This window comes from Adiantum capillus-veneris, chromosome 7, assembly GCF_014529385.1.
Source record: "Adiantum capillus-veneris isolate H3 chromosome 7, ASM1452938v2, whole genome shotgun sequence".
NCBI lineage: Eukaryota > Viridiplantae > Streptophyta > Polypodiopsida > Polypodiales > Pteridaceae > Adiantum > Adiantum capillus-veneris.
The window spans coordinates 167,191,688-167,335,866 of NC_140937.1; the positions used below are offsets into that span (position 1 = coordinate 167,191,688).

Below are 144,179 nucleotides of genomic sequence, written 5' to 3' on the forward strand. Positions count from 1 at the left end.
TGCCCGAGACGATTGTCTCTAATAGGGACCCCAAATTCACGAGTTTGTTTTGGAAGTCTATTTGGGAGAACATTGGCACGCGGTTGCAGTTCTTGTCATCTTTCCATCTGCAGACTGACGGGCAATCTGAGATTGCCAATTCAATGGTGCTAGATTTATTGAAGTCTTACATCTTGGATCAAAAAGACTCAATGGGAAAAGTATTTATCTTTGGTGAATTTGCCTACAACAACACGATACACTCTTCGACGGGGAAGGTGCCATTTGAGATTATTGAAGGTGATGCGAAGGTTCCCCCCTTCCTAAGCATGAAAGATAAGATTTTTGAAGCCGATGAGTACACGCGTGACTTGGACAAGGATTTTGTCAAGGTCCACGAGGCTTTGCAGAAATCTCAAGAAAGAGAAAAAAGGCAGTAGATCGCCATCTTCGTGATTTGAAATTGAAGGAGGACGATTGGGTGCTCTTACATTTTGAGAAGGCAGGCCTGAGAAAGAAAAAGGGAAAGGGGAGGTTTTTTCCAAAGTTTAGTATGCGATACTATGGAATTTTCCAGATCTCCGAAAAGATAAATGATGTCTCCTTTAGACTGAAGCTGCTCAACACTTGGACGATTCACAATGCTTTTCATGCGAGTCTCTTGAAGCCTTCTAAAGGTAATGTGCCCAAAGATGGGGATCTTGATGAGCAACCCGAAGTGGAAGAAAACAAGGAGATCCTTGTTCCCAAATAGATATTAGCACATAAAGACAGAAAGATTAAGGGTAAAGTGATAAGGTGGTTCTTGGCTAAATTAAAGAACTATCCTGCATTGGATGCAAAGTGGATGGAGGAGGAGTACCTAGCAGATACTCCTAAGATTTTGAATCTTTACCTTGAAGCATCTGGATTAGCATAGTCATTTATAAATGGAACCCCAAACTCAGCTTGGGCGGAATCTGGTGCAACGGGTATGCACAAGAGGGAAGTTGCTCCGCTCCTTTGTCAACAGATTGCCTCAATTTTTGATATTAATGTCACTGATGTCTCTTTGAGTTTCAGGGATACTGTGAGCTGATAGTATTCTGATGTATGACTTTATGAACTAGAATTCCCGATAATATGATACTGATTTTTTTAAGTGCAGGAACTGGTAGACAAAGTGACTGCAGCATTTTGGTCTGAAAGATCTTGATAGACATGGTTGCAATAAGGATTAGTCAATCGGGCATCTTTGAGGTCCTGAGTGGATCTTGATGCGATTGCTAATTACATTGCTGATAAATCATGGTCTGAGATCCGAATGAATTTTGAATGTGATTTGTCATGTGATGTCAAGTGATGTCGTGTGATGTGACTATGGATTGGTACATGTGCTAGATGTGTGTTCCTAGCGCGTCGGTACTAACAGTCAGTGTTTGCTAAGACAATTTATGGCCTCTATCTATTTTGCAGGCGTAATCGAGGACGATTACAATGCTTTCAAGAGTTGGGCATGTCACAAACTGGTGATGTGGATACCTAGTATGCACACACACACCATCCCTTGGCAGGGAGTCCCAAAAATGAGGGCTAAATGCTGACATGGCACTGCTATACGGTCCTCCAAAATCTACGGTGGAAAATGCGGTGCGTTTTGCGGACAGCCAGGCACGTGGCAGTAGTGTACGGACATCAACTTTTGGGCCTTCTTTTTGGCTATGCAAGGCATAAGAGAAAGAGAGAGAGAGACTTTTGCTTTATTTTGAAAGGCTTTTGAGTTTTCAGCTTTTAGGGGCTCTGCTTTTGGCATCCCTTGTAATGAATAAATAAGTGGGTAGGCCTTCCACTTCTCAGAGCATCTAGATGCAGAGTCTGAGAGTGAGAGCCTCCCACTCCCTTGTACTTTGAGTTGCAGATTAATACAAAAAGAAATACCGAAAGGGGCACCAGTCTTTGGGGTCAATATCTCTAGGCATGGAACTCCGTCGGGCCGTGTCAAATCAATTGTGAATTGTGAACTGTTTTGAAGTGAATTCCTGTCTTGTCGCGGTAGAATCTTGACTTGGAGTGTCCAAGTCTGTTACAAGAGCATTCAGAGCTCAACATATGCGAATGACCAGTTGCATTGTCCGTCTTTGCAGGTGATTTATTAAAATCCCCGCACCAAAAAACATGTGAACGCCAAGGGTATTTGACCAAATCTTGCCAAAGATGACTTCTTTGTGCCAAGGTAGTATATGCATAAATACCAGCAAAAAACCGGCTGCAATTCATGACGCACCATCATTAAAACACCTGAGGAAGAACCAGTACCAGCATAAGAAATCCAGAATCCTGCATAATATGAAGATCGACCTACAAAATCATGTTGATTATGATCATGTATCACCACTATATCTGCTTTATTTGTATGTACATAATGCCAAATTAACTTCCACTTGTCGTGGTTGCACAGTCTGTGCACATTATACGTAAAGCATTTAAGAGGAGAATGCATTTGTACAGTATTTACAAGAGAAGCATGAGGGACCATCGTCAAGTGGTATTGCCAATGGGCACATCCGCTTCCATACTAATAGTCAATGAAGAGGACTCCATATACACTCCTTGGTGAGGATTCTGATGCAGCAGCAACGACACAGATGTTGATCCAAGTAGAGCATCTTATATGAGTGCACCACTCTGTCCCACGCTTCAACAAGCGACTTGTGATTATAAAATATAGATGTAGAAGGGTCCACCACTTCTCGCATCCAAAGCAGGCACATAATTTCTTGAAACAGGCAAAACATGAGGCTTAATTGGCTTCTTTGGAGTTTGCCAACCATCAATAGAATTTGTCATTTTGGCTTTACCTTTGCTATCTGCCTTTGCAGCAGGATGCACATTAGGCATGCTTTTATTTTGATCTTTTCCTTGTTTGGCTTGCATGCTTCCATTAGCATCCCCCATCTGTGGTCTCACAAATGAAGAGGATGGAGAGGCAACATGGGTTCCAGATGCAGGAACAGTAGAGGGTGGTAGTTTCAACAAAGATTCTTGGCATTTAGACTACATATGGCCAAATTTGCCACAACTAAAACATGCACCTGCAAATTTATCCCATTTGAGTTTAAACGGCCTTTTGCCTACCATTGGATCACCAAAGTCAACCGTTATTCTTGACGGCGTGGGCTTATCCGTATCCCACAATGCACAAAATCTATTGGAATTAGTATCCAAGTTTGGGAGGCATATCACTTTTCCCAACTAAGTAGCTAGGAGAGGCAATAAATGCTTCCAAGTTCGAGGAAATCTAACTATTTCCACCCAAACTAGGCACCTATGTTGTATCAAGCTCTGATAGTCTTTAGGCCCATGGAAATACTATCATTTGCATATTGAAAAACAAGGGAAACATTTCCAATAATTGCGAGCGAGCTTCCATGTCTGCCAGTAACACCTCATAAAAACCAGGGGCACCAAAATACACTCCTCGGACAGCTTGTCTTTTTAACAGGAAATCAACCCATTGACCTACATCTTGTGCCAAGGGCATCTTGCTAGGGAAGAACAAAATGACCACATTCAACGCATAATGTGCAACCGGATCCATAAGTTGCTGAACCGGAATAACTACTTGAGTAGCTGGCTGTTGACCTTCCCAAGCATTCCAAGACATCAACAAAATCCTCCGACAAACATTCTTTGATGATGTTTGCAACGTCCATCGAGGAAAGATCCACCTGTTTCCTACGCTTATATACAGCTTCTTCTGCCATAACCAATCAAAACTGCACTTTCTAGAGCAACACTGGACTAGCACCCACTTTATATATATATATTTTAAGCTTTCTAGGAAGGACTATGTTGAACACACCAACAAAAATAACCTCCTGTTGAAAGTAAGTACACACACCCAGGGTCACTCACACCAGCATCAGACAGAAAGGCTGCATGTAGGTGAAAACTATATTCAACCACCGCCACGCTAAGAAGGGCCTACGCAGTGTAGGAGTTGTGCAGGGCAAAGTTGCACGACAAACAAGTGGCAGAAGGACTCACTACACCCAAAACCAACCATCCACACACGCACACGCGCGTGCACACACACACACACACACACACACCAAGTGAGAACTAAAAACTGGATGAGCTATAAAGAACCTATCACGGACAGAGGGGCACCCACGAGCCTAGAGCGCACAACAGTGCAGACTCGTGAGTAGGAGCAAGTCCGTGCAAAGGAACAGTGCCGCACAGTGGGCAGACCTGCCACATAATAGGAGAGGCGTGCAGGAGTAGCTACTCGCAAAGAGCAGACTGGCAAGATGTGACTGGGGCAACAGTTTCTATCGCAAGCAAGCTGGCTGTCATAATAATCAATATCTAATTCTCCTAAATGATTTTCTCATGTTAAACTGATCATTTAATATGGGGAAGTGCCAGTGGAGAAAAAGCTAGAATATTGGTTAAGCTAGCAGACCGACCACAGTAGGGATCCAAAGGAGGGAAAATAGGGATCCAAAGGGGGGGCCATCTGCAAAAGATCCATGTGCAACAATGGGCTAAAAAGACCCTAAGGTTCAGCCCATTAAGACTTCCAAAATGCTAAGGTTCCAAAATTCAAAGGTTGTGTCCAAAGGTCAACCATAGGTGGATTTGGATGCTTTGTGTGTGTCCCAAAAGTCTTTACACATCCCTACATAGGAGGGGGCGAACCTAGCTTGTAGGGGATGAGAGAGAAAGCTACACACACACACACACACACACACACACACACACACACACACACACACACACACACACACAAGCTCCCTTTACACAAAGGGAATGAGGGACACATGTCAGCTCCCTAGGCCAGATGCCCACAAGGTGTACCCAATTCCTATTGGATGGCCTTGAAGGTGGACCAATGAGAATTAGACTAGAGTAAGTCTAGTTTAGTTAATTTAAAAGCACTTAATAAAAAGAACCAATGAAAATTAAGTCTCCTGGATGACTATTGGACAATCTCCCAAGGGGTCCAATGAGCATTCAGCAGCCCATTGGCTTGCCTGATTCCTATTGGCCAAGAGGCAAAGGGGTCCAATGAGAGTTTAGTTGAATTATTAAATTACCTAAAGATCTCACAAAAGGGGAAAGGGGGACACATGTCAGAAGGCTATCACTTATGCTGCTTAATAGTCATTGGCTTGACTTGGGGAGATCCAATGAGGGTAGAGGAAGAGAAAATAGCAAGAGGGCTCACACACACACTCTCACATAGTCTAGGTGAGAAGTAAAGAAGGCTATCTTTTCCCAAGCTTTAATGGAGAGCTCATCACCTACTCCAAGCTTGTGAGATAGAAGCCTACATCGACATACTCTTGGCATGTGGATGCAAATCCAACCAAGAGCCAAGCTTCAATGCATGCTCATATCCTCTACCAAGCTAATTACTAAGCTAAGCTATGCTAATATGAGTGATTATGTGAGGAGATGTACATCTTTCTCGTAAGATACTCCTTCTTCCTCTCAATCTACTCTCATACCCTGCTAGCTCTCACCATCTTCGAAGGTGTGTGAGGTCTTGGGTCTGAGACCGGGGATAATTGATGTTGTGTTTGCTAAGTGTTTTTCTTAGTGCATGAAGCTTTCATCTTCATTGCACTAGCTAGTCTTGAAGGAACACAAAGAATTGTATTGTACAATGTCTCTCTTGATGGGAGAAACCATAATACAAAGCCTTTTGGAGGGGGGACCGGCTCCATGCAAATCCGGTCCTCAACTGTTGTCAATAGCTTAATTTCTCTCTCTTTTGAAAGTATTGGTCATGCTATCTAACTAGGTGTTATGCTTTTTGTTGCTCTCTCCACACAAGCACTCTTGTAATTCTCATTAGGAATCTATTTTAATGAAATGCCCACTATGTTCATGCTAATTTCCGCTACACACAAGTTTTTAGGCCATTAAATGTTACATTGGTATCAGAGCACAAGGTTTCTCTTTTCTTGCTCAAGAAGGGAGGTCCTCAAGTTAGCTATAAATGGTTGGTATTATTAATTGCCTGTGAGTAAGTAGAATAGGGATTTTTCAGCCTTGCAGTTCGCCTGCCTTCGTGCAGTTAACGGGGCATCACCATCGAGAGCTATGGTCGTAATAGTGGAGTCCTACGGGGCTTGCCTACGGCTTAACCACTATTGATCTATTAGAAGCTTGACAGGAGCCGGTGCTCTTTTGGTGTTGAAAGACCCTCTCTTCTATTCCTTACAGTTAATGGTATTCGAGCCACGGATACAGTAGCTTGAGTGCTTTTTCTAAAGGGGTAAAGAGGAGTAGCAACTAGGGCTTGAAGTGCCAAAGTACACCTAAAAAGTTTACACCTAAAAGTTGTTAGAATGGCTGACAATAGTAAAGAGAGTGAAATTAATGTTGATAACTTTGATTTTGCTAATGAGCAAGCTACTAATGATGCTCCGATGCTTGTTAACTATCTTATTTCTAGGCTTCAACAAGCCATGGGCAATCCATCTCTCCAAAGTGAAGTGCAACGACAGCTCCGTGTTCATGGGATTCTCCAAGCTCATCACCATGACGAGAGAACACCTAGGAAGCCTCCTTGCGAGACTCCCAAAATAGGTCTCTCTCTGATTCGGGAAGAAGAAGAGAATGCATACGAAGGGCTCAAGAATTTACTTCTTGATGATGCATCTCCTTCCCAAAGGAGAACTCAAGAGCCTCCACCAAAGGAACGAGAAAGAAGTGAGTCTCCTGCCACCTTGGTGGAGACGGCTCCACGAAGACGGCGGGCTAAACGCTCTCCATCACCACCAAAGCGGAGAAGACCATCACACTCTTCTCCATGCCATAATTCAAAGAGGGATGATAAAAATCAAGAGAAGAAAAAGGCGAGAAAGAGGACACCCTCTTCTCCATCTTCTTCATCTTATGAAAGTGATGGTGAAGACGATGAAGATCAAGACAAGAAAAAGGCGAGAAAGAAGAGGCCATAGGAAATCCTATGCCACATGGAAGAGGTCGTCCAAGCTGAAGAAATTCAAAGAGGGAGGGAAGAGCATATCTTTCCTTACCTATGATGGCACCTTTGGTGCTACGGACAAAGTCTTGGCCTTTATCCAACAGTTCGCTGCGGCGTTTGGAGATGAGGGCTTCACGGAGTCCTCTAAGCTACGCCATGTAGCTATGCACTTTCAAAAGTCCGCCAGGCAATGGTGGTCTAACCTACGAGCCAATGGTGAAGCTCCACGAACATGGAAAGCTTTAAGAGCTTCCATTATGAAGCATTTTTTGGCCACCGATGCCAAAGACAAAGTACTCACCGAATGGCGAAGCTTAAAGCTCTCTCCCTATGAATCCATCCACAAATATGTAGACAAGTTTTGGGACCTACAACTCAAAGCCACTGTCTTCAAAAAGTTGGATTTTGGAGAGCAAAAGCAACAATTTTGTGCGGGCTTATTAACCGAAGAAATGGCAAAGTATGTCAACTCCCAAAGGCCACGTACCATATCGGCGGTAATACACCATACTATGGTGGCCTCTCGAATCAATCTCCAAACGGGGGCTAAAAGAAATAATAAGCCCACGGAAAACAAGGGTTCTAACGAGCCTAAGGGGAAGGACAATGTCCAAAAGTCTCCTAAGGGAAACTCCAACAAAGCTAAAGAGAAGGGAGTTTACAAAGGTAAAAACAAACTCTCTCCTGAAGAGCTTGAGCGTTATCGCAAGGATAACCGGTGTTTCAAGTGCGGCGAACAAGGGCATGCGTACCGTGCTTATCCCCAAAAGAACAACCGCCAAGATCCTCCTAGAGCTTCCTTGGTTGAAATCCAAGAGGAGGAGACTCACCAAACTCATCACAAAGGATCTCCTCTATGCCATGCTTGGGGAAAGGTAAGAGAACATGATGCTTTTATTCTCTTTGACCCTGGTTCTACTCACAATTTTATATCTACAGAGTTGGCCACCAAGCTAGGCATACAAGCTTAGGAGATGGGAGATGTCCTACCCGCAGACACTGCTTTCAAGGAGCAAGAAGCTTCAGTCACTCCCTTAATTGGGAAATTGAGGCTTCATGTTCAAAGCTATGTGGACAAAGAGGACTTCTTTATCTCTCCTCTCAAGCATGAGGATGTAATCCTAGGGGCACCATGGTTTGATCGCCTGGCTGCCAATCCCCATGGTGGTGGGAATAGGGGTTACATTAGCGGGAGATGGTGGGGGGGGGGGCGGGGGGGGAGGTCTTCATCCGGCTGAAAGAATAGGGGCTCCGGGTGGGAACCTTGGAAAGCCGAGATTACTGTTCGGTGTGGGGTGAACGAGTAACTGCCGTGTGACTAGTGTTCTTGTCGAGCAAGTATCCGGGTCGTGTGACTGGAGCCCTTGTCGAGCAGGTATCCGGGTCAAAGGAGAGCCGTGCGAGTAGACAGCACAGTTGGTGGGAAGCCGTACGAGACAGAGTCCACGGGAAGCTGTGTGAGGTGAAAGAGTTGACAGAGTCGGCAGGGAGCCGTGCGAACTGACATCAAGGATGGCAGAGTCGATAAAGTCGGCGGGGAGATGTGCGAGCTGACAGCAGGGTTGGCAGCGGCAGCTATTGCACTGGTTGGCAGTTCGCGAGAGGTGTCGTCGACAGCAACTGTAGCAGTTGGTAGCCCGTAACAGTGCTGTCTGAGGGCCCGCTGGTCTCTATGGAGCTGTTTGGCAACCGGCTGTATGAACCGAGCCGATGCAGAGCCGCTGAGCCGCTTCTGTAGCCTGTGATCGCCACCTATGCAGTGAGGCCGAGGCGGTGCCGAAGAGGCTGTAGCCGAAAATGTTGCATCCATCTATGTTGTGATGCCGAGGAGTTGACGAGGATGATGCACACCCTGTGTTGTGAAGGCGAGGCAGTGCTGAAGAGGATGCAGTCGCAGTAGATGCAGCCGCTTATGCTGTGAAGCCGAGGCGACGCCGAGAAATGCTATGATGCTGAGGAGGATGCAATCTCAGCGCTGTGATGTCGAGGCCGTGTCAAGGAGGATGAAATCCCTATGTAGTGATGCCGAGGTGGTGCCGAGGAGGATGCAACCCCCATTTTAAAGGCATGGTACCACTGCACGCTGTGTGTTACGCTGTAGAGGCAAGAGGCGCCTTCCTTCGCTATGCAGGAGATAGGTAAATGCCGGGGCTGAATCCGAAGACGACACACAATGGTGCAGTAAGGGAGGTGAGTGCTATGTGAGCAGTAGATAAAACCGAACGGAGGCCGATGTGAGTGGTGCGGGTGGTGTGGAGTACCAGTGAGCAAAGGCTATGGAGAAAGAGGGGGGCTTATAGTTGTGAGAGGAGTCGGGCTGAAAAAACAGAGGTGACGATGGTGCACCGCAAGCAATGGCGTGCCATTAGCTATAGCAGGTCAGGTGAGTATAGGGCTGTAGCGAGCAAACCATGCGTGCCAAGTTAGGAGTTTGCGTAGCGGGTAAGCAGGTTAGGAACTCGTGTAGCAAGTAAGTAGGCGGTGGAGGGGGTTATGGCGAGCTGGGCGAGCAGGTTAAACGAGCGCAGGAGGGAAAGAATCGAGGCAAGTTTTTTTTAGAACGCTGGCAAGATGGGGGAATAATCAGCAGTCAGAGCCGTCCAAAACTAAAGAAGCCTACGCAAAGGCCTATTTGGAAAGCTTGAGTAATGATGTTAGACTGCGTTCCCGCAGGAAAAAGGCGCGGGGAAAGGTTTTTATGGAGAATGACCTTCTCGGGGGGGGGGGGGGGGGGGGGGGGGGAAGGGAAAGGGAAATTATGTAGGACTGGGTTTTTCTGAAAGGAGAGAGCCCAGATTTGGTGCATTGAGCCAACAAACAATTGGTTTTGGGAGGTGTGTCAGCTTGGGATTAGCTTTAAGAAGATTAGAGAGAGGTTTGTTAATGGAGAGGGAGGGGTTAAGAGTGCAGGTGAAAGGTGAGAAAGGAATTTTTACAATGGTGGGTGGTGGTTTTGTTTTGTGGTTTTTTTGTAGGAGGGAGGGTCTGGAGTGGTAAGAGACAAAACGAAAGAAAGATTCCAAGAGAGAGGGAGGGTAGCCTTTAGCCTTAAGCCTGGAAAAGAAGAGGTTTTTGATGTTGATAAAACCGTCCAAGGAGCTCTCTCGAATGATGTACCTTTTGATTTCTTGGAGAATGAAGGAAATCTTTTGGTGGGTTGGATGCCAGGACTACCAAGGGATATAATTGTAGGAGTTCAGGCTCTTTTGATGACACTTAGAATCCAGAATCCGATGGGTGGCAAAGGAGGTTCCCTTGAAGAAGTGGATATCTAAAATAACAGCCTCCTATAAGGAGATGAGGGAAGAGATTTTTATATGCTATTGGAGAGGGTGTCCATAGGTTTGCAACATTTCACCCAAGCTCGAAGTAGGGCCATCCCAAATACCAAAAGCATCATCCACGAATCTTTTAAAGTAGAGAAGGGAGGGAGAGGCGAGGAGGTTCATACCCTCTTCCAGGGAGCATAAAAAGAGGCATACATAGACAACGGCAAAGTTGGAGCCCATTGCCGTTCCTTTAATTTGGTGCCAACACTTACCTTTAAAGGAAAGATAGTGATGGTTGAGGATAAGGAAGTCTAGGGATAAGATAAAGTGGGTTTTGAGAAGGGGGAATATGTTTTGGATGGTGTTTTTGAGAGCAAGAAGACCCTCTGGTATGGGAATGCTTGGATACAGGGATTCCACATCAATGGGGAGGAAAAGACATGGTGGCTAGGTTTAGGATAAGGGAGTGGGAGTCTTGGAGGTGTTGGGTTTTAGAGAAGAGGCTGGGGTAAAGTTGCGCATGGAGCCATTTAGAAGCATTTTCCAAGATATAACCTTTGTAGGAACAGATAGGGTGACCAACAAGGGTGGGTTTGTGGATTTTGGGTAGGAGAAAGAAAGGGCATGGTTTAGGTGACGGTTTGCCAAGAGAGGAGGAGAGGATAAAAATTTGTTCATTGTATGGGAGAAGGGGGTAGCTTGATACAACGGAGGCGAGGAGGGAGGAGACAAATGGTAAGGGGGGAGAAGAAATAATGGAGTAGGTGAGTGGATCCGAAAGTTGGCGAAGTGCCTCATTATCATACCAAGCTCTAGAGAGGATTACCGGCCCAAGATTCTTATTAGCCGGTTTGATTGTGATGCTGACGTCATTTTTTAAGGAGGATATGGCCTCAAACAAAAAGGGTTTGAAGTGGAAGGTAGGGGTAAGAGAGAGAAGCGGTTTAAGAAAAGAAAAAATGTGCTTGAAGGCAAGGTTAAGAGCTAGAGAAGGAGATGGGGGATTCCAAGAGGTATTGGGGATAGTTAAAGAGAGAGGAGAAGAGGGAGAATAATTTTTAAAGAAGAGTTTTAGTTGAAGTGATCTATTAAGGTTAGAGTATGCTTCTAGGATTAGGCTAGGAGGAGGTGGGAGAGAGGGAGGATTGTAATTTAGGCCAAGCCCAAGAAGCTTTTTTTTTTGGTAGAGGAAAGGGAGCGATTGTAGAGATTGTGTCAGGAGAGGTTGGTGACTTTGTGTTCAAGAGAAAAGGCAGAGAGATCTTTTAAGACTAAAATTTTGAAGAGGTAGGGGTTTGTGAGAGGAAGCCAATACTTGGAATGTTTTTTACCAAAAGGGGAGGGGAGGGTGAGGAGAGGGAAAGTACAAGGAGGAGGGGTCCAAAGATAGGAATAGAGAGGAGGTTTAGAGAAGAGCAAGTGGACCCAAGTTGTAGGGTGCTCCTTCCCTAATTCAACCTCCTCCACTGCAAGTTTTTTGAGCTCTTGGGTAGGCTATATTTGGGGTGAATAGGTTTATTTTGAGGAGCTAGAGGAAGGGGATACAAGATGATAGTTAGGTGTTTGGAGAAGAGAGGGTAACGGGAAGGGTTAATAGAGGAAGAAGAGGGGGAGGGAGAACCGTGTCCAAGATTGATGGCAAGGAACCAATAGCGTTGAAATTCCTGTTATTTCAATTGTTTGACCTGCAAGGTTTTGCATCAATTTCAGCTTACCAAGTTAGTCTGCATATGAACTTGTCGCAAGATGCACTACACCATAAACTTATGGCTCCACAGTAAGCTTGCATGGTCCAATGCACCTCTACTGTCATCACACCAGGTATCCAGTGAAATTTTCCGAACTCCAAGTAACATGTTTTCATGAACACCCAACTTAAGGATGTACCCGTTCAACATGGACCTACTTTGGCTTGACCCTCATATGCTATCTGTGCCTGTGTATGTGCTACGACTCTCTCTGACTTTGTTGAGCTGCTGATATGCCCATTCCAATGTTCAAAATGAATAAGAAAATGATCAATTAAAAACACGGAACTTTTAATTACCAATGTCCTATTTCACCGGCTAGTTCCCCGTCCACAATGCAAGGTACTCATTTATCGCAAGTACTGGCGACAATCACCATGCCCTTCACCACTTTGAGATTGCAAGGCTTTGACGTCTCTAAAACGTTTCCTCTCACCGGTAATTCTTTCTTTTCCTTCACAAGCTGACTCCTGAACTAGTGTGTGTGTGTGTGTGTGTGTGTGTGTGTGTGTGTGTGTGTGTGTGTGTGTGTGTGTGTGTGTGTGTGTGTGTGTGTGTGTGTGTGTGTGTGTGTGTGTGTGTGTGTGTGTGTGTGTGTGTGTGTGTGTGTGTGTGTGTGTGTGTGTGCACGCGCGCATACTCAGCAGCCCCTTTGCGATCTGCTACCCTGCGGCGGGTGGAAACCTTGCCCCTGTGAACTGTGCGGCCAGTGTAACATTTAATGGCCTAAAAACTTGTGTGTAGCGGAAATTAGCATGAACATAGTGGGCATTTCATTAGAATAGATTCCTAATGAGAATTACAAGAGTTCTTGGGTGGAGAGAGCAACAAAAAGCATAACACCTAGTTAGATAGCATGAACAATACTTTCAAAAGAGAGAGAAATTAATCTATTGACAACAGTTGAGGACCGGATTTGCATGGAGCCGGTCCCCCCTCCAAAAGGCTTTGTATTATGGTTTCTCCCATCAAGAGAGACATTGTACAATACAATTCTTTGTGTTCCTTCAAGACTAGCTAGTGCAATGAAGATGAAAGCTTCATGCACTAAGCAAAACACTTAGCAAACACAACATCAATTATCCCCGGTCTCAGACCCAAGACCTCACACACCTTCGAAGATGGTGAGAGCTAGCAGGGTATGAGAGTAGATTGAGAGGAAGAAGGAGTATCTTACGAGAAAGATGTACATCTCCTCACATAATCACTCATATTAGCATAGCTTAGCTTAGTAATTAGCTTGGTAGAGGAGATGAGCATGCATTGAAGCTTGGCTCTTGGTTGGATTTGCATCCACATGCCAAGAGTATGTCGATGTAGGCTTCTATCTCACAAGCTTGGAGTAGGTGATGAGCTCTCCATTAAAGCTTGGGAAGAGATAGTCTTCTTTACTTCTCACCTAGACTCTGTGAGAGTGTGTGTGTGATAATGCCTTGCAAAAATCAGCCCCCTCTCTCTCTTGGGCGAGCCCTCTTGCTATTTGCTCTTCCTCTACCCTCATTGGACCTCCCCAAGTCAAGCCAATGACTATTAAGCAGCATAAGTGATAGCCTTCTGACATGTGTCCCCCTTTCCCCTTTTGTGAGAGATTTAGGTAATTTAATAATTCAACTAAACTCTCATTGGACCCCTTTGCCTCCTGGCCAATAGGAATCAGGCAAGCAAATGGGCTGTTGAATGCTCATTGGACCCCTTGGGAGACTGTCCAATAGTCATCCAGGAGACTTAATTTTCATTGGTTCTTTTTATTAAGTGATTTTAAATTAACTAAACTAGATTTACTCTAGTCTAATTCTCATTGGTCCACCTTCAAGGCCATCCAATAGGAATTGGGTACACCTTGTGGGCATCTGGCCTAGGGAGCTGACATGTGTCCCTCATTCCCTTTGTGTAAAGGGAGCTTGTGTGTGTGTGTGTGTGTGTGGATTTCTCTCTCATCCCCTACAAGCTAGGCTCGCCCCCTCCTATGTAGGGATGTGTAAAGACTTTTGGGACACACACAAAGCATCCAAATCCCCCTATGGTTGACCTTTGGACACAACCTTTGAATTTTGGAACCTTAGCATTTTGGAAGTCTTAATGGGCTGAACCTTAGGGTCTTTTTAGCCCATTGTTGCACATGGCTCTTTTGCAGATGGCCCCCCCTTTGGATCCCTATTTTCCCTCCTTTGGATCCCTATTGTGGCCGGTCTGCTAGCTTAACCAATATTCTAGCTTTTTCTCCCCTGGAACTTCCCCATATTAAATGATCAGTTTAACATGAGAAAATCATTTAGGAGAATTAGATATTGATTATTATGACATTACCTCTCTCTTGAAATCATAGTCGTCCTCGACTATGGTGTAGAGAAGATAAAGCATATTCATGAGTCCTTTTCTTCGCGGGTAGAGGATCCCTATGTTACCCTACGACATCATTACACAATGGATGACTAGTCCATTTGGCGCTTGAGAGCTTGAGGCTGTCGCAAGCATGTCTGCACATTAGTCCTATCAGTCTTCCATAGTAGAGTGACAAGCTCTACTTGGTGTTTGGGAGATTTCGTCTCCACAAACTTGATCTAAGCATGCATACTACTTCATTTTTGTGCACAATAAAGAAAAAGAGAGTCTTATAAGACAAAAAAAACTTTGTTCATTTTTAACATTTTGTACATTTGCTTACTCTTGGGAAGCATTGTAAGCATTGACAAGGTTTAGGTTATCCTTTAATTGTATGTCTTGCATCCATCTAGTATCTTCAAAAGGATAATTCTTAAACTTAATAAGATATCGTCAGATAGTCTTACCACCTCTTAATACCTTCTCTTCATGTCGGAGAATGGACTCGGGCTGCAGCACCTCCTCTTGGTCCTCAATCTCCGGTGGGTCTTCAATAGTTGGTTCTTGAGGTGGCTCTCCTTTGTAAGGCTTTAATAGGCTCACATGGAAAGCATTGTGTATGAGCCAATGATTGGGCAACTTGAGTTGATAGGCCATCTCATTGATTGGCCTAAGAATCTGGAAGGGACCATAGTACCTTTTTGCTAGTTTAGCATAGTACTTTTGGTGGCCCGTAGGATTCTTGCCCGTCGTGTGCCTTAATCGAGCCTTGGGAAACTTCAATAAGACCCAATCATTTTCTTTAAAGGCTTGGGATCTTCTGTGCTTGTCAGCAGCAGCCTTTGCTGTGAGATAGAGATAGCATCCTTAATCTTTTGAAAAGATTCTTGTAGGTCTCGGCTATACTCATCTGCAGCGAAGATCTTCCCATGTACCTTAAGTAGCAAGGGACTTTTTGATCTTCCCTCAATTACCTCAAAAGGTGCTTTTCCCGTGGAAGTATGTACAGTGTTATTGTAAGCATACTCCACTAAGGGTAAGTACTTCTCCCATTGGGATCTTTGATCTACTTCCGTTACATAGGCTTTTAGTAGATCGAGAATTGTTAGGTTAGCTATTTCACTTTGGCCATCCGTTTGTGGATGATAGGCCGAAGAGAAGTTTAGCCTTGTCCCTAAATTCTCAAAGAGACCCTTCTAGAAATTACTGGTCATTCTAGGATCTCTATCTGACACTATGGACATTGGCAAGCCATGGTACTTGAAAATTTTTGAAATTGAAAGGGTTGCATTTGATGGGCTTTGATAGTCTTTTTGACAGGTATAAAAATGAGCTTGTTTACTGAACCTGTCTACTATCGTCCATATTCCCGTATTCCTATGGATAGACTTAGGCAATCCAATGATAAAATCCATGGATATGCTCTCCCATGGTGAATTAGGGATTGGCAAGGGTTGAAGCAATCCAAGCTGCTTCCATCTATCAAATTTTGTCTTTTGGCATACCACACATTTAGAAACATACTCTTGTATGTTCACTTTCATGGTAGGCCAATAGAAATATGTTTCAATTCCCTTTAAGGTAGATTGAATCCCTCTATGCCCCGCATAAGGTGGAGCATGAGATTCATACATTACTTTCTCACCTAGTGAGTTAGTAACACATAGTCTATTGCCATAGAGAAGATAACCATCTTGTAAAGTAAATGGTTCTTCTTTCTTCCCTAATGCAAGGGCTGAAATCACATCTCTAAAATCGGGATCAATAGCATACTCATCTATCATTGAAGATAGATCATTGTGAGTTGCTATGGAAAACGCATTCACTCTCGGCCGTCTTGAGAGTGCATCAGCTACTTGATTATGCTTGCTAGCAATGTGAGCAATATGAAAATGAAATTGCGAAAGGAAATTTGCCCACCTCATTTGTTTGTCGAAGAGCTTGGTCTGCGTCATGAAGTACTTAAGACTTTGGTGATCCGTTCGCAGAATGAAAGGAGTCCCCAATAAATAGCGCTTCCATGAGTCTAAGGCATGTAGAGCTGCAAGGAGTTCCTTTTCATATATGCCTAAAGCTTGCTCAACAGGGTCGAGCCTTCGACTCTCATAGCCTATGGCGTGCCCTTCTTGGAGCAAAACAGCTCCAAGGCAATCACCACAAGCATCACATTGGACCTCAAATGGTTTTGAGAGATCCGGTAGTGTAAGCACAGGTTGAGAGATAAGCTTTTCTTTAAGCTTTTCGAAAGCATTGTTCTCCTTAGCAGACCATGTATACCTAATGATTTTCTTTGTTAGGTCATGTAATGGTCCCGCAATTTGTGAGAACTTTCCTATGAAGCGTCTATAGTATGTACACATACCTATAAATCTTCTTAGTTCATGAAGATTCCTTGGTTTAGGCCATCCTTTTATTACCTCTAACTTGGATGGATCCATTTGGATGCCATCTTGAGAGATAATGTGACCTAAATACTGAATCTCTTGCAAGAAAAATTCACTTTTCTTTCGATTAACATAAAGTTTATTCTCTCTTAAAACTTGAAATATTACCCAGAGGTGTTGCTTGTGTTCATCTAATGAATTAGAGTAGATGATAATATCATCAAAGAACACTCCAGTGAAGGTTCGATGAGGCCTGAATAGCTTCTCCATCAAGCGGTTGAATGTGGCTGGTGCATTGGTCAAGCCAAAAGGCATGACAATATATTCGTAAAGACCAAATGTGGTGCGAAATGCGGTCTTTACAATGTCTTGATCAACTATCCTTATTTGATGATAGCCACTTTTTAGGTCAATCCTTGTAGCTTATCAAATAGGTCTTCTACCCGTGGAACGGGAAACCTATTTTTGATAGTGATCCTATTTAGTGCTCTATAGTCGACACACATACGATATGTGTCGTCTTTCTTTTGCACTAATAGCACAGGTGAGAAAAATGGAGATGAGCTAGGCCTAACCATGCCCTTCTCAACTAGCTCATGCACTTGCCGCATAATCTCCTCTTGTTGAGCTTGAGAAACTCTATAAGGAGGTTTGTTAGGCGGTGAACTTTCTGGAAGAAGTCCAATTGCATGGTCATCATTACCTCGTTTAGGAGGTAGCTCACAAGGGATGTCGTCAATAAAAACATCTTGAAACCCCTTGAGAAAATTGGATAACTCTAATTCCTTTTGGTTGCTTTTATTTTCTTTTGCTAAAGCATTAGGTTCATTTTGAGAATCTTTAACAAAAATCATGTACACGGAAATAGAGCTCTTTATTGACTTGTTGAAAGCTTGTGTATGTACAATGGGGATAGTGTTTCCCATTTCCTTAGCATCTATATACATGTCTTTTTCCCTTAACTTAAAGGAGATTCTCCTTTCACGAAATTTAACATATAGTGGGAGCTCCCGTTACCTCACCCACAAATTTCCCCACCAACCCTCCTAACATCCAATCCTCTTCTTCCTTCCCTACCCCTATGGACACCCAAGCCCTTAATACCCTTCCCGACGGCGTTTGTTCCTTTCCCGGATTTGTATCGGCGGCTAGCCTCATCAACCCCACTTTAGACACGCTAATGCAAGCCTCTACCCTTGCCTCTACACCCTCGAAGAAAACTTTCTTTAGCCCGGAAGAAATTTTGGGTCTTACTGCAAACCTACCTATGGAAGATTTAGACCAACTCTCCATCCCCTCTACCCTCAAGAGTTTCCCCACCACTTCACCTCAATATGGTATAGCGAACTCCACATGCTCTAAATTTGGCGGCATCCTCGCCAATCACTCCCTTACTTTCCCCTCTTCGGCTCCCTTTTCGCAAGCGCCTCTAATTTGACCCCTTCATCTTCGTCTATGTCTCTTCCCATTCTTCCCGCCATTAACAAACCTTTGGAATTCCATAAAATTGTATCCCTCTCTCTAGAGGAGTTTAAGGCTCTAAACCTTAAGCTCAATAAAGAAATTTCTCACCTCTCCCACCTACAAAACCTTCTTGCCAACCAAAAAGCTCAACATAGCCTTTGCATGAAATCCGTACGTCTTACCTTGGAAGACTCACATGCACAAGCGCTCTTAAGCGCTAAGCTAGAAACCCTCAATATCCAATACCAACTCGATTGCACCAAAGTGTATATTCAAGCGCAAGCCCTACTTGTAAAGAACCTCCAAAAAAGCTTTGATGACTACCATGACATTGTGGAAGAGAGGCTTTTAGAACTCACTAAAAAGCTTACACTCATCTCCTTCCCTAGAATACAACCTTCGACTTGTGCAAGCCAATTGCTCTTATGGAAGCAAGCCTCCCTTAATGAGTTTGATGCTCTCTTACAAAAAGAGATCCTTCAAACCCATTTAGCCTCTTCCTTGAACTTAGCGACTCATAATGCTAGAAAGAGGTCCCAAGTCTCTCTCCTAGAGGAGATAGAATCCCTACCTAGAGAAGAAACCGTGGGAGAATTGGTACACCATGCGGTCACTACCCAAATTAATAATCTTCTCTCACCATCAAAAACCCCCCACCAAAGAGTCGTGTTAACAAAACTCCTCATCCCTTTTCCCACAAAAAACTCCCTCCTCCTATGAAATACTCTAACCATGGCTTCCATAATTCCCCTCCCTTGTCCAAATTTCCCCATGAAGGATTTTCTCATCAACCCTTTAAAAAGCTTAAAAACTCTCCCTCCTTATCCTACCCTCACTCCAACTCCCCCTCTTGTATCTCTCCCTCTTTTTCCTCTCATCCCTCCCCCTCTCCCAAACACCCTTCTTTCACCACTCCACTCTCCCCCTCTTTAAAAAAACCTTTTTCCCTTCCCCTCTCCTTCCTCTATTAACCCTTCCCGTTTACCCTCTCTTCTCCAAACACCTAACTATCCTCTTGTATCTCCTTCGCCTAGCTCCTCCTGCACACCTCAAAATAAACCTATTCACCCCAAATATAGCCTACCCAAGAGCTCAAAAAACTTGCAATGGAAGAGGTTGAATTAGGGAAGGAGCACCCTACAACTTGGATCCACTTGCTCTTCTCTAAACCTCCTCTCTATTCCCATCTTTGGACCCCTCCTCCTTGTACTTTCCCTCTCCTCACACTCCCCTCCCCTTTTGGGAAAAAACGTTCCAAGTATTGGCTTCCTCTCACAAACCCCTACCTCTTCAAAATTTTAGTCTTAAAAAAATTCTCTACCTTTTCTCTTGAGCACAAAGTCACCAACCTCTCCTCACACAATCTCTCCAATCGCTCCCTCTCCTCTACGGAAAAACAAGCTTCTTGGGCTTGGTCTAAATTACATTCCTCCCTCTCCCCCACCTCCTCCTAGCCTAGTCCTAGAAGCATACTCGAACCTTAATAGATCTTTTTAACTAAAACTCTTCTTTAAAAATTCTTCTCCCCCCTCTCCCTCTCTAGCTCTTAACCTTGCCTTCAAGCACATTTTTTCTTTTCTTAAACCGCTTCTCTCTCTTACCCCTACCTTCCACTTCAAACCCTTTTTGTTTGAGGCCATATTCTCCTTAAAAAATGACATCAGCATCGCAATCAAATCGGCTGATAAGAATCTTGGGCCGGTAATCCTCTCTAGAGCTTCGTATGATAATGAGGCACTTCGCCAACTTTCGGATCCACTCACCTAATCCATTATTTCTTCTCCCCCCTTACCATTTGTCTCCTCCCTCTTCTCTCTCTCTCTCTCTCTCTCTCTCTCTCTCTCTCTCTCTTTGACACGTTTTATTATAAAAGTGCGACCACACACTCTTAATCTTAGTTTACACCTCAGGCTCTGCCTCAAATTTACAAAACACTTTGGCCCCACAAAAGAAACTTTAAATCTTTGCCAAAACACAGCCTAAAAGTTTCTGGTTTCTTAAACCGAACCCCAAAGTGCTGAAATTTGATGGCGCCTAAAAGCTACCCCACGTTAAAAAACCATCACGTTACCATCAGTCCATACAATCCCCGTTTTTGTAGCACGATTTGTGGCACAAATCATGGGGGTCTCAGCTGAGATTTTGGTCCACTTGTACCTGGCTCTTGGTGGCTGCCCTGTGTGATACATCTCTTGCCAGCTCCATGTGCACCAGGTGTTGCTGTTGCACCTCCTAGAAACATCAGCAAGCTTGTCACAGGGTAGCTCCGTCGGTAATAACCGGGCCAGGGGCGGCAAGAGAACACCAGCATGGCGGGAGCGGAGGAACCCATGGTGTTGGGGTTCGTGGAAGAGGTTACAGGTCATGAGTGGCCCTTGGTTGTAGGGCTGGTCATGCACGGTATGGACACACCCTCTCTTGTTTTGTTTTGTTTGTTCTTTTTTAAATCGCGGGGGGGGGGGGGGGGGGGGGGGGAGAGGGGGGGTGTACCTTAGCTTTACCTAGGTAGCCCCTTCGGTAGGGCAACCCCATTATATCTTTTGGGGGGGGGGGGGGGGGGGGGGGGGGGGGGGGGGGAAGATAAAAATCCATGGCTGTGCTTTCCTGTGGTCTATCAAGAATTGGCAATGGACACAATGCTTTTGCCTATCAAATTTGACTTTCTAGCATACTAGGCATGATCTTACAAATGTGTCAACGTCTTGGCATAAATCTGGCCAATAAAAGAATGTCTCAACCGCTTTCACTCTCGCATCAATTCAACGTATGGTGGAGCATGACTTTCCATCAAAACCTTTGGCCGTAACTGTTTAGTAATGCATAACTTCCCATGCATCATAAGAAAGTCACTCTTAAGTGTATAGTGCTCATGATGTTACCCATCTATAAGTTGATCATAAATTCTTGCAATATCTAAATCTTTGGCATATTGTGTCTTTGTTTCTTCTAGTTTGCAATGGTACTAAATTGGCACTCGTGAAATCTGGGACTTTCACAACAATGCATCAGTCACCATGTTCGTTTTGCAGTACGAAATCTCGCGTTTTGCGTTGACATGCCAAGTGGAGAGCAGTATGGATTTCCAAGGATTACGTTGGCTGCTTTTTTTGAGTTCAAGCGTTGGCTTTTGAAAGAAGATGTTTTTTGGGATAAATTGCTTTTGAAATGAATGCTTTTGGGGCATCCCTTGTAAGAATCAATAAGACCCTTGGGGCCGCACTCTGCAGAGCATCTGGATGCATAGTCTGAAAGGAGAGGTCCCTTGGGAGTTGTACTTTGCTCAAGAATTAATATAAAAAGAAATATCGAAAGGGGCGCCAGATTTAGGGGCCAATACCTTTGGGCACGAAATTGCGTCGGGCCGTGTCGACTCTAATTTCAAAGCGTGATAAAGTTGTGAAATATTTTAAGTGATTGTCTCGTGTATCGTGCCAAATTTCTGACTTGGGGTGCCCAAGTCTGTAATAGTGGTAGATTGGCTATGCCATTTACCTCTTGAATAAGAGGTTTTGAGTTCAACTCTCCTTCTCGGATAGATCTTTAAGGTCTCTTGAGATAGTCTTGATGTGTACCCAGGAGCTGAGAGGGGGTGTTAAGATTTAGACTTTTGGAGGTCATCTCTTAGGTGTCCTGTATGGATTTGTACGGGCTTCTCTCTCTCTCTCTCTCTCTCTCTCTCTCTCTCTCTCTCTCTCTCTCTCTCTCGGACAGCCAGAGGAGCATCCATCACTACAGAGCTCGGCCCACACTCATTCGACCACTACCGGCACTATCATCGATCGAGCAATGGAGCTACGGAGATCCAGATGGCCACAATTGAGGAGAGGGGCTACACAGCATCGACGAGGACTACAGTAGAGGATTCAAGACATACTCTCTCGACATCCAGAGTGCAGATGAGGTGGATTCTAGTAGTAGTAGTAGTATTTTTGTTCTAGTATTTTTGTACCCAGACATGGTATCAGATTCAAAATTTTGTAACAATTTGGTCTCATAGGTTATTTTGGCCTTTTGACGATGTTAATATAACATTTCATTTCATTTCTCTCTCTCTCTCTCTCTCTCTCTCTCTCTCTCTCTCTCTCTCTCTCTCTCTCTCTCTCTGTGTGTGTGTGTGTGTGTGTGTGTGTGTGTGTGTGTGTGTGTGTGTGTGTGCGCGCGCGCGCGTGCCACTTTGACACGTTTTATTATAAAAGTTCGACCACACACTCTTAATCTTAGTTTACACCTCAGGCTCTGCCTCAAATTTATAAGACACTTTGGCCCCACAAAAGAAACTTTAAATCTTTGCCAAAACACAACCTAAAAGTAAACTGAACCCCAAAGTCGACTGCTGAAATTTGTAGGCGCCTAAAAGCTGTCCCACGTTAAAAAGCTATCACGTTACCATCAGTCCATACAATCCCCGTTTTTGCAGCAGGATTTGTGGCACAAATCATGGGGTCTCAGCTGAGATTTTGGTCCATTGTACCTGGCTCCTGGTGGCTGCCCTGTCTGATACATCTCTTGCCAGCTCCATGTGCACCAACTACTGTTGCACCTCCTGGACACATCAGCAAGCTTGTCACAGGGGCAGCTCCGCCGGTACAACCGGGGCAAGGGCGGCAAGAGAACAGCAGCATGGCGGGAGCGGAGAAACCCGTGGTGTTGGAGTTCGTGAAAGAGGTTGCGGGTCATGAGTGGCCCTTGGTTGTAGTATATAGGGGCTGGTCATGCACGGTATGGACACACCCTCTCTCGTTTTGTTTTGTTTTGTTTTGTTTGTTTTTTTTTAAATCGCGAGAAGGGCGGGGGGGGGGGGGGGGGGGGGGGTGTACCTTAGATTTACCTAGGTAGCCCCTTCGGTAGGGCAGCCCCATTATATTTCGGACAAAATAGGTTGTACCGATTTCAAAAAAAGAAAGAGAGGGCGAATCAAAAACGATACCACATTATGACTGAAAGGAATAAAACTAAAGAGAGGGAGAAGGGGCGAGCAAACAGGAGGCGGAGACGAAGGCAGAGGTGGGTTGAGGTGGGATGAAGTAGCAGGAGGCTGAGGTGCAGAACTGAAAGGAATAAAATTAAAGAAAGGAAGAAGGGGCGAGCAAACAGGAGGCGGAGACGGAGGCAAAGGTGGGTACAAAGCAGCAAGGTGAGGTGGGATGAAGTAGCAGGAGGCTGAGGCGCAGACTTTGTTGTTGTTTTTTTTTTCACATTGCCTGAGAATGCAACCGGAAATGTTGCTAGGCTGGAGACGTGCAATCTCTGTACGCTCAGGTTCAATCTTTTTCGTCCCTTAATCTTAGAGGGAAACTGCCATCACTGAGTTTGGGCTTCGGAGTGGTCTACGGCGATGTATGTCGCTACGATTTATTATATTATGATGAACCATACATCCCACAAAAAAGGCAATTGTACCAGCAATGGCACCAGAGTTTGGGGAGTGGATGACTGTGGTTTATGAAATTTTCAGGTTTTGGGCAGTGTTCTTATGAATTTTAAAGACAACAGGTATGTAATTACTGCGACATGGTTGTCCGTTCCTACCAGCTAGAAGAATTTATTCAAGCCTACAATTTACATCATTGCTGCAGATGTTATCAGCCACTTTAGAGTTTGGAAACATTGATCAAGCTTGTTGGGCTCTTGGGGGGAACTAACATGCCCTCTCTTACTTCCTATCGGCCATAATGAAAACTGGTGAAGGAAATAAGATATTAGAATGGATTGCAGAATGTAATTTCTATTTTGATGGTGCAGGGTGATCCCGTATGGGAAATAAAGCTTGATACCATTACAATGATACTTGATCTCTCCTTAGATTTTTTATTCATCTTGCCACTGACAAACTTGTGTAAGTTTTTAGCTCGATGGATCCTTTTAAACAAGACCGCGTCTATATTGGAATAATTTTTAATTCTGTTGCACCTGTCAGATCAGTGGGAATCCATGTTCTAGAATCTCCAGCAGTCCATCCAGTGAGTTTCAGAATTTTATGATGCGAATCTAAATTGGGTTGCTTGCTGAATCCTTGATTAGGAACATCTGGCATGTTTCAGACTGCAGAGGCTCTTTTTAACCTCGTCATGGGATGGTCAATAATGTTTGCACCAATGCTGTTCACGGATGAAAGGCGGAAAAGATATAGTGGATCCTTGGTGGCTTTATGGGGCATTCAAATGTTTTTGACTAACAGTAAGACCATCTGTCTCAGTTCTTGTGACACGGAAACCTTCGGATCTTTGCTTCTGCGTTGCACTCAATTAATTGATGCCCTGCAGCTGTCTTCATTCCATATATGGCAATCCGACTCAACCATGAAGACTGGATCAATGAAGGCGTGCCATCTAAAACTGGCTCCGTGAAGCTTGATTTAAGTGGAGTTCAAAAAGTTATGGTTTCCGGTGCCAGAATAGTGAGTGTCGTATGCGGAGCAGTGGGTCTCATCTCAGTACTATGGTTTTTCCTGGGAAGGGCTGATGAGGGTTTTGGAAACTTCTCTGATCGGTGGACATATTTTCCCCTGAGTACCTTGCTAGCGATCGTCCAGGATATGCATTCGTATGGGACATCTGCTTGTATAGCTTGTTTCAGCCATAATTAATTGGAGATAACCTTGTCAAAGTTCAAAAAAGCAAATCTGAGATTTTAGGATATCTTAGATTCATACCGTATGTTGGCTTGGTTGCCTACTTGTGGAGCCTCTCCGATTTTGAGGCGTTAGAAGCATGACGCTATGGCATCTTATCAGCTTTCAGGTCCGCTGGTATATGTCTTCTTTGTAAAGGTTATCTGTACAATATGTGGATGGAATGTAATCAAACAAGCTCCATTCTATGAGCAACCTTTTCCCCTTTTCTTTCCAGTGAAATCAGTCCTCGTTGAACTGACCAACAGGGATGGCCTGTGAAATTCTCATCACTCACTGAAAGCATGAACGATTGTTGTTTACTGAACAGTGTGTGTTCTTGGATAATTAGACACTCGTTTGAAGAAGTCTCTGACAGAAAAATGGCCGTTGAGGGTAAAGTTTCAGCAAGATTGGTTTCATTTTGATCTATATATATAACCGCATGAAAGAGGTAGCTAATGCCATAGCATAGTAAAATAATATATTTTTCTAGCTTCACTTGAGATAAGATGTTACTCTTTGACTTACTTTTCATAGCTTTACTCCTCATCCTCCAAAATAACAGGTTATACATAAAAACTGTGAGAAACCATCATCAAAGACTAGCACCTAACCGTCCCTTTAACAAAGATATGAAAGAAGCTTAGATTAAAAAATCATACTACCATTGCCTACATGGTTGCTTACTTCTACAATTGCCTACATGTTTGCTATTATTAAAATCAACAAAGTAAGGGAAACTTAGGATGAATCATAATTACTACCTTCTATTGAAGTCACGGTGGCATTGTAGAGGAGATGAATACTCACAGCCAATCTTAGTCAATCTCACAAAGATGATGAAAGACCACATGAGATTTTAGGCAACAACCATGTAAAAGATTACAAAACGATCATAGTAAGGCTATAAAGCTTACAAATAGATGAACTAAGATTCTCGTTATACATGTTCTCTTTGGATACCAAAACCTAGTTGATCCTTTTTGGCTTTCTGTGGATATGTTGTCTTAATGTAAATTTTGGTTTTTGATAAACTTTTTGCTTGTGTTTCACTGCATTGTCGATGGTTTGCTTCTTGATGTGAAGGCTTTGTATGAGGTTTGATGGAGACTTTTTGAAGTCAAAGGTGATTTGTAAGATTAATCTTATTCAATGTTTGTTTTAGCTTTACCTTTTTAGTCATGGATGGTTGTGTCTTTATCGCATCGACTTGAATTGCTTTTGAGACTACCGGACTCTTTTTGTTTTTGTTATCCAAAGAATATGTTTACTCAGTTTTTTGTTAGGATTAACTTCTCTTTGATGCGACGGGAGTCTACTATATAGAAAGTGTCCATAAGCATACCAAAACTCAACATGAGTATGGCTTCTAGAGACTAGCATGCCAAAGCTAAGAATCAGTGGTTTAGCATTTGAGTACACTGTTCCTTTCAACTCTTTGATTGGTGGCATTCCCGTCATTATTCAAGTGCTATAAAACATTAAATTCTTTGTTGCACAAGGACATACTATAGCTGAACATGTGTTTTTGAGTTTTGTTTTCTTGCATAAGCTAAATTTGATCAATGCATGAGATAATTGATCTATTGTATTTTCTTTGTTCTTCTTTTGATCTTACTTGGTTGAACATTTCATGTAGAATGTGACAAAGTTGCTTTTTTATGTGCGTTTAGTTGTACATTATTTAGAGTTAGTTACTTTGGAAAAATTAGGTGCGTTTAGCTGTACATTATTTGGAGACGGTTTCTTGCATAAGCTAAATTTGATCAATGCATGAGATACTTGATTTATTTTCTATTTTCTTTGTTCTTCTTTTGATCTTACTTGGTTGAACATTTCGTGTAGAATGTGATAAAGTCACTTTTTATGTGCGTTTAGTTGTACATTATTTGGAATCAATTACTTTCAAAAAATTGTTCTTACTGATTCTTCAAGTATGTCAATGATGAAATCTTCATGTTGTTGTTTTGCTCTCATGGTTTGTGCATTTGCAGCACGATTTATGATATAGTTGTTTGTCCCAATTTCCCCGCTGCTCTCAAACTCAAAGCTCTCATTAGCTTCTTTCAAAACGCTTAGTATAAAGCAGGTAACTATGTCGTAGTCTTCTTTGTCCCAAAACTTTGTTCAAAGAGATCTCTTTCATCTCTCACTCACCTACATGATATTTTATTCTCTACACTCTCTCCTTTGTTTTAGTTAGACTCTCTCAAATTATTTCAATCATCAAAAAGAAAATAATATTGTATTCATCCTCGTCTCGTAGATCCTAGGAGTTACCTCATTTACACATATGTCCAATGTGTCTAATATATGATTCCATCGAAAATGTTCAAAAAGATGTTCGAGGAAGGGGTTTGTTGTATAGGCTTTGTCCTTTACCGTCCTCTTTGAATTACTATCCTCCTCAAGTAGGTCCCCATATTTGTTGGAAATAGGGTTGCAAAGAAACACACACCACTTGGAGAAGATGATGAAGCTCAAGGCACACACCAGAGAGTATATTGCTTAGTGCACAAATGAAAGATAAGTTAGCCCTAGAGTGATGGGCGTATATACAATGCATGGGGAAAAAACCTCCTAGTGAGGGAAAAAATTCCCCGATGATCCTAATTGTGCCCACACATATCACTACCACACATATATGGTAACAAATCCCCCCTGAGAGTAATCATTGTATCACAAAGGGAAGTAAGCCCAAAGATTTGAGGAAAGCTTAAAACTTCTCACAAGGCAATGCCTTTGTGAATAGAACTGCAAGGTTATCCTATGTCAGTACATAAACCAAGCTGATCTCTCCTGTTGAGAGTCTCTCTCTAACACACCTCAATGTGCTTTGTGCGAGAATGAAAAATTGGGTTCCTCACAACTGCCAATGCGCTCTTTGACTGTCAGTATAGATGATGTTGGTAGTGTCTTGTCCAACATCCAAATCAATCATAAGGCATTGATCCATACACACTCAACCGTAGCTGTGAAGAATACCCTGTGCTTAGCCTCACAATTGGAAGTGGCAACGGTAGGTTTCTTCTTTCTCAACCATGATATGCATGAATTGTCAAGCATGAAACAAAAACCACTCGTGGATACTCACGTGCCACAACAACTATCCCAATTTGAGTTCAAAAAAGCATGTAAATTTGGCGGCAATGATCCCCCCTTGGGATAAAACAACCCAGAATGTGAAGTTCCATTTAAGTAGCAAAAAATCCTCTTGACATCTGACCAATTCTTAGACCCCGGGCTATGCATAATTTTGCTGATTCTGAGACTAAAAACTGAATATCAGGTCTTGTGTTGCATACATAAATAAGGCATCCAACAACAGTTTGGTAAAGAGTGACATTTGCAGGATCATTAGCATCATAAAGAATTAATTTCAAACCTATTTCTATGGGAGTAGCAAACAGGTTTGGAGTCCTCAAGTCCAAACTTACATAGTAATGTTTCTATGTAGCATGTTTGACACAAGACAATACCACCATCACACTGCTTAAATTGTATGCCCAAGTAATGATGCAAACACCTCAAGTCTTCTATATTCAAATCGGCCTTAAATTCAACAATATGTGTCTCATATGGGCCATTGATCAACAAATCATCAACATAAAGAACAACGAAAATACATCATCCTCATGCTTTACATACAAAGTGCTTTCTGTTGGACTGTAAGCCTCATTTAACCAAATGAATGTCATTTTTCTCATACCAAGCACAAGAAGATTGCTTTAACCCATACAAAGATTTCTTACATTTTCACACTTGATCTTCTTGTCCTTTCTTGGCAAAATTGCAAGGTTGTGTTACATAAATTTCCTCAAATATGTCACCATTCAAGAAAGTAGCAACAATGTCTGATTAATGTAAGCTACCAATGCACATAGAAAACATACAGTAGTCACACAACAAGTGGGAGAAAAAGTCTTTTCATAATCTATGCCTTTTTGCTACTATGCATAGCCTTTTGCAACAAGTCAAGCCTTGTAGCAATCAATCTCACTATCTGGCTTACGTTTCAACTTGTAAACCCACTTCATACCAATGGCAGTTTTGCCAAGAGGCAAATCACATAAAGTCTATGTGTCATTTTCTATAAGTGCATCATATTATGATTGCATGGCATCCATCCGATTTTTTGAATTTTGTGCTCTATTATCACATAAAATAGAAATAGACAAAGCATAACAGTCTGATGCATAAGATGCATGGCAAGAACCTGAACGAGTATGATAGACATTGGTGCATCCAATTTATTGTCACATAAAGTATGCACCAAATATTTTGGCATACCGCTAGCTTGCTCATTCTCAACCCTTTCCACATCAAGTACATCATGTACATCTACATCAGTAATAGACTAATTCGTAGCATTTTTAGAAACCCCCATAGGCTATACATTTGCCTCATTGGAATTTACATTTAAGTTTCTATAATAAAAAAAGAGGCAATAAACTGTCATAAATGTCCTATGAGCTTACATTACTGTCTTTAGTACATGACAACAAAAGGTTGAATATAATCTTCCCCAAATAAAATATCTTGTGACACCAAGGTATGTTTTTTTTGCAGATGATATAACATGTAACCTTTTCTTTTAGTCCTGTAACCAACAAAAATGAATTTAATATCCTTATCATCCATTTTTTTGTGTTGTGTGTGTGGAACCAAAGCATAAGCTAAACAACCAAAAATGAGAATGTGATCAATAGGTGGCTTCTTATCATGCCATGCTTCATAAGGAGTCGTAGATTGCAAAGCTTTTGTAGGACACATGTTAATAGCACACATGATAGCCTCAAGCCAAAATGAATGCGGCAAAGCTTAACTCTTGACCATACATACATCATGCCATATCCATAAACGACTTGTTTTCCTTTCAGCAACACCATTTTACTGAGGTGTATACAACACTATACATTGGTGTTTTATCCCACGACCAGCCAAAAATGCATTGAACTCATGAAACATATACTCTCTCCCTCAATATAAACTTTAGACTTAGCTTTAAGTGAATAGACCCATGCATGTCTGCAGTACTCATCAATGAAAGTCAAGAAGTATAAGTAATTGCCTAAGGATGGAGTTTGCATAGGCTCACAAACACCACAATACATAGTTGCAACCTGCATGTAGCCCTTATTGAACCATCCTTTGAAAACTTTGAACGTTGCATCTTACCCAAAAGGAAGCCTTCACAAACATTCTTTGAAGGTGCTTCAAGGGGCAGTAAAGAAGCTACCATATCAAATTTATGCAAACCCAGTAAAGTAGAAAAATTTAGATGCCCAAAACATGCATGCCAAACTTTTTCATTTGAAACAGCCTTTGAATCCACAATTGCATTTGCAACATTTTTCCCACACTTGCTATACAAAGTGACCTTCCACAACACACGACCCAAACTTCCAGATGCAACAATTTTATCACCAAATCATGAAATTGTACATCTGTCATCCACAAATTGCACAACAAGACCAAGTCTACCAAGTGTAGATATAGACAAAAGGTTCTTTTTTATCCCACATAAATTCCATCAACAAGTGTGAAAATTTTTCCATTTGCAATAGCAACACAATTTTTCCCTAGACCAGATAAGAGGCGTTGTTGGAATTAGTGACTGTATTCCCTTGAGGGCTAGAATTGAGAGAGGTAAACAAGTCACGATGTGAGGTGATGTGCTTTCTAGCACCACTATCAAAGTACCACACACATGTGAATTTGTAGCAATTGATATACATGCATCATGAACAGAAGGATCATAAGTGCGCTTTGCACTAAATTCCCACGCTGCATCTACATCAGCATCACAATCTCCTTTCATAGAAGATTCTACAATAGCTGCACTTGTAGTGGAACCAGTCTCTTTCTTCTTGGCCTCTTTTTCCTTCAATTTAGGACACTGCTTAATCAAGCGATCCTTAGCCTGGCAATAATGGCAACACATCTTCTTTTTGCTTCTTTCACCAGAATTACCAATGAGGTACTTCCACTAGAGGCATTAGGAACAAGTGATTTGCTACTCGCTGAAGAACCATGAGAATTGCCTACATTGCTCTTACTACCTTTTCTTTGAGCAACAATAGAAGCATGTTCAACTGCATGCTGTTTAGACATGTTCTTTCTTGAAAGTGACTCTTGCGATAGAAATGTGCATAATGCATCAAACTTGACAACATCAGGATTTCCTTGGGTCATAAGTCTCCAAGTGATAGCAAAAGTCTGGTAAGAATCTAACAATGCATCAACAAGAACATTTTGCACAAGTGAACTGTCAGAAATGACTTTGTCTACAGAAGTGAGTTGCTCATTAGTATCCTTGATAACAGCAAGAAAAGTATGCATGTCATCTTCCTCATGCATAATCTTCGACTCCACTGCTTTATGCAGCAATGCAATTTTAGCCTCATTGTGACTTGCATAAAGACTAGTCACAATATCCCAAGCCCTCTTTACATATTTAGCTAAACAAATGTGAGGAGTAATAGTGCTCTTCATAGATAACACAAGAAATGCATGACCTTGTGCATATCTAACATCCCAACGAGATTGCTGAGTCGTAAGAAAAACAGCTCTAGCAGTAGCAATCCTACCACCAAAACTTGCAACACAATAGAGCCTGTATCCATAGAATTTGTACGTATATCAATGCCCTGGACAATATTCCAAACACCCTTTGACCCAAGAACATGTTGCATCATGTCAGCCCACATTGGGTAGTTGTCCCTGTCCACTTTATCCTCAACAACAAACATCTTGAAAATGGATGTGTTGTTGTCAGCCATGGCGAGTGACTGCACCTGATGTGAAAATTGTCGAGAAAGAGGAAAAACAAAGTAGGACCTATACATGCTATATAGAACAACCCAAAGAAGATTGTAAGGACCTATTTTGCAAGAAATTGCATTGATAGGAGTTTTGCACAAAAGGACAAAACTACATGTGCATACTGGTTGTAGTGAAAATGGAGAGCAAAATTAGCCTGACTAAAAATTTTGAGTAGACCAAGCTCTATGAGCTTATCTAAAGTATATTCTGACCTGCAAATGCTCATCAAAGCTCACCCAAGTCACAGAGTGAGTAGGTTAAGTGCTAGCAATGCTGACGACTATGCCCGAGAGGATGAAACCTTCTTCGATACCAATTGTTGGAAAGAGGTTTTGACAAAAAACCTTTTCGTGAGGGAAAAAATGCCCCGACGGTCCTAAGTGTGTTCACACACATCACTACCACATATGTATGGCAACAATCTTCATATGCACCAGACATTCAAATAATATTTTTTTTTGGGTGGGATTTGATTTGCCCTATTTCTTCCCAATGCTACTTCACAATTTTAGATTTGATGGTCTTTTTTATCCAAATATGGTTTCCAACCAACTTTTCTTTGAATTTGAAGCTCAAAGTGACGATCTTTTAGCTATTTAACCTACTGATGAACTTAAAATGACAAAATGCAACTAATAAACAAGATTTGAAAAAAAAGGTAATGGTGGTAGAATGCACAATACTATGAAAGCAATGAGAACATTGGTGACTGCAATGCTTTGTTTTTCCTTTGATCACAAACACTCTTTGCTACCAAATGAAAGATCTAGCTAGTCCTCATGACCATCATAACATAGAACCCCTGATAGTGGTGGCACCAATGTTAGCGGATGGTCTCGATGGACGTCTATAGCATAGCTATCTATCACTAACATACACAATATATCAATAATCAGAAAAGCGCCATAGATGGGGCACACAGATGTGTTGGAGTGCCAATCACAACAAAGTGAATCTACATAAGAAGATACACAAGAGCGACCAAGAGTCAACAATCGGTCTCATCAAGCATATGGTCAATCCTCATGCCAGCTAATGAATCAATGGGTTTTCAGCTAAGCGAGCTCCAAATCCAGCGAAACCCTAGGAGACTATAGAAAAGGAATATTAGAACAAATCTGGACCCTGAAAACCTTACTCTGGGAGGTATGAAAATCATGATCTATCATTTCATAGGTCACCAAAACAAGCACAAAATAGATCAACAACACCTCTTAATGTTTAGGAATAGCCTTCTAAAAAATAATAGCATTTAAGTTTGAAAACATCACTAAAACAACAAATTTAGGTCTCACACAATGTAGACACAAACTGACATAATGAATACACTCAAAATATAGAGCAAGAGGAGAGAAACACAATACCAAGAACAAAAGTTGATTTGAATTACTAGATTGCAAGATATGTAGATTGCAAAGTACAAGAAGATCAAAGAGAGCTCTTTGTACGTGGAAGCAACAAATTGACTTTTATAAATAGGGATTCTAAAAAATGATCTCTAAGCTCAACTCCCATGGGCAATATGCATTTACATCAGAAGTAAGTGGGAAAAATCTACTTATATCAAATCTGTGAGCTTCATGTGTATTTACAATCCCTAGAATCAGAATAGGATTATAAACGAGGACATTAGTAGAAATTGGCTAGACATAATATCCATCGTTGGAATCTCCAAACACATGCCAAGTTTCATATAAAATGATAGTTAGAAAGGGCTTAGTGGGACACATGTTAAGTATATGTACAACACACATTACAACCTCAAGAAAAAACGCATGTGGTGAAGTTTTTCTTTTTACCATGCATCATGCCATCTCCATATGTGACCCCTTTTTCCTCGTAGCAATACCATTTTTCTTGGTGTTTGACCCAATTACGAGCTTGAAATGCATAAGTAGATTCTCGTCCTTGATCAAAACAAAGGGGAGCCATTGAAAAACGTGATAAATTTTCATCCATAAAATAAATATTTCTTGAAGTATGCTATCACTTTGGACTTGAGAGAATACACCCATGCATGCCTTCAATAGACATTGAATGTCACAAGGTACAAACTATTTCCCTATGATGGAGGATGCATCAGACCTTAAATTCATTATGCATAAGCTGTGAGTTGCAATTAGAATAACAACCATCCTTTGAAAACATAAAAAATTGCACATTGCTCAAAACACATATTTTCACCCATGGGGACCCACTTGTATTATGGACTATGGTTAAGGCTTGGTGTAAAATCCCTACCCTTTTAAGGCTATGCATAATGAAGACAAATGGGAATACACTTGCAAAGAATTGGCGTGGATATTTTTGCGAGGTCCTCAAAGTACTTTTGACATCTCTTGCATGTCAGATGTGGCCCCATGTCACCTCCTTCACTATGATTCACCAGTTTGCCTTGTATATCTTCAAGCAGTAGGTAGGCATCTTGCCACTACTCTACAACCACCCAAGTAGTGCATACTCCCTTGGTTGGTCACTATGTAACCATATACAATCTATTACATAAAGTTTTTAACCCTATAAGAGAGCCTTGCCCAAGGGAAGAAGAGGACCTCCTTAGACCCTTCATCTTCATCAACCAAGAGCAAGGGCAAAGCATGAACAACTAGATGGCAGGTTTTGGGTTTTTATTGACATCAATAACAAGTGTTGTGCTCTTTTGACACGTGCATTCCAAAAATGTACTAAGCTAAGATTTTGTGCTTTGTGATGGTTGCAAGTAACATGAGAAAAGCTTACAAAAGCACTCTCCCTCTCACCTATTGTAAATTGCTCATAATGTTAATAAGTGGTGTCTTTAATATGAATGGTTCTCCCTCTTTCGAAATTGTTAGTCTTTTTCTAGATTCCTTGAATATTAGCTCTTTATATTAAGAACCATGTCTTAACCTACACACACACACTTTGTCACTATACTTGGCTTGACCTAATTGCCTACCTAGATCAGAATTTCTATATTGGTGGGATGGAGGGCTTGTTTCTCTTCTATATACCATGAAAGGCTGGATTTTATATATTTTGTTAATGATAGTTCTAATTGTGGATGACCCTCCCCCTTGGGGTGTGAATGGTCTTTTTTGTATTCTATGGATACTCTTGGGCTAATACTCGGGTGCCTGATAAACTTGTGACCTCGGTGGAACCTGACCCTAATCAATTTCTCTCCCCTTTAGGTGTGACCCTCCCCTTAAGGTGTTTAAGTGGGCTGCCTGGATGGTTGTGCTATGCATATTGGGGTTGATGGTTACATTGTCTGGTGGATTTTTTGGATCGCCTATCATATACACACATAGCCTTGCTGATCTCTTCATGTACTATCTTGGCATAAATTGATTGGTAAGGTAAATAGGTTTTAGTTACTATTCAAAAATCCTTCAGCTACAGGTTGTCTTTGGTGGGACCCCACCCCTAAACTCATTTTTAATGGCCATTACTTACTATCTGAACTGGGTACGCTGCTTTTATGAGATCTCTTCTCCCAAGTGTGAAGATATTTTTGCTTGGCGAACCGCTCTGCAAATATGTCATACCTCACTCTCTCTTCCCCTAGCCCTTGTGCGGGCTGTGCTTACTTGTTCTAGATCTCTGATGCTCCCTTGTAACTTCAAACCGGCAGGACTGCTGCACTACAGTTCATCTTATATATCTAGCATCTGAAGCCTCAAATCTCCTTTGGATTTTGGTTGATTTTTTTGATGGTGCTGGATGACGATGGGTGCTACTTGCATCTATTTAAACATGTGAGGGTGATCCCCCCTCTTTTAGCCTTGCTTTACTTTTTGTCTATTTTTCTATGAGTGAGGGCCAATGTTCACACTGTTGCTCTATATACTTTGAAATGGATTTGATTGAAAAGAATGAAGCCTCACATGTCAGTACTGAACTATCTTCAATAATCTCCTACTGATTTAGTATTTTTAATTAGTGTGCTAAATGATATAAATTGTTGGGATTATCTACTTTCTAATGCATAAAACTGTCTGATTTGTGCTATGTTAAAGTTTTCTAGTAATAGTTTATATGGTCTTTTACTATGACAATTGTTTGTGAAAAAAGTATGCTTGCTGAACGAAGTGATTCTGACCAAGGGGTATCAATGTAGGAGATAAATGGATACAAAACTTTGATGCTTTGCCACTGCCTTATTGTGGATAGTTGTACTAGATTTAACTATTGTTGGATTTATACTTCTAGTTGATGTCTTGTCTTCTTGACAGTATTTAGGATATAACCTATATAACTTGGTAATTGGGCAATAACATCTGATGATGGTTTAAATGATTGGATATTCTGTAGTGTAAACTACATCTTGTAGTGCTATGCAATAATTACTTTGGGAAACTTTTGATTGCACTACGAATCTTGGAGTATCTAGCTTTACTCCCTCAGCTAGCCTTGATACAGTTACCCCATTAGCAATTTCAGATTTCAGCTGGCATTTGGCTTAATACATTTTGGTGTAGTGCCGAGATTGTTTTGGGCTCCCCAATTTAATGTATGGATGGGTTGTGTTAATTAACTTTTGTGAGACGGAGCACATCTGTGGTTGGATATGGTTTAAAAATTGGGAAATGTTGTTGGTTTCTATTACTACTAGCTATTGAGAGTTTTTGTATTGTGATATTGAGAGATTTTTTACTGCTACTAGGAGTCTTTTGTACTAGTTTCTCTAGATAAAATACATATTGGGGAGTGTTGCTAGCTTCTATTACTAATGGCTACTGAGTGGCTTTGTACTGTTATGTTTCAAGCTTGGGAACTCCTGTACTTAGAAAATCTGTTGATTGTTCTAGAAGAAAAATTGACACTAAAAGAATTCAGTATGGCTACAATGTAGAATAGCTGGGATTGTGACATGGCTTGTACTCTTACTATGGCGTGAAATTTGGTTACTAAACCGAGTGTAGTTTCTTTTCTGGTTGCACCAAGAACTCACCAGTAATTGTTGATTGAATTGTTTATTATTGTAGAGCTGAAGCTCACTATTGATTATGAACTAATGCAGTTCATTACTCTCTAGTTTTACAATGGCTAACAATTGATAACCAGTTTATTTTTTGCCGAACTTCTGGCTCTTTGTTGTCTTTTATACTATTTAGTTAGCATCACACTTGAGACTTTTGAGTAGTAAACTAATGACTCTTGTCAAGACTTTACTTGAAAAAACTAACACACGGGCATTCTAACATATGGCTTTCAGTTGATAAACTAGATAATCCAAGACCATAAGGAATGATCACTCAAAACAAAGTTTAATAGACTTAATTTAATTGATAATGGTTATACCACTTGAATCAAAAGGGTGATGGCATAACTTACCTGATTACATCATGTTTTGAATACAAAAAAAGGGGGGATCTTTTTGACACTTGGATCGAAAGGGGTGGTGGCCTTCTGATCACTATCAAAACATACGACTTCTTTTTAATTTAGAAAAGGGATCTTTTTGACACTTGGGTAAAAAAGGGTGGTGGCCTTTTGATCATAATGAATAACTCTCTAAAATTAAGGGAAACTTTTGACACTTGGATCAGAAGTAGTTGTGGCCTTCTGATCACTATCAAAACATATGGTCATACTTTTGTTTTGGATTATATACTTACTCTTTGATGGACTGTTAGTCTCCTTAAATACTTTGCACTATTTGATACTCTAAAAAGGATAGTAGTTTTAAGCTAGAAAGTTTTTAGGAAGAACATGGATAACAATTGATAGGTTCATTGACACTTGTAATACATATTCAATGCTAACAAATATGTTGTTTTGTTTATATGGATGCATGTGAGAATTCTATCTTTACTTAGGAGCTTTTTTGCTTAGCTGTCGTCCGTCATTGAAGAACCTAGCTTCCTCTACTTTAGAACCTTTTTTTTTTACTATATCATGTATAAATGCACTAGGATGATACTTCATTCTCACTTTGATGTACAAAAATGAATCTAAGACTGAGTCATTTTTGTGCTAATCTTTGTCCTTTGTCTAAAGCCAACTGTCTTTTAAAATTTTATGTTCTTTTGTGTATAATATAAATTTAACACACAACACACACCTACACACACACTCATGGATCTAGTAGTTCTCTATCCAATTTAGTTTATTTTCTTATCATCATATATCTTGAATCACCACCCAACAGGAATATGTATCCCTTTGGCATGCATGGTTGTAGAGATTGGGCTATCATACAAAACTTATGTTGTCCCTTAATTTGTGCAAGGATTACTATTGTGAATTAGAGATACAGCACTTCACAAGGCTAGCATACTACATGATACTACCAAACTGGAAGCTAACTCTAGCACACAACTAATTCTTCTCTCACAATTGGATGCCCATGCTTGGTCAAGGATTTATACCCTTGCTAGGAAAAATGTAACCTCGACTGTCAATAGGCTACAAGAGATCAATCAACTTCTATCCCAAACCATTGAAGATGATGAGAAGGATTAGAAGGAGTGGAATAACATTCCCACTCCATCATGTATAAGTCTATGGACATGCATGGAAAAAAACTGTGTAATGACCCTATGGCTAGACATAGTCATAGAGACATGCTACAAGGGCAATCTTCCATTTATTTTAGCCCTTCATGAAAGAACAATCGTGGGATCATCCTATGGATCTAAATGAAGAGGATGAATCTATTGTGGAACATGACCAACTCTCTCATCCCAGTAAAGCAAAAGGAGTCCAATCCCTATGAGATATACACCAACCCTTTCATCCCTACGAGACTGCTCGAGATGCATCTACTAGGTGCCAACCAAAAGACTTGGGCCTTTGGAAACTATGTTCTGCTTGGCCCACTCAATGAAGGTTTGCTACTCACTTTACATAGTGACCAGGATAAGGTAGCTGCTAGTCTTGGCTTGATGCATATCCTAAGTATCAATGGATCTAATGTTTTGAAATCATAATTAATGGCATGCCCTTTCACCATAAGTAATTTTGAGACTCAAAGATGCTCTTCCAATTATGGCGGTATTCTTGAAGGGGTAATTTCATATGCTATGAGGGACTCACCATACGCCACCCAAATCTGGAATGTACGCGAACCTTTTATAAAGTGTGGTGGTGACTTTATTGGAGAAGGGGAATTTTGTAAGGATGGCAATGTTGTTACAAATTTTTGCTTCAATTTACACTATATTCAACTACCTAGACACCACTAGTGGATGGGTATACCTCTTCTCCACACTTATTGAGATGAGCTTAATCTACCCAAGAACTTCATCATTACAAGACTTTTGCACAATTGTAAACACCATTTTCTCATTGCATTTAGACCAATATGAAGGGCACCACCAAGATATTCCACATATAAATTTTATGCTAGAATGAACAAGGGTAAGTCACACAACCGACCACCAACATGTGGTCTTGTGAGGTTCCAAGCTTTGGGTATCTAAAGGAGAGGTCGTCGAGATAGTGAGTAGAACTTATCAAGGCTTAAAGATCAGTGTCAATTGGTTATGCATGCTACAAGAAGGTCACAATAAGGAGCATTGTACAAAATTTTCCCCAAAATCAAAAGCAAAAGGATTTTGGGTCTTTTAATGTCCCTTTGCATTTTGGACATTGTAAGTATCCTAGTACACAGATGTTGGACTTTAAACATTGCACTACCTTCAAATATAAAATAGAGAGAGAGAGAGAGAGAGATTGATGAACAAAACCTTATTTTTATTGCAAACAAAGGCTACATGCTACTCATTGTAGTCATTGAGGACTCGTTTGAAGAGACTATATCTCATATGTAGGGACATGGGGAGTTCACTACCCACCTTGGGGTTCAAAATTCTACATTTTGACTAACAATTTATCAATGGAATTTGTGGCACTACAATTTAAAAGGATCTTGTACAGCTCATGCTTCAAGGTGGATAAGGAACCAAAAATCTTGGTCTTCAGTCTCCATGCTATTTATATCATTATGGACCGCCATGGCCAACCAATGCAAAATATTTTTATAGTTGTAATGAAGCATGGTCTACAAAAAAAGAGACAATATTGATGATTTACTTAAATTATATCTCAAACTAAATGTCAAGAACTTAGAAGTTGAAAAATGAAACTACGTACAGCATCAAGGAGTGAAAATCCACCATAGTTGTTTGCACACTAGTGATGAAAACATAGTACTATAAGTAGAAAAAAAATTACTTTTTGCAATAACTTGGTTCAACAAATGTTGGAGAAAACCCATCACTCCAACATTTGCTGGTTATTTCAAAGGGTTAGAATAGGTAAAGTTTGAAAGGTTGTTTCAAACCACTTTTTTGTGAGTCGGCTAGCTTTCCCTTGATTGGGGGCAAACTTCTAGTTTGTAATAAAGCCTATTTAAAGGCTCACTTGCTTTCAATAAAATTGTAGTCGTGAGTGCTTCTTGATGTGAGTATTGAGTGTTGCAACTTCCATGGCAATCATGGTGTGTGTGTGTGTGTGTGTGTGTGTGTGTGTGTGTGTGTGTGTGTGTGTGTGTGTGTGTGTGTGTGTAGCTTACTCTAATCAAACAACTATCTATCCATCTCTATCTCTCTCCCTAATTTTCTAAGTAGGTAACCTCTCTCTCTCTCTCTCTCTCTCTCTCTCTCTCTCTCTCTCTATTTCTCTTTCCTCCCTCTCATTTCTCTTTTTCTCCCTTCTCGTCCCCTTTTTCTATCCCCCCTCCCAGACACATACTCTCTCTCTCTCTCTCTCTCTCTCTCTCTCTCTCTCTCTCTCTCTCTCTCTGTGTGTGTGTGTGTGTGTGTGTGTGTGTGTGTGTGTGTGTGTGTGTATTGAGCACTGTCTCCATTTATCAATCTCCATCTCTGTTCAAACTTTCTAATGTAACCTCTCTCTCTCTCTCTCTCTCTCATCTCTTTCTCTCTCCCTCTCTTTCACCCTATCTCTCTCATTATTGTGCATTGAAGGGGGTGGATATGGAATGAGAATGAGCATTTGACACATTGCATCCCTTTTCATAGACTTTCATATTCTATCATGTAATGCAGAATCTAACGATCTAGTAGTGTGTGGCACTTCTATCCTCAAACTTGTAGTGTGCATAATGTCCATAGTTCATGTGACTCATTTCCATTTCCCCAATGTCTCATCTCACATTGAGGGGAGTGGGAGCCAAGCCAAATGATTAAGATAGTGTGTATCATGGAGACAAGGGGATAGTTTCAAGAATATTAGTGGGAATACAATTTCTTTAGAACCTGGTTTTGTTGTTGGGGACGATATGGGTGATGTAATGTATGCACATTGGATTTCGTTGAATCCAAAATACATTGGGGTTGGGATGTGTGTGTGTGTGTGTGTGTGTGTGTGTGTGTGTGTGTGTGTGTGTGTGTGTGTGTGTGTGAGAGAGAGAGAGAGAGAGAGGGGGGGGGGGGGGGGGGGGGGGGGGGGGGGGGGGGGGGGCGGGGCGGGGCGGAGAGAGTTCTATTATCATCCTCGGAGGTCAAATATGACATATGGGACCAAATGAACATGTCATGTGGTGTGAGTGGAGGTCATAAGTGACTCTCGATGCTCAAAAATGGTTGAAATGAGCATCGCAGTAGAGAGTTCAGATCGTGGTTGGGAGAGAAAGGTATGTAGGGAGAGCTCATGGATGAACATATGGGGAAAAGAGGACCTAATGTGATCAAAATCCTAGCACTCAAGTAGTGTGTGGTACGTGTCACGTGTGTGTGTGTGTGTAGCAGTTTTAAATCTATATAAATATACACAAACGAACACTAGCTGTTCACAGACTAAAAATTCTAGAAAAGTACAGTGGCTTTGCACACTAATTTATTTGCAGTTGAAAATAAATTTTGTACAAGGTAATGAAGATAACAAGATATAGTTCAAGAATCCATAAACCCAAAGTCTGGGATAATTTGCGTCACACTAATAGATCCTCCATTTGTTAAGAACTGGACAATTTAATCAAGGAAGGTAGCCCTCACCTGCACCCATAGCCACAAGAAAACAATTCGTTAGCACGTGACTGTACGCAGGTGATGCATGGCATCCCAGTTGTTATCCATGTCACCTTAAAAAAAACGTATAGTTCTTAACAAGTATATTGTTCAGTTTTGAAAAAACCTGTCTTTGGCATTTTTGCCAATCTGATAAAGGAAATTGAACACCCATAAAGCAGCTATGTATCTTATTATTCCTCAATTTAATATATATATATATCTCTCTTTTTTTAGAAACATCTTTTGCTACACTTAAGTTTTTTGGAGAAACGAAAAACTTCTTTTTTGATCTGATTGGAGAGAATTTCACTCAATGTCGGTAGGTAAAGTTAATCTCAAGCCAAAACCCAGCTCAATTAAGGACAATCTCATCCTTGTGGTTTGAAGTATAGACAAAAAACAAACTTTTAGAAAAGATCCTACTTTAAGAACCGATTTTACAATCACCCTGAGATATCTTCAAAAAGGATCATTTAAGAATTTACAAATTTATAAACCTGAGTACACTCCCCCTTTTTTTTAAGATTTATATATATTATATATATATATATATATATATAACTATATTTCTCAAGAAATATCAATGCTTATCATGTCATGTCTGTTATACTGTATCCCAAGCCAAAAATAAACTGTTGTTTTTATTAAAAAACATAAAGCCCTAGGTGAGTCAGTCCTTCGATCAGCCTCAGACCTGGTCCGAGACAGATACGACATAAGAAAAACCAAAAAAGATCAGTTTAAAGGGATATTATATGACTTTCCTTATAATACCAAGGCCTTTATAACCAACTTCTAGAAGCACTATTTTATATACTGCAAGATGCTAGGTTAGAGTCAGCTCCTAGATACTTTGAGTGAAATTAGGAAGCCAGCAAACGAAGACCAACAAATTTTATAGAATAGCCGAGGTTCAAACCCAGCCAAGCCCTATAGAACTCAATCACCCTGTTGAAGTAATGGTAAGTCACCGAACACTATCATAAAACATCGTCGTATGTGAAAAAAACAGAAGTATCTTGGAACCAGCTTAATCAATCCGGTATGTGCTGCCACACTTTAGCTCCATATACAATCCAGTATGTGTTGCCACTCTTATTCAATACCATATGTGTAGCAACTCTTAGCATTATCACGAATAAGAAAAAGAGCAACATAACAGAAGCTAGTACAAAGTAAATATAAAATAGCTTTTTAGCCGATTCAGTGAGATAAGTATCAGCTCAAAAAAAAAATTCTATCTTACAAGTAGGAGATGTAGTATGGTAAAAAATGGTTAAGTCAATTTGCAAAACCAAAACTTTACTCCTACACGTGGTTACGAGATACTACACACTACCAACTCAATAACAGAAGTCAGGACACCTTTTCTGAAACCAGTAATAAGTGCCCTCAAACAAGTGTACCGCTGATCTAAAGGAATAGGTACCCAAACTAGAGAGTAAATCATTCAAGGGACTGTCATCTTACACAATGGACATGAGTAAATTAGTGATTCCATAAACCAAAATATCTTTTAAACATTATATGATCATTACAGCTCATTTTTTACTTTACAAGAGTGCATTTCATCTATTGAGCAGTTTTTAACCGAATCATAACATCATCACCCCAATATACAATTCCTTTCTAAAAAGTACCATACAGTACTCTTTCCTCAGTAGCAAAACAGCCTCCTACCTGGCAGTCTCCCCATTTTTTTTTAAAAAACACAGATTTTTCATCAGAGAACCAGTTTTTCAGCACTGTATACGGCAACCAGGCATACTACTACCATCATTCAAAAGAATCCAGGCAGTTCTTAGTTTAACTGAGCCATTCACTCAGTTTCCAGAACCAGGTTACAACTCAATTTTTTGTTTATTTTACGACAACGACCATCATTAGTCACAGAAGTATACAAATTCCAAATTGTCCCAGAGCAGAAATGTACTTGCACTAAAATAACTCCCATAGACCTGTAAGTAAAGTATCCGGAACAAATTTCTATTTTACCTAACTCTATATTATTGGTTTTTTTTAAAAACCCATTCAAATCTTTTTTTCAGCAAAGCTTCAGACTAATACTTGACATAATAGCTTTAGGTTTAGTATCCGGAAACAAAATACCTGGTTTTTTTATTTAAAAAAATCAAAAACTAGTCTCAGCGAAGCTACACAGAGATTCCCTAAAGCAAGACAGAGATTTTGTAAAACCTGTAGATTGGGAGACGACGAGGCGTCCACAGTCTCCTTCCCGTTCTTTTTCGGCATGATTGAGCACACAAGAGAAAATATCTACTAACCCACACAGTATAGAATGCACACAAGTGACAACAGCACGATTCCAAGTGAGTAAGAGTACTCACATTTTTAAGGGGCATTTATACTTTGCTGAAGCAAATCGGGAGCAGATCCGCCGCTGACACGGACCAGCTACAGCATTAGACGACACCCATACGGGCCAGATACTCAGGGATTATCCCAGCTGAAGATCCGGTTTGAACTTGATTAACGCACCTTAGTATTTGCAAATACACTCACCTGCCACCTCAACCCTAGCACAGGCAAAAGCGTGTTGCAGGCAGCCCGACACAACAGAGATGCAGTAAAAAATACGCTACAGAGTGTATATAGAGAGAGAGATGCTATTTACCTTAAAGCAAGGTCAAGTCAAAAAATATCTAGTCTCATAATGTATACCAACTAGAAACACCAATGCCATCGATACCCGGTTCGAATCGACTATCGAGCTTTTTGAACCTGGCTCAGGTTTATCCCACACATCCCAATACAAAATCCACAAACCCTAATACTCGGCATAAGTCATGCACCCAACAACTGGGGTACAATATATAGAGATGCTATTTACCTTAAAGCAAGGTCAAGTCAAAAAATATATCTAGTCTCATAATGTATACCAACTAGAAACACCAATGCTGTCAGTACCCGGTTCGAATCGACAATCGAGCTTTTTGAACCTGGCTCAGGTTTATCCCACACATCCCAATACAAAATCCACAAACCCTTATACTCGGCTTAAGTCATGCATCCAACAACTGGGGTACAGTATACCAGCAAGGATCTTAACAGTGTACGATATACTACATATTTACAACACTTTTTTGTGATTAATTAATACTTCCAATTCCGATTCAAAGTCAAAAAGTGAGTCTATAAAAGCCAGATGACACTAATATATAAACCAATCCAAGGTAACAGTAAGGAGTAACTGTACACAAGTAATATACATATCCGCATGTTTGCTTATCAGGTGTGTTACAAAATGGCCTACAATCGAGAACTGGTTTTTTCCATAGCAAAAGCACAACTTTATCAATCAGGTGACTCTACACGGAGAGCAACTTTACTCCGTTATGAATATATCTATTCCCGCAATTAGGAACCTCTGTTTCCCAGACTAAATGGTGGTCATACAAAAATCGAGTGACTCGTGTAACCCTTTGGGGTCGTGAGCATTTTAGGAACAATATCAGATTGGCGATGGTTACACAGGCTCTGGGCCTAGGGCCACAGTATTATTACATAGAACATTCAATGAAGCCAGGTTTTTCAGAGCGGTTATACCTACTAGCCCAATTCCTTCCATCTTAAAAGATATTTTTGTATCGAAGTTATGGTCATCAATTAAGAGGTTATTTTAATTGTACTCCACGCACCCGGGAGTATGGGTCAGTCTTGGCGACTCGTATCTTGCCCTTAACAGAGCGCCCAAACACCTGCTATTACTGCGATAGCTGTTTGTGTGATCACGTAATGGGCGGTTTAATAGAGATGTAGATGAGGTGCTCCAAAAATACTTATCATCCCTGCTTCTTTTTGTCCCTTGTGATAGAAGAGTCAGAAGAAAGACCTCATGCTATTTTGTGTGTGTGTGTGTGTGTGTGTGTGTGTGTGTGTGTGTGTGTGTGAGAGAGAGAGAGAGAGAGACATTTTCAACAAATAAAAATACTTCAAGACTTTTTTTCACAAACTGTGTGTAAATGTGTGTGTGTGTGTGTGTGTGTGTGTGTGTGTGTGTGTGTGTGTGTGTGTGTGTGTGTGTGTGTGTGTGTGTGTGTGTGTGTGTGTGTGTGTGTGTGTGTGTGTGTGAGAGAGAGAGAGAGAGAGAGAGAGAGAGAGATTTCAAATAGTGTGTAGAGGTTGTGTGTGTGTGTGTGTGTGTGTGTGTGTGTGTGTGTGTTTGTTTGTTTTGAAAGACCTAACAATAGTTTGCCATGCAAACTATTGAGACCATACAATGAACTAGATCAAACATTGACAATACGCAAGTACATGACATTGAAATTTCGAAACCTACAAACAAAGTTTTGTTACACTTGAGGCTTTACAAAGCATTCATTATGTTTCCAGACAAAACTTAGAGTTGTTGATAAAGATCTATTGCTATAGCTGCAGTCTAAGGCGTAATTCCAAGGAGAAGACCTGTTATACCTATCACCATCCAAAAAACGCAAGTCCATCAGTACTGGCATTGATTGGGAAAACAGGTGTCAACGACCTTCTCCCCTTGTTATCAGTGTCAAAAATTACAACAAAAAACAACCTAGCATAGATCAAGTCTTATATTAACAACAAAGTCATGATTTTCTACTATGTCTTCATCATTGTATTTTCAAAAATATTTGGACAGCATCTCCTTTGTAATTTGGATCGATTTTCAAAATATCCAATCCGCTACCATCTCATCTGAGACCCTGACATGAGGATTAAGGCTCATATATCACTAATGGAAAATGATTTCAAATAGTAAATTATTCAGACTTAGTTCCCACCATTGTATACTTACCTTCATGTTGAGTGAATTCCTGCACAAGATCAAGAATAGTCTAATCATGCATCATTCAATGGTTTTATAGTTCTAGTCTCATCTGTATATACTTACCTTCATAGTAAAAGAGTATTTGCAAAAACACTTATTAGGTCATTGAGTAAGTATTCATGACATCCTTGTAAACCAAGATCCCATGTTTAAGATTCTGCATTTGTGTACGTTTCAAGTTTGAATCCCATCAATGTATACTGACCTTGATAAATGAGTAAGGTTTTGCATAAGTCTAGCAGATCATCAAAAATAAAAACCTTTCCATACACTCTATGTAGATTTATGTTCGATTATATCAGTAAACAGGTGGTCAACATCCTAGGAAAGGAAAGGAGTATTCAATTAAATGTTTAAGGAGCATGCCATTAGCCGTGGAAGACGACAGTCCACATCAATATAAGTCACCCTACCTGATACAATCTTTAAGCAAAAAACTAGGTCTCATAGAGAGGCATCCAAGAGGAGAATATGGGTATCACAGAGAAGAACCCAATTACTAAGGCAGTAAAAAATGTGTACCCTAAAAACTTAATAGGCGCAAGGACCCCATCCTATCAAAGGGATGCATAGAGCATATTGTGACAAGCTAGGTAAATAGGAGTATAACTAGATTACCCAAGCTTAGGCATAATCATAGGGCTGTCTACAATCATGAAAGAAGAATTTAATAAGCCAACAAGCCCTTAGAGAACCACTTGCATACAAAGGCCAGTATGGTAGGCAGTCTACAATCAAGAAATACCAAACAGATAGCCAATAGAAATTAGATGTTTAAAAGCTATTAATAGATAATAAACAACGACAAGTAGGGCACATAATACCTCTGTCCAAGTAAGTATCCAAATATAAATTAGAAGATAGTAATTAGAAATCATCCAGATAAAACCACAAGGGTCAGCACTCATTTTTCAAGCAAATAGAGTAATAGTACCAGAGATTATTTTGCACAGCATAGAGAAGTCATAAGGAAAGTGACAAACAACAATAACCAGCCTCCTTACTCTTTACATAAGTGGGGTTGCAATGGTATGGTAGCAAAACAGCCAACAATATGAAAAGTATACAGACAATACAAGAGTAACAACGATCAAGACCTTTAATCAAATACAGCAGTAACTGACCCGGAACTCATAGCCTATACACAATAATCTATTACCGATCATCATGCAAAAAGTAACAATACCCATCAAAAACCAATAGCTCCCCAGGTTGTAGAATTGAGTATGTTAGAGAAGCAGTATAACAAAGCGCAATGAGCATGTTGTTTTACCAGTTTAGTCATGTATGACAAAGTATAGTGATGAGATAATCTTGTACCAGCAAGGAGGTATCACAAGAACCAATAATAACCTGTTAGTATCATCGTTTAATCAATAGCATTAGACTTATAGTCCTGGAGGGCCAATTTTTGGACCAGAAGCAGCAATCTATTTGCAAATAGCATGATCATTTCCCACATGAGCAAGGATCCACGTATGCAAAACATTAATTAGACAGCTAGAGGACCATTCCAAAACCAGAGAACAAAATGAAGTATGGAACCCTGAAGTACCATTCATTGCTATTAGCTAAGTTGCATTTACACGCCCCTATAACAAAATTTGTACGTATATTTTGATATTATACACGATATACCCGTATTATACGTGTATCTCCTAATAAACAGTATTTTGATCAAAATATTGGTTGCTTTATAAAAAAGATGCCACGACAGTTTGAACGAACTATCATGATAGTGATTCTTTTATAGTGATAGAGAGAGAGCAGTGTGTGTGTGTGTGTGTGTGTGTGTGTGTGTGTGTGTGAGAGAGAGAGAGAGAGAGAGAAACAGAGAGCTTATTTCAATAGTGTCAGAGCCCTCACGAGTCAAATAATTTCTTCTTCTATTTTTTTATGTTTGTCTTTTGTGAAATTTATTCACTAGCGCTGTTGTTGTGGAGCTTTGCTCGCACCTCAGTGTTAGTTTGCAGGTTGTTTTTGCTAGCACTATCTTTGTGGAGCTTTGCTCACACCTCAATGTTAGTTTGCAGGTTTAGACACTCGTCCTTCGCTGTGTTGATCCTCATGACACACTGTAAGGGGGGTTAGACTTTAGACGCTTCGTACTTGACTGTTATTGACCTCCGTGTCGCATTGCAGGGAGTAGCTTAAATTGTACAACTAGATTTTCCATCTCTGGTTGTTGTTGACCACCAAGTCGCTTTGTAGAGAGGGATTAGCTATCTTACAGCTTTTCTTCCTAGTTGTTGACCCTTGCGTGGCATTACTGGAAGATCAGAATTAATAAAATAGATTCTTTATCTCTATCTGTTGCTGACCACCGTGTCGTACTGCAAGGAGGAGTTTAGGATTTTCAAATCCTTCGTTCTTGACTGATGTTGACCATCACGTCGTACTGCAAGAAGATTGGATTTAATAGATTCCTTGTCTCTGTCTGTTGCTGACCACCATGTCACACTTCAGGGAGGGGTTTAGGGTTGCCAAATACTTTGTTCTTGATTGTTGTCGACCATCACGTCGCACCGCAAGAAGATTCAATTTAATAGATTCTTCATCTCTGATTGTTGTTGACCACCGTGTCGCACTGCAGGGAGGGGTTTATGGTTTTTAAATCCATCGTTCTTGGTTGATGCTGACCATCGTGTCGCACTGCTGCTGCTGCAGGAAGATTGGATTTAATAGATTCTTCATCTCTGGTTGTTGTTGACCACTGTGTCACACTGCAGAGAGGGGATATATATTTTACATCCTTCGATCCTGAGTGCTACTGACCATCGCGTCGCACTACAGGTTGATTGGACTTAATAAATTTCTTGTCTCTAGTTGTTGTTGACCACCGTGTCGCACTGTAGAGAGGGGCTAGGTATTATTAATCCTTCGTCTCTGATAAATGTTGACTTCCACATCGCACTGCAGGGAGATTGGTATTATACATTTTTTCGTCCCTGGCTGTTGCTGACCACCGCATCACACTGCAAGGAGGAATTATACATGTTTAGGTCCTTTGTTACTGGTTGTTATTATTGTCCATGAAATGTTTAGATCTTTTGTTAGTGGTTGTTATTATTGTCCATGAAATGTTTTTGTTTAGAGCTATGTCCAATCATATATGTCTTATTTATATTTGTTCTAGATTTGCCTTACCTATATTTGCTTCATGTATTTTCAGGCTTCAGTCATGGTAGAGACAAAATTAACGCTTCAACATCGCAAAATCATTTGTGATGCTCTAGTTTTGTCTCTCTATGGAGCTTCAGATGATCATTTACGTCGGTCATTTGATCCACTGCAGGCAAAGTTTGATGATTTCATAATTAAACTTGTGGAACAGTGTTGGCTTAAACTGTGTAGTGCATTCCCTGTGTCATTTGACCCAGCTCTGCGCACTAATGGAGTAATGCACAAAACAGTAAAGCAATTATTAGGCCAAGTCACTAGAAGCTTTGAGAGTATGGTTCATCCAAAAATTAAAGCCAAACCACGAATCAAAGAGCGAATGCAGCTTGTGGCACATACAGAATTGAAGAGCAAGGATAAGGTCAAAGGCTCTTCAAAATGTCCTAGGATAGAAGAGGATGTGCCTCCTCCTTCAGGTGCTGAGCCCTTAGTTGTAGACCTGGATGATACTACATGTCCTCCTATCCTACACTTACTTGGAAAAAATTCTATCTTTCACTTGCAAGCACCCCAATTAGGTGAAGGACGTTTTGCAAATGTGAAACAAGTTTCAATGGCCCATCCTCTCTTCAAAGATCCTATCTATGCGGCAAAGATCTATAAGGACCAGATAGGAAGCAAGCTGACATTACAAATTGTGCTACAGGAAGCAATTGCTACTACTATTCAGCATCGTGACATGATATTTCCACGTGCTCTTGTTTGTTATAGCAAAAGGCCTATGTTCATCTTCAAGCTTTGGAATGAAGGTCAGTTCATAGACAAAATTTTGCCAATCTCCAACGCTCTTCTGCAATGATGAAATTCGTGCATAGTCAGGACTTCATTCACAATGATCTACACACTAGAAATATTCTACTACATTTTGGCGAGCGAGGAGTGTATGCTAGAATCACGCACTGGGGACAAAGTACACCATTAAACACTTTGGCAACATTTCCCAAGCTACCATATCTCACCCCTCAAACTTATTTGCCTGAAGAAACCAATACCAATATTTTTTGTCATTAATGGTGTGCAATGTGTCGTAATATTTCAAACTAGATCTTTAATCCTACTTTTAGTTACGTCTTTAAAGTTCTTCAAGTTAAGGTTTTAACGTATTTCAAGTTGGATTGCTTAAATCCTCTAAACCATCTCTCTTTTCTAATTGCTAAGACTTGTCTCAATAAAGTTTATTGTTTTGCATTTCAAATATGGAAGATATTGCTCCCAACCAGAATGCATAGTAGCCTAATAATCCTTTGCTTAATCATGCATTGGCATAATAAATTTACAAAGAGGAAGAGATTTGTGTGGCTCAAGGAGATCTTAATGATTTGGTTGTGTCCCATGAAGACAAATCAGAACTTCAAGGGGAGTCACTGAATTAGAGGAAATGCAGACAGATATGCCAAATCACTTTGTACGCAATACATTATTTCGAGTTAGTGGAAATGCCAAGGCTTCCGCTCCCTTGAAAGTTTCAGATTTGCAACACACTGTCCTCGCAAGAAATATCCTTTCAAGATTTATCCAAGTGTATAGATCGCCACCAAATAATCAAGTGGCAATTTACGTTGTGCAACAAAGCTATTGTTATTATGTATTGCGGCTCAAAGTAGATTGGAACAATCGTCCCACTACAGGAGGCATCGACAAAGGATGCACAGTCGAGAAGATTCATGCATGGGAAGCCAATCAAGAAGATCCTCCTTGCAAGAGAGGTTACACATATTTATCCGAAGAAACCGCAGTCATTGAGCAGCTCGCAACCCAAGGCATAGATTTGGCAAGTCAAGGAGAGACCCCAGTCATGTTGCACGCTCGTATAGCAGAGCTAGAAAGAAAGTTGGCACGGTACGAGGCAAGATATGGGCCTGTTATCATCGAATAAGAGATAAGGAATGCGAGTCCAAGTGATTCCTTCAGCAATTCAAAATTTTGTGTATCTGATCTTTTAGGGGATCCATCCCATGATTTAAATTAAATCTCCCAAACAATATCAAGCTCTTTTTGTATCTTAAATCTCAAGATTTTGAACAAAAACCTCCTTCTAATATGTAGATCTCTATTTTTTGGAACAAATGAACAAGTCGGATGTTGTTGCAAATTTCAATTGTGTAAGTTTTTTTCTCTCTCCCTACCTCTTTCTAACAATGATAGAAAGAAGATGGAGAGAAAGAGAGACAATGAGAGAGGAAGAGAGAGAGAGAGAGAGAGAGAGAGAGAGAGAGAGAGAGAGAGAGAGCAGGTGATTGTGAAGCTAAACTCCACACAACTTTTGCATTGAAAAATTAATTGATAATATAGTACAAACTTTATAGCTCATCCGTCCCCTCAATCATAGGCACCATGTCATCAATTTCTTTGACATCTGAACATTCCAGATCATTATCTTTCGGATTCCATTCCATTTTATGCATAAGTCGCATGTTACAAAATACATACATCAAGTCCGTATCTCATTTAGGACTTAATCGATTTCATTTTTTAGTATGCTCAAAAGCAAACGAAGACCAATTTCTTTCACAGCTACCACTTGAGGTGGCAACACACAATACTCTCACTGCCACATGTTGAAGTTTCACTTTTTCTCACCGTACTCTTTCCACCAAACTAGTGCACTCATCGCCTTGATAGAATCTATATGCCAAGGATCACCAAACATTCCTTCTCTGCTAGTATATGTCGTCTTCTGTGTGTATGCCACATATCCATCCACATTGCCTAATAGTTGGGCACACACTTTCTTGAAATCACCGATCACTTCATTGTTTGAAGATTGCTCGTGCATATAGAACTTGGAATCTAAGACAAACCCTGCTCCATGTAAAGGAGTATGCAGTTGCTCCCATTGTCTTTTGACAAACGACATCATCATGGCTTTCCCTTTTCCTACATAAGATGTACAGTCTTTTAACTTGCGAGAGGATTCATGCATGTACCAATAAACCCATCCAAAGATAGAGGCTTCTTTGTCTACTAATCATATCAGATGAGTGAAGGTTTCTGTGACAGCAAAAACTTTGCCTACATTTCTCCAAAAAACAAGAGATTTTACAAACTGATAGCATTTGGAAGCAGTAGGCTCATACTAGGGATATTTATCAAGCCAAATGTCCCATCTTCTATCTGCCATTGTTTCAACAAGGGCTACTTTAACCTGTTGCAATGTAGAAATAACATAATACGCTGTCGCAAAACGGGTCACACAAAAACAAAGCGTAAGAAAATGAATACTCTCTTATAAACTTCACCAAGTGGTTTGCATCTAGAAGAGTTTGCTTAATAGAAGTAACTTTTTCAAAGTCTTTTAAGAGAAGATTCAAAGTGTGAGTAGCACATGGAACCTATGTAATCTTTGGATACTTTGCTTCAATTGCTTTTTCTACTGCTTTGTAGTTAGATGCATTATCTATGACAATGGAAGTCACATTTTTAGGTCCTCCTTATCTTTTGATCGAACGCTCATATACACCAACAAGATATCCACTAGTTTTCTCTTTCAGGGATGCACTGATCGCTTCAAGAAAGATGGAACCTCTTGGACAAATCAACATCTCATTAATCAATGGTTTCTTCTGACAATTTTTCCAACCATCCAAAGCGATTGTGCATCCATAGTGTGGCACATAATCAAAAGTTGTGCGTTTTAAAATATTCTTTGATGTAGTTTTCACTTTATCTAAATATTTAGTATGCATCTTATTCTAATGAGGTACCACAAAACCCTTCTTCGCTGTGCTCATTAAAGCATGTTTGAAAGATAGGATTTCAAATGACATTAAAAGAAATTCCACATGCAACAAATGCTTGCGTCCACTTAAGATGGAGTTCAAGCAGCCATTGTTTATCGAATTCCTGATGCAAAGTAGGACCGCTGTGTAGATTCTCCTTTAGTCCATGCTTCACTTCTGCTTATGTTAGCAGAGCTTGCGGTAGGATTAGTGATACAAGCCCCAACAAAGGATGAATGACACCCTCCTTGACCTTGAGCAGGGGTCGAAGGAGGGTTTTGATCATTCTCGAGTGTCATCTCCATGTCCCTAGCCATAGATGGAGCCATCATTTTGGGACCTAATATATTGCTAAGCAAGGAATCCGGAAAAACTCTTTAGTTTGCTTGGTTGCCCAAAACAACATTTTGGCCAACAAATGAATGGCTTAAAGTCGTCAGACCTCTGCTAGCCAAGTTGTTACACCTATATCATTGAATTGATCAAATGTAGATGAGCTCTTGGGAAATAGTGTTAGCAGTATCCCTTTGACGGATGTCTCCAAAATCTGATGACCACCGTTTTTCCATGTCGCACAAAAGGCTCTACATTTTATATGTTCCCCATTGGTGCTAGAATTTTTTTCCAAACCATATGCAAACAACATTATTTATATCAACAAAACCTACCACCACAAGTTGAGTTATCAAGGAAAGAACTTTGTTTTTAGAAAAGAGAAAATATAAATATCTACATAGGCAAAAAGTTACAAGGCATGAAAAAATATCTAGGAGGAAAAAATATCCACAAACTTTACATATATTTTTGTGTTATCACTTGCATACATATCTTGCAAGAGAATTACGAAGCGTTCTTGCGTTTCAAAAGTATCATCGATTGAAATAGACAATGAAGAATCATCAACAATGTGATTTGGTTCAAGTACATATATTTTAAGTAAGTTGACATGAGAAACATCATGCACCTTGATTTGTGGTGGTAAGAATAGACGATAAGCTTGGTCATTGATTCTTCCTAGATGACAAAAGGTCCACAATATCTTTCTCTAAGCTTCTTGCACTTACTCATTGACAAAGAACTACCATATCCCCTTCTTCAAGGAGTGGAATGGACAAGATCCTTGTACTCCATACATCAGGAAGCCTTACAATTGCACGTAACACTTGTGTCTCATATACCACAAAGGACATGCAAAGACAAGCTACAACCCCAAAAACATTAGTAGCCAATGTAGAGACATCATCTGGGATCAAGCATAAAAATTTGAGAGCTTCAAACCCAATATTTTCCTACAACTTTTAAGTGAACATAGAAGGGACCAATAAAAATATTCTACAAGGAGACTTAGAACCTAAATACTTGCAAACTTATATTACCAAAACATTTTACAAAAAGTTGGTTCTACTTTAAGGTTACATAAATGATTCCCTCATGTAAAATAGATTCTTTGCTGGAAAAAAAATTTGGGCAAAATACGTAAGTACTAACAGCTTTCCAAAAGGTATGTCTTCCAAGGGTCAAGTTAAAGGAGGTTCTTCATCTCCCTTACCCTTGGATTGAGCTTTACTTTCTTTCTTATCATCAACTAAACAAGAACAAGTGTCAGCTTTAAAAATTGAAAGAAGAGAACACCCACTTGTGAAAGTAACGATGCTCCTTTGACTTACCTATGATATGATCAAAAGTGTCGACAAAGATATCATGAGGTTCTATTGAACGCTTAGCTCCACAACGAACCTCCATGATAGAGAAAACTTGTTCAAACATCCTGTTGGAAGCTTTTTCCTCTTGCGTTCAAAAGACTCCATGGCCCAATATGATCTACATCCTAAAGGCATGTTACCATCACAGTCATAGATTGTCTTGAAGTCTTTCAAGACATGATTCCACCTATCAATACATTGTTTCCATGTGCAAAAGAATCCATTTTCAGCACATTTTGAAGAAATTATATTCCAAGACTCTATCTTTTGCAAGAACTTAGGAACCTCGCCTGCCTCTTTGGCATCTTCCCAAAAAAAATTTGCATCGATAAGAATCGCAGTTTCTTTCCAATGATAATAAGCTGGTGTATCTCCTGTGGCACTTCTTTCTTGGAGATTGGGCTTTTACTTGTCAATCTTTGGAGTCTTTTTGGATGCATTCTTAGGTGAAGGATGCATCTAATTTGGAATCTCATGATCAATAGTAGAAGTTACTTGAGACATGTTGAACTTTCTTGACTTCAGTGCCCCTCCATCACATGCACCATAGAAGCCACAAAGTGAAGACAAACTATGTCCAACAACCTAGCTTTAAACTATTAAATCAAATAAGAAACGTGTGACAAACGAGCACTATACAACATGTTTTTTGGTGATGACAACTATACCTTCTAACTGGACCTGAGTCTTTGCAAGTCCTAACATATTGCTAGAATTCTTGATGGTGCAGGGATTGAAATGGGTGAAGCCAAACACTGTTGATCTTGAGAATAAGGTGTCAGCAAAGAAACCTCAGGTATACTCATTTGAAGTATTTTTTAATGTGTAAATAGCTAAATGTGTTTTATTTGTGAAAAAAATTTGTTCTTCTTGCTGGACTTATGGTTCTCATAAGTTTTGGTGTGTTGAAGCTCTTCATGGTACAAGGATTGAAACCGATGAATTCAAACAATGTTGATCGTGAGAACCAAGTGCCATCAAAGCAACATGAGGTAATTGCTTCTCTATCATTGAGAAAACCAGTAAAACATATTCAATTATGCACATATAAACAAAACTATTACCTAGACTCTCTTAGATGCAACGTCCTTTAGCTTCATTCCACTAAAATCCATAGATGGCGAACACCTAGACTTGGAAACATTTGATAAAGGTGTAAAGGGAGGTCGCCTTTGGTTAAAGCAAAAGCTATCTATTTCCCTGTCTTTGAAATCTTGGGCATCATTGGGTACTATAGACTTTACGGGTTGCTTGGTACAAGCTTGCTTTTTCCCAGAATCCTTCCATTGCAATCTTCCAATCTTGACAAGGAAGAGAAAAAAGGTTCAAGTTGTCGTCCAGGCTAATCGTGGCAATAAATTCTTGCTGGGTGGAAGGAAGCACTTCGTCGTCCATATCTTGACTCCACACCTCATTCAAGTCCAACTAAAAATCCATGGGGAGTGCAAGAATTAATTTGTAAGATGAAAAATAGGAGATAGATCTGTGTGTGTGTGTGTGTGTGTGTGTGTGTGTGTGTGTGTGTGTGTGTGTGTGTGTGTGTGTGTGTGTGTGTGTGTGTGTGTGTGTGTGTGTGTGTGTGTGTGTGTGTGTGTGTGTGTGTGTGTGCGCGCGCGCGTGCGCGTGCGTTGTGTGTGCGTGTGAGAGTGGGGGGGGGGGAGCTCAAGCCATTGTTCATAGTTTAGTATTTGAATGCAAACATATCTGGCCACTTGTGGTCATGAGTGTCCATAATATGTTTTACGTGGGGCCAGAAGATGTGACCATTGGTGGCCTAAAATGTGTAGATTTGGCCTCTCGTGTGAACAGACCCTATGCGGTCTTGATTGCAAGATGCAACCATCGAGGCCCTGCGTACAACTTGATCACTATTTGTGATCCATGAAGTCCCAATTTTACAATGTAGGGTGTGGTTCTTCACCCATTACAGGCCAAAACTTTGAATTGAAGAAATATTACAAAGTAAACTGAAGAGATCAATACAAATTGTGATTGGATATTGACCCGAGATATTATACAAGTTAGCTGCATGTACCTTAGAGCAGCATTTGTCTCTAATATGTGATTGGGAGGAAACACATGGTAACTCTTCAAGTCACTAGTGTTTTTCACAGCATCTTGACTTACCTCATTTTGGATGGGAATTACACCATTGTTGCAGCATTTAGCTTTGCCTTGGTTGTTGACAACACATCATGAGCCATGTGGATCCCTACACTGCAAGTCACTCGCACTTCCCCTTTCATCCAGATATAATATGGTTGCTCCACTCTCTCCTTAGCTAGAATTTTCACAACATGCCTCTTTGATCTTGGCATGAAGCACATTGACTGAGTTGTCAATACCATTCTCTGGCAATCTTGATCAGGTAGTTGTAATTCTTCAGCCTGTGACTTTCCACCTTCAAAGTCACTCTTGCTACATGAGGTTCTTCCTCCGTTACAACAGCGAGAGGTCTGTCTTTTGTCATTCTCACATGAGCCTTTGCCTGCTACATCAATTTTTTAGTGTGGCGTCTTGGCTAATTTGTGGGCATGCTCGTGGTGATTGATACCTCTTTCACATCCTATGCTTAATGTCAAATGTATTTGTTCTTGGTGGAAGTTATCTTGGTGATGAATACTATGTCCAAAGAATTTGGAGAGGTTCAAAAATTTATGTTCATGATGGTGGTAAGGATTTGTGCTGCTCAAGTTTTTGCTATTATAACAATCCTTCATGCTCTGTTCTTGGGTGGGTAGTATGTTGAACTAGCCATATATCCACTCAGGTCTTTGCAATATACATGCACAACCACTAAGGCTTGTTCCTCAGGTTCTTCTACAATGGGTGCATATCTAATGCCTACTGGTTTTGCTCCTGGGAGAGGTGGTTGTTGCCCCAAAGCTGGTTGTGGCCGTTCAAGCCCTACTAGTCCTAGAAAATTCCCTCATGTATACCTAAGCGTTGGTGGTACTTGAGGAGGTGCTACTTGGGCTGGCGGGGTATATTGTCACTCTCTCACATATCCCTTGTTGTAGTAACACTCTTCTGTCACATGATTAGTCCATTTTTTCTCAATGGAACACCACTTTGGTTGCTTAGAGCTTGTGGCTTCTTTGCAAATGGGCTTATCCTTTTGAGCACTTCTTTAATAAGTTGATCCTAAATTACAATTGTCTCACTCTTTTGTGCTAATTTTGTGGACTTTGATCCAATATGATGTAATGAAGAATCATCATCCAAGTCTTTATAATCACCTTCCTTCTAGACCACATCAAACATCAAGATACACTAGGACTCCATAGGCATTTGTTCCCTTTAGGAAGATTGCTATGTATTTTGGTATGTTTAAGGGTTTTTGGGAGGTGTTACCCCCCATAGTCCCTTGCTGTTGGAAGTTGCTAATTTGTTAGTTAGCCATCCAATGATATGATGTTTTAGGGAAAACTACTCCCCTGTTCATGCTCACAAGCACAACACAGACAACATACTTATCATCCGATGACATGACTAACCCGTAGGTGCACAGAGGCAATCTCGTTAGCTTGTCAGACTGAGACCAATCTACACATACGCACTTCTATGATGCATCAATCATTAACCCTTGTTGAATGCAACCCACTCTATTCCTAAACGCTCACAACACCGTTTACACATCAAATGAACTCGGAATCGCATCAAACTTGCTAGGCACCATCCTCTCAATAGGATATACTTACCTATAAGTCTAATCTCACCAGATTTTAACCCTAGTTATCTCGATTACAATCGCGATAGACTCACAGGTCATAATCTAAAAGTGTGTGAAACCTAAGTCTATGAGTATCTATGTGTAGCTAATCTCTCACTCATTCCATAAAGTACTTGATTGTTGAAAACAGACACTGTTTGTGCTACTTACAAGCAAAACAAGCTCGAGAAAGAATCGCTCGCGAACAGCTCGAAAAGGTGAATGTGTGGCGTGGGCGCGTAGCTCTTAGAGAGGCTACCGCGATGGTGTGGTCACGTCGTGAATCCGATGAGGGAGATGAGCGTAGCGAAGAGGATAAGACACTCTCTCTCTCTCTCTCTCTCTCTCTCTCTCTCTCTCTCTCTCTCTCTCTCTCTCTCAGACTCGTACGACACAGGATTAATTATTCAAATGTTATCTCCAAAATGGTTCTAAGGTGACTTTTATACTTTAGTCACCTTAGCTCAAAAATGTACATGGGGTTCTATTCATTATAATTACAAAGTGGAAACACATCTGGGTTCCGACTGACTGATTAATCTTTACATAACCCAGACAAGTGGATCAAAATCATAAGACGTCTTTGACATAAAAATGGGAATTTGATAGGCTTTACAAGGTGGGCTCATTACAACAGTTGGACAAGTTGGGCTCCAGCATATGACTAGTCAGAAGAGGTGTCAATATCACTGTCCTCATTTATGATTGGTGCTAAAGGATCTATCCTTGCTTGGTTTACACTCTCTTCTATCAACACTAAGCTAGCCTGATCTCCTCTCACTCTTTGGTCTCTTTGAAGACACCTACCAGATCTCAAATCTTTCACACAACAATTATCAAAACAAACCTCTTACCTTAGAAGTCTGCTTGCAGCTTCTCTTTGCTCTAGCTTGGTTTCAAACCGCTTTCTCAACTTATAAAGTATTTTGCACTCCAAAATGATCACCGACTTATAGGATCCTTGGTTCTGGCTATCTGTACAAAACTTTCAACTCTGCAATTCTTTGTCAAAATAGTTATTCTCACTTAAGTACTTTATGATGTTGATCGGTAAAACTAGAGGGTTAATTCCAACCAAACAAGTGTATATAAGGACTCGATTCCCTATGAGAGCTCTATACAGTGATCTAAGGAGACAAATGGGATCCTAGGATCACAAGGAAAGCTCTTGGACATTTAAAATAATTATCCGAGCCCTAAAATGAGCTTCTAGACTTCATACGCGTATGATGTCCAAGTGCTCAGATGTTAACGGGTTGACTAAACAGTTGCCCATGACCGAACACATAGCCAGACACCACATTTGTACTCTATTAATTTTTTGAGCTAGTGTAGTGATACTCTGTGTAAATCTTGATTCCAGAGTAGCAGGTCGATTCCCTCAGTTGTAATTCTATCATGATATTTGTAAAGGTCCATGTGAGCCATCCACTAGCCATTTAGAAAGCCCTAGGTATAAAGGTCAATAACTTAATGTGAAAGGAGGCTTATCTTTTAAGAAGAAAGGAGCTCTACTATACGTACACTCAAGCAACTACAAAGCTCGAACTTGTAATCATTTTTTCTAATGATTGGGTAATCCGTTTTCAATTTTAAAACTTGCATTGGATTCCTCTCTCTTTGCTCTTTCATTCAAGTGTAAGCATTGTCAGTTTTGTTGAGGCTCGCGATTAGGCGTTAGTGAGCCTAATCTTCAGATTTGAGTGCTTAAATCATTATTTTTTTACGTTTTGACCATAGGAGAGCGTTTTTAGACTATAGGACGATCTTTCTAGACTGATCTGTTGCAATTTTTACGACCTTTTCCATGATGGATCGTAATTTTGGTACTTTTTCGGATTGCCACCGGACTTGGTAGGATAGAACCTTTAGGTGTCCTAGACCTCCTCCTAAAGTTTCATTGCCTTTTGAGTCCGTTCGAGTGTCGAAATGGCGTGATGACCTAGCGATGACAAAGAACATAGGCAAATTTCCCTGATCAATGAGTGTTGTTTTTCTTGTTGAGTTGATGTGTTTGCTTGTTAAGGTTCACTTCTTGAGATTGACAACCTCAAAGAGTCTGCGTGCCCCATCCAAGTCAATTGCCTAAGTATTGACATTATGTTAGTGCCAGATAGTTATGCTACAGACATCCGCCGCGCAACGATCCTCCATCAAAATTAGCCCAAACTTGAAATCTAGACTCTCCTTGATGTGCTATGTTCACTCCAAGTTTTGCTTTATGATTTTGACACCCTTTGACAGGTCTATCGCCCCTAATTTTTTCTTATTTGCTTTCAGTACCTTTAGGACATCTTCTAAGTCAAAGATGATCCAAATTGGATGAAACTTTGTCTTTAAATTTTTTTGTGGTGCTAAACACCCTCTAAAAATGCTCTTCAAGCATCATACGCATATGATATCCAGCTGGTCAAAATTAGGTGAAACTCACTCCAGAGGTCTTCCACCACACAAGCAACTCATGGAAGATTTTAAAACTTAATTTCAACACTCTTTGTGCTAGATATGATCAATTCAAGCATTCACTTTGCTTAGATCCGTCTCTTGGTCTTTACAAGCCCAAAAATGCTTCAAATTCAATGAAATTTTGCCTAGTTGCTTCTTAACTGCTATAGATCACAAGGGTGCACACAGATGTGTCCTTTGGCTCCAAATCTAGCCTCTAAGACATCATACACGTATGATTTCTATCTAGTCAGAATGAAACTCTGTTTCTACCCCATGTGCCCCTAGATGTGTACAACATACATATGTGCTCACAACACATTTTGAAAGTCAAAATTGCACAAAATCGCCACTTTTTACCAAGGAACTTCCCAAGAAGAGTAAAATCCTCTCAATACTCAATATATATGTCCAAATGAAATGAAACTTGGTGTATGTGCTCAACACAACATGCAAAATTTGGGTATAACGTCAAAACGTCAATTTGGTTGCCAGATTTTGCTGATGAAATTTTGTCCAGATATTATCCACAAGCATCCAAAAGTTTCCAACACTAGTTTTCAAGCACTTTTATCAATTTTCATGCAAAGGTATGCTTAGAATCACAAGTTTCTATGTTTTCTATTTTCGACACTCCACCTTTTGTCTTTTGGGTACTAATTGTTGGTCAAAACTTTAGTCTCAAGGTGTACTTAGGCTAAAAGACCCCTTTTGAACACTCTTTTGCAATCTATTTTGTCAAATTTGGCCTTTTGCTAGCCCTTAAGACATCATACGTTTATGATGTCTAGAGTTGCAGAATTGCAAGTTTTCTTAACAAATCTCTTGCATATGCTTTCTTATATGCTCAACATCATTCAGTCATGCACAAATATCCCCAAAAGCTTGTTTGTTGCATTTTTACCCTAAAGATCCAACTTTTCTAGGATTTTAAATGCAAACGAGCACACAAGCAAATAAATCTATGATAAATAGCTCTATATCATAATCAACATGTCCTATCAACAATTACTCCTACACATCATATGGGGTGTTGCATTTATGATTAGAAAGACACTTCACTGTTTCACACGGCCTATCTATCACTTTTATCACCTCACCAATCAATCACATACCATCAACACTAAAACACGACTAATACTATCTATGGCGAAAAATCCATGTGAGTCACACGCTCCCTAGCACCTCTCCTAGATCTCAAGAGTCCAACTCCCAGATCCTACCTAAAATAAAATATCAAGACTTTAGAAAACCAGAGGGACCTCAAAGGACTAGTCTAAGGTTACCTACCAGGGCTCTCATCCCCCGCAACGATGCCAATGTTGGCAGATATGCCGCGAGCAAACGCTAGCATAGCAAGAACTAAACAAACATACCTAAATGTCAGCCAAGGACGTAGCTCGACATGCAAGCACATGGAAGCAAATAGATGGTTGTCAATCACCTACTCAACCTTCTAAGACACTCATTACTTGAGGGAATCATATCCAGAGATCCTATGTGCTTGTGACTGCAATACAACCTACACGCTCATGCTACCAAAATCAAGACCAAAAGTCCTCGAAACTCACAAGGGTTACTCTACTTACCAAGAGGTCACTACCCTATGGACTCTGACCCTATATCCTGCCCTCAACCACTTGGTGCACCAAATGGTATGAAGGCACGCAGTCTATTACAAGTCATTGATTCTCAACTTGTATGATCCTAATGTGTAGCTTTACTCGCTGTGAATCTACTAGTATGAAGAATTCACAAAACAGACACACGGTTTGCAAGATAACTCACTTAGAAGCTCCCGGGATCTCGCCTCGTGAAGGAACTAAAACTTCACAAGCTTGGCGTTGGTGCGTAGCCCTCGCCATTGCTAGCTTGTAGGTGGTGTCGCGTTGCAATGGCTGCTCCGTAGCGTGCATAGCGAAGAGATAATACCTCTCTCTCTCTCTCTCTCTCTCTCTCTCTCTCTCTCTCAGTCAATCACACAGACACACGACACACGGCACACAGTAAACACAAAAGATGATTTAATAGAAAGTCTCCTTAGGGTTACAGAACTTTGGCTTATATACATTCCTCTTGAGGGCACATTCCCATCAATAATAATCTCTCAGGTCTATCAAAATCAAATATTACAATAAAATGGGTGATCCTACTCAGTGTTCCATTAATCAACAATCTCTGCCTTTTGTTTTCTCTTCTGGGTATCAAGGACACTAAGGCTCAAGGAGGTAGCACATGATATGAGAATTAAATATTACAAAAAAATGGGTGATCCTACTCAGTGTTCCCTCAGTCAACAATATCTCCCTTTTGTTTTCTCTTTTAGGTACCAAGGACACTAAGGCTAAAGGACGTATCACATGATTTTGCTCACACTACAAGCAAAGGGCAACATCTAAATCAATTAATTGAGAGCTACATGGAATGGAGAACAATCTTTTGCCATCTCTGTATAATTTGCAAAGTTATAAGTATTTCATATGTATGATTTGCAAAGTTATACGTATCTCATATGCCTGTTGCTTTAAAATATTTTGACACGCAATGCTTTGTTATAGTAATTTATAATCAACATTAACATTTTATTTGGTTTTCAAGCCATCACCTGGTCAATATGGTCTACCCATGTAGGCACTTGCAAAACAGAGATCAAAACTATATCACCATTCTTTTGTCAAACACTTGGTTTTTTAAAGAAGCCCTAGCAGCACATTGAATTATACATACTCGCAATATGATACCTATTTTGGAACTCCATAAACTCGATTTGAGAACATGAAACAAAGATGATTTATTAGACACATTGGTTCCAAACATGAACCAATGTGTTGCTTTATCATCTCATCAATCTCTGATCTGATTGTACACCGAGGATAGTTTTTGTGAGAAACAAAACTTAAACTCGCTATGAATTTTCCTAGTAAAACTAGATTAGATTGATGTGCCCTTTTCATTGGCAGGCCTCGTGATTTCATTATGTGTTTAGACCAAGGAAAGTAAGAGAAAAGTCCTCTTACTTTCTTTTTGAATAATCTCTCTCTCTCTCTCTCTCTCTCTCTCTCTCACACACACACACACACACACACACATACACACACACACAAACCCTCTTGAATAACAGATTTGAGCCGCAACTCTCATTGCATAGATCTTTGAGGTCTCTTGGGATAGTTTCCTACAATGCTAAAATCTTCTTCTTCTTCTTCTTCTTCTCTCTCTCTCTCTCTCTCTCTCTACATCGAAAAATGCGTGCGCACACATTGAAAAGAGAGAGAGAGACACACACACACATGGCCTCTATTATATTCTCTCTTCTCCTCCTCTCTTGTGGGGGGGGGGAGACATAATGGGGGTGGAATCTTTCTAAAGAAAGGGATTGAGAGGAAAACAATGAGGAAGGTTGTAATGAGTGACCAACCATTCTAATTTCATTTTTGTTCAAAAGATGAAAAGCCAACAAGGCTAAGTGAAAAATAATAAGCATCATGAACTGTTATACCAGCAGACCTGCCCAAGATCAAAGTGACCTCAAAACACACTTTCGACCGAGCCTCCCAACACATTTTCAAGCATGAGAAACCACACTCGTTTTAGGAGCAAGAGACACACATGGACAAGCGTTATCCTCTCATCTCTCTAATCTATGGCTAAAGCTAGTTCGTTTTCCTCATAAGCAACATTTCTGTACCGTTTCTAATCCGCTCTATTTTTTCTTCTCTCCTTTCTTTCCTGTTTTGGCTTTTTGTCTCTCTTTGAACTCGTTAATTCTTTGTCCTTCTGTCCTTGCCCGAGACCTGAGCCCATCAAAAGCTTCCCTTTGTTTAAGATCTTTTGGACAAAGTTTTTCGGAGATCTGGAAATTCTCCTCAGCCTTATCTAACTCTCCTAGCACACTGTATATGATTCCCTGCAGTTCAAAATGCTCCATTAGATGAGGAAACAAAGCCGAGAGAGAGAGAGAGAGAGAGAGAGAGAGAGAGAGAGAGGGGGGGGGGGGGGGGGCGGGGGCAGGGTCCCGAAGGAGAGGGGCAAGGGGGACTTGTTAGATGCATACTTGACAAAGAAATGGTCTATAATCATTGGCATCCTCCTCTATCATCTTCTTGTAATGTTGCAATGCCTCTTGCATCCGTCCCTGCAAAAGAACAATATAGAGGCGCTACAATGTCAAGATTCCATCTTTCCTAGTCAAACATAGATAGAGAATGTTACAAAAGAATTTAAATTACACTAGCGCAAATTCATGAAAGAAAATTTAGTATGTTTAAAATGACGTCAAATATCCAAAGATGTTTCCCTAGACAAGCCAAAGCATAAACATGTATGGTCTTTTAAGCCCACAATTGATATTTAGATAGGGCATTGGGATTTGTCCAAAATGTACACCAAAGGCTCCTATGCTTAAACATCATGACAAATTTGATCTCAAAACGACATGCCTTGAAGGGCAAGCATGTGAACAATTGCAACAGCAAGCTCTGTGCCAGCAGCCACAGTAAGACAGGGGATGCATGCGTTATCCGGATTGCTTGGGCCTAAAGGACTCTAGGTGGCTCCTTTAGTCTGCTGTCAAATACCAGGCCTCATTGTCATATATAAATTTGCGTTATCACTAGTCATCATTGGGATGATACACACAAAAATTCAAACCAAAGCTGAAATAAACCAAGACACACAAGAAAGTGACAATCAGTCCTTCCCTCAAAGCCACTCCTTATTTGTACACCAACCGTGCATAACTTCACAAACAATGCAATACCAAATTTGCAAAGCACTGTTAGTGAAAGTAGCATTGCAAACAAGTGATTGCCGATGTGATAAAACAGTTTTTATCATGTCGGTCACTTTTGGTCTTTTTTATGAGAGCCTTAGTTTTATGCTTATTGACCCTTCATATTCCCATTTACTTTACATGGGTTATATGTAGGTGGGTTGGGCATATTTTGCAGCATCTTATATAGGGAAAGGGGGGCACCCCCACTCTGACGTAATGAAGTGTAGCCTTGTACTCTCGTGGTTAGCAAAGTTGTCCCCCACGGCTTGTAGCACTGTCTCTCCATCTTCTCTCTCTAGCATTTTTCTCTCTCCCCTGTTTGTTCCTTTGTCACCCACCTTCCACTGCACTTTTGATATGGTATCAAAGCCTAGACTAGACCATGCCTAGTGGATCCAAAGCATGGGAGCGCGCTTAGGGCAACCGAGGTTGTTTCAAATGTACGTATGGATCTGTTCCGTACCGTAGGCCTTTCTGTATGGATTTGTATGGTACGAATCGATCTGTACAAGGTAGTTTCTTTTTTAACATTTTGGGAGATGAGCATGGCTGAAGGTTTTCGATGCAATTCGCACAAACATGGGCAAGCAAACTTTAGGCGAAAAGCATTGAACAAAGAAACAACAATCCGCACGTAAATTGTTGTTCGCCTCTCTCTCTCTCTCTCTCTCTCTCTCTCTCTCTCTAAGCCATGCAACCCATACTGGAAGGACACACCAATGTCATCCACATTATCAACACTCCAAGCAAAGCGGGTTCCAGCACTTGACAATGGCAATGCAAGTACTGCAATTTTCAGCTCACGAGTACAATTTCTCGTGTCGTCAAGCACTTGACACGCATTGGCACAACCAAAAATTGTGGAAGGTGCAAAAAGGTGCAAAAGGATATTAGGGACAAGCTGATTGCAGAGAATTATGCGAAAGTACCAGCACAAAAAAAAAAACATGTGGACAACACACACAGGATGCTCTTATTAGAAAATTTGATGGTTCATCTACCAAGGAGCAGCCCTTTGCTGGTTCTAGTAGAAAGAGGACTCGAGTCCTGTAGGAGGAGGAGGATGAAGGTAATATGCATGCACCTAGGCAAAGCACCTTGCCTTTGCGTGTGAACTCTCTTTCTTGGGTGAAGGAGTGTCAAAAGGTGATTGAGATGGAGATAGCTCGCATTCTTATCGAGTGCAACATCTCCTTTAATGTTTTGGTTCAGGGCTATAGTTGATGTTGGCCACACAGATTCATGGTCAGGGATGGAGTACGGCAAGATGCGCACTACAGCGCTTGACGAGCAGAAGGCTTTGATAAATAAGGCCAGTCAAGGCAGGTTGGGAGCAGTTTGGATGCACTATCATACAGATGGCTAGAGTGATGTGCACATCATTAATATTCTTGTGTCGTCTTGTCTTGGCACATGCTTCTTACGCACTGTGGATGCAAGGAAGGCCAGAGATCGCATCATAGGTTAGTTTATCTTTGGGCACATCAAAAAAGCTATCGAGGAGATTGGGCCAGAGAATGTGATACAAGTCGTGACTGACAATGCCTCAAAATGTAAGCTTATGGGTGAAATGGTCGAGGCAGCTTACGGTCGGATTCCTTGGACTCCATATATTACGCATTGTCTTGATTTACTCATGGAGGATATAGGCAAGTTGCCTTGGGTATTGCCCATTGTTACAAATGCCACTAAGATGACCACCTTTTTTCGCAAAAAACATCCGTCTTTAGCTATCTTTAGGAGCCACAATACACTCGACATGGTGCAGCCCTCGAAGACCAGGTTTGCTTATATGTATTTCGTGTTACAAAGACTCTTCAAATTGAGGGATACTCTTCTTCAAACAGTTGTGGATCCGAAGTGCAAATTGATGCACCACTCACAGTCATAGCCAACTAAATGAATATAGCGACGGATACTCGATGAGTCCTTTTGGACACAGGTTCAGAGTTTAACAATGGCTTTGCAGCCAGTGTATGTGCTTCTACGAGTCACACACATGGAGAACTCTACATTGGGCTTAGTCTATCATCTCTTCATGGAGATGAAGAGACACATTACAGAGTGCAAGTCTTTGACACAGGACTAGTAAGTACTTGTCTTTTGAAATTGATTATTGATTTCATTCAAGTCTTTTTGTTGTCATTTCAATTTGCAGCTTGACCCAATTCAACTTTGTTTCATTGCTGAAATTTTCAGCCGAGATGACATCTTGGTCATTGTAGAAAGGCAATGGACCTTTATGAGTCGTCTTATTCATGGGATTGCTACATTACTTCATCCTTTCTACAAGACACCAAAGCTTTTCCATGAGAGGAGTCTGTTGAAGTAGAAGGATGATTACATCAATATGATGTACGACATTGATGAGCAGTTGGAGATTGATGCAGAGATGGTCAGCTTCATGAACAAATTACGACTATCCTTCGCTAGAGTTGTGGTGTTCAGGCTTGCAAGAGGCTACCAAGTTTCCTCCTACATGGTGGCAGAATTATGGAAGACAAGGACGCATCTGGCTTTACGAGTACTTTCACAAGCAATTGAAAATCTTCAGACTTGTAGTATTTGTACTTACTATTGCCATATGTTAAACCAAGTATAAAATCTCATTGCTATAGGATTGCTCCGCTGGTGCATGCGAGTGCAACTGGAGCGCTTATTCCTTGATACATACAAAGATCCGCAATCTTCTCAACACTTCTCAACTAGAGAAGTTAGTCTATTGCCGCACAAATATGAGACTTGTGCGACTCTACCACGCTTTGGGAACAACCAAACACGTCCACTTTATCTTTTCTACCAACCAACTTACTATCTTACCATGTTTTGAATTCTTCCATTTCTTGAATTTTCAACAAGCAGACCCACACGTGAAGATGGTGGCAGATCCGAGTGCTATGGACGAGGTGGAGCTGCAGATCAGAAATGAGCAAGAGGAGATTATTCGACTACTACACAAGACGTTGGAGAGTGTTTTAATCGGTATGTGACGAGATCACACGCATGGGCTTTAGCTATTTCTCTGCGTGAGCATGCTCCATATCCAGGAAGACTCGAAGGGAGAGCATTCGTAAAGGGAAGCTTCCTATTTGTTCTTCTCGAAAACAGGCAGACGAGGTTGTTCATCTCATTCAGGCTTACGGATGCAGTAGAGAATGATTCTGATTAGATAGGATGACCTAGATCAGGCACACGTGCCCGTGATGGTAGAGGCAAAGTACGACGAAGAGGGCAATGTCGTGAGTAATGGGGATTTGCTCTCTTCAGCGGAGTCTTCATCTACATCTGATGATGATTTTGAAGGTTCGGGCCATCACCCATGTCACATGGGCTAGTTAGCTACTGAGTACTCTCTACTACTATATAGACTCACTTTTCGAGTAGGATAATTTCATTTATGACATTTGTACGCTCTATGAAGAGCCTTTTGTTATAGCTTGTAGGCTATCACCTATGGTACTTTGATGCTTTTAGTATTGGTGTGTTATTTCAAATCTCATTTTAGCTTTGATATGCCTGTTCAATCATCGATGTCGTCTAAACTTGAAAGTCTCTTGCAGCAATTACACAGTATGTGGTTGTCTTATAAAACATGTCTTTCTAGTTCCTACTAACTTATAAAGTTATAAGTGACTTTCCGAGTGGTCCATATTTCATTTGGTGCACACAAGCTCCCGTACTCATCATAATTCAGTGCTAACTGGCCCGACTAGTCCCAAACTAACCGACCTAGACTCTCGATGTGAGAAACCTGTTTACCCGCAGCCGTTCAACATTGGACATGCAATGTCCATTTGCACCTTTTCAAGGGTTTCGGGGAAAACAACTCAAAATAAAATAAATAAAAATATACACCTCCTTGTGACAGTTGTCATTTCAACTTGCGGCTTGACCCAACTCAACTTTGTTTCATTGCTGAAATTTTCAGCCGCGATGACATCTTGGCCATTGTAGAAAGGCGATGGACCTTTATGAGTCATCTTATTCGATGGTTGCATTGCTTCAGCCTTTCTACAAGACGCCAGAGCTTTTCTGGGAGAGGAGTGTGTTGAAGCTGAAGGATGATTACATCAATATGATGTACGACATTGATGAGCAGTTGGAGATTGATGCAGAGATGATCACTTAAAAGGGGCAAATTGGACACATAGCGGCTCCAAGCAGATTTGCAACATCCAGCATGAAGAGGGGGCGCCCATTTTAAGAGGAGGCTGAATTTTTCTCATTAAGTGACCTACAGTGTGTGTGTGAGTAGTGGGTGCAGGTCTAAAACTTTAATGGAAAGCTTGCCTTCTCCTCTGTCTCATGTAGCGCGATGATTTGCTCTCGTGTATCTCTCTCCCCCCTTTGGCACATATGGTAATGCCCCACTAGTTGGGCTACTCAGATGAATATGTACAGTTCTGGGGGTTTATGCGCGTCTGCCAAGGCAAGAGCCTTCTGAACAGGAACCGGATTAGCTAACTGCTAATCCCCCACAGGTATGCAAAGTTCCATCACAAAAGATTGCGAGTTTGGAGAGTTTTCTCGCGTGAAAACTCGTCCAATTCACAGTGGAACTGTAACAAACTTGGACACCCCAAGTCAAGATTTTACCGCGACACAACAGAGATTCACTTCAAAACAGTTCAGAAATTTGACACAGCCCAACGTAGTTCTGTGCGTAGAGGTATTGGCCCCAAAGACTAGCATCCCTTTCGGTATTTCTTTTTATATTAATCTGTGTTCAAAGTACAAGAGAGCGGGTAGGTGCTCACTCTCAAACTCTGCGTCTAGATGCTCTGAGAAGTGAGGCCTTGCCCACTTATTTGAAGGTAGAAGAGATGCCCAAAAGCAGAGCCCCAAAATCTCAAACTTGAAAGCTCTTTAACTCAAAAGCTGCCAGCAAAATCAGTCTGCGTAATTTTCAGAAATCCGTACATTGCCACGTTAGCATGTCAACGAAAATTGCGGCGATCCGTACAGCTGCCACGTCAACCATTTCGGCACATCTCAATGGTTGTGTGTGTGTGTGTCGAGGTTAGCCACGTCACTATTTTGTGACATACCCCCCTCTTGAAAGAACTGTAATCGCCCTCAATTACGCCTGCAATACAGACAAAGGCCATAAACTGTCTTAGTAGACACTGACTGTTAGTACCAACGCACTAGGCACAACACATCTAGCACATGTACCAACCGACAGTCACATCACTTGACATCACAGGACCTCACTTGACATCACAAGACATCACAAGACAAATCACATTCAAATTCATTCCAAATCTCAAGCCATGATTAATCGATAACTTTATTTAGTAATCGCATCTAGATCCAGTCGGGACCTTACAGATGCCCGATTAACTTATCCGTATTGCAATCATGCCTATAGAGATTTATGAGACCGAAATGCTACAGTCATTTTGTCTTTCAGTTCCTGCACTCAAACAAGTAAAATACAAATCAATCAGTATCATTTTCATATTCGAGAATTCCAGTTCATAAAGTCATTCAGCAGAATACTGTCAACCCAGCAGTATCCCTGAAACACAAAGGGACATCAGTGACTCTATATCAAATCAAAGTATCGGGGCAATATGTCGACAAAGGAGCGGAGTGACTCCCCTCTTGTGCATACCCACTGCACTAGATTCGCCCATATTGAAATCGGGGTTCTATCGGAGTAGACTATGCTAAACCGAATGCTTCAAGGTAAAGTTTCACAATCTGACGAGTATCTGCTAGGTCCTCCTCCACTTTGCATCCAATGCGGGATAGTTCTTGAATTTAACCAAGAACCACCTTATCACTTTACCTTTAATCTTTCTATCTTTATGTGCCAGTATCTGTTCTGGAACGAGTATCTCCTCGCTTTCCTCCACTTCGGGTTGCTCGTCTGGCTCCCCATCATCGGGCACATCGCCTTTAAAAGGCTTCAAGAGTGAATTCTCCAAGTATCGGGCAGCTTCAGTCTAAAGGAGACATCATTTACCTTTTCTTTTATCTGGAAAGGTCCATAGTATCTCATGCTAAGCTTTGGAAAAAGCCGCTCCTTTTCCTTTTACTTTCTCAAGCGTGCCTTCTCAAAACGTAAGAGCACCCAATCGTCTTCCTTTAATTTCAAACTGGGACGGTGTCGATCTGCTGCATTCTTGTGTCTTTCTTCAAATTTCTCTAGAGCCTCCCGGACCTTGGCAATAGCAGTGTCCAAGTCCCTCATGTATTGGTCGGCTTCAAAAATCTTATCTTTCGTGCTTAGGAAGGGTGGAACCTTCGTACCTTCAATAATCTCAAATGGCGCCTTCCCCGTCGAAGAGTGGATCGTGTTATTGTAGGCATCACCAAGGGAAAAAACTTTTCTCATTGAGTCTTCGGATCCGAAATGTAAGACTTCGATAAATCCAGTACGACTAACTTTGCAATCTTAGATTGCCCATCTGTCTGCGGGTGGAAAGATGACGAGAACTACGACCGTGTGCCAATGTTCTCCCAAATAGCCTTCCAAAACAAACTCGTGAATCGGGGATCTCTATCAGAGACTATTGTCTCAAGCATGCCATGCAATCTGAATATCTGGGCAATGAACAATCTCGCTAAATGATCCGGCTTGATTGTTTTCTTCACTGGAATGAAATGAGCTTGCTTGCTAAATCTGTCAATAACAGTCCAAATACCATCGTGCCCACTCTGTGTCTTCGAGAGATTGTCACCGGGACGTGGCAGCAGATAACTATGTCACGAGGACGTGGCAACTCCTAACTTTAGTTGTTGGTTTTTTTCCAATGGGTTTTGTTTTATTTTTGAGACTCTCTTTTTGAAGTAGCAAACTGTCGGACATTGTATGGCCAATGTGAACAGTAGTTTCACCCGCAAATGAGAGTGGTCGACACTGGAATTCGTATAGTAAGAGGATGTATAGGCTCAAAGCAAGATCATATAGGTCCCCCCGTCGCACTTAGCAAGTTGGTGGATACTAGGAAGTGAACTCAATAAAGGCATAAAGTCAAGGTGGGATTACCAGCAGAAAATATCCGACCGTTGGGCCACATTGCATTTCTGGATGCGGTCCCAATGAGGATAGATGGTCAGATGACCACAGGGAGTCCAACGGAATCATTTCCTAAAATATAGGGAATTGCTATTTTGGGCCACAAAATGTGTTCGCGTCATTACCTCCGATATGACTAGGGGAACATTTTACAACTCTGCCGTGAAGTCAACTGAGCAACCATTCGGGAGATTTTTAAGCGACAAACCCGAAACGGGAAAATGCTTGTAAATGCGCCAAGTGGCACATTTCTGTGCACTTGCCTCATGCATCAAGAAGTGGCGCTGAATTTATAGCTAGGAGGCTCATTTGCAAGTTCTCTGCCCCACAGGTTAAGAGCTATGGAGTGCTTCCTTTCCCTCTATGTACAGTGTGGTGCTAGGAGTGATGCCCTGCACGCTACACACTGCTCTGTCTCTCCCTTACGTGCAGTTATGTGATGCCCCACAAGAGGGCTCTTCATTTGACTGATGTACAGTTGTGTGGGTTCATGCGCGATTACCGAGGCAAGAGCCTCTTGCACAGGTACTGGGTTAGCTAGTGGCTAATCCCCCGCAGGTACAAGTGGATTCGGAGAGGTTTCACGTGAGAAATCTCGTCCGATTCAAAGGGCAAGTAGCCCTATAGGTGCGGGAGCTCGAGGTCTTGCTACAGATGCGACCGGCACGCGAAACGGAATCCAAAACACGGAATTACAGCCTGCTGTGTATTTTTGCAGGTTCAGTGTTTCAGCCCTAAACGGACCAGCTTGCTGCAGATTCTCGCCAGGTTTTGCAAAGTGTCCGTATGCATCGGGAAAGTCATTTATTGCGTGGGGATACTGACTGTGAAGCGTTCTAGTACAGTTATATTGCCGAAATCGGGCCAAAACAGGTGTTTCTCAGCCTGGATTGTGCGGGGCAGCTCGTAGGATATCACAGGTTTTATTCCCTCTGTTAAAGAATAAAGAAATACCGAAAGGGGCGCCAATTTTGGGGCCTACAGGTTGTCGGCGTCTGCTCGGGGCATTCTAGCCTCCGAGCCGTGTGCGTACTTAGGTGTTAATCCCCGTTACACGTTACCTTTGCAAAGTGCTTTGTGTGTGTCTAAAGTCAAGAATTTCGGATGAAAGCCAACCCCTACCGCCCTACGGGCCGGTTTCATGGTTCTGTTGCCGGGACATCAATCACTTTTTCCTCAAGAGTGAGCCTCGATTGTTTTGGGTAAAGACACAGAGTACAGGAACGCGGGTTACACTATGGCCGACAAAGGGAAGGGAATTATGGAAGAGGGTTCCTCTTCAAAGGACGGGCAGGAGATCCCTATGGTTTTCGAGATTGGCGAGAGCTCACGGCCACGTCAGTCTGTACCTCCTGTCAATGTGAATGTCCCTCCAGTAGTACAGGGCTTGATGACTAGGCAACTTGAGGATGATGCGTTCAGGACTCAATTAGTTGCCGCCATTGATGTCTTTTCGCAGCTGGTGCAGAACCCAAGGTTTATGGAGTTCTTGCAAGCACCACAGTGCAACAGCAAAATAGGTAACCTACACCGCGTACGGAGCTTGTTGAGGCTCGAGCTCAAGTACTTCATGCGGCTCAGGAGGACGGGGAACACTCGCATGTTGCGGAGTCAGGGGCTCCAAAACAGATTCCTCCCATGCTTGAACGGGTGGCTAGAACGCCTATTCCACATGTTATGCCAATTCAGCCCACCACCTTTCAGAGCCCACATGTTGTCTTGAATGGACAGGGAACTGGATACCAGGCTATGCACCCAGTTTTTCCACCACCCTCGGTACATCCTAGGTATTTTGAGGGTGGATCAGTGTTCCAAAGCATGGCTGGTTATGCGCCTAGAAGTTAGCCGTACATGCCAAGAATAGTGTTTGGGGGTATGCAAGGCATCATGCCAAACCCCATGTATGGAAGTATCGGCATGTAGCAAGGCTTTCACGGCAACCAAGGCCAGTTTGGGGTGCCACAGGGTCATTTTGGCATGGCTGGTTTTTTTAGACAGCAGCCAGATATCGCACCTCTGACGCAAAATGTGAATGGCCAAGATGTGCCGATCATGCCTACTACAGTGCCCGTGTTGCAGACCATCCCTTATGATAACTTGGGGGCATTGGAGAAGCCAAAAGCTTACAAAGAAGGTGGTGCAGCTCGTACCTTCAGTGGTTTCGAGGATAAGACAAAGGCTCTCACTTTCCTCCAGCAGTTTGATACGGCTTATGCAAGAGGGAATTTTACAGAGGCCTCGAAGGTCAAGAAAGCTGCCACTTTCTTAAAGGACAATGCGCTTACATGGTGGACGACATTGTTAATGCAAGGATAGGCACCCGCCACTTGGGTTTACTTCAACCAAATGTTTGCATCTGCTTGGCTGTCAAATGAATTTGAAGCCGATGTCATGACAGATTGGCACCAACTTACTTCAGCTTCATGCAAGAACTTGCTGGAGTACAATAGGAGGTTTTGTAAAGCGTTACTATCAGTGACCTCCTACAAATTTCTGCCATTGACAGAGTAGATAGAGAAGTATTGTTGTGGGCTGCCTAAAGGGCTTCGCGATTATTGTACCAAGAACAGAGTGGCTACCCTCACTCAGCTAATGGAAGTTGCGAACACTGGTCTTGCCTTGTTGAGGACAGTGGATTTCCGAGCAACGACAAAGGAGGGCAGCAAAAGAAAAATTCAGCGAAGAAGCCCTTTGTGAAAACGGCTCCTGATGCGTCACAGGGGTCAAAAAAGGCCACCAAAGACAAGGATTCAACCGGGACTTCTGGAGCGCAGGCAAAGAAACAGAAAAGGAAGCGTTTTGTGCGCAAGTCGCTCGAGGAAAAGAAGGTTCTAATGGCTGAGAACAAATGCTTTATATGCGAGCAGCCTAGTCACTTTGCTACCAATTGTCCACAAAGAAAAAGACCAGCTGACTCAGAGGATAAAGAAGACCAGAAAGGCAAGAAGCCTAAACCCACGGCAGATTTAGTGCCAGACATGGTGGGTGATAGGCCCAGCACAGATGCCAATGAGTTATGCAGGGCATGGGGTAAAGTTAGGGATCAGACGGCACTCATCTTCTTTGATCCAAGTGCCAAAGCCAACTTTATCTCACCAGAGTTAGCTATGAGGCTGGGCATCAGAGCTAAAGAGATGGGGTACACAGCAGAAGCAGGGTTGGCATGTCCTGGCCACTCAGAGTGTGTTACTCTCATTATTGGAAAGCTGCGTCTGCATATCCAGTCATATGTGGACACAGAAGAGTTCTACATTATGCCGCTAGAAGGATGTGATGCCTTGTTAGGGATCCCGTGGATGTTCCAAGTGCATGGAGTCTTGGATGCCTACAACAAAAAGATCATTGTACAACATAGGAGCAAAACTCATATCTTCGATGTAAAGCTTAAAGGAGAGTCAGTCCCTACTGTATCCGCTGCTGCTATCACTTCTGTAATAAAGAATCATCTTTCTGTGTACCTGATTTTTGCACATGTCGTCTTAGATAGTGATCAGTCAAATTTATATGTGTTAGATAAAGAAAGGTTAGCATTTTTGCAAAAGTTTAGTGACTGTTTTTCTAATTCATTACCGTCACAATTGCCGCCAGAGAGACCTGAGGACCATCGGGTAGATTTGGTGCCACCAAATAGACCTCCCTACAGGGTTAGCGCGGCGCAGCAAAAAGAGATTATGGGCCAGGTTGAGGAGTTATTAGAGAAGGGGCTGATTCAGCCTAGTTCTTCAACCTTTTGCTCCCCAGTGCTCCTAGTGCAGAAGAAGGATGGCTCATGGCGCATGTGTATTGATTACCGTGCATTGAATAAGAATACCATCAAGAATAGGTTTCCTATTCCTAGAATTGATGATATTCTCGATTGTTTAGAGGGTGCTGCAATTTTCAGCAGGATAGACCTTAAGAGTGGGTACCATCAGCTTCGTATAAGGCCAGAGGATGTGCACAAGACTGCGTTTAGAATGACATTTGGTCTTTATGAGTATCTAGTGATGCCGTTTGGGCTACCTAATGCTCCTGCCACGTTCAACAGAACGATGAACCGGATTTTCCGCTCGCATCAACAGTTTGTTGGGACGTTCTTTGATGACATGATAGTCTATTCGAGGAATGAAGAGGAGCATAGGTGTCACTTGACCATTGTGTTCAAAGAGCTGCGCAGTCACAAGCTACTTATCAATCCTAAGAAAAGTGAATTCCTCCTGGAAGAGATCCACTTTCTTGGCCACATAGCCTCAAAGGATGGTGTCACAATGGATCCTGCAAAGATCGAAGCTATTAAGACATGGCCAGACTTGAAGACTGTGCACGATGTCAGAAGCTTCTTGGGATTGTGTTCCTACTATAGAAGGTTTATCAGAAATTTTGCAGAGATAGCATCGCCTCTTCACGCTTTGCAAAAGAAAGAGGTCACTTTCAGATGGACCCAAAAAGAGATTTCATCTTTTAGTCTCTTAAAGGAAAAGTTGACTTCAGATCCAGTAATTGTTTTGCCACATCTCAGGAAGTCATTTGTGGTCCAGTGTGACGCGTGTGGCAGTAGCATCGGAGCAGTGCCAATGCAAAATGGACAGGTAGTAGTTTATGAAAGCCGAATTTTGCAAGGGCCAGAGAGGACTATGCAAGTCTATGAGAAAGAGCTCTTGGCCGTGATTCATGCGCTTTCTAGCTGGAAGCACTACCTCTTAGGTGCTGATTTTGTTGTCCAAACATATCATCAGACCTTGCGATACTTCTTGACACAGTCAAAGTTATCCGAAAAGCATATGCGATGGGCAAACATTCTTTCCATGTTCCACTTCCAAATTATGCATGTGGAAGGCAAGAAGAATGTTGTGGCTGATGCGTTATCAAGAAAGCCACAAATTTCAGTTGTGTCAATTCCTTATCATCATGAGCTAGATGACATGAAGGAACAGTATAATGCTGATGAAGATTTTGCAAGGATCTTTGAATAGTTACAAGAGGGGCAACATCACGAGCACTACCTCCTCAGAGATGGTTTTATGATGATGCATGGCAGACTTTGTGTCACTAGGCCACTGCGACATAAGGTCATGGAAGAGAGTCACGTCCCACTGTATGCAGGGCATCGTGGCATTGATGCGACAGTTAAAGCGGTAGAGACATTCTTCTATTGGCCTATGTTGAGGAGAGATGTGGATGCCTTTGTGCGAGCATGCATAATTTGCCAGAAGGTCAAGTTTGACAGGCAAAAGGCACCACGGTTGTTACAACCACTGCCGATTCCGGATAAGCCATGGGAAAGCATTGCTATGGACTTTATCTTTGATCTTCCAAGAACGCCAACAGGGAATGATGGTATATGGACCATTATCTGCAGGTTCAGCAAGTAGGCCCATTTTATCCCTGTCAGGAAGAAGATAAAATTTGATCAGATGGCACGCTTGTTCATGCACAATGTGTTTAAGTACCATGGTATGCCACAATCGATTATCAGTGATCGTGATCCTCGCATGACCAGTTTGTTCTGGAGAGGATTGTTTGAGAACATGGGCACTACGCTCAAGTTCTCGTCTTCGTTTCATCCACAAACTGATGGACAGTCAGAAGAGGCTAATTCTACTGTCCTAGATCTGTTGAAATGTATGTGTCAGATAATAAGGGCAAGTGGGAACAGTATTTGCCTATGCTTGAATATGCGTACAATAATACGGTGCATTCGTCTACTGGCAAAGCACCATTTGAGATTGTTGAAGGCGGCAAAAAGGTTCCTCCCATTTTGTATACAAAGGACAAGATCTTTGAGGCAGATCGATATGTTGAGAACATGGATGAAATGTACAAGAAAATTAAAGTTGCCTTGGAGAAGACTCAAGCAAAACAGAAAAAGGCTGCTGATCGTCACCGTCGTGAATTGCTATTATAACCTGGTGATTGGATTCTGTTAAGGTTCGAAAAGGCAAGGTTAAAGAAGATGAAGGGCAAGGAACGGCTGTTTCCTAAGCTCAACATGCGTTACTATGGGCCTTTTCAAGTGCTTGACAAGATCAACGATGTGGCTTACAGGCTGAAATTGCCTAATGCGTGGAAGATTCATAATGCATTTCACGTGAGTCTTCTAAGACCCTTCGTGGGTGATGTGCCAGAAGATATTCCAAATGAGGTTCAGCCAGAAGTTGAGGAACTTGATGAGATCCTGGTGCCCGAGCAAGTTTTGGCACATAAGAACATTAAAGTTAAAGGACAAGTTGCAAGACGCTATTTGGTGAAGTTCAAGAACTATCCGCCTATGGATGCAAAATGGATGGAAGAGCATGAACTATCAGAGTCACCAAATGTATTGCAGCTTTACCTTGAAGCCTTTGGGTTACAACCTACTTATGCCCCAACCCAACATGTGTAAAGGAGGGGTAATGATAGAGCTAGCACATCAAATGTACATATGAATTCAGTGTAATAGATGGAAATGACAAAAGTATTAAGGTCTCATTAAGTCATTTGTATCTATGTGTTACGACCTTTCTTGCGGATACATGCGATGATAAAAGAGTGTTAATAGCACAAGATCATCAGTCGCGTGTATTTATGGTATGCAATCGAGGACGTTTGCGATTTCAAGAGGGGGGTATGTCACGGGGACGTGGCAATTGTTAACTATGTCACGAGGACGTGGCAATTGCTAACTTTTGTTGGTTTCTTTCCAATGGGTTTTGTTTTATTTTTGAGAACCTCTTTTTGAAGTAGCAAACGGTCGAACATTGTATGGCCAATGTGAATGGTAGTTTCACCCGCAGATGGGAAGTGGTCGACACTGGAATTCATATAGTAAGAGGATGTCTAGGCTCAGAGCAAGATCATATAGGTCCCCCCGTTGCACTTGGCAAGTTGGTGGATACTAGGAAGTGAACTCAATAAAGACATAAAGTCAAAATGGGATTACCAGCAGAAAATATCCGACCGTTGAGCCACATTGCATTTTTGGATGCGGTCCCAATGAGGATAGATGGTCAAATGACCACATGGAGTCCAACGGAGTCGTTTCCTAAAATATAGAGAATTGCTATTTTGGGCCACAAAATGTGTTCGCGTCATTACCTCCGGTATGACTAGGGGAACAATTTACAACTCTGTCGCGAAGTCAATTGAGCAACCAGTCAGGAGATTTTTAAGCGGCAAACCCGAAAGAGGAAAATGCTTGTAAATGCGCCAAGTGGCACATTTCTGTGCACTTGCATCATGCATCAAGAAGTGGTGCTGAATTTATAGCTGGGAGGCTCATTTGCAAGTTCTCTGCCACAGGTTAAGAGCTATGGAGTGCTTCCTTTCCCTCTATGTATAGTGTGGTCATTGGTGCCAGGAGTGATGCCCTGCATGCTACACACTGCTCTCTCTCTCTCCCTTACGTGCAGTTATGTTAGGTGCAGCGGAATGAATGTTGTTTTTTCTCAAGATTAGTGATCTTTATTGCTCAAGGTTCCTTTTAGTTCTTAGGGAAAGCTCTTATGGAGAGTGCTGTGATCACGAACAAAGTGAGTGGATATTGTGTGTGCAAGTGAATGAGACTGAGAGAAGGAGAGAGAAGAGATACGACACCCGAGAGGTTGTAAAACCCTCCTCCGAAGGCCCCACTCTCGTCAGCGAGAGTGGTCTAATCTTTGATTGCACAAGGTGTACAATGCGAATGCAATGGACTGATGCAAGGGGACTATGTTGATGACGACGACGATGATGACGACGGCGACTTGATGGCTGAAATCTGGGATCTTCTAATCGCTGAATTTCGGGACTGTTTCGGTGGCTGAAAATGACTGTTTTGGCTGCGTTTTCTTGGGCTAAAGATGGGGGAACTTCTGCAACCGATCTGGGATGTATCTGCTAACTTGCTAAAGGCTGAAAATGCTGTGTATCTGCGACAGGTTGGGGCTGAAAGTCAAAACGCTGCAGCAAGGCAAAAACGCTAGCTTGGCTAAAATTACTGATGTCAAAACGCTGATTCTGCTCATGCTTTGCAATCCCAAAAACACTAGGCTTTGGGGACTGCCTGAAGGGGTCACAAACACCAGGAAATGGGCTGATCTGGCGATGGCTGATTCTGGACAAAAACGCCAAGAGGAGTGGGAGGTATGGCGATGGGGGGTCATGAGGGGGGGTAGTGCTGAGAAGTTGCCTATTGAGCGGGAAGCTCCTGCTCCTCTTCTGCAAGAAAGTGTGAACTTTGGTTTGCTTATATATTAACTTAGCAAAATTGCCCTACCTACTTTTGTTGGAAAGTCACTTAAAAATAATAAGTGAAAATCCCAATAAATAGGAAATTAGGCTAAATGCACTGGAAAATTCCCCTAACTGATCCTAATGGATTCTGATGGGAATTCCGATGATCATGCTGTGTGCAACCGGAGTATATGCATCTATGCTAGTGATTGGGCATGCACGGTCTACGAATAGACTCACATAAGTGCCAAATCACTGCTAATCTAACTTGATCGGACTGACTGAACCCTGCTGTGGTGTAGCTTGTCCACGGACACATAGGATTGGGATGTGTGACGTGACATCCCCTCCTTTTCAAAGTGAGGTACTGGTACCGAACTGTATGGCGTCGAGGGAGATTGCCAACAGCATCCGGAATCCTGGAAGGGACTCTTCGCCGGCCCACTCTGATGTGTGGGTCGTGCGGTACTTGAAAATCATAAAGGTCTGCAACGCTTGCTTCTTTGGGCCGCACCAAAAGCGACACAAAGTCTTATGTGGCTCCTTTCTTGCTTCAACTTCGTCTAGAGTCCTGCTTCTTCCATCTTCAAGAATCTCCATGGCTAAAAACTCCTAAAACAATCTCCAACACAAAACCATGAACATACCCATTCCATGTAAAGTGAAGGAAAAAAATATTGTCTTCTCTAAAGACTGTGTATGCAATGTCGATGAACATAGAGACGGAGTGGCCCCCGTTCATCAAACACATGCAAACAATGCGATCGAATCTTTTCTGTTTAATCGAAATCAATAAACTGTGGCAAATCACAATGGAAATGCCCATGCTTGGTACTCATACAATCATGTGCTCGTTCGGGTACTGTGTCATGCCAAGGAAGAGACATGGAATGTGACTTCCTGACATACAAACTTTTCAACTTTTCATAAAACAATCCGCATACATTCGTGCTCATCCATGAGAGAAACGTGCTCAACATACAATATGTCATGCCTAGTAAAAGGGATCACATATCGATGTTGACTAAAATACAGGAAACCTTCACGAATGAAACACTCGAACAATGCGTGCGTATCAATCATGCGAACACATAATACTTCCTGTGATGGTTCTTTGGACCAAGGCTCGAGAGCCAAGATCGGTTCATCCTGAATGATCGAATCGTCCTGCGGGGGTTCTTTGGACCTCGACTCGAAAGCCAAGATCGCTTTTTCGTGATTGATCGAATCTACAACGAGGTTAGCTTCGCTAGAAAAAGCATCAACTAACACATCATCCTTGTGAACAATCACATCATCTTCATGCAACTCATCATGCTTGTGAGAAATCACATCTTGATCATCATGCAAATCATCATGCTTGTCTTTATCATTCAAATCGTTATGCAAATCCTTATCATTCAAATCATCATGCTTCGCATAATCATGCAAATCCTGTGTGTCATGTTGTGGAGAAAAAGAGACTGTGAGAGTCTCCTTATCTCGAATTCTTTCAATCTTGTCATGCATATTAGCAATGAGAGATGGAGAAGGAGAAGTATCCACTCCATGAAAGACGGTAGGAGAATCACTTTTGGCATTGAGAGTTAAAGTGCTAGCCTCCCAATCAACGAGAGGGTTGATTTCACGAAACCATTTCATGCCTAAAATCATATCACATCCTGAGAGAGGAGAAACAACAAATCTTCTAGTGAAGGCAGTCTGTTGAATTGCAAACAACACATCAAGGCACTCCTCATGATGAGAGCGTCCATACCAAGGCGAAAGCCAGAGACCTCGATAGGAGATCTCGGACTAACTTCAAGGCGGGCTCTCTCAACAAGAGAGGGGCTGATCACATCATGCATACTACTTGGGTCAAACAATATGACAAAACGGTGCCCCGACGTACGACCATAACATTTAATGAGAGAATCATCAATGGGAGGGTCCTGAGAAACTTTGGGCACAATCGTGTTATCATTCATTGCATTGACAGATGTAGTGGGTGTTGTGGGTTCTTTAGATTCATTCGATTCAAACTTAGGACATGTTCTTTTTATGTGACCCTTAATGTGACAATGAAAACAACGACCTTCTTTAGAATACGTCCTTTGTTCTTCCGAAGTGATGTAACCTCCTACAATTCCTTGTGCTACCTTTTCATCTGGAGTAAGCTTAGGTTTAGCAATTGTGTTAGCCTTACCCTTAGATTCATTGGAAGAATTCTTTGATGAGATATTGTTGGTAGAGTGGTTAGAAGAGTTATCATTCTTACCATTCTTACCGTTCTTACCGTTCTGAGGAGTCTGCGAGGTACTTGTGGAAGTCTTGTTCTCCTTGGGCTTTCCCTTGTTGTGCTTCATCTTCTGTGCGAGAGCAATCGCTACCGCCTTGTTGAGATCGATTAAATCGAATACCTCGACATCGTATTTGATATACTTGTCCAATCCAAAGAGAAAAGCCTCTTTGCGTTCATCATCCGACATGCGTAACTGGGTACCTAGCTGCAAAACACGATTAGAAAAAGACATAACCGGCATACCATTTTGCTTGAGAGCGCGCCAATCGTCTTTCAATCGTGCAAGGTACGGAGGTGGCATAAATCGCGCCTTGAGCTTGTCTTGGAAATCAACCCAACTAAAAGAGAGGGGCGTGAAATCGTCGGCTACCTCTAGGTGCGCGGCTAGCTGTGCCTCTTGCCATGCGTGGTACCAATTGATGGCATCACCGGCAAGGTACATAGCTGCCGTCAATACTTTGCTATTCCTTGTCTTCTTAGTTGTCGCAAAATAAGCATTAAATTGATGCAACCAAAAATGAATCACTGTAGCATCCATCTTACCGTCATACTTATTGAAAGTCAATTTTGTTGTAACTGGATGGTTGGAATCCGCGTCGTGGCTTGCGCCACTCGACGAACTTCCACGATCTTTGGGTGGTTCCGTCTTCGAGGCTAGGATGTGGGAAATAAACTCTTGATGACGAATCTCCCTTTGAGCCTCGCGTTCATCGCGCTCGCGTTCGAAAGCAAGTCGATTTTCTTCTTGTTTTGCGGCAAGAGCAATGCGCTCACGCTCCTGAGCAAGGCGCTTGTCGTCCTGTCGATCCATCATGGCCATCATTTGCTTCATCATTGCCTCCATAAGGTCTGGCGTAGATGGCAAAGGGGGAGGGTTGGAAAAACCTCCTGGTGGGGAGAATCCTTCGTCGCCTCTCTCATGCTCATCACCTGAAGGCAAAGTATCCATGCCGCTTCGGGTGACGACCATGCACTATGATCTTGGGGTCTTAAGCTCGCGAGGAACTTGGTTCTTGAGGGTCTTGAGGTTCTTGAGGTCCTTGATTCGTGAGAATCTAGGGTTCTTGAGGTTCTTGAGGTCCTTGAGGTCCTTGATTCGTGAGAATCTTGGGTTCTTGAGGTTTTGGAGGTCCTTGATTCGTGAGAATCTTGGGTTCTTGAGGTTCTTGAGGTTCTTGAGGGTTTCTTTTGCTTGCAAATCGCCTTGGAGAAGGATCTTCTCTTCACCCGAGTTCTACCCTTTTCTGCGGGCGCACCCCTTGGCGGCCTTGCGCTCACACCAAGGTTGCTTTTTCCCACCTTACGTCAAGTGGCCGGCCGCTAAGTGCACGGTCCGCTCTCAATGAGTGAAAAGAGACACAAGGGGAGGCTGGACAAGCCCTTCTTTCGTGGGATTCCTGTCACTCTTCAACAAAACACGATTAGGAATCGCCACGCCCAAGTAAACTTGGGTTCATGCGATCACAACAAGCAAAAAAATTATTGTGGTTCTTGTGGTTCTTTCCTTGAGTAATGTAGAACACTTCCAAAGCTCTGATACCAATGTTAGGTGCAGCAGAATGAATGTTGTATTTTCTCAAGATTAGTGATCTTTATTGCTCAAGGTTCCTTTTGATTCTTATGGAAGGAGAGAGCCTTCCGTCTTGTAGAGTACTCTGGTCACGAACAAAGTGAGTGGATTGTGTGTGCAAGTGAATGAGACTGAGAGAAGGAGAGAGAAGAGATACAACACCGAGGGGTTGTAAAACCCTCCTCGGAAGGCCCCACTCTCGTCTGCGAGAGTGGTCTATTCTTTGATTGCACAAAGGTGTACAATGCGTATGCAATGGACTATGCAACTTGGTCTATGCCGATGACGACGACGGTCACGACGACGACGATGACGATGACGACGATGGCTGAAATCTGAGATCTTCTAATCGCTGAATTTCGGGACTGTTTCGGTGGATGAAAATGACTGTTTTGGCTGCGTTTTCTTGGCTGAAAAATGAGGTTTCTTAGGGCTGAAAACTGATGGTCTTTACGGGCTGAATCTACTACACTTTAGGTGAATAATGCCGGTCTTTATTTGCTGCTGAAATCCAAAAACGCCAAGGGCTGAAATTGGTCCTTCTGTCGCCGGGGTTCTGCAAATGCAAAAACACTAGGCTGATTTGCTGTGTCGTGATGACGCGGGGCTGATCAGGTACTGAGGTGGCATAAACCGCGCCTTGAGCTTGTCTTGGAAATCAACCCAACTAAAAGAGAGGGGCGTGAAATCGTCGGCTGCCTCTAGGTGCACGGCTAGCTGTGCCTCTTGCCATGCCTGGTACCAATTTATGGCATCACCGGCAAGGTACGTAGCTACCGTCAAAACTTTGCTATTGCCTGTTTTCTTAGTTGTCGCAAAATAAGCATTAAATTGATGCAACCAAGAACGAATAACAGTAGCATCCATCTTACCGTCATACTTACTGAAAGTCAACTTCTCTGTGACTGGATTGTGTGAATCCGCATCGTGGCTTGCGCCACTTGATGAACTCCCACGATCTTTGGGTGGTTCAGTCTTCGAGGCTAGGATTTGGGCTATAAGTTCTTGATTGCGAAGCTCCCTTTGAGCTTCACGCTCAGCGTCCCTTTCTGCTTTGCGTTCTTTGCGTTCAACGCGCTCGCGTTCGAGAGCAAGTCGTTGTTCTTCTTGTTTTGCCGCAAGAGCAATGCGCTCACGTTCCTGAGCAAGTCGATTTTCTTCTTGTTGTGCAGCAAGTCTGTCGTTTCTTTCATCGCGCTCGCGGTCCTCGGCTTCTTGTGCACGGTCCTTTGCTGCTTGTTCATCTGCTTTGCTTGCGAGTTGTGCCAAGGCAACTCGATTCGTTTCTTGTTGTTGTGCCATCATGTACAACATCGACTTGACCATCATCTCCATAGGAGTGAGGACAACTTGTGGCATAGATGGCGAAGGGGGAGGGTTGGAAAAATCTCCTCGTGGGGAGAATCCTTCGTCGCCTCTCTCATGCTCATCACCTGAATGCGAAGTATCCATGCCGCTTCGGGTGACTACCATGCACTAGGATCTTGGTGTCTTAAGCTCGCGAGGAACTTGGGTTCTTGAGGGTCTTGAGGTTCTTGAGGTCCTTGATTCGTGAGAATCCTGGGTTCTTGAGGTTCTTGAGGCTTGAGGTTTTCTTTCGCTTGCAAATCGCGTTGGAGAAGGATCTTCTCTTCACCCGAGTTCTACCCTTTCCTGCGGGCGCACCCCTTGGCGGCCTTGCGCTCACACCAAGGTTGCTTTTTCCCACCTCACGTCGATTGGCCAGCCGCTAAGTGCACGGTCCACTCTCAATGAGTGAAAAGAGACACAAGGGAAGGCTGGACAAGCCCTTTTTTCTTCGGATTCCTGTCAATCTTCAACAAAACACGATTAGGAATCGCCACGCCCAAGTAAACTTGGGTTCGTGCGATCGCAACAAGCAAAAAAAATTCATGTGGTTCTAGTGGTTCTTTCCTTGAGTAATGCAGAACAACTTCCAAAGCTCTAATACCAATGTTAGGTGCAGCGGAATGAATGTTGTTTTTTCTCAAGATTAGTGATCTTTATTGCTCAAGGTTCCTTTTAATTCTTAGGGAAAGCTCTTATGGAGTGCTATGATCACGAACAAAGTGAGTGGATATTGTGCGTGCAAGTGAATGAGACTGAGAGAAGGAGAGAGAAGAGATACGACACCCGAGAGGTTGTAAAACCCTCCTCCGAAGGCCCCACTCTCGTCGGCGAGAGTGGTCTAATCTTTGATTGCACAAGGTGTACAATGCGAATGCAATGGACTGATGCAAGGGGACTATGCCGATGACGACGACGGTGATGACGACGGCGACTTGATGGCTGAAATCTGGGATCTTCTAATCGCTGAATTTCAGGACTGTTTCGGTGGCTGAAAATGACTGTTTTGGCTGCGTTTTCTTGGGCTAAAGATGGGGGAACTTCTACAACCGATCTGGGATGTATCTGCTAACTTGCTAAAGGCTGAAAATGCTGTGTATTTGCGGCAGGTTGGGGTTGAAAGTCAAAACGCTGCAACAAGGCAAAAACGCCAGCAAAAACGCTAGCTTGGCTGAAATTGCTGATGTCAAAACGCTGATTCTGCTGATGCTTTGCAATCCCAAAAACGCTGGGCTTTGGGGGCTGCCTGAAGGGGTCACAAACGCCAGGAAATGGGCTGATTTGGCGATGGCTGATTCTGGACAAAAACGCCAAGAAGAGTGGGAGGTATGGCGATGGGGGGTCATGAGGGGGGGTACTGTTGAGAAGTTGTCTGTTCAGCGGGAAGCTCCTGCTGCCTCTTCTACCAGAAAGTGTGAACTTTGGTTTGCTTATATATTAACTTAGCAAAATTGCCCTACCTACTTTTGTTGGAAAGTCACTTAAAAATAATAAGTGAAAATCCCAATAAATAGGAAATTAGGCTAAATGCACTGGAAAATTCCCCTAACTGATGCTAATGGATTCTAATGGGAATTCCGATGATGATGTTGTGTGCAACCGGAGGATATGCATCTATGCTAAGTGACTGGGCATGCACGGTCTACGAATAGACTCACAAAAGTGCCAGATCACTGCTAATCTAACTTGATCGAACTGACTGAACCCTGTTGTGGTGTAGCTTGTCCACGGACACATAGGGTTGGGATGTGTCATGTGACAAGTTATGTGATGCCCACACGAGGGCTTTTCATTTGACTGATGTACAGTTGTGTGGGTTCCTGCGCGATTGCCGAGGCAAGAGCCTCTTGCACAGGTACTGGGTTAGCTAGTGGCTAATCCCCCGTAGGTATAGGTGAATTTGGAGAGGTTTCACGTGAGAAATCTCGTCCGATTCAAAGGGCAAGTAGCCCTACAGGTGTGGGAGCTCGAGGTCTTGCTACAGATGCGACCGGCACGCGAAACGGAATCCAAAACAGGGAATTACAGCCTGCTGTGTATTTTTGCAGGTTTAGGGTTTTGGCCGTAAACGTACCTTGATACCCCCCAAGGTTCGGGGACGCGAGGGGACCGCTGTAGAGGCAATCTGGCACATTTTCAGGGCAGAAAACAGAGAATTCAGCGTGCTGCAGATTCTCGCCAAGTTTTGCAAAGTGTCCGTATGCGTCGGGAAAGTCATCTATTGCGTGGGGATACTGACTGTGAAGAGTCCTGGTACAATTATGCTGCCGAAATTGGGCAGAACAGATGTTTCTCAACCTAGATTGTGCGGGGCAGCTCGTAGGAGATCACAGGTTTTATTCCCTCTGTTAAAGAATAAAGAAATAGCGAAAGGGGCGCCAATTTTGGGGCCTACATGTTGTCAGCGTCTGCTCAGGGCATTCTAGCTTCCGAGCCGTGTGCGTACTTAGGTGTTAATCCCCATTATAGGTTACCTTTGCAATGTGCTCTGTGTGTGTGTGTCTAAAGTCAAGAATTTCGGGTGAAAGCCAACGCCTACCGCCCTACGGGCCGGTTTCAGAGATCAAAAATGAAATCCATAGCAATACTTTCCTAGAGGTGGGTGGGAATGGGTAAAGGCTGTAACAATCCCTGTGCTTTATGCCTGTCAAACTTGACCTTCTGGCATACCAAGCAACTGTGTACAAAAGCGTCCACATCCTTCTTGAGTCTCGGCCAAAAGAAGTAACGCTCCATACCTTTCAAGAAGCTATCAATGCCGCGGTGACCCGTAAATGGTGGACAGTGGCATTCCGTTAGAACCTTTTCCCTCAACGGCTGTGTAACGCACAACATCGTTTTCTTCATCAAGTAGCCATCCGAATGGAATATCCCGCTACTTCCTCCCCATTCTATATTCGACTGAATACATCAAAAAAATGTGGATCTGTGGCGTACTAATCGACCATGTCCTCAAAGCTTCTATGATGAATCGCCGAAATAGCCAAGACCAACGACTTCCGGGACAAAGCATCTGTCACCAAGTTCTTTTGTCCCTGTACATGGACAATCTAAAAGTGAAACTGTGACAAGATGTTAGCCCACCGCATCTGCTTTTCCGAAAGCTGCTTTTGTGACAAGAAGTAGCATAAACTCTAAAGATGAGTGAAGACCGTAAAATCAGCTCCGAGTAGGTAATGTCGCCACTCAGTAAGAGCATGGATAACCACCAAAAGCTCTTTCTTATAAATCTGTGTTGTCAATTCCGGCCTTGAAAACAATGGACTCTCATAGGCAATGACATGGCCTTCTTGCATTAAGACCGCACCCAGACTACGACCACAAGCATCATAATATACTTCGAATGACTTTTGCAAATCCAACAAGTCAAAACTGGTGATGTAGTCAATTTCTCTTTCAATGTCTGAAAGGCAGTCACCTCTGTGGGTCCCCACAAGAAAGGGACTCCTTTCTGTGTCAAAATATGCAAAGGGGAAGCAACCTCTGCAAACTTTCTAATGAACAGCCGGTTGTAAGAACATAAGCCCAAGAAGCTTCTGACTTCATGGACATTATTCAATCGGGCCAATCACGTATAGTCTCAATCTTGGTTGGGTCCATTTGCACTCCTGCTGCTGAGACGATGTGTCCCAAAAAGTGTCTCTCTGATAAGAAAAATTCACTTTTCATTGCAATGATCACCAACTTGTGATCTCTAAATGCCTGAAAGACTTGTAGCAGATGTTCTCTATGTTCTGCTTCATCCTTGGAGAAGACAATAATGTCATCAAAGCAAGTGCCAAAAAAAGATCTATACTGTCTGAAAATCCTATCCATCATTCGGTTGAAGGTCGTTGGAGCATTGGTAAGGCCAAAAGGCATCACCAACAATTGAATAAACCGAAGGTCGTCCGAAAGTTGTCTCGTAGACATCTCCCGGCGCGATTCGGATCTAATGATATCCGCTTTTCAAATCAATCCTGCTGAAACAAGAGAATCCCTGTAGTCAGTCAAGAATATCATCGATCCTTAGAATCGAAAATCTGTTCTTGAGGTGATTTTATTGAGAGCTCTATAATCAATGCGCATTCTCCAAGATCCGTCTTTCTTCAAAACCAACAACACCGGAGAGCAATAAGGTGAAGTAATCGGCTGGATAAGACCCTTTTCCAAGAGGTCTTTCACTTGGTTCATAATCTCTTCATTCTGGACTCGACTCACACGGTAATGTCACGTGACACATCCAACCTTATGTGTCCGTGGACAAGCTACAGCACGACAAGGGTTCGGTCAGTCCAGTCAGTCTAGATTTAGAAGTGATCTGGCACTTTTGTGAGTCTGTTCGCAGACCGTGCATGCCCAGGCACTTAGTGTAGATGCATATCCTCTGGTTGCACACAGCATGATCATAAGCATTCCCATCAAAATCCATCAAAATCCTTCAAGGGAATTTTCCAGTGCATTTAGCCTATTTTCCCTATTTTTGACATTTTTCACTTATTATTTTTAAATGACTTTTGTTAGAAAGTAGGTAGGGCAAATTGAGTAAGTTTGTCTATAAGCAAACCTAGACTAGCACTAATTGGCAGAAGAGGCAGCAAGAGCACCTTGCTCAACAGGCAACTTCTCAGCAAGACCAACCCCCGTGACTACTCTAGGGTTTTCTCCACAGAAGACCTAGCGTTTTTGCATCAAATCAGCCTTGGCGATTTGTGCACAGCAGAACAGCCCCAACGTCATCAAGACACAGCAGATCAGCCTAGCGTTTTGCTTTTGCAGAACAACCGGCGACAGCAGCAGATTTTCAGCCCTAGCGTTTTTGCATTTGCATCACACCCTAGCGTTCTGCAGATTCTCCGCAACGGAACCTCAAGAACCATCAGCGTTTTCAGTTTTCAGCCCTTAGACATCGCAGATCAAGTCCGAACCTCGCAGATCTCACCTTCCCGCAGCAGTTCCTCGCCGCACAATCAGTTTCCGCAAGGTTTACAGTTTCAGCCCAGAAAACGCAGATTTCAGCATCTGCGTTTTCAGTGCGTCGTCGTCGCATCGTCGTCATCGACATCGTCCCCGACATAGAGTTAGAATTGAGCAGATAGAAGATTTGCAGATTTCAGCCCGTCTCGTCGTCGTCCTCATCGTCGTCGACATCGTCAGCAAGTCCCAAGCATTGTAGAGATTTGTGCAATCATAAGTAGACCGCTCTCCAAAAAGAGTGGGGCCTTCGGAGGAGGGTTTGACAACGTCTCTGGTGTCGTATTCTCTTCTCTCTCTATCTCTCAGTCTCATACACCTTCACGCACAGTGTCCATTCACTTTGTTTGTGTCCATTGCACTCTCTCTCTAAAGGAACGGAAGGCTCTCCCTTCCGTAAGTAAAAGGAACCTTGAGCACAATTCGAAGCACTCATCTTGAGCAAAGTTCAAACATTCATTCCGTTGCACCTTACATTGGTATCAGAGCTTTGGCAGTGTTCTGTATCACTCAAGGAAAGAACAACAAGAATCACAATAATTTTTTTGCTTGTTGCGGTCACACGAACCCAAGTTCGCTTGGGCGTGTCGATTCCTCCTCGTGTTTTTGAAGAGTGACAGGAATCCCAAGAAAGAAGGTCTTGTCCAGCCTCCCCTTGTGTCTCTTTTCACTCATTGAGAGCGGACCGTGCACTTAGCGGCCGGCCAATCAACGTGAGGTGGGAAAAAGCAACCTTGGTGTGAGCGCAAGGCTGCCAAGGGGTGCGCCCGCAGAAAGGAGTAGAACTCGGGTGAAGAGAAGATCCTTCTCAAACACGGTTTGCAAGCGAAAGAAAACCTCAAGACCCTCAAGAACCCAAGTTCCTCATGAACTTAAGAACCCAAGACCACAAGAACCCACAAGAACCCACGACTTTAGTGGATGGTCATCACTCGAAGTGGAATGGATACTTCACTTGGAGGTGATGAGCATGAGAGAGGCGAAGAAGAATTTTCCCCACCAAGAGGTTTTCCCGACCCTCCCCCTTTCCCATCTACGTCAAGGATTGCACTAACTCCTATGGAGGAGTTGGAGTAAAGGTTTATGAAAAGGAAGTTAGAACGCGAAGCAAGACATGCAGAAAGAAAAGCAGAAATAGAGCGTGAACGTGAAGAAAAAGTGGAAGCCAAAGCAAGACAAGAACAAAGCCACCGCACATGAAAGAGTTCTTGCGACTCTTTTCTCAAGTTCAGGCACAAATGCAAGAGAATCAAGAAAAGGAGACTCTCTCAGTCTCTTCTTCTCCAAAGCATGAGATGCAAGAGAATCAAGAAAAGGAGACTCTCTCAGTCTCTTCTTCTCCAAAGCATGACACACATGATTTGCATGATGATTTGAATGACAAGGATTTGCATGATGATTTGGATGACAATGACAAGCATGATGGTTTGCATGATCAAGATGTAATTTCTCACAAGCATGATGATTTGCATGAAGATGACGTGATTGTTCACAAGGATGATGTGTTAGTTGATACTTTCTCTAGTGAAGCTAACCTCATCGCAGATTCGGTCAATCACGAAGAACCTATCTTGACTCTCGAGTCGAGGTCGACAAAACCCCCACAGGACGATTCGACACTTCACGAAGAACCAATCTTGGCTCTCGAGCCTAGGTCCAAAGAACCCTTACAGGAAGTACTCTGTGTTCGCATGATTCATCAGCACGCATTGTTCGAGTGTTTCATTTATGATCGTTTCCTGTATTTTAGTCAACGTCTTTAAGTGATCCCTTTTCCTAGGCATGACATATTGTACGTTGAGCACGTTTCACTCATGAATGAGCACAAATATATGCGGATTGTTCATGAAAAGCTGAAAAGTATGTATGTAAGGAAGTCACATTCCATGTCTCTTCCTTGGCACGACACAGTTGTAGAAAGAGCACATGAAAGTATGAGCACCAAGCATGGGCATTTCCGTTGCGAATTGCCACAGTTGATTGCTCTAGATAGTAGATCATAAGAGAAAGATTCGATCTCATTGTTTGCGTGTGTGGTGAACGGTTTGGCACTCCGTCTCTATGTTCATCTACATTGCATGCACAGTCTTTTATGAAGACAAGATTTTTTCCACTCGCTTTACATGGAATAGGTATGTTCATGGTTTTGTGTTGGAAATGGTTTCAGGAATTTTCAACCATGGAGATTCTTGAAGAAGAAAGAAGCATGACACTCGACGAAGTTGAAGCATCAAAGAAGCCACAGAAGACTGTGTCGCTTTCGGCGCGGCCCATAGAAGCAAGCGTTGCAGACCTTTATGAAGTTCAAGTACCGCACGATCTACACATCAGAGTGGGCCGGCGAAGAGTCCCTTCCAGGATTCCGGATGCTATTGGTGATCTCCATCTACGCCATACAGTTTGGTACCAGTACCTCACTTTGAAAAGGAGGGGATGTCACATGACACATCCAACCCTATGTGTCCGTGGACAAGCTACAGCACGACAAGGGTTCAGCCAGTCCAGTCAACCTAGATTTAGAAGTGATCTGGCACTTTTGTGAGTCTATTCGCAGACCGTGCATGCCCAGGCACTTAGTGTAGATGCATATCCTCTGGTTGCACACAGCATGATCATAAGCATTCCCATCAAAATCCTTCAGGGGAATTTTCCAATGCATTTAGCCCATTTTTCCTATTTTTGACATTTTTCACTTATTATTTTTAAGTGACTTTTGTTGGAAAGTAGGTAGGGCAAATTGAGTAAGTTTGTATATAAGCAAACCTAGACTAGCACTAATTGGCAGAAAAGGCAGCAGGAGCACCTTGCTCAACAGGCAACTTCTCAGCAAGACCAACCCCCACGACTACTCTAGGGTTTTCTCCACAAAAGACCTAGCGTTTTTGCATCAGATCAGCCTTGGCGATTTGTGCACAGCAGATCGGCCCCGGCGTCGTCAAGACACAGCAGCCTAGCGTTTTGCTTTTGCAGAACAACCGGCGACAGCAGCAGATTTTCAGCCCTAGCGTTTTTGCATCTGCATCACACCCTAGAGTTCTGCAGATTCTCCGCGACGGAACCTCAAGAACCATCAGCGTTTTCAGTTTTCAGCCCTTGGACATCGCAGATCAAGTCCGAACCTCGCAGATCTCACCTTCCCGCAGCAGTTCCTCGCCGCACAATCAGTTTCCGCAAGGTTTACAGTTTTAGCCCAGAAAACGCAGATTTCAGCATCTGCATTTTCAGCGCGTCGTCGTCGCATCGTCGTCATCGACATCGTCCCCGACATAGAGTCAGAATTGAGCAGATAGAAGATTTGCAGATTTCAGCCCTTAGAGTTTCCAGATTTCAGCCCGTCTCGTCGTCGTCGACATCGTCAGCAAGTCCCAAGCATTGTAGAGATTTGTGCAATCATAAGTAGACCGCTCTCGCCATAGAGAGTGGGGCCTTCGGAGGAGGGTTTGACAACATCTCTAGTGTCGTATTCTCTTCTCTCTCTATCTCTCAGTCTCATACACTCACGCACAATGTCCATTCACTTTATTTGTGTCCATTGCACTCTCTCTAAAGGAACGGAAGTCTCTCCCTTCCGTAAGTAAAAGGAACCTTGAGCACAGTCCGGAGCACTCATCTTGAGCAAAGTTCAAACATTCATTACACTGTACCTTACAGGTAAGGTGGCCGGTTCGTTGGTGTGCTTCCAAGCATCGAATCAATAGTATGATCCTCAGGACGAGATGATGGCAACTCGCCTAGCAGGCCCTCAGAAAAGTAATCGGCATGTGAGGAAAAAATCTTGGCGTTCTTTTACGAGGTCAAAACATATTTGACCTTCAACCATCATTCAGTTCTCTCGAGAAATCGAGTAAAGAAACTGAATTTCATGGAGTATAATCTCTTTGCCCTTCATTTGTCAAAGTCGCTTTCTCAGCCCGGTAGTCAACCACGACGGTGTTCTTGTGGTGCCAAGGGATTTCGAGGAGGATGCCCTAAACACCCCTAGCATTCCAAATAAAGTTTGCCAATGATCGGTGTAATGACAACATCCCGTCCAGGTGCCGGTAGAACTGCCTCCGCCTATGGCCTCAGCCTGTCGAGTGTAATTCAAAGTCAAGCCGCCAATTCAAGTGAAAAGAAGTTGGGCTTGGCTCCTCCATCAAAGAAAATGAGGGCTTCTTCATCTTTCACTTTGCCCCAAGAGCGGCAAAGTTTTGTACTTTCATTCATCTAATTCGTGTCGGGCCCCACGCAATGTGGTACCAGTTCTGCTTTCATCTGCCTTTTCTGCTACGTTCCTCTACTGCTCTAGAACTCTCTGGCCTGTCTTCAGTCTGTTCTTGCTGTGCCTTTTTGGGGCACTTTGCGGAGATGTGTTCAAATTCCCCGCAACCAAAACACTTCCCCTCTTTGAGATAGATAGCCCTTTCTCTAAGAGTCTATTGGGAACGTGTATCTTTCTTTTCTTTGCCCTGGGAACTCTTTCTCTTTCTATTTTCATTGTGAGAGGTCTATTGGGTTCTCTAAGTCAAGATCTCATTAGTGGGGTAAGTCAAATTTTCGGAATGTATGCAAAACCCCATTTCGCATGACCCATCAATTCTTGAATAGAATTTGACTTTTGTTCTAAGCAGTGATCTCGGATCTCTGTAGAAAGTCCGCAGCAAAACCGCTCAATCTATTCTTTGAACGAGATCTTCTTAAATGAAGAAGCTGGTAGAAAAGAGCTCCAAAATCTCTCCCAATACGTGTCCAGAGAATCTCTCTTAGTCGTCCGGAGATGATTCCAAGCAGTTCATATGTCTCGTTCGTAGTCTCGAGTCAACCAAGAAGAATAAAAAACCTTTTGAATTTACACCATTTAACCGCAGCTTCCTTGTTCAGTAGAAGGGTGGACCACCATATTCGAGCATTTCCTTGAAGAAAGAGGTAGCCCTCCCAATCTTGGAGTGCTCTGAGTAATGCCTCCAGAGAAAGCTATATCAAACTGCTGTACAAAGGCCAAAGCCCTCGAAGCATCTCGGAATCCAGAAAAGTGTCAAACTTAATTGACTGTCCACCTTCTTTAAATTCTCTAACTTTCTTGCTCTTGTCTTCGAGGAAGTCATATTGGTTGGCTCTGTAAAAGTGCTTCTTTTCAAGAGTGCTTGTTCGTGTCTTTCTACGAGTACAGGTCCCACTTTTCTGCACTCATTTGTCTTTTCGACTTTCCTCCAATGGCCACATGCCATCTAGAGTAAATCTTATCAATCGGGTAATTCTTCAGGTGTTTCGCCAATCTTGGGTCCCTGGAGTACTTAATCCATCTGTCCACATATGCCAATCTACAGTTGACGTTTGTACTCTTTTCTGGCAAACTTGTCCGAGAATAAAAATAAAAACTTGCCCAAATCTTTATTCTTTTCTCCGCGCCGAATTTTCAACTTTTCTTTGCCTTCCTACTGAGAGGTGTCATCTCTATCAGATTCTTCACGAGAACCCATGTGTAATCTAGGATTCTTTATGGCTTTATGCCCTGTAAGACAGAGCAATGAAGACGGAAGTGCGCCTGATGGGCGATGTATGAAGGGTGAGAGTGACTAATAAGTCCGAGGTCGGGACATGAAGATTCCTTCCCAAAAGTTGTGAGCGCTGCAAAAAGGATCGGATCCTCCGTAGAAGAAGAATCTTTCTGTGCTCTGATACCACTGTAACAAACTTGGACACCCCAAGTCAAGATTCTACCGCGAACAACAGAGATTTACTTCAAAACAGTTCACAAATTTGACGCGGCCCGCGGCCCGGCATAGTTCGGTGCCTAGAGGTATTGGCCCCAAAGACTGCGTCCCTTTCATTATTTCTTTTTGTATTAATCTGTGTTCAAAGTACAAGAGAGTGGGTAGGTGCTCACTCTCACACTCTACCTCCAGATGCTCTCAGAAGTGAGGCCTTGCCCACTTATTTAAAGGTACAAGGGATGCCCAAAAGCAGAGCCCCAAATCTCAAACTTAAAAGCTCTTTAACTCAAAAGCAACTTTAACTCAAAAGCTGCCAGCAAAATCAGCCTACGTAATTTTCGAAAATTCATACACTGCTACGTTAGCATGTCAGCGAAAATTGCGGCGATCCGTATGGCCTGCCACGTCAACATGTCAGCGCGTTTTCCGATGCTTTTCTCGCTGGCCAACTGCCACGTTAGCCATTTCGGTGCATCTCAGTGGTTGTGTGTGTGTTCGGGGTTAGCCACGTCACCAATTTGTGACAGGAACTGTCTCATTGCGTACGAGAGCCCTTGGGACGCACGTAGGCATGTTCGCTCCGCTGAAAACGATTCGAAAAAGAGAATTACAGTCTGCTGTGTTTTTCTGCAAGTTTACGGTTTCGCACCTAAACTGCAAGGGAACACCAGGGGAGCTCCGTGAGAGCCTTGAGATGCGTGTACAAGGTTTTGGGGCCCCATAGTTACCCGGAGCGAGAACGGGGAACAGGAACGAGAGGGTCCGGAACGGGACGGGAACGGGGAGGAGGAAGGGGGGCCGGAACGGGAACGGGGCCAGAACGGTCGACTAAAGTAAGGCTTAAATTACATCCATTCAGCTTAGTCCCAAATCAACTCCTTAACAACCCCAAATCTGCCCTCAAACCTACCCTCAAACTGCCCCAAATATGTCCCCCAAACAGCCCCAAATCTGCTCCCAAATGCTTATGTTTTTGCTCGCAGATGCCTACTTTTACCCGTTTCCCTTCGCTCCGGAAAATTGTCCCGGTTACACCCCTTCCGGAATGGCGTTCCATTCCCGACTCCGTTTCAGGAACGGGACTCGTCCGGGACTCATTTTCGGAACATTTGGACTGCATTCCATCCATTCTCTGTTACAGTGTTTTGGGCACCCGACAACAAAAAAATGAGAATTACAGCACGCTGGATTTCTGTGACAGCTCACTAGAAAGCTCCTAAATTGCGAGGGAATCCATCCTAGACAGGTGTTTTTTACCTACAAGGGTTATTGTGCCGTTGTGCTGCCGAAATCAGGTCACTAACCTGCGTTTTCAGCCCTCGCCAAGTTTGGACAGCTTTGTGACATTTTGGCCTAAGTGTACGGATCGTCAACTGTTAATTGAATAAAGAAATACCGAAAGGGGCACCAATTTTGGGGCCTAGAGGATGTCGGTCTCGTGTGCACAATGACATTCTAGTCGTTGGACGCAACCGTGTTCTCTTTTCTTCACAGTGCTCTGTGTAAAGTTAACATGTAATTGAAATAGTACCGCCCTCTACGTTGTACAGGCCGGTTAGATGGTTCCATCGACGGGAGTCACTTTTTCTTCAAAAAGTGCAGCGTGGATTGTTGTGTGTGAAAGCAACACAGAGCTTGTTTTTATGGCAGAGAAGAGAGACCAAGTACCTGAAGAGGGATGTCCCTCACATGGCACACAGAAAGTTCCTTCAACTCTTCAAGAAGAGGACAGGTTGTTTAGAGCTCAGCTGCGTTGCTGCAAGAACATGTTTCAACAGTTGGCTAGCAACCCAAGGATGTAGGAGTTCTTACGCCCTCCTACACAGGAATTTTAGGCTCCGACACAGGGTTTTCAGCCTCCTACATAGGGCATGACTGAGCTAAAAGGAGATTTCCAATGCGCATACTCGTGATGCTCGAGGGAAAGCCCGTGTGGTTGAGCAACCAACGGTGTCCAATGATCCAAAGAAACTTGCTTTAGCTGGACAGGAACTGTTTGTGAATGGTCAAGGGAGTAATGAGCAGGCTATGCATCAGACCCTTTCATTACCTATTACTTATCCTGGTTATTTTGGAGGTGGTTCAGTGTTTCAACTGCACCGTCCACAGGTTATATGCCAAGGAATGTGTTTGGGACAATGCAAACAGGCATGGGTAATCCTATGTATGCAAACATGGTTGTCCAACCAAGTTTTGAGGGTGCCTATGATCAATTTCGAGTGTCTGGGACACAATTTGGTATGGCTGGTTTTTCGCAGCCATACGCCCAAAATGCAGATATGACAGGTAAAACACGTGATGCGAGTGCTGGAATGGACAATCGTGGAGCACCACCTTTGCGGTCACCTGTTTATGACAATGTGACTCCTTTGAGTCAGCCTAAGGATTACAAGAAGGATGGGCAAAGAGTGAAGTTTGAAACTTTCCAAGGAACTGAGGATCAACTTAAGTCTTTGACCTTCATACAACACTTCGATACAGCTTATGCTGAAGGAAACTTCACAGAATCTTCAAAGATACGCAAGGCTGCCACTTTCTTGAAAGGGAATGCGCTTCAATGGTGGACCGCATTGTTGAATCAGAGTCAAGCCCCAACAACGTGGGTCCAATTCAAACAACTTTTTGCGCCTGCATTGCTAACAAACACTTTTGAAGTGGATGTAATGACAGAATGGCACGAGTTGAATGCTAAACAGTGTGCGAATCTCAAAGAGTATAATAAACAATTTTGGGCCGCACTGTCGCCAGTCACCTCTTACAGGTTTGTGCCATTGTCAGAACAGATTGAGAAGTACTATTGCGGATTGCCCAAGAAAATCGGGGACTAGTGCACAAAGACTATTGTCATGAATATGTTCCAGTTGATTAAGAATGCAAGAGTGGCCAGCAATCTGTCAAAGGGAGATTCCGATGGATTCAATAGCCACAAGAAAGGGTCCAAGGCAAACAGTTTTCAGCCAAGGGCGATGTTGCAGCAAAGCCTTCTGTGCCTCCCACAGAGAAGCCCTCCACTGAAGAAGCTGACACGTCCAAGAAGCAATCTAAATCTTCTTCAGGACGAGAACAAGCACAAAAAAGGCATTTTTCTGGCAAAACTTCTGAAGAAAGGAAAAATCTTAGAGGCCAAGAAATGCTACATTTGTGACCAGGAAGGACATTTTGGAAATGAATGCCCACGGAAAAAGTCAAAGGATAAGGATGAGAAGTCAGACCATAAAGAGAAGAAGCCAAAGCCGAGTGCAGGACTTGTCCCAGATTTGGTCGGTGACCAGCCAAACATAGATGCCACATAACTGTGCAGAGCTTGGGACAAAGTTGGAGACCAGACAATGTTGGTTTTCTTTGATCCAAAAGCCCGTGCAAATTTCATATCACCAGAATTGGCGTCAAAGTTGGGCATTCGTGCATGGGAGATGGGTATGACGAGTGACGCAGGTTTGGCATGCGCAGGTCATTCAGAGCCTGCTACTCCCATTTTGGGGAAGCTTCGTCTGCACATTCAGAGCTATGTGGATGCGGAAGAATTTCATATTATGCCACTTGAGGGCTGTGATGTGTTATTGGGTATCCCATGGTGTTACAGCTTGCATGCTATGGTGGATACTTACAACAAAAAGATTACCCTTGTACATAGAGGAAAGACTCATGTCCTTGACGTAAAGCTTGAAGGCGAGTCTGTTCCAATTGTTTCTGCACCTGCTATTTCATCTCTAATAAAGAATCGTCTTTCTGCGTACTTGATCTTTGCAAAAGAAGTACCTGAAGTTGTTCCTAATTTGTCTACTCTAGATAAAGACAAGTCAACTTTTTTGAGTGGTTTCAGTGATTGTTTTTCGGTCTAGCAGATTGGTGTTCAATTGCATTAAGTCGATGAGGATCTCAAAGAGGCTTTCCTCTTTGGTTTGGACGAGTACATCAAATACGATGTGCAAGTCTTTGACCCAAAGAGCTACAATGACGCCGTCAGAATCGCTCTCGCGCAGGAAATGAAGCACAACAAAGGTAAGCCGAAGAAGAGAAAGTCAAGTATCCCTCACAACCAACAGAATGGTAAGAGTAATGGTAAGAACGACGGTAATTCTTCCTCTTCTCAATCTTCCACTACACCTAGAGCACAAAACTCGTCACCTAACAACAATAATGAAAGGAAGGTTAAAACTCGGGAAAACCCTAAGTTGACACCTGATGAAAAATCTACTCAAGGCATAGTAGGAGCTTGGTTAAGTCTTGAAGAACGAACCGAGTTTGGAAAGACAGGAAGATGTTTTCAGTGTCACACTAAAGGTCACATGAAACGAGATTGTCCTAAGAAAGCACCCAAAGAACCCACAAACGCACCCATGGAACCCACATCTTTTGTTAGTGTCATCGATGAGAAAACTAATGTGGCCCAAGTTTCTAATGATCATGTAGATGAGTCTCTCGTAAAGTGTTATGGTCATGTGTGTATTGTGATCTTGTTTGATGTCGGCACTATGCATGATGCGATTAGTAAATCGCTTGTGAAGAGCGCACATTTAGAAGCTATACCAATGGATCCCATTGTGGTCTCTGGATTTGCTCTTGACATTGCAATCCTCACTTACGCATGAATGTCATGATGCCACAGTCTCGGTTCAAAACATAGGGCTTTGTCTTAAGTTTGTCGTCCCTCCTCTGTCTAGATGTCATATGATTTTTGGCATACAATGGTTTAAAAGTTTTGATCCGCGAGTTAGTTGGAAAGAAAACACTCTCTCTCTCTCTCACGGTCGAAGGTGCCTCTCTCATGGTTATTCGTTGTGAGAAGAATATTCCGTCTTTGTCATTAATCTTTCATGTTTTGAAGGAGGATAAAGCACGTAGTCCAATAGTCTCTCTCAGTACAAAGTCACACGGTTCAGAAAAGAATCAATCATCGCATGAAAAGGAACCTCTCTCTGTCATTCATTGTCTACAACTTGAGAAGCATTTTCTGCATGATAAGAGTAAGGATCATCAAGCCTTTAAGTGACTCCAGTCTGTACTGAGTACATCTTGGAGTGACCGTCAAGCTTGTTAGGAAATAAGACGTAGCTAAATAGATATTTGAGTAGATTACTTAATAGAGAGAGAGAGAGATTTTACACTCACAAGAGATTATAGAGTAGAGAGAGAGAGAGAGTACACACAATATACGTGGTTCACCCAATTTGGGCTACGTCCACGGGAACACAGCCACTCAATGGCTTTAGTACTTCAAAACAAGAAGTAGTTTACAAAGGGATTATACCCTTAATAGAGCTCCCACCTTGCTTCACTCCCACCACCTCACACTCACCTTGTTGCATCAACACCACACTATGAAATGTGTGTAGAAATGGCCTCTTTTTATAGGCCAAAAGGATTGCCCTCTCTCATGAGAGGCAACCATGTGTAGCTGCCCTTGTGTAGATAAGTCCAAGTCGGACCCTCCAATCCGCCCATGTGTGGCCACCCTTGAGAAGACGAGTCCGCTTTTGAATTCGGCCACCGGCCATTGACTTCGGACCACTGGCCAACCCGCCAACTGATCGGTCGTTTTCCGACCACTTTTCGGCCACCGTCCGGCCATAACATTCCGGTGAAAATGAATATTCCAGCCGTGAAAATTTTGGTTTCTAGCGAGTGATTTTATTTTCCGGCGAGTTATTTTTCTTCACGCACAATGGCTTCTCCTCATAATGGGGGCCTTACAAATGTGCGTTTTTACCACAAAAAATTACAAGAGGTAAATCAGGCTCCATACTTAACAAAGCTAGATGGTTCCAGTATTGTGGTGGTTTGATTGAGTATGTTCCTAGTAAAGCTAACCCAATTGCAGATACGATCAATCATGCAGGACAAATCTTGGCTCTTGAGTCGAGTTCCATAGTGTCTATTCAGGAAGTATCTTTTGTTCGCATGAATAGTTAGTATGCATTTTTCGAGTCTCTCATTCATTACGGTCTCTTGTATTTTCGTCACCGTCTTTGTGTGTTACCTTTTTATAGGAAAGCCATATTGCACGATGCACAAGATTCACTCATGGATGAGCACAAAAGCATGAATCGCACCTAGGAAAGATAGAAAGTTTGCATTCAAGGACTACACAAGGTTTCACCATGGTAGATCATGTCAAGACATTATGCATTGGATTCCTCTGATGAACTTGCATCTGGTTCCCTTCGTTTGTCGAAACCCTTGGACGCGCTACCATCTAATTCTCTTACTGCTCCGGAATCCTGTGATGAGCTGTCGTCCGGTTTCCTTGATTCATTCTTTGCACTGGAAGACTATTTCCCTATTGAGGCCGATACTGTCCTGGTCGTGGGATAAGTCAATGACTCGGCATACATTCCAAATCCTCCTTGCTTAGCATGTCCCATATGTTTCTGAATAGATTCAGACTTCTGTTCCAGACAATAGCGTTCTTTTGGCAAACCACAACAAAAAGCTCAGTCTGGTCCCTCAAAGTAATCTTTCAAAACAAGGACACTGGCAAATAAGTATCCCAAAACCTCTGGCAGCAGTTATCCAACGTGTCTTTCTTAGTCATCCTCGCATGATGCCAAGCCGTGATGACATCATCTTCATACTCGTCTAATATCCGAGTTGACGTGAAAATTTACCCACGTCGTAGGTGCTTCTCTGCATAACAATAGAGTAGACCAAGTCTATGCATTTCCTTTCAAGTAAGATCATAGATGCCACCCTTTGCACCTTGGAGCGTTTCGAGAACCGACCTCCTGAAAAGGCAATGTCAAATTGTTGCATAAACTCAGGGGCTCAATGAGTGTCCTCGTAGCCTGAAACCGTGTCAAACTTGACGGCCTAACCCCCTTCCTTGAACTCCTTGGTCTTCTTGCTCATTTGTTCACAATAAGAAGAGGACAAGCTCTCCTCCTCCGAACTGCCAGATGGCCTCCCATGCCGTCTAGACCTTTTCAGAAATTTGCTTTTCTTTCTTTTTCTCCGCTTCTTCCGCCTTTTCTTATCCTCACTGGAACTAGAGGACGATGAATTGTCGGAACTCTCTAAAGACGGAAAAAAATATGGGTCATCCTCAAAACAAACACACTTCTTTGCTTGCCACCTTGAAAGTCGATTTCTAGCCCAAATGACCGAGAAAAGCTGCCAATCTCCTCTTCTTCCAAGAGTTCTTTAAGCCTTTCATTTCTGGTTCATCTTCTTGTCAAGAGCTCTGTCCAACTCTTGCTACAAGTACAATTTTCACTTTTGTGTACTCGTCTGTCCTTTTAGCTTTCTTTCCGACCTGAGAGGAGAATCAATGGCCTCTCGCCATCTCAAGTGAATGTCATCCATCGGATAAGTCTTCAAATGCTTCACATATTTCAGGTTCTACGAATACTTTATCAATCTTTTTACACACTTGTCAACCTAAAATTGACGTTTGTACTCCACTCTGGCAAAGTTCCCCACTGGAAATTTGCCTAAATCTTCGTTTATTTCTTCAATTCAAGCGCTAGGTTTCGACTTTTCTTCACCTCCCTGCTCAGAGGTATTTTCTTTGTCAGATTCTCTATGAGAAGTCGTGTGTGCTGCAAAAGGGTCGGATCCTCTGCAGAAGAAGAATCTTTCTAAGCTCTGATACCATTGTTGCAAGCTTCGACACGGGAGATGGGAAGAAATCAATAGCAATACACAAACAGAAACTACAAAATCATTGAATTTTAAGAGAGAGAGAGAGAGAGAGAGCATGGCGGAGTTCTGCGCCCAGATGCACTGGCCCCAAAGACTGGCGCCCCTTCTGACATTTCTTTACTATTATGCTCGCAACAGTACAACTCCCGAGGATCCTCTGCTCTCAAACTCTACGTCCGGATGCTTTGTAGAGTGAGGCCCAGAGCTCTTATAAACAGTACAAGAGTTGCCTAAAAGCAAAGCCACAAAAGCAATTAAACTCAAAAGCTAGCGCTAAAAAGTGTCAGCCCTGCTGCTAGCGGAAAAAACAAAAATTCGTACTACCACGTGGCACTATCAATGCGTTTTACAAAATTCCGTACAACCCGCCACATCAGCATTTCGATACAACCTACCACGTCATCAGTCAACCCGCTTTACGAAAACCTAACCAAAGTTCAAGCTTTTGACTTTATTAGGGTTTTAGGTCCCTCGTCCAGTGCTCCATAAGTTCTTTAAGTCCCTTTGTTCTTCTGGGTTCAGTTCCTCTAGCCCTCTTGGCCATTTTCTCTTCCAGTTGGGCACATCACGCCATCACTTTGTGACATCCGTTACATGCTTGGACACTCCAAGCGTGAAATAAATAGCAACACACAAATAAAAATTGCAAAATCACTAAACTTTGAGAGAGAGAGAGAGAGAGAGACGGCACAGTGGAGTTCCACACCTAAATACAATGGCCCCAAAGACTGGTGCCCATTTCCGCATTTCTTTATTATTATGCTCGCAACAATACAACTCTTGAGGGTCCTCTGCTCTCAAACTCTACGTCCAAATGCTCTCCAGAGTGAGGCCCCACGGGCCCTTATAAACAATACAAGGGTTGCCTAAAAGCAAAGCCTTAAAAGCATTAAGCCCAAAAGCACTCAAACTCAAAAGCATCTATACTGAAAAAGCTGGCGCTAAAACTATCAGTCCTGCTGTCAGCGCAAAACGCAAAATTCCGTGCAGGCTGCCACATGGCATTGTCAGCGCGTTTTACGGAATTCTGTACAACATAGCACATCAATATTTCCATACAGTCTGCGACGTCTTCAATTAGCATGTTTAATGAAAACATGCCCAAAGTTCAAGCTTTTAATTTTATTAGGGTTTTAGGCCCCTTGGTCGATGCTCCATAAGTTCTTTAAGAACCCTTTATTCTTTTGGGTTCACTTTCTTTAGTCCTCTTGGCCATTTCTCTTCCAGTTGGACACGCCACATCATCACTTTGTGACAGATTTTGCCAAATTTCCAGTAGGAAATCGCGACAGAGCAGAGTACAAATGTCAAGTGCAGGTTGACACGTGTGAAAAGATTGATCAAGTACTCCAAGGACCCGAAATATGTGAATCACCTAAAGAATTACCCAATTGATGAGATTCACTCGAGATGGAGAGAGGCCGTTAATTCTCAAGACAATAAAGAAGCTGAAAGAAAAGCCAAGTGCAAAAAAGCAGAAATTGTACTTGCAGAAGGAGTTTTAGAAAGCTCTTGAAAAGAAGACAAATTGATTGATGAAAGGCTCAAAGCGCTCTCGAAAGAAGAAGAAATCAACGGATTTCCCGAGTTATTTGGACCGAAAGTCGACTTTCGAGGTCGTAAGCAGATCTAAGAAGCGTGTACGTTTCGAGGATGACCCAGATTTTTCTTCGTCTTCATAGAGTTCTTATAGTTCGTCGTTCTCTAATTCCCGAGAGGATGAGAAAAAGCAAGAAAAGCACTTTTTTTAAAAAGTCTAGAAGGCCCAACGAGCTATCTATCAGTTCAGATTAGGAGACTTCATCCTCCGCTGGCAGTTCAGACAGTGAACCAAAGGACAAGAAAACCAAGGACTTCAAGGATGGGGGTCAAGCAGTCAAGTTTGACACGTTTTTAGGCTATCAGGACACCCATCGAGCCCTTGAATTTAGACACCAATTTGACGTCGCCTTCTCGGGAGGTCATTTCTCAGAATGCTCCAAGGTGCGAAGGGGGGCATTTTACTTGAAAGAAACACACAAACATGGTCGTCTATTATGTTGTTGCACAAAGAAACACCTAAAAAGTGGGTAAATTCAAGGGAATGTTCACTTCTGCCTGGATAACGGAAGAATATGAAGAAGACATCATCACGGCTTGGCATCATCTCAGAATGACTAAGAAAGAAATTTTGACTGACTACTGCCAGAGGTTTTGAGATACCTATTTGCTAGTGTTCTCGTTTCAGAGGGTCACTTTGAAGGACCAGATTGAGCGGTCTTGCTGTGGATTGCCAACAGAGATTCGACCGTGTTGTCTGCATCAGAAGTCTGACTCTATTAAGAGACTCATGGGACATGCCAAGCAAGGTTTTTTGGTATGCATGTTGGCTCAGTCACCTATCCTACGGACAAGCTAGTGCCCACCTAAATAAGGTAAGAGTCTTCCAGGGAAGAGAAAGAATCAAGGGAACCGGATGAAAGTTCATCAGAGAATTCCAAAGAAGTAAGGGAATCGGTTTATAGTGCATCCGAGGGTTCCAAAGCAGCAAGGGAATCTACTGATGGTCCATCAAGGAATTCCAAAGATTCAGATTGAGGTGCCAATGGACAAGGGAAGCACAAGAAGAGTAGAAAGGTAAGCTAGGTCCACCAAAAAAATTGGTCAAGGGTACTTTTTGGCCCTCGATGCAAACTGGATGGAGAAGGAGAACATCACAAATTCTCTTCAATTTTGAGCGATACCTTGAAGCTTTTGGAATATTAGCAATGCCAATGCCAAAAGTTACCGATCAGCAGGTTGAATCCCTAATGCGGTAGGAATTGCATAAGAGGGAGCCACTCCACTCCTTTGTCACAAATTGCCTAGATTGAATAAAGTCACTAATTTCTCCTTGAGATTTTAGGGATGCTAACAAGCTGACAGTATTTTTCAGAATGACTTTATGAATATACGCTGAATTGGAAATTTCCTTGATTGAACTGAAGACATGTGCTCTTTCGTGTGTATTGTTAGAGACATGTAGAGAAAGATAAAATGTGTGCAGCATTTTGTCCAATGAATAATTTGAACTTAGTGCATCTAGACATCCGTCAAATACCAACAAGATCTGGATGTGATGGCTGAGTGAATGAGATTGTATCGCATCAAGATTTTACCTGGATGACTAGATATTGTTGTGAGTGAGATAGTTGCACAGTGATCTAGGTGCATGAAGAGTTCTAGACGAGATGAGATAGCTAGATTGAATAATTGGAACATGGTGTTCAGTGTGAACTAAGTGTGTGATTGTGTGAATTGCATGCTATGGGGATGTACTACCTTGTGGGGATGGCCATGGGCATGGTTTGTTTGATTAGAATGTGAAAAGAAAGAATATGAATCTGACAATAACAAGATTTAGTAGATGAAGACATCCATTTTCAAGAGCCACTCCCATGCTCACCACCTCCATGGGGTTCCTGAGGTTCTTCTTTAGCTTGCAATCTCTGTTAGAGAAGGATCTTCTCTTTACCCGAGTTCTGCTCTTTTCCGCGGGTGCACCCCTTGGCGGCCTTGCGCTCACACCAAGGTTGCTTTTTCCCACCTCACGTCGATTGGCCGGCCGCTAAGTGCACGGTCCGCTCTCAACGAGTGAAAAGATAACAAGGGAAGGCTGGACAAGCTCTTCTTTCTTGGGATCCTCGTCACTCTTCAAAAACACGATTAGGAATCGACACGCCCAAGAGGACTTGTAACAAACTGCTGACGTGTCAAAGCCCTGAAGAATGGAGTCAACTTGCAGATGTCAGCCGAGGGGCCTAAACCCTAAGAAGAACAAGTATCAGAAGAAGAAGTCCTACCAACTTATGGGGACCCCGTTCGATGGGGCCCCAAGTGACAAAGGATTAAAATAAAGCAGGACCTGCACACACACACAAAAACTGATGATGTGGCAAAATTCCCAAAATTGCATTGACATGATGATGTGGCAGGCTCTACGGATTTCCGCGTTTTGTGTTGGCTGATCACGTGGCAAGCTGTACGGATTTCCGTGATTTACGCTGGCAGCTTTTTGGCTTTGCTTTTGGACCAGATGCTTTTAAGTTTGAAGGCTTTTTACTGTAAACTGCTTTTTAGGCCAAGGGCCTTTAAATATGAGGTTAGGGCTCATTCTTTGGCATGCTTCCTGGAGAAGGTGCAGAGTCTGGAGTACCGGCTTGTACTGTGTTGATGCAATATAAAGAAATACCGAAAGGGGCGCCAAGGTTTGGGGCCGATTCTCTCTGGGGTGGAATTCCGCCACTCCATGTCGCATGTCGTCTCTCTCTCTTTCAGTTCAGTTGTTATTGAAGTGCTAAAAGTCTGTTTCAGTCTGTTCTTTTCTATTCGCACGCTGTGCCCGTCTTGTGACACTCGTATCAGAGCATTAGGCGTCTGCTTTTTTGAAAGCATACCGGTCCCACACAAGAGCAGACAGAGCTATTGGAGTTTTATTTGAGGTATCTTTATTTGAGACACTCCCACCCTTACTTCATCGCTCATCGGGCGCGCTCCCGTCTTCACTGCTCATGTATTACAGGGCATAAGCCATTAAGATCACTTGCAAGAGAAGGATCCGAGAGTTGCTTCGAGCTGCTGTTTTTCTCAGAGAGAGTACCATGCAGATGTCTATAGCTACCAAGCCGCACACTTCCAAGGACTTGGCAAGCTTTCAAGAAAATTTTTGCCCGAAGTTACATGGTTTCTGACATCTTCCTTCAGAGTGCAACTTCTGGCGGAGTGGGGTATCCTGAAATGCTTGCCATGGAAACCCTAGCAGATTATAACTTGAAGTTTCTCAACATCTCCCAGTAGATGTCTCTTCACGATCAGATGACCTTGGAGGTCCAGTGCAATTGCTATCTTGGGACTACCATCGCCGCCAAAGAAACACTGTTTGTCCAAGAGCTGATGGACCATGTTGTGCTCGGCTACGACCCTATGGAATGAACCTAACCCTAATTTTTTTGGTTCAGGCTTCAGGATGGAAAGTTAGTCGACTTTTCGAGCTCGACTGATGTCGAGATTGTTTTTTAAGTCTGTTTGAGAATGTGTGGTATTTGTTTGAAATATTCTTATTCGACGCACGATAATCAATACACATGCGCCATGAGCCATCCTTCTTCTGCACTAGGAACATTGTGGAGCAAAAGGCTGAAGAACTAGGCTGAATCAGCCCCTTCTCTAATAACTCCTCAACCTGGCCCATAATCTCTTTCTGTTGCACCGTACTAACCCTGTAGGGAGGTCTATTTGGTGGGCTACACCCTGGCACCAAATCTATCCAATGGTCCTCAGGTCTCTCTGGAGGCAATTGCGACGGTAATGAATCAGAGAAACAGTTGCTAAACTCTCGCAAAAATGCTAACCTTTCTTTATCTAACACTGATGAATTTGACTGACAATTATCTCAGACATCACGTGCAAAAATCAAGTACACAGAAAGGTGATTCTTTATTACAGAAGTGATAGCAGAAGCAGATACAACAGGGACAGACTCCCCTTTGAGCTTTACATCCAAAACATGAGTTTTGCCCCTATGCTGAAGGGTGATCGTCTTGCCGAAGATATCCAGCACACCATGTACTCTAAACATCCAGGGAATCCCAAGTAGCGTATCGCACCCTTCCAATGGCATGATATAGAACTCTTCTGTGTCCACATATGACTTAATATACAGACGTAGCTTTCCAATAATGGGAGTAACACACTTTGAGTAGCCAGGACATGCCAACCCTGCCTGTGTTGTGTACCCCATCTTTTCAGCTTTGATGCCCAGCTTCGTAGCTAACTATGGTGAGATAAAGTTGGCTTTGGCACCTGGATCAAAGAAGATGAGTGTCGTCTGATCACTGACTTTACCCCATGCCCTGCATAACTCACTGGCATCTGTACTAGGCCTATCACCCACCATATCTAGCACCAAACCTGCCGTGGGTTTAGGCTTCTTGCCTTTCTGGTCTTCTTTATCATCTGAGTCAGCTGGTCTTTTCCTTTGTGGACAATTGGTAGCAAAGTGACCAAGCTGCTCGCATATAAAGCATTTATTTTCAGCCATTAGGACCTTCTTTTTCTCGAGCGACTTGCGCACAAAAGGCTTCCTTTTTTGTTTCCTTGCCTGCGCTCCAGAAGTCTCGGCTCAATCCTTATCTTTGGTGGCCTTTTCTGATCCCTGTGACGCATTAGGAGCCGTTTTCACAAAGGGCTTCTTTGTTGAATTTTTCTTTTGCTGCCCTCCTTTCTCATTGCTCACAAACCCACTGTCCTCTCCTTTCAACAAGGCAAGACCAGTGTTAGCAGCTTCCATAAGCTGAGTGAGGATAGCCACTCTGTTCTTGGTTCAGTAATCACGAAGCCCTTTAGGCAGCCCACAACAGTATTCTCTATCTGCTCTGTCAATGGCACAAATCTGTAGGAGGTCACTGAGAGTAACGCTTTACAAAACCTCCGATTGTACTCCAGCAAGCTCTTGCATGTAGCCAAAGTAAGCTGGTGCCAATCTGTCATGACATCGGCTTCAAATTCATTTGACAGCCAAGCAGATGCAAACATTTGCTTGAAGTACCTATGTGGCGGGTGCCTGTCCTTGCATTAACAATGTCGTCCACCATGTAAGCGCATTGTCCTTTAAGAAAGTGGCAGCTTTTCTTGCTTTAGAGGCCTCTGTAAAATTCCCTCCTGCATAAGCTGTATCAAACTCCTGGAGGAAAGTAAGAGCCTTTGCTTTATCCTCAAAGCCACTGAAAGTGTTGAACTTCACAGCTGCACCACCTTCTTTGTAAGCTTTTGGCTTTTCTAGTGCCCCCAAATTGTCATAAGGAATAGTCTGCAACATGGACACTGTAGTAGGCATCATCGGCACATCTTGGCCATTAACATTTTGCGTCAGAGGTGCGATATCTCGCTACTGTCCAGAAAAACCAGACATGCCAAAATGAACCTGTAGCACCCCAAACTGGCCCTGGTTGCACTGAAAACCTTGCTGCATGCCAATACTACCATACATGGGGTTTGGCATCATGCCTTGCATACCACCAAACATTGTTCCTGGCATGTACGGCTGACTTCCAGGCGCATAACCAGCCATACTTTGGAACTCTGATCCACCCCCAAAATACCTAAGCTGTACCGTGGGTGGTGGAAAAACTGGGTGCATTGCCTGGTAACCAGTTCCTTGTCCATTCAAGACAGCATGCAGGCTCTGAAAGGTGGCGGGCTGAACTGGCATAACCTGTGGAATAGGCGTTCTAGCCACCTATTCAAGCACGGGAGGAACCTGTTTTGGAGCCCCTGACTCAACATGCGAGTGTTCCCTATCCTGCTAAGTCGCATAAAGTACTTGGGCTTGAGCCTCAACAAGCTCTGTACGTAGTGTAGGTTGCCTATTTTGCTGTTACACTGGTGGCGCTCGCAAGAACTCCATAAACCTTGAATTTTGCACCAGTTGCGAAAAGACGTCGTGACTAACCGAGTCCTGAACGCATCATCCTGTAGTTGCCTAGTCATAAAGCCCTGTACTACTGGAGGGACATTCACATCAACAAGAGGTACAAACTGACGTGGCCGTGAGCTCTCGCCAATCTCGAACACCGTAGCAGTTTCCTGTCTGTCCTTCGAAGAGGAACCCTCTTCCATAATGCCCTTCCCTTTGTCAGCCATAGTGTAATCCCACGTTCTTGTACTCTGTCTTACCCCAAAACAACCGAGGCTCACTTCTTGAGGAAAAAGTGATTGAAGTCCCGGCAATGGAACCATGAAACCGGCCCGTAGGGCGGTAGGCTTTGGCTTTCACCCGAAATTCTTTACTTTAGACACACACAAAGAGAACGTGCAAAGGAAACCTGCGAAGGGAATTAACACTTAAGCACACACACGGCTCAGAAGCTAGAATGTTCCGAACAGACGCCGACAACCTGTAGGTCCCAAAATTGGCACCCCTTTCGGTATTTCTTTATACTTTGAGAGGGTAAATTACAAAGTAGAGTCCTGGGAATCCTTTACCAATATCCCGCTAGATACCACCTGTTTTGGCCGAATTTCAATAGCATAACAACCCCAAAACTTGCACGAAACCAATTCCCCTGCTGGAACTCACTTCCACTGGCATAAACCCTCTGATTCCTGCCTAAAAACAGAAAATTCAGCACGCTGTATTTACTGGTTTTTGCCTTGTTTTCAGCCCCAAACAGTCCCCGAATTGTCCTCTGCCAGTGAGGCACTATTCCCAATGGTTCTGGTGTCCGTATGGCTGAAAAACAGTCAATTTACAGCGCATACGCAGCGCTGAAAACGCATCTGTACGGTGAGGTTATGACCCTCACCGGTGCCTGCTTTGAAGTAGCAGTTAGCTACCCCTGTTCCTGCTCAAGAAGGCTTTTGCCTCAACACAAAAGCATGAACCCACACAGCTGTACATCAGTCAAATGAAGAGCCCTCTTGTGGGGCATCACATAACTGCACGTAGGGGAGAGAGAGAGCAGTGTGTAGTGTGCAGGGCATCACTCCTAGCACCACACTGTACATGAGAGGGAAAGAAAGCACTCCATAGCTTTTAACCTCTGACAAAAGCTGAAAAATGAGTCTCCCAGCTACAAATTCAACGCCACTTCTTGATGCAAGAGGAAAGTGCACAGAAATGTGCCACTTGGCGTGTTTACACGCATTTTCACGTTTCGGGGTTGCCGCCTAAAAATCTCCCGATTGGTTGCCCAGTTGACTTCACGGCAGAGTTGTAGAATGTTCCCCTTGTCATACCGAAGGTAATGACGCAAACACATTTCACGGCCCAAAATAGCAATTCCCTAATTTTTAGGAGATGCTTCCGTTGGGCTCCCACTGGTCTTCTTACCATCTATCCTCATTGGGACCGCACCCAAAAGTGCAATGTTGCCCAACTGTCGGATACTTTCTGTTGGTGATCCCACCTTGACTTTATGCCTTTATTGAGTTCAATTCCTAGTATCCACCAACTTGCTAAGTGCGACGGGGGGCCCTACATGACCTTGCACTGAGCCTAGACATCCTCTTACTATATGAATTCCAGTGCCGACCAACTTCCCATCTGAGGGTGAAACTACCGTTCACATTGGTCATACAATATCCGACCATTTGCAACTTCAAAAAGAGGGTCTCAAAAAATAAAACAAAATCATTGGAAAGAAACCAACAACTAAGGTTAGCAATTGCCACGTCCTCGTGACATAGTTAACAGTTGCCACGTCCTCGTGACATGTGCTCTAGATTTTGAAAAAGAAATAGAACGGAGAATCTTGGAAGAGACCCCCTAAAAAAGAGTTTGTGAGGGCAAGCGCTATTCATGCAAACCGCCCCCATGCAAAGAGGAGACTTGCTCGTGCTACTACTCACCATAGGTAACCCCGTGCCTAGGAGAAAATACGAGTTCTGGGTAGACACGCTGGCTGTAGCGAGCAACGGCTCAGTGCCTAAAATAGCCAGTATCGTTTCTTCCCATGCGCATGCATCTCTCTCTCTCTCTCTCTCTCTCTCTCTCTCTCTCTCTCTCTCTCTCTCTCTCTCTCTCTCTCTCTCTCTCTCTCTCTCTCTCTCTCTCCTGTGTTAGCAAGCTCACAGTCCTTCACGAAGTGAAGCTCTGCCAGGTGCTCGAAGGTTCTGCAGGCAAGCAGGCAGGCATGTGAAGACAAAGGATGCGTAAGGCACAAGGCAATATCTTTCAACCATTGGGGGTATTTTTTTTGGTTTAGAGCGAGTAGGGAGCGAGTAGTAAGTTGAAATGGATAGAACAGAGACCACACTATCTCTTCCAAGATGGTGAGGTACATACATAAGGCACATTTGGTATGGATACGATATGCTTACTAATTGTTGCCCTTGTATTACGCATGAAAGGTAAAAAATGTATGAAAATGAAAATATAGAAAAACGACTTTCCGCCTATCGGTGTCAATCAAATATAAATTATAAAACATAAATGTCAATTGACGTTTAAATCGAATCTAGACTGACAATCAATCAAACCAAGCTACAAGATACATTTAGCAAAGCTAGTCTAGACTCCATACATACCAAACTATTGTTCGCAATAAATAGATGGTCACTAAAGGTCTCTAATTAAATGCTATCAAATTAAAAGAAAGAATTTGACATGCCAAAGTACTGCTCTACCGTAGACCATATATCCGTTATAAGGATATTGTTCTTTTGCCCAATCTTTAGCCAACCAGATCCTCACTAAGTAGTCACAATGTTACTGTGGATGCTCCTCTTGCGTCTTCTTTTTTGTGTATTACTCCACGCATGAATCCAATAGAAGGTCCTCTTTCAATTGTTAACTCTCAACCAAAAAATCCTACTGAGAGAGCATCTCTCACTCTTCTATCGAGACATTCTGCAATGTACACCTGCAATGTACACCCGAACTACAGAGGTGTTCCAGACATACCATCTTCTAATAAGAAGCAATGACATAATATGGTTCACACATGAGCTTGTTCACTACTCACATATTGGCTGAAAGTAATGATGATTACCTTAAACGTATGGACCTGGCCTATGAGCATCCCAAAGTTCTGGGCTTCTTCATGATTATTCTCTCCTCTGGCTCTATTCCAAGTATCTTCTAGTATTTTCATAGCAGAATCACCTTCGTCAAGTCGGTCCATTGCTAGCACCAAACCCTGCATTATGGATGTGTTACAACATGATATTCATTATTTTTTATGATGAGTTGAAATATACTATGGGAAATACACTTTCGAAAATGAACACACTCATCATGAAATCAGAACAAGGATATAAATGCACCCTTCAAGACTTGATACTAGGATGCAATGCGGCCCAATGAGATGATAACAGTGTTGTATCATGGTCTAAGGCAGGATATGCTGGCGAAATGGTGTACTAAAAGCAGCCAACGCCCTGCCCTCCCTCCCTTTCAAGCTCAGAAGCCATCTCGCTCTCTCTCTTTGCAGCGATCAGCTCCAATACTCTCCCTTCTCCAGGAGACATCCATCACAATTCAAATCACACTCCCATCTACCCCGTATTTCCATCATCTCCATGCACTAATCTTCTTTAGAGTGAAGGTAAAGCATGCACGAACTGAGAGAGTTGGTAAACAGGAGGAAATGCACCTGTTTGAGTGGCCTACTGCGTGTAGATGACATGTTAGAGGATGCACATGTGACAAGATACATGCATGATTGTGAACCCATATATTATACATGTCAATTTTTTTATCTTTAACTTCGCTGATTGAAGTTCATTCCTGCAGTCAAGGATGCTCTGGTCTTAGTCACAGACTCTGTGCAATTATCCTTTGCAGGTAAATAAGTGCACTTTCTTTGCCCTTTCTGTGATGGAAAAGTTGGTTACACTACACAGGAGGGGCAGCCCATTCAGATCTCTCCATTCAGGGCTGACCATTTCCATCAGGTCGGGCACTTGCTAATGGATGCAAAAGGAATATTTCAAAATCGGGTTGAGGCCATCACTTATTAGTGTTTGGCTTTGGCTGATGAACCAGCCATCTTTACAATAAAGGATGGTTGAAATTTCCAGAGATGAGGCAACAGGCTGTGTTACACGAGGGACTTCTTCAAAAGCAAACAAGACAAGGGGAAGCAGATAAAGAAATGTGAAATAGAGACGAAGCTAGGACAAGGGAGTTGGAAGCAAGAAATCTTAGCAAGAAACTCAAGAGGTTTGACACCAGTTAAGAGTACGATGACAACCCCATCCCAAAACCTTTACATTTTATTCCCAAAACTCACAGTAGGACCTTGCCTGATCCTCTCCAACAAGCACTGGAAGTCTCAATTACTGGTTTTCTTTATGTGATTGTTAAAAAATCTCATTGAGGCACTTTCTTAAACTGTTGTTTATGTATTCACAAGACGAAAGAAAGCACATAAAGAAAGGTTAAATAGAGATCAAAGCCAAAGAAAACTAGAGAAAGTAGTTAGAAGCAGCAATTCTTCGAATGAGACTCAAGACCTCAGACAGAGAAAAAAATGTCCCAACCACTTCAGTGGGAAGGCCAAGTCGAAGCGATAGCATTCCAAAAACTTACAGTAGGATCTTACCAAAAAATACTGCAAACCTTGATATAGTTTGTAATCAATAGAAGGAAGCTCATTGAAACACTTAACGACAAATTGTTTAAGGTGCTCATTGGCTGTCTCTCACTCTCTCGCTGAAAACCGACTTGAAAATTCTTTTAAAGTCTGCACATATGGTCAACAAGCATCTGATACCAAAGTCAAGCTACAAGGATTGTGATTTGAGATGAGTGTATTTGCATGTAGAATACATCTGATACCCACGTTTAGCAATGGAAAACTTGTGTTGAGGTGAGTGAATGTGCATATAGACACTCGATATTAATGACAAACTCTTATTATACTGGAAACAATAACTATGTGCACATCCATCTTAGTTGAACGAGAAGCTTGGAAGTACCTGTAATGCTCTTGAGGAGAAAGGCTCAAGTTGAAGAATGTCCTCAAAAATCTTCTTTGCAAGTTCGGATTTTCCAATTAAGTCATAGACATCCGCCTTCAAGTACTTCCATTCCAATTCGGTAGGTTGCAATTCTTCAAGCTTCTCAAGTACCAGGAGTGCACGAGACAAGTCATCATCGTCCATCAGAGTCTTCGCCAAACACTCCAGTGCAGAGAGGTTTGTGGGGTCGGTGTCAAGGATTTTCTTGAGGATCAGCTCATCAGAGCCTCGTTCCAAATCTACACCCTTCCAGAACTCATCCCCTAGACCTGCTACCACCTTTCCTTCAGCTTCTTGAGGACTCTTCTCTGCTTCTTTTTGCTTTCCAACTGATGTAATCACTTCAAAAACTGGGGGAGCCGCATGAACAGCAGCTGTGTGTCCTAAGCTGAGGCCTATGCCACCCACCAACAAGGCTCGGTACAGAAGCAAGGCCAACCATCTTATACCGTTTCCTGCACTGCAATTTGGTGGACGGATGCTTGAATGATGAACCAGCCATCTTTTCCCCATGCTCTGCACGTTCCATGACCATCTTCCAGAAGAATGCGTCTTCGCTGTTTCAAACGGTCCGCCTGCAGTGCCTTGCAAGGCGACAACCTTGGGCAGGGGCAAACGGCTTCGATAGAAAGGAGTGGCATGCAGGAATGGCAGCTGCTTTGTGCGAGACAAAGAGAACGCGCAGCTTGCGGGAGGCACGACTTCGAAAGCTTGAGGTGCCATTACATTGCGCCAGTACTGAATCCTACAATACAGAAATAATGTGGCCAATTTTTAAAAATTGGAAACATGTATGCCATGATTTTCAACTCAGATAGTTACTTGGTTAGGTGGTTGTGATAGCTATCGCCTCGGGTTTTGTTGTGGTGACACGAGAAAATGAGTAGAACCAATTGATAGCACCAAAAATAGCTCAGCTTGGGACTTGATGTGCATTGGGAAGAAGCAAGTTGTGTCCCATAGTGCTCCATATACGACAAAGGGCTACTAAAGAGGATAATTGAATCGCCATAGTGCTCCATATACGATAAAGGGCTACTAAAGAGGGTAATTGAAACGAGCAAAAGAGTTGCAACTTAACCTAGTTTGGTAGTTGTTTGTAGATTGCACCATTCAACCTAGTAATATCGACCATTTAGTCTTTAAACCGTGGAACTATGTTTGAGACACCCATCTTATTATCAATCAAGCGTAGTCAATTTTCTTTTATTTCAATATATAGGTTGAATTGCCAAACTGTGCAAAAATAAATGCATGTCTATTTATATTTAGAACGCTGATTGAAATTGAGCATACACTCATGAGGAAAACATATGGCTAAACTAAACTTAAGGAAGCTTTGACAAACTCAAAAATACAAAAAGCGTAAACAGAGTATAAAAATTGAACTACACTGCCGACCTGATAATCATGTACGAATGTAATCCAATTGTGTAAGCTGGAGGACAATGTATGATTCAAGCTACAAAAAAGCAATGTGAATAGTTAAACATGTCGTCTTGCAATGAAACGTCACAGATTGAAACTGCAAAGTATACAGTGCACGTCATGCAGAGGTGCCATACAAAAGTATGGTGGAGAGTCGGCACTGTGGCCTCTCCAAAAATTATAAGAAACGAAATACGTGCCCTGACCCGTAGCGTTTATGTATTGCGCCAAGAAAATACATTCATGGGGTGCTAGATACAGATAACAAACCTTGTAGTGTTGTCGAGATGAAGTCGCGCTTGTGCAATTGAAACGTCCAGTGTTGTGAATATATGTCCTCCCTGCGAGACACAAAACATGCATTAAGACAAATACAGGAGATGTGGCATATTAATTAAGCTTAAAGAGAAGCAAATCTAATTTTATATTCTATGTCGAAGGTTCGCTACATAAAGAGTTATGGGTGCTTTTCGATAGATATTCCCTTGTTGAAATTGCACTATCTCTCTCTGCTCGACCGTCAACTCTTTCTCCTGCCTTATGCTGTAGCCAATTAGTTTCCTATTTGCAGTGCGCCCTCTTGTTGTAGACCCCTCTTGTTGTAGACGAAGCAGGGCTTCTCCTTAATTATGCAACTCGTCGGCCACGCAGCAGGATGCTATCATACGTAGGGTCTATCCTCAAGAAGTCTAGGAGTCTTTCCAATCGCAAGGTTTTGTTCATGGGATCGGCCGATGCTTGAATCTGACCTTGGAAAGAGAACTCCATGTTGCGAACTTGCATCAGCCAAACAATACGTTTGCCTACTATTTTCCCTATGCAAAGTCGCATGATAACAGGCATGTTGAGTTCAGTGTCCCCGTAGAGGAAGACACCTTATGTAGTTTGCTCATCACTATTGCAAATGCGGATCTCGCGAACTTTGTGATGCTTGATGTCAATCTACATATGTCCTGTTATATTCTATAGATGTTTTATCGCAACACCCACTAAGCACATCAAGTTAGCACAAAAGGGTGTGTGTATGAGCGGATGACGAGGATGCAATGTGTGTGACAGGAGGCTTACGATGAGTTTGTGTGGAGGATTTATCCAAGGTATTGAGGCTTAGAAGTGAATGGACTCTAGGAGATCACCTCGTGGAGAACAATTCTTAGAGTATCAAAATCTACGTCATGGATTGAATGCTCTCACGAACTCCCTCATCTTCTCGAGCCTGGGAGGTCTGGCACCGGGCCAAGGAGGCTCGACAGCTAGCCCGTCAAGGTATTGGCCAATCAACGACAAATAGTTGAGCAATCAACCATGAATAGCTGACACTAAACACGAACATAGACACACACACACACACACACACATATACATACAGAAACGCCGAGAGAGCGAGGCAGGCATGAGAGGCAAGGCAGCACCAGGGCTCGCAATATTCGGATTCTGAACTATATAACCAGATGCAAGTTAGCATGGCAATGGCATTTTTTGAGCAGGCCTCGTGCCCTTTCATCACCTACATCCCCGTTCTCTACTTATCGACAGGAACGGTTTCCATCTCTCTCTCTCTCTCTCTCTCTCTCTCTCTCTCTCTCTCTCTCTCTCTCTCTCTCTCTCTCTCTCTCTCTCTCTCTCTCTCTCTCTCTCTCTCTCTCATCACACACGTTGCCCCAAACTACAAATCTCTCTTCTTCTCCGAACGAGGTAGCTGAACCCATCCCTACATCCTTGAGCCCATCCCGTCGAGTGAGATCCACACCATTGCCTCCATTCGTCTTAGCTCCCATTCTCTATGTTGCAAGATAGTGTTAAGTATGGAGCCTGATTTACGCTTGTAATTTTCTGTGGTAAAAGTGCACATTTGTAAGGCCCCCATTATGAGGAGAAGCCATCGTGCATGAAGGAAAATCACTCACCGGAAACCAAAATTTTCACAGACAAGAATCAGGGGCAACTTTAGGGGCCTCGGGGGCGGAGGCCCCTGAGACTTTTTTTTCCTCGCTAGAATATTCCCTTTTCGCCGGAATATTGGCCGGAGGGCAGCCAGAAAGTGGTCGAAAAACAACCGGTTGGTTGGCCGGTTTGCCGGTGGTCGGAAGTCAATGGCCGGTGGCCGAATTCAAAAGCGGACTTGTCTTCTCAAGGGCGGCCACACATGGGCGGATTGGAGGGTCCGATTTGGACTTATTCGCACAAGGGCGGCTACACATGGCTGCCTCTCATAAGAGAGGGCAACCCTTTTGGCCTATAAAAGGAGGCCATTTCTACACACATTTCATAGTTTGAAGTTGATGCAACAAGGTGAGTGTGAGGTGGTGAGTGCAGCAAGGCGGAAGCTCCATTAAGGGTATAATCCCTTTGTAAACTACTTCTTGTTTTGAAGTACTAAAGCCATTGAGTTCTGCTTTCACATGGACGTAGCCCACATTGGGTGAACCACGTATATCGTGTGTACTCTCTCTCTCTACTCTATAATCTCGTGTATGTAAATCTGTCTCTCTCCATTAAGTAATCTACTCAATTATCTATTTAGCTACGTCTTTTTTCCTAACAGATAGGACGTTGGGGCACTGGCAAGGAGTCTCATCAACTTTGCACCTTATCCCCTCGGCAAGTGCAAGAGAGTGAGTAACACACGCTACTTACGTGCTCGGCTTTTAACCACATTAGGTCCTCTTTTCCCCATATATTCAGCCATGAGCTCTCCTATATACCTTCCTCTCCCAACCACGATGTGAACTCTCTATTGTGACGCTCATTTCAGTCATTTTTGAGCATTAAAAGTCACTTATGACCTCCACTCACACCACGTGACATGTTCATTTGGTCCCATAGGTCATATTTGACCTCCAAGGACGATAATAGAACTATCTCTCTCTCTCTCTCTCTCTCTCTCTCTCTCTCTCTCTCTCTCTCTCTCTCTCTCTCTCTCTCTCTCTCTCTCTCTCTCTCTCTCTCTCTCTAAGAATGGCTAGAGACTTACCGAAGAACATTGAACTGTTGGCTGTGCAAAACTTCGTCTTCGAATTGTTGCGATTGTGCAAACTCCTGCCTTTGTGAAGCTCCAAACTGGCGTTGTCTCATGATTTTCTTTAAACATTAGAATTGAAGTTTGAAGATTAAGCTCCTTGGTTGTACTATCAATCAACGTAAGCTCCACTTTTCTTAGGCTTCTAATATGTATGGCTATTGCTAAACCAAATTACTATATATTGAAAGGGCTCCGTGTTGTTTACCCGCTAAAACTTGTTATCAACGGGTGGAATTGGGTTAAAGCAAGTGGCTTTGGCAAAGCTTGCTATTGTAGGCGGGGGCAAAGACAATCCTTCCAGCAATGACAAAAGGTGTAGTAGGTGGTTCCACAGATGACTACAAGCAGGACACACCCCAACTTCAGTGTTCGTATGTTGAGACTTGTATCATCTTAGGCTCACCAATTTTTTTTAAAAAACATGCTTTTAAGTAAAATATTGTGAGCTCATCAAATCATCAGTGCCCGTCTCTTTCTCAACCTTCTTGCACGTTACTCTCAGCTTCACCAAAGCACTATAGGGAGGAATAGAGGACCACGTGGTGTTTGCCACATACCAATGTTGCTTGTTGACCTCGTCTACAGATGCCCTTGATGTCTTTTCTGGGCTCCTCTGCAAACTGTGGTGCCCTCTCCTTACTCTCGTTGGCTTTCTTCCTCCCCTTTTTCTACTCATTGACGTTGGCTTTTCCCTGTCAGTGCTCTGCTCGGCACTTTTTCTATAGGCGCTACATCAAGCCCTTGTTGCTGCTTCCACTACAACCCTCTTCCCTTGTATACCTTCTACACGTCCTACGTGCAACAACACTTCAAGCAATGGAGCCTGCCTCTTAACTTTTTGACGGCATCACCTACAGTATGCCCTACTGCCACTTTCCATATTACAGACGGCTTCAAAAAGAAAACGCTGCCCTAACGGCATCTCTTTTTCCTTACAAGCCCTGGCGTCTCTCCCAGTTGAGCTCCCCACCCGTCGATTTTCTCCTCCTTCCAAGAGCATTGTCCTCCTGGCTCTTCACTCACTGCTCCTTCTGTGCAGATGGCCACCTCACCAGCATCCCCTCCCCCCCCCCCCCCCCCCCCCCCCCCCCCCCCCCCCCCAAATCAACTGGTCGGCGGCTCCCTTTATCAACAGTGCTTATCTTCCACAGGTTTCTGGGTTGCAGATCGTGCCACTATAAAAAGCAACGCTAATTTTACTTGTTCCTGCGAGGCTCTTGGCCATGTGATTTGAGTTGTGGGCAATGGATTGGATCTTGCCAAGTGGCCACTCGTGGGCTCAAAGATCCAAAAAACGACCTTTGGCTCACCAAGTAAAAATACGCTTTAGAGGGAATCAAGAAAGTGTGGTGGGCAACAATGCGGCGAGCTGAGAGAGGAAGGCAACAAACTAAAAGCGCAAGGCACATCACAACTGGTAGATTGCATGTGGAGAGAGGAAGGTGGCAAGCGCCCTAGCTCATGTAGGAGCCAAGCAAGTCAACTGACCAAAAGAATTTCTTTTATAAAAAAAAGTGAAGTGCGCCTCTCAAGCACACTGGGCCAAGTATGAGCTCGTTAGAGCAATGACCTATACACGCGGCTACACAATTTTGAATCCAACTTTTGATCGTGGTTTCTGTCTCATTGTATAACAAGGAAAGGATGTAGTGGAATCTGTGAAGATTCCGGGCAATAAAATGAAAAATCAGAAAGTGACACCGATTCCATGCTAAACAGGCGTATTGAGAGATTGTTTGGTTGGGAGGAAGCGTAAATTGTGGTGAATAAATCACATGAATGACAAGTCCATGTATTCTATTAACATTGGTGGACAAGAGAAGCATCGTGCTTGGCTGCACTGTCGTACATATAGCTTTGGTATGTCAACATTGTAAAGTGGTATTTGTGCAGAGCCGCCATGCATGACTAGCACTTGGCAGCACGAGAGGAAATGGACATTTGATGGAAGTGAATATAATCACTTTGGTTGTGTGTTTGGAGTGTGGACTTTTGGGAGGTGGAAAGGACGAGCATCAGGTAGGAGGTGTAGATTTATTTATGAGTGTGTGTGTGTGTGTGTGGGTACACATGGGGTTGGAGACCCTGCCTCACTTTGTCTGTATGTGTGTAGTTGATATGGTAGCAGTAGCAACTGGTTGCGGCCGGATGTATTCATATGGGTGTGTGTGGGGAAAGGGGGGGGGGGGGGGGGGGGGGGAGGCACACATATGGGGACCTGAGACACACACACACACACACACACATGCTAGTTATGCATAGGTATAGTGGGTAAGTGGAATGGGGCACGAGACAGGAGGACAGCAGGCGTTAACAAGCAAGGTGAGGAGAATTCGGTGGTGAGAGGGTGAGGCTGGCGCAATATGTTGCAAGGATATAGTCACTAATAACAATTTTGTGTTAAAGTATTCAATTTTTGTGGGGAAATTTAGAGGTTGTGCGTGTGGCGAATATTATTTCCACTTGAAAACTTAGAGGTCGAGGCAAGTCGGGCCCACCGAGAGGGAAAAAGAGAGAGGAGGGCATAAACACTTTGCACAAAGTGGCATGCAGTGGTAAATATTACCCTTCATTGTCATGGATTACTCTATTTTTTGGAGATGCATGACATTCCCATTTGCGATTGTTGTGTTAAACAACCTATATAGAAATAGCCAGTCGAGAATGAATTGATTTACGTTTCATTTTCTTGGGAAGGACATCATTTTTTGCTAACTGATATGAACCCTGTAATTGAGTGGGGTGCAAGTTGCAAATGGTGACATAGCAAGTGATGATGCAGTTGTTGGAAGCAATGAGAGGCCGTCGGAGATAGGGGAGGACTACATCCCTCTCTTGCATCAAATTGAAGCAATCACTATTGCATCATATTGTGCACTTTTAGTAGTGGGATTTCATTCTTGCATTGCACGTTTTGTCTAACATTGAGTGTGTGTGGACTATAGGTGTGCAATGGATGATGAGAGTCAACCAAGTAATCTAGACAAGACACAAACAAAGGACTCAGTGAACGACATGAGCGACACAAGGTTCGAGAGACTAGGGAAATCAACATAAAAAATTGAAAGGAGATGGGAATGAAACATTTAAGTCATGCACTTATAGTTTGATAGAGTCTTTGTGCAAGCTTGTAAATGAGTAACAAATAATTGTAGCGGATGTACAAATTTGTCAACTAGAAGGACAAATAGCAACATTGAGGAAAGATATTGTAGAAATGAGAAGCCAACGAAATAGAGTCAATGCACTTATGATAAGGTTTTCAAACAATATGTGAAGAGGGGGCTTGTAAGGAGTGAAGGTAGTTTATAAACATATGTTGTTTAATATACACAATTTTTTTAATGTATTTTTGCCTTCATAATGTGAAAAAACAATTCAATGTGTAGTATTTTGGGAGTTGTTGGCTTATAATACCCAGGAGAAACAACCAATAGCATAGCTTAATTTTTAATATCATTGGGCAATTTAGATAAACAGTTGTCACCATGAGTATACATTGAGGATTCTTGTCTTTTAATGAATTTCTTGCTTGATTTTCAATATCCTCGAGCGTTGTGGATTAACATTGGTCACCATTGTTGAAGATGATGAAACAGGAAACAGAAGAAAGACAGCAACTCAGAGTAGGAAGAAGATGGAGAAGGAGAAGACACAGAGCTTGTGTAAGAGATCTCTGTAGTCTCTCTCTCTGTATTGGAATAATTGTATATACAAACTCAGAGCTACAAAGCTTATATGAAACCCTAAGAGATAAGGTGTCCTTTCACACCAGATGTCCAGGGGGAAAAACCCAGTGGGAGAAAAGTGCCCCTGGTGAAGCGCGTATACACACTAACACTACTACATGTCTACAAATCCCCCCTGTAGTGATAGTGTGAATCCGTACAAGGTAGCAGATCATCATGTGTATGAAAGTAAGCCCAAAGCTTTTCGGAAAGCTTCAAACTTTTCTCGTGATAACGCCTTCGTAAATAGATCTGCAATGTTATCCTGTGTAGGACAGTAAGTTAGTGTGATCTCCCCTGCATGTAGCCTTTCCCTGACATAGTGGTAGTGAACCTCTATGTGCTTTGTTCTTGCATGAAATACTGGATTCCTTGCAACTGCAATAGCACTCTGACTGTCAGTGAAAATGGTAGTGGGTGCCTGTTGACACTCACAAAGATCTACCAATAACCTGCGTATCCATACACAATCAACTGTTGCCGTGAAAGCTGCCCTGTACTCAGCTTCACAAGTTGATGTAGCCACTGTGGGTTGCTTCTTGCTTAGCCAAGATATACATGCATTTCCCAAGAAAAAACAATTGCCACTTGTGGAATGTCGTGTGTCAAAATCACCAGCCCAATCTGAATCGCTGTAACCAAGAAGCTGCATAGAACTGTGCTTTCCATACATATCCCCCCTTGGAAAGAACATGGCAAGATTAGGGGTACCTGAAAGGTAACGAAGTATGCACTTCACAGCCTGCCAATGATGCATACCTGGGCTGTGCATAAATCTGCTTGCTTGTGAAACCCCAAATTGAATGTCTGGACGAGTGTTGCCTGCCAAATATATCAAGCAACCAACCGCTGCTACATAAGTATGTACATCAAAAGGTTCTCCAGCATCGTGCATGCTCAACTTTGATCCAGTTTCTACGGGTGTAGAGATTGGCTTACAATTTTGCATACCAAACTTGTCCAAAATTTTATGCAAATATTTTGCCTGCAACATGTATATGCCATCCTCTGATTGCACAAACTGAATACCCAAGTAATAATGTAGCAAACCAAGATCAGACATCTCAAAGGTTTTTCTCAAAGCATCTTTAAACGCTTCAATTTCATTTGCATTATTTCCTGTAAGAAGCATATCATCCACATAAAGTGTTAGCATAATGAGAACTCCATCTCTCTTTTTGACATACAAAGTACTTTCTGTTGGACTATTCTGAAATCCCTGGCCAATCAAATAAGTATGTATCTTCTCATACCATGCTCTTGGAGCCTGTTTGAGACCATACAAAGCTTTACGCAATCTACATACCTTTTTCTCTTGACCTTTTACAACAAAACCACTTGGTTGACTTACATAAACTTCTTCCTGCAAATCACCATTCAAAAAAGCAGTTTTGATATCCAACTGATGCACTTTCCAACCATGATGAGCAGCAATTGCAACTAGTGATCTAACTGTGGACGCACGAGAAGTAGGAGCAAAGGTTTCATCATAATCTATGCCTTTCTGTTGCGCATAGCCTTTTGCCACAAGCCTTGCTTTGTACCTGTCAACATTACCATCTTGTTTCCTTTTTACCTTAAAAACCCACTTTGTACCAATAGGCTTTTTACCTGTAGGCAAGTCCACTAGATCCCATGTATGATTCTTATGAATAGAATCAATTTCTTGCTGCATAGCATCTTTCCACTGAACACACTCTAAAGCTTGTTCAAATGAATCAGGCTCATCTGCATCACAAAGAGTGCTAAAGCAAGCCAAATCTACTTGCTCTCTGTCAAAAGTAGTACCAGCACGTGTTTTCCGTGGCAACGGTGCATCCAACTTGCTATCCTGCAAAGTTTTCTGAACCCATTTAGGCAAGGTTCTTTCTTCCCTGAGAACTTCTTGCTCTTCACGCACAATTTCCTCTACATCATGAGGTGTCACATGCTGATCAAAAGATTGATCAAGATTATCAACCTGTTGTGATTCTTGATTCTCCACAAAAGAAGGAAGCAAACCTTCAAATACATCATGTGTCTGCATATGAGGTACATCAAAAGCAACCATAGGTTGAGCAGTAGTTTCTGCAAAAATTACATCACGACTTTCAAAAATCTTGTTTGTAGCAGGATTGTAAAGTCTATAACCTTTACTTCCACTACTGTACCCCACAAATATACATTTGATTGCCTTATCATCAAGCTTCCCACGTAACTGCTGAGGGATGTGAGCATAAGCAAGACAACCAAAAACACGAAGATAACTGACTGAAGGTTTTCTGTCATACCAAGCTTCATATGCAGTAATGGTCTTCAAGGCACGAGTAGGACACCTGTTCAAAACATGTGCTGCACAAGCAACTGCCTCCATCCATAGCTTATGAGGCAAACTCTTAGCCTTGAGCATACATCTAGATGTCTCCATTAAAGACCTGTTCTTCCTTTCTGCAACACCATTCTGTTGTGGTGTGTATGGCATAGTGCATTGGTGTTTAATGCCTTTCTTTCCCAAAAAATCCTTAAATGCACCTGACATGTATTCACCTCCTCGATCGGTACGAAGAGTCTGTACTTTGCAACCTGTTTCATTTTCAACCATGGCGACATAATGTTGAAAAACTGCAAACACGTCTGACTTTGCTTTGAGTGGATACACCCAACAAAACCTGGAAAAGTCATCAATGAAGGTCACAAAATAAAGGCTGTTTCCCAAAGATGGCGTCCTCATAGGACCACATACATCACTGTGTACAAGCTGCAACTTTCGTGTCGCTCTAACTGAACCATCCTGCGAAAATGCAAATCTGTGCATCTTTCCAAGAACGCAACCTTCACATACATGTCTTGGTGGCATCTCCAATAAAGACAAATCATGCACCATATTATGACGTTGTAAAGTCATCAAACTGCCATAACTAACATGCCCAAATCTAGCATGCCACAACTCAGCATCCTGCATGGCCTGAGTCTTTGTTTCTGCAATACATACCTGAATCTGCTTTTCATAACGATCTAGCACAAATAGTCCATTTTCCAGCGTACCTGTAGTGATAAGAGAATAACCATTCTCTCGATCTCGTACAACACATCTGTCATCCTCAAAAATGACCCGAAGACCATTTTTTGCAAGAGAGGATACAGACAACAAATTCTTCTTGATCCCTGGAACATATAAGACATCTGGCAAGCATAAATCTGAACCATCTGAAATGGTAATCAAAATCTTACCAACGCCTTTGATTGGATAAGAAGCATTATTTGCACATGTCACCTTCTTTCCTGCTGGAGCTGCATCCAATGAACAAAACAAATCCTTCCTTGAAGTAATATGCCTGGATGCACCACTATCAAAGTACCAAATCATTTGTGTCTTGTCAACACTGTAAGCAGAAAAATCTGAACATACTACAAAAGCATAAGAATCCTGCACAAAGTTTGCAGACTCTTCTTTAGCTTTAGAAGAATCACTAGAAGCTGAAACAACCAAACTTGACTCTTTCTTCTTTTCTTTAGCAATTCGCTTTTTACACTCACTAATGTAGTGACCAGGTTTCTTGCAGTAGTGACATTTACCTTTCTTCTTGGACTTGTCGGAATCACCTTTAGACTTCTCTGAAGATTGTCCTGCACTAGACTTGGAGTAATGAGCACTCTCTTTACCCCTGTTTTTGTTCTGTACAACAAGAGCATGATCCATACCATCCACCTGTAAAGACTTGTTCTTACGTGATTGATCCTCCTGCAATAGCAAAGCCACTAACTCTTCAAAATGAAGAGGGTCAGGATTAGCTCGCAAAGACAGAGTCAAAGAAGTCTGAAAAGTCAAATAAGATGGTGGTAGTGAATTGAGTGTTTTGGAAACCAAGTCCTTCTCTGGAATCACTTCATCAATGCTAAGCAATTTCTCTTTAAGATCCCTGATTTTTCTAAGATGCTCGACAATATCGTCACCTTCGTCCATCTGTATTTTGTCAAGTTGTTTCTTCAAAAACTCTATTCTGGCAGCGTTTCTTCCTCCAAACATAGCTTGCAGAGTGTTCCAAGCATCCTCAGAAGTTCTGCAAGATCTGATATGTGGTGTGATTGTCCTCTTTATGGTTAAGGCAATCACAGCCATAGCCTGTGCATCTTTAGTATCCCATCTCTTTTGCTCTGGAGTGACTTGTGAGGGTCCTGCACCAACAGCTGCACCACGACCAGGCGTGGCAGGTGCAATGCTACCTGGACGAACTTCATCTCCAGATACATAATCCCACAATCCTTTACCAACCAAAACATTTTTGGCCATAAAAGACCAAAGAGAATAGTTGGTACCATCCAATTTGTCTTCGGATGTAAACGCACCAAAAATCTCTTTCTCCGTAGATAGAGCCATACTGTAGATGCACACAAGAGAGCAAAAGAACCTCCAAGAGATTCACAAATCTCCTCTCCAATCCAAGCAAAACTCTACACAAAATCTCAGCACAAAGCTAAGACAAGCTGCTTTCCAAAAGAACTGTTTACCTGAAGAAAATCTGTCAAAAAGCACACCCTCTTGATCTAAACGCCTCCGAAAAGTAACTTCTGCTACGCTGCTCAGAACAAAATTCTGAGGGCTCGAACGGCTTTGAAAGGGGGGTAAAACCCCAGGTCACCTACTCAGAATACTCCCGGAACGTCGAGGGTGCTCCCACGAACAAATTTTCCGAAAACTGCCTGAAAACTGCGATTGCGCGCGCGGACGCGAAAACGCAAGTAGAGGCTCTGGAAATCACCTCGCTCTGATACCAATTGTTGAAGATGATGAACAGGAAACAGAAGAAAGACAGCAACTCAGAGTAGGAAGAAGATGGAGAAGGAGAAGACACAGAGCTTGTGTAAGAGATCTCTGTAGTCTCTCTCTCTGTATTGGAATAATTGTATATACAAACTCAGAGCTACAAAGCTTATATGAAACCCTAAGAGATAAGGTGTCCTTTCACACCAGATGTCCAGGGGGAAAAACCCAGTGGGAGAAAAGTGCCCCTGGTGAAGCGCGTATACACACTAACACTACTACATGTCTACAACCATGAGCATATGTTGAGGAATCTTGTTCTTTTTTCATTGTGCAAGTATATACATAACTACTATGTAGGACAACACTTCAATCACATTTATTCTTGGAGTGAACCTCATTGAGATTCCTCTATTCCGGCTTAGCTTAGCTCTCAAGGGTAATAAGGGCTCCCTCTGGCAATCAACCATGCTGTGTAAAATGTCACAAAGAGGATTCAAACTCGTACACAACCACACATTAGTTTATTACATATGCTCTAGCCCATACATGCAAACAAGTATGCTAATCATAGTTGCATCCAATTTTTATATGTAAAAAGCCTCAAACACTCCCCAAGCCCTTACCTATAGCCCCATGTATCTTGTAGCCATGTTGCCTTCATCAATAGCTCCAAGTGGCTCTAATGGCTTGTCAACAGTCTACTGACCAGCGCTTGAACAATAGTATCAACACAAACCTTTGCCTACGCCATTCTTCTATTGTGATCTCCTCGCATCTTCTCTAGATTTTCTATATTTGTGCAACATAAAAAAAAACTAGTATCCCCTACTCACTCAAAAGGTAAATACTATCTTCTATACAATCTACATCTAAATATATATGACCTAATAAGTGACACCATTTTGGAAAAATCAAAGATGCCATAATAGATTGAAAGCTCTCTCTCTCTCTCTCTCGCACTTGATAGCGGTCTATGTGTGTTTGCAAAGATAGGCGCAAAGGCTAGAGAGCACACATAGTCACACATAGGTAGAGTTTTCTTATTGTGTGGGAGGGGGGAGAGGGGGAGGAATATCCGGGGGAAACCATGTTGAGAATTTCTTTTGATGAGTGAGTATGAGAAGTACGAGCGAGTATGAGAAGTCTATGTGAGCACGTATTTTAATAAAAGGTGAAACGTGAGGCACTCTTTTAGATGCTATCCAGTTTCCTTCCGTGCTTTCATAAAGAGGACGCAACATCTCTCTCTCTCTCTAGACTTGTAGAGTCTCTCTCTTGCTCACTCACTTGTGCAATTTTGTCGAGAGGCAACAAAGATCTCTCTCTCTCTCTCTCTCTCTCTCTCTCTCTCTCTCTCTCTCTCTCTCTCTCTTTAAGGCAATAGGCTTTTTGTAGGCAGTGGAATTTGGACAGCTAACGAGCATTTGGTGACGGCAAGGGCAAGTTGAGAGTAGCAGCACTTAGGGCGGTGGGTCTCTCTGTCTCTCTCTCTCTCTCTCTCTCTCTCTCTCTCTCTCTCTCTCTCTCTCTTTCAAGACCAAGGCGGACCGAATCAAAATCCTTGAGCAATCAAGGCTCCTCAAGGACACTAATATCTGGTTTGCAGAAGACCTCACACCCACCCAACTCAAACACAAGAAGGTAGAACTACAAAAGGTACGAGAAGCGCGTGTAGCAGGAAAATGGGCAGTCTATCGAGGAGGTAAAGCCATTATCCAAGAGTTTCGAACTCCCAAAATGGCTTCCCCCTCTCTCTCTCCCCCTTAGGGTTTTTGATTCTGTTTATCCTATCTTCTCCTTTTGTTCACCTCTCGTTGGACCCTCAGTCCTTAACTGAGATGTAACGTTTTGCTTTTCGGTCCCATAGGTCATATGTGACCTTCGTGGATGATAATTCTATCTATCTATCTCTCTCTTTCTCTCGCTCTCTCTCTCTCTCTCTCTCTCTCTCTCACACACACACACACACACACACACACACACACACACACACACGGTGGTTTTGGTAGAGGGGATGGGGAGGGGAGCAGGCGCAAGAAGGGGTACATGTGGAATTTCTTAAGAGGGGGAGAGGATATTTGATATAATCTTGAGAAAAGTCACTTTTTAAAACAAAGTGGCAAGTATATAAAAAATAACCCATAGATATGCATACGTATATCTTCTACTAACATATAATGGTGGCAAAGAGAGTCACCTACCAAGTGTTAACATATACTCCATTCCAATTGGGAAAGGTGGGAGCGGGAATATCATGAGAATAAAAAATTTCAACAACCTACAAGAACCCTAAAACTTAAACCACGCCTCCATGTTGGCCCACACTGCCATGGAGTATACTCTTCATTCCAAAACCGGAAAAAGTGCAGGCAACCACTTTGAATGCCACTTGGAGAAAGAGAGAGAGGGAGAGACTACACACACACACACACACACACACACACACACACACACACACACACACAGGCAATAGATAGATAGATAGAGAGAGAGAGAGAGAGAGAGAGAGAGAGAGAGAGAGAGAGAGAGAGAGGCCAGCCATTTATTTTGCAATGTAGGGCATCTCCCTCTCTTATCATACACTCAAACAAGCCTGGTAGGGAATCTCCCTCTCTTATCATATTACATTTTGGAGAAATCTATTTCAAGAAATATTGTTTCATTCACTTGCTCCGTCTCCTATTATGCACGCACACAACCAATATTGTAGAGCTTTGTAATGGCTTTGACATTGCACATGCCTCATTTGATGCACTTATCATAGCCGCATATGTTTGAACTTGCCTCGTTTCCTCCACACAAGCAGAAAATGGTTTATTTGCTCAAACTAGCCCTCGCCTACCATGCATGCACAAGGCAGCCACTATTGCAACGCTTGCTACCTCATTTGGTGTACTTACACGAGGACAGTCATTGCAAGTTATTTTTGGGAGAGAGAGAGAGAGAGAGAGAGAGAGAGAGAGAGAGAGAGAGAGAGAGAGAGAGAGAGAGAGAGAGAGAGCAGCACCACAAGAGGTTTTGATGCACAAGTGTTATAAGACCTATGGTAACTGAACATAGGATCCTCCTTCCTACCGCCCCTTATATAGGCTAGATCCTAGCACTTGCCCTAAGCGGATCCCCAGTCCGCATGGTCCTTGGCCTAGGTCCCTGACCCCCTAGGTTGGGCCTTGCCCCGTAGGACCCTTGTCCTGACATTACCCCCCCCTTAAGGAAGATTTTTCGTCCTCGAAAACACAAGTAATAATATATTCTTAAGAATACTGATGTTTTCTTTACTGACGTCCCATAAGTGAGCCAGTTGTCTGTATGACCGATAATTGGTGCAGTGAGGAGGTTCAACGAAACCAATAAAAACATCTGGATTTTCAACATTGTTGTCCGTTTGCAACCACTTGGGTCTAGATGGTAACTCCATTTATAACTCACTTGAGTACTGTAAAGGAGTAACCACAAGTAAGAGTTGTCCAAAGGCATAACCAGTTTTCAGATCTTCTGAAGGTACTGGAATAATGCAAGGAAACCTTGGCGTAACTTTCCATGTAGTTGTGAGCCAGATTTCCTACTCACGTGAGTATCTTGAAAAGTTCATAGATAGGGAGTGTCCTCTTGTTAGAATTCTGAATAGTTTGGAACACAAAGAACTACATGTTCATCCCTAATGAAGGTTACTTGCCAACATACTTTGTTAGCACACCTGGTAAGTCCTTGACATATGAAACTATTGAAACAATCTCCAACCCCACCACCAGAGGTGTTCAAAGTCGAAAATCGTACTTTAGCAAATTCTAGAATAGGGAGAAAATCATCTATTCAGAAATGCGTTGTGCTAACGTATGCTCTTAGCAGATCCTTTAGCACAAGATTACTCTTTGTAATCTGCCTATCCCCTTGGATAACTGACAGTACTGAGGTGTGTTTTCCTCACGGTTTACAAACAGTCGTCCCAGATGACTGGTAAATGGGGAATCACAGTAGTGTATAACATTGGTGATAGTGCACATGGAGTGCAAAATGCTTCATAAGCAACAACCTGAGGAATATGCATGCCGTTCCAAATCAGCCTTTGCTAAACACTAGGGCCCATAACACCTAGTGTGCATGCATTTAGCAAATACTAATCTGAACCTGTATATCCATAATGATCCTTGCCAATACTTATGGCAAATGTTATGCGCCCAGGACGCATTAAAAGAAATGTAAATAATTCTAAAAAGAAACTAAATACTTTTAGTTGCAATCTTTTGCAAGCCTTGCTGAAACGTCTGAATCACAATAGAAGGTGAAACATAGATCACTTCTAGATACAGACAATGAAACTTTTTCATTAACAAATTATAGCCTTGCTATATGGATAAACAACCATCTGTAATGTTGTTTAGCAGTACTTGTACCTTAACAAGTCATTCTAAGTATCCGACAATTTCTGGCCACGAAATTGCTATACATCGTGCTAAAAAATGGTCTAGAAAACAGATGTGACCAGCACCTACGGACTTTGTCGTGACACGTAATTGAAATAATGGCGCCAGTGTCAGTCCAGAGACTCATATTCTCCACATGTGGAATATGTCTCATGTAAGGATGTGTAAAAAAGAACATCCTGCAAGTACAAGATGTACTTGTGTGTGGAGGTAACTACAAACACTCTACGATGGAGTGAGAGGGACCCTCATTAGCCTTGCTCCACACTGGCTAAACCGAACTCCTTGAGTTCCTAGACCATGTTGTATCCCATGTGACAACATGTGCCAAATTGAACCCTACAAGTAGGTCCGTAACAGCATAAGGCAGAAAGAGACATTGGACACTTAGCCCAAAATACTTAGTGCCGACATGCCCTTGGCATGGCTCTGTAACATTCAAACATACTTATACGTCTTGAAAAACCGAGTAAAGCATACTAAAATTGGAATAACACCAAATCAATAGATGCGTACCTGGAGATTTGAACGTAATGTTCACTTACCTTGAAAGTATAACTGGGAGAGATCAAACTGTGATCCTTAATGCCTGTGGGATGATTTAATAGTCACCCGCCAGGTCGTACCTTAAACAATATGTCCATAGACACTCCGTAGTGCTATAGAGAGAGCAGGGAATCCACACAAGTGAACTGCCTAGCTCTTATGGACAGCCATGCTGTCACAACTGATTGCTGCATCTATACTTCCTTGTAGAGATCAGCTGCTGTGAGTTGAAGATTATCAAAAATTCGACTTGAGTGTCGCACTGAAAACATGTAGTGCAAAAATGACTCCCTAAACATCCATAATGGACAAGACTCTTGCTTGTCCATTAACGTCGATGTGTACTTCCCCGGGTAGATTTGTTCGATCTTGAAAACAAGCACCCAAAGAATGCCAATAGTTGGGTCTTACCCTTGGCGTGACAATGGCTCTTAGCCGGTGTGGCTCATAGCCCTTATGCAAATTAGTGTTCAATGGACAAACCGATGAAGACTAATTTGAGTAGGATCTTAGCCACGTGCTAGCTGAGAGTTAGAGCACCTTGGCTCAGACTGACTCACAAGCAAAACACGTATCAAAAGCTTCTTAGAAGATTTTCATTATTCCCTTAAACAGAGAGAAAGAGAGAGAAGAAGAGCATGCTGTGCTGAGGAACTTCCCTTGAACGACTATGACGTTATAGTTGATTGCCATGCGCGTGTGCATCTTATGCCTAACGTGCAGCTTATCCTATAAGCATGCAACGGTTTTCTGCTATGACTCGCTCAACGAGAGAGGTAATAGGAAAACACAAACAAGTCACAAACAAACCCGCCTACCCTGTAGGTGGTTGTGACGACCCAAAAAGTCATGCTAAACAATCCAGAACTTATCATGTCCTTGACAAAGTATCTGGTGTTATAGCGGAAGCGTACATGAGGCGGTAGAAGTGAATCCACCAAGCTAGCATGCCGTGCACACCGAATTGTAAGCCCTTGGCAAAAGTGATGGCCTCTAAACGTGAGAGACACAACCATAAGTGCCTTGCACAGTCGAAACTGGGAGGGATTCCCCATGTTGCCAATTTTTTCAAACTTGTGTGCCAATGCCCTTGATTCTAAATCAATGGGCAGTATCTCGGCACAAGGGAGAAGTCTTGCTTCGGAAAATTGTCAAAGCACTTTGCTTTGCACAAAAGCAGTAGATTCTAACCAACGCTGTAAACTTGGAAAATAATAAAAACATAAAATTGTCTAACCTGGTCGTTGCGGTCACCAGTTGACCCAAAATTCCGTGGAACAAAACTCGCTTAAAATGGCTCATAGCCATATCTACTGCGTGGATGGGAGTTGTTGTATGTAAATATATGTCCCTTGTATCATATACGCCCGTCTGTCATGTAATGAAATAAGTTGCAAGCATTTTTCCAAATCCTTCCCAAGTTTGTATGCTCATAGCATAAGCCGAACGTGGGAATTTTCAATGCAAGATGCCTGGCTTGAAGCCTTGCTTCACATAAAGAATGTTGTGATACTAGCCGACAAAGTCGGCTGTTGAGACACAGATATCATGACAAAAAACGTCGACCGTGTTGAGTGATTTCAACTGAAAGTAACCAGTACTGTGTGGCAAACATCCTCTGTCCACTTCGAGAAACAGTGACACGAAGTCGGCCATGCCGAGCAACATGCCCCCCCCGCATCAAGTCGAGCAGTAGGATGTGCCAATCTCCTTGAGATTCTAAAACATTGCAAACATGCTTTGTGTTGCCAATTATAAATATGTCCCATATGCAAAAAGCGTATGCATACAATTCTGTACATGAATGGTCAATCATGTTAGTCAAACCTACATGTCGAGAAATGGAAGTGACTAAAGTCATTATCAGCCGTGCTGTAATGACAATCAAGCCTTGCTTGATATAATTATGTATGGCCTCATTGCCAACAAATGCTATTAGCGACAGAGGTCATAGCAAAGGGAGTCTACCTTGTCGATCATGTACCAAGAATGGACCTTGTCTGCATGTTTAGTGGATTGAGAAGCATAAAAATACTGGCAAGGTATGTATGCGTACTTGCTTATCTTGATTACTGGTGTCCTTGATCGTATAGGGTTGTTGTGAGTGACTAAAAAATGTGGACATACTTTCCCTAGGAACCATGTTCTTAGGAAAAAGTGAAATTAAAAATAAGCAGTGTCTCAATGTGTAACAAGTGGTCAGCCATGCCGAACAAGTCGGCCATGCCGAACACCTTTGCCGCCTTCAACTAAGTGGTCAATCATGTTGAACACCTTTGCCGCCTTCAACTAGTCGAGCGATAGGCCATGCTTGAGCCTTGCTCGTGCACATAAGAGCTTGTTGTATTTTTAACCATGGTCATATGTGACCCATAGAAGTGCACACAAGCACCTATATAAAGCTATAAAAACTTCAATAACATTAAATCTCAAACCTGATAATCATTGCTTGTCCTTAGCCGAGGTTAACCACATCCTTCGAGTTTCGTGCCGGCTCCAAGTACCTTGCCTATGACCTTGCAAACGGGCCTTTGGCGAGCTTTCATGCCCTTGCATGCCTTGATGACCATGTTGATATTCCAATACACATCGAAATGCCTTGCATATCGGAGTTTTGATTCCCTTATCAAAAACTCCATTTGATTGCCATATAATGGATGTGTTTGTCGAGGCTTGGAGTTTCGATGGCTCATAGCCTTTGCACCATGCACCTCCACGAAAATTTCTCCACGATCGCACCATGCCATGCATGGAGTTTTCTGGAGTTTTCATGAGTGTGTACCTGCTCATGAACTTGTCGGTTGCCTGTTGTTATCTAATGTCATGCCAAGGCACCCGAATAGTGGCCTCCGGAGGTCTCAGGCTTGGCCGCAGCTTGCCATCGTGTGACCGGCTTCATATAGTGTGAGGGGGGGTGGCCCAAATAAGGGCCCCAAAAGCTAAAAATAAAAAAATAAAAATCATGGAAACCTGTTGCTGCACAACCGACGACGCGACGAGAGAGGAGGAAGACGATGGCGCTCTGCAAGAGCTGCCTTTGCCTTGCAGGAATGAGATTTGGTGCTCTTACCCTCGCACTCACAACGATCTCTTGCGCACACAGTTCTGCATTGGTCGAACTCAACCCTCCCTTGTGTGCAGGGGTTTGCTCCCATAGTCGTCATCGACTTGTATCGATTGCAAGCCACCGTTCCCACAGTCGACAACATCTTCCTCATAGTCATGCAAGCACGCCCTGAGGCAAGCCACCGTTTCCACAGTCGACAACATCCTCCTCGTAGTCATGCAAGCGCGCCCTTAGGTGGGGAGAGAGAGAGAGAGAGAGAGAGAGAGAGAGAGAGAGAGAGAGAGAGAGAGAGAGAGAGAGAGAGAGAGAGAGAGAGAGAGAGAGAGAGAGAGAGAGAGAGAGAGAGAGAGAGAGAGAGAGAGAGAGAGATTTTATTATTGTCCTCGGAGGTCAAATATGACCTATGGGACCAAAGTTACATGTGATGTAGTATGTGTATGGATGATGAGTGACTCTCGATGCTCCAAAATTGTAGTGATGAGAGTCGCAATGGAGAGCCCACACTTTGGCTGGGAGAGGAAAGTGTGTAGGTCTAAGTTATGGGTGAAAATGTGAGAGAAGCAAGTTCGGATGTGATCAAAAGCTGAGCACTCTAGTAGTGTGTGGTACTCAGACTCTCGAACTTGCAGTGAGCATAATGTGCACAATCGATTTGACTCTTCTCCATCGCCCCAACGCCCTATCTCGCATCGAAGGAAATGGGAGCTAAGCCGAATTGCTGCGATAGTGCGTATCGCGGACAAGGGAATAGGCTCAAGCATGTAAGTGTGAGTACGGTTTCCTCTCTCAGTGAAGAACATGGTTTTGTAGTTGGGGGCAATATAGGTGGTGTAATGTATGAAGCGTGACCCACCGGATTTCTCCCAAGCTGTAATACATTGGCATTGTAGAAAAGCTTCATTCACTTGAGAGTCAATTGAAGCATCATGTAGCAAGTGTAATGCATCCCATCTCCCAAACCACTTCTTTATGTCTTGCATCCATCCCGTGCTCAAGATCTTGCTTTTATGCGTCTTTTGAACTTTTTTGCTTGCTTCCCATGCAATTGTAGGAAGTCGATGTGAGGGGTTTTGACGCATCTTTATCATGTACTCCACAACCCTTTCCATGCCCATAACCTCAATTGGAAGAGATCCCGACTCAAGAAGTAGGAGCATATATGGTGTTTGTGTCTTAACTTGGAGAAAGTTTGTAAGAAAACGCTTTTGGACATTCTCAAACTCTTTCCAAGTAGACTTTGAGATGCTCCTGCCCCACACTTCAACTCCATAAAGAAGAACCGGTGTCACCAATGCATCAAAAAGATACTTCTTGAGAACCCAACACTTGATGTTTCCCGCATTACACATGTTCTCAAATGCATAATATGCTCTCTTTCCTGCTTCCAAATGACGCATAGCACATTCATGCCACTTGTGATTGGATGGAACCTCAAGGCCAAGGTACTTAAAGCTCTCAACAACTTCAAGTGTCTCGTTGTTGTACACAATGCATGGCTTCTCCTTATGGTTGGTTTTCACAACCATAACCTTTGTTTTGGATTCATTTACAATCAGCCCACTATGCAAGCAAAAGTTCTCAAGGACAACCATAAGCTTTTGTGCATCTTCTAAAGTGTGTGCTAGAAGCACTACATCATCCGCATACAACAAAAGCATGATTACCGCATTACAAATAGTGACCTCTTCAATGCCTTCTTCTTGCATAAAGTCAAGTACCATTTGTTCCAATTGATCGATGCATAGACCAAAGAGAGTTGGTGACAATGGACATCCTTGTTTAACCCCAATAGTGCTTACAAAAATTTCTGAAATTTCTCTTCCCATGCGCAATTGACAAATCACCTTCTCATAGATTCGAGAAACAACAAGCATAATCTCACTTGGCACTTGGAGTTCTTCCATCCTTCTCCACAAATTGTTATGTGGAATCATATCAAAGGCTTTCTTAAAGTCCACAAAACAACAATACAATCGCTTGCCTTTCAACCGACTTTCCTCCATGAGAACACGAAGAGTGACAAGATGATCAATGGTGCTATGGCATCGACGAAAACCCGGTTGTCCCTTTGCACGCTTGTCATTCTCTTCAGCCCAATCACTCAATTTCATCTCCATTATGCACCCAAACAACTTTGCCATAAGAGACCCAATTATTATAGTCCGGTAGTTGCTTACATTCTTTACATCCCCTCCTTTATGCAAAGGCTTAACCCAATTAGTACTCCAATCATAAGGCATACCATGTTGAAGTGCAAGGTTGAACATATCACACATCCACTCATGGGTAAAATCTCCCGTCCATTTGATCATCTCCGGCTTGATACCTTGAAGATCTCCCGCTTTGCGAGTGGCCAACTTTTCAAGCCCACCGCATACGTCCTCAATAGTAAAAAAAGACGGCATACATGGGAGTGAACCATAAAATGGCATTTTTTCAGTATTTTCTTGCTCATATAATTGCCTACAATGTGTGTACATATCCACTAGACTCAAGTTACCAAAATTCTCAACCCGCTTGCCTCTCAAGTTTCTCCAAAATCTTCCACATGCATGTGCCTTTTCTTGGACTTGAAATTCTTATTGCTTTACTTCCCATCTTCTTCTCTTCTTTTGAATCAATGCCTTGTATGTATGCAAATGACTTTGATAGTTGTCTTTGTCCATAGTTGCATCAAGCTTTATCAAGGACTTTCGAGCATCTTGACATTCTTTATCAAACCACCTTTTGCGTGATCTATCTTTGTTGATACCATGGAGATGCTTTATGGCAAAGCATTCTTCCGCACAAGAACAAATAGCTTTCTTGAAAGCTTCCCATTTAGTTTCCAATGGTGCATCACATTGAAGCTTTGTCATCCATAATTTTTGCTCAACCATTTCAATGTACATTGGTGCCCGTTTGAAATCCATACATAGTGATAACTTCTCTTTCCTTTGGCTGAGATTATCATGCTTAGTTGCTTCTCCACATGAAAGGTCAATACATAAGGTGCGATGGTCGGATTCCGGGGTCCATTGACCAAACATAAAACTCTTTATGCGATACATGATGGCTTCAGAGAGTAGCATATAGTCAATCACACTATCCCCATTATGTCTTCTACATGTAAATCCATTGGTTCCACTCCACAAAGATACACCATTGGCAATGAGCATACCCGTGCTATTACACATGTGTAAAAGTAACTTTCCATAGTGATCCGGCTCTTTCTCATCCATTGAAGTACGATCATACAAGTGAACTTCCTCCAACTCCCTTGAAATGTATGGCATATCAAATTGTTGAGTATCATGTTGCAATGTTTTTGTGCGAGCATTCATATCCCCAAATACAATAACATCACCTTCACCTTTGAAATAAGCAATGTCCTCTTCCAAATCAGAAAATGGTTGATCTCTATCCATGCAAGCATAAAAGGGAGAATCATGATGAGGAATGTAGCAACCGGCTACAAAAATGGGTGCTCTTTTTGGTGTCATAATTTTCAGCCATACATAACGTTTGTACTTGTCATCTTTCACAATTGATACAAAATCTTCCAATCCTTTCTTAACCATACATGCTAACCCTCCTTGTCCTCTTCGTTGCTTGAGATTCTTTGGCCACATCAATGAATATACATTGTAATCCTCCAAGCCGTTAATCCTTTGTGTATCATGCTCCCAAGTTTCAACAAGAAGTACAACATCGGCTTTGCTTGTTAGTTCATCAATGCCAACCCCCGCATTCCATGGGTATCCATTACAATTCCAAAAGCATATTTTCAATTGTAACTCGGTCTCATAGGTCACGCATCCCTATTTGATTGAGAGACTTGCCTCCTCCTTGGGCACATTTTCTTCATGAGAGATCTCCTTGTTTTTATTATTCTTTTCCTCATATGCCTTGCGACGCATATTTTGTTGCTTAATAGTGCGATCTTCACATACAAAACATTTTGTATCCCTCAAATAGATCCAACTATTATCAAGGATAATCTTTTGCTTGGTCTCATCCGGCATGGTGCATACAATTGGCCGTTCTCCCGAGCGAGGAGCTCCTTGCTTCCCCACTCTATGTGCTCCATAGACCATAACTCCGGACATGCCAAAGTGGGTTTTGAAGAAATCTTCAATAACAATGGCAAGAGAAGGAGGTGTCTCTAACTTCTCTTCGGGAATTCCACGAATAAAAATGTTCTTGGAACGTCGCTCGCGTTCCTTCAACTCCTCCACATCCACATTCTCAACATTCTTTGTTTGAACCATAGCTTGCATGAGTGAGGAATTAGAAACCACATTGTTACCACATACATCAGCCTAAGACTTGTTTGTGCATACATTTTTCATGTCGCATACATCCCGGCTCATAGTGTCAAATTTCTCCTCTTTCAATACATGGTCATGCTCTACTTTGCTCATCCGCTCCTTCAAAGCATTCAAGTCCACAAGAGAGCGTTTACATTCCTTGACTTCCTCTTCAAGTTGCATCAAACGTGTTGTTTGCATCTCAAGTGTCCTCTTGAGATTGTCATTCTCAACCACAAGTACCCTTAGTGTGCCATTCTCCATTGCAAGTGCTCGTAAGTCTTCGCCTTGTTTGTTTACGGTCTCTTGCAATGATACCAAGTACGCCATGATCATGGTTTTCGATGTCGTTGGTTGGGTGGTTGTGTTGCTATCTCCACACTTAGGAGATTTTGGATCATTTTCCACAATGGTTGTGGACCTTGTTGAAGAAGAAGAACCCTTGCGAGTGCCGGAAGACATTGTATGTAAAATAGGAGACGAGAATCAATTTTGTTAAACCTGTTCACTTCGGAAATGCTGCTACAGAAATGCCTTCCATAAATCTAAAAATTTCTGTCTTTACATCAATGCGTAGAGGACTTCGTGCTCTTCGATTGAGGCTATAGATCACCCAAATCGGAGTTTGGATGAAGAAGTTATGATCAAAAGAGTGGACTGCTGTCTACTAGGTCAAAAAACGGCTGCACTGAGAGAGAGAGAGAGAGAGAGAGAGAGAGAGAGAGAGAGAGAGAGAGAGAGAGAGCAAGACCATGCAACACCATGCAAACACTACTCTTCTCCTTCCTCCCTAGCTACTCCTCCATGCCCGTCTCCCCTGAGCTCTGATACCAATATAAGACCTAGGGTAACTGAACATAGGATCCTCCTCCCTACCGCCCCTTATATAGGCTAGCTCCTAGCACTTGCCCTAAGTGGATCCCCAGTCCGCACTGGTCCAGTCCAGGCCCTTGGCCTAGGTCCCTGACCCCCTAGGTTGGGCCTTGCCCCGTAGGACCCTTGTCCTGACAAGTGTAGTTGTGAGAGCTATGAATTATGGGAGGATGGGACATGCACACACTATTGATGGATACAAGCCAGTGCAATTGCTTGAGAAGTGTCACTTGCAGAGTGATGTGGGAGTGTGTGTGTGTGTTTTTGTATTAAGATAATACTTGTACACAAAAGAACAATTTGTTCCAAAGATAACTAGATTTAGACATTAGGAGGGTGGTTTGCACAAAAAAAGTATATATTCAAATCACTTTTGTACAATATGATCAAAATGAAATAGAATTCCGATTATCCTATACGTTCAGACTACACCAATTTACGAGGATGAAACAAGCCTTCATCTCCGAAGTCGGACTATAGCAAAGCTAAAAATCTTTAAGCAAAGATGGAATTCTCACCTGCATCCATACAAACAAGAGAATAGACTCGTTAGCCTTGGGTACATTTTACAGGTGTCAAAGAGCTTATCAAGTGTTATCCTTGTCTTATTTAAAGATACAAATGAAAGAGTAGTTTTGTATTTCTTTGAGAAGCTTTTTTACCTAGTAAAAGGAGTGATGAAAGTAAAGCTTTAAGAAGTGTTACTTTGCCTCTTCAATACCATCAAAAGGCCATCACCTCTTTTGGTGGGGATGGCAATATATGTTTAAAAGCTTTTCCAAGAAGAATATAGTCAATATTCTTTATCTCTCATTCTTAAGCTTAAAAAATCATCCTTTCCTTTAAAGCTTGTCGCATAGTTTGGAAATTTTGACAGTATAACTTATGTTCTATAAAGAAGCTTGAAACTTTTTGGCTTGCCCCAAACGGGTGAGGCCTTCCCTTTTTCCTAATGAAAAAGGAGAGGCTAATTTTACAGAAATGTACCATTTTTTGA

The 144,179-nt window shown here is 42.5% G+C and overlaps 2 protein-coding genes and 1 pseudogene across 2 annotated transcripts; 1 reads left to right on the forward strand and 2 right to left on the reverse strand.

The window, feature by feature from the left end:
* The first annotated feature begins 23,103 nt into the window (after nt 1-23,103).
* On the forward strand, nt 23,104-24,970 carry LOC147455002 (uncharacterized). The gene is made up of 4 exons (XM_086517467.1): nt 23,104-23,984; nt 24,071-24,108; nt 24,190-24,325; nt 24,412-24,970. Exons 1-4 carry the CDS (start codon nt 23,882-23,884, stop codon nt 24,732-24,734), a joined length of 600 nt encoding a protein of 199 aa, XP_086373593.1. The 5' UTR covers nt 23,104-23,881; the 3' UTR covers nt 24,735-24,970.
* A 29,813-nt stretch (nt 24,971-54,783) lies between these two features.
* LOC147455003 (uncharacterized) lies at nt 54,784-55,428 on the reverse strand (annotated as a pseudogene).
* A 9,157-nt stretch (nt 55,429-64,585) lies between these two features.
* On the reverse strand, nt 64,586-117,816 carry LOC147455004 (protein SLOW GREEN 1, chloroplastic-like). Its single transcript, XM_086516859.1, has 4 exons — nt 117,020-117,816; nt 115,090-115,236; nt 65,181-65,261; nt 64,586-65,033 (listed from the first exon to the last, which is right to left on the reverse strand). The coding sequence occupies exons 1-4, from the start codon at nt 117,782-117,784 to the stop codon at nt 64,830-64,832; spliced, it is 1,197 nt and encodes a 398-aa protein (XP_086372985.1). The 5' UTR covers nt 117,785-117,816; the 3' UTR covers nt 64,586-64,829.
* Between the last annotated feature and the right edge of the window lie 26,363 nt (nt 117,817-144,179).

Bases quoted from the DNA above. Each gene is read 5' to 3' on its own strand.
- LOC147455002 (XM_086517467.1), top strand. From the start codon at position 23,882: ATGGTGCAGGGTGATCCCGTATGGGAAATAAAGCTTGATACCATTACA. The intron at 24,109-24,189 runs GTGAGTTTCAGA...GGCATGTTTCAG, and splicing joins AATCTCCAGCAGTCCATCCA to ACTGCAGAGGCTCTTTTTAA. The intron at 24,326-24,411 runs GTAAGACCATCT...GATGCCCTGCAG, and splicing joins TCAAATGTTTTTGACTAACA to CTGTCTTCATTCCATATATG.
- LOC147455004 (XM_086516859.1), bottom strand. From the start codon at position 117,784: ATGGCACCTCAAGCTTTCGAAGTCGTGCCTCCCGCAAGCTGCGCGTTC. The intron at 65,262-115,089 runs GTAATCATCATT...GTTCTTTTGCAG, and splicing joins GCCAGGTCCATACGTTTAAG to GGACGGATGCAAGAGGCATT. The intron at 65,034-65,180 runs GTATGCATCTAA...TTTGAACTGCAG, and splicing joins ATAGACCATTTCTTTGTCAA to GGAATCATATACAGTGTGCT.